The sequence below is a fragment of the Polypterus senegalus genome, chromosome 13 (assembly GCF_016835505.1).
Source record: "Polypterus senegalus isolate Bchr_013 chromosome 13, ASM1683550v1, whole genome shotgun sequence".
In the NCBI taxonomy this organism is placed as follows: Eukaryota; Metazoa; Chordata; class Cladistia; order Polypteriformes; family Polypteridae; genus Polypterus; species Polypterus senegalus.
This window is the reverse complement of record NC_053166.1, coordinates 160128675-160242768: the sequence shown is the minus strand read 5'-3', so window position 1 is coordinate 160242768 and position 114094 is coordinate 160128675. Positions and strand designations below refer to the sequence as shown.

At 41.0% G+C, this 114094-nt stretch overlaps 1 protein-coding gene across 2 annotated transcripts; it reads left to right on the top strand.

Moving 5' to 3' along the window:
- The first annotated feature begins 38401 nt into the window (after nucleotides 1-38401).
- LOC120542114 (multidrug resistance-associated protein 1-like) lies at nucleotides 38402-104599 on the top strand. Of its 2 annotated transcripts, none has more exons than XM_039774278.1 (31): nucleotides 38402-38613; nucleotides 44884-45060; nucleotides 49412-49537; nucleotides 53861-53998; nucleotides 61851-61976; nucleotides 66772-66833; nucleotides 68630-68761; nucleotides 69623-69829; nucleotides 74547-74724; nucleotides 75493-75654; nucleotides 77592-77684; nucleotides 78629-78832; nucleotides 80502-80648; nucleotides 83674-83761; nucleotides 84603-84669; nucleotides 85544-85670; nucleotides 85773-85949; nucleotides 86038-86205; nucleotides 86339-86522; nucleotides 86743-86824; nucleotides 88409-88526; nucleotides 89003-89210; nucleotides 90223-90533; nucleotides 90652-90851; nucleotides 93136-93262; nucleotides 96112-96213; nucleotides 98563-98709; nucleotides 100156-100314; nucleotides 100474-100640; nucleotides 100733-100927; nucleotides 103294-104599. In XM_039774278.1, the coding sequence occupies exons 1-31, from the start codon at nucleotides 38572-38574 to the stop codon at nucleotides 103400-103402; spliced, it is 4530 nt and encodes a 1509-aa protein (XP_039630212.1). In that variant the 5' UTR covers nucleotides 38402-38571; the 3' UTR covers nucleotides 103403-104599. The 2 variants fall into 2 exon arrangements, with proteins under 2 accessions (XP_039630212.1, XP_039630211.1); XM_039774277.1 differs by having other exon boundaries at nucleotides 38572-38613; nucleotides 84600-84669.
- Nucleotides 104600-114094: the final 9495 nt, after the last annotated feature.

Below are 114094 nucleotides of genomic sequence, written 5' to 3'. Positions count from 1 at the left end.
GGAAAAGCCCCAGAGGAAAAAAGGATATGTTTTATGGAAATAGAAACTGTCATATTTTTTTTTCAAAAGTGGCTGACAATATGGCAAAGCATCATCTTATATTAGAGTATTATGTCATTGATATTTCCAAACAAACACCATTATTATCATTCTTTAGTTTAAAAATGCCTTTCATCTGTGACCAGCTACAAATACCGATATACTTGCAGTGCATTTGAAGATTTAGCCTGAAAATTTAAATTCTGCAGACTATGGAGAATTAAAGATGAAAAAGGTAAAAATGAGATAGCGTTGTGTTTGCTTTAACACAAATGGAAGTCTTGTATTTGAAGTCTGAATGTTCTCCTTTGTTGCCACAGGTTTCCACCCACAGTGCTGTAAAATGGATGGATTTAGCCAATGTCACGTCACACGATTTCTAGTCGTGGTTTATGTCAGATTTGCTGCCAATCTTGTCACCGGACTGTTTCAACTTAAATAACTGACAATCATATGTCACATGCTGAGTTCCGACCTTCTAGCACAGTTGTGTTCACCTCTTTTTCTGACAGCCAATAACGTGCTGTCTAATGGAGTTGGTGCTGTTAACAGCTGCGTTGAGCTCAGTTGTAATCTCTGCCTTTTTTTATCCATTCTGTTATGGTACATAAAATACGAGATATCAGAGAGACAAGCCTCTGTTCTGTTTGTGAGGTCCAAAACACCCGTGTTCTTTTTTCCTTGTCGCTGCATTCTGTGCGTCGTTCTTCCGGTTGAGCATTCATTGGTTTTCAGCTCCCATGCACACAGAGCCGACTCTATGACTAAAGACAAAGTCAAGCCTGTTTAATTTTATCAGAGCGAGCTACAGACTCGTTGTAGTGACTTGCTGGGCATGTCACATTATGTGACTGGCTTCACAGGGCCGTGCAGTTCACAGTTCTCCAATGTGGTATGATTATGTTATTAAAGACTACAACTGAAAATCACTGGAAGAGATATCCAATGAGACATAGCCTTTAATAAGCTTGTGAGTGTGTCCAGTGGTAAAATGGCAATCTCAACCAGGCTCAGTCCCTGCCTTATACCTAATAAGAAATAAAGCTGCCCGCTAAACTGGACTTGGAAAATGGATGAATATCTGTAACAGATGTCACGCATGTGCACATAGGGGGTAGCTTAAGGGCTCTGCTGGTTGTAATTCCCCGCTGCTCCAGGGGTTGGCACTGTATTCTAATGTGTTTTCTTGTTGTCCTTCTCGAGATGGCATGATGATGTCACTTCTGGTGTCTGTCGACCTGGACTCACCTCTTTCTGTCAGAAATACTTAAGACCAGAAGGTCTGCCTTCTTGAGGCATTTTTCTACTCAACTTGCATCTGCACAGTTGTTGTGCATTTTCTTTGGTTTACATCTCATTTAATTATGCGTGATTAATAGGATGGTACCCCAACTGTTTAGTGTGGCCTTGTCTAGTCTTGTACACAGTATATATATAATAATATCTAATTTATATATATATATATATATATATATATATATATATATATATATAAATTCACTCTGCTCTTTTTCATGTGGAGAGGTGTAGTGGTTAGTGTTTCTTTTCTTCCAGGTACTCCAGTTTTCTTCCCACACCTTCAAAGACACGCTAGCTCAGTTAATTAGCAGCACCCATTTGACCCCATGTAAGGGTGGTTATTTGCACTTTGGCCCTGTGATGGACTGGTGGCCTTTCCATATTTTTTGCCTTGTCCAGGGCTGCTTGAACAGAACTTGGCCACAGTAACCCTGAATTAGATTTCATAAGTTTGAGAATTGTTGTGTTCTTTTTCATAAGGGAGGCAATCATTCCAACCATCAAGTTCACTTGTTTGGCTGATACCTGAAGCTGATGTTACACTACGCAATTTCTAATTGTTGGGCATGTCAGACTTGCTACCTGCAAGTGCCGGACAATGTCAATTTACAAGACTGAAAATTGCTGGCCACATCAAATTTAGTGACTGTTGGTCAACTTTCACCCCTTTTTCTGACAGCCAATACTGAACCAGTGCTTTAGGAGGGGTTAACGGGTAAGGCTAGATCAGCTGCCATCTCAGCCCTTTTTCTTTTTTCCATTTTGCTGTGATACATAAAACACGAGACATCAGACAAGCAAGCATCTCTTCTGCTCATGAAGTCCAGATCACGAGCGATCCTTATACCTTGTCACTGCATTTATGCCTTGTGCTTCCACATGAGCATTTATTGGGTGTCGGCACTCCTGCACATGGAGCCATACTGATGACTTAAGACAAACTCAAACCTGTTTAATTTTGTTGGGACGAGTCGTGGATTAATGAGAGTGAGTCGCTGGGCATGTCACATTACTGGCTTCACAGCAGCCTGAGACTTAATACAATTTTGTGACAGAAGGCTATGACTAAAGGTTACAACTTATAAGTTAAGGTCTGAGTATTTCAGTTAATGCATTTGTCGCATATGTAAGGAGTATAGGCCATGTTTTGCATTCTGAAACTGCTGAAGTTGTATTTGAGTTTCAGTTCCCACTAAGTCACCTCACCCACCAACCGTTGCCCTTACTGTTAAAGCACTGAAACACCTGTGACATTCCTGTAAAATATCTTGGGTGGTGTTCACACTAGTAAGGCATGAACTATGATAGTTACCTAAACAAGTTGCAGTACTTACTACACTTCAGTTGAAATTAACAGGGAATGTCTGAATTTATTCTGGGAAATATTCTTCTTTGCTACAGAAACACCCCTGATAACCCAGTTTCTGAGCCTGGTGTGCCTTCAAAATGGTGCTGTACACTAATGTACTTAAAATAATACAGTCTGTTTTTGAATTTCCTGTGGTGGAGGAGGAATCAATAATGAACACTTATTTACAGACTGTTAAAAAAAGTGCATTTCCTGCTCTTTGGAGTCTTCAAAGATACCATCTATAGGAAAAGCTTGGGTATTGGCTTGTGAAAAAGTGAAGATGGATTCAGACTGCAACAAGGAAGGAATGAAGGCTCATGTTTCACACGGATTCAGGGCAGTGGAGATCATTTAGAGAAACGAGGAGTATCATAAACCAGTTATCCTATTCATGATAATAATAGGATTTACATAGCACTTTTCTCACTAGTCAAAGCGCTTTATATAGTGCGTGGGAAGCCACTCAAACATGCTTAGCTTCAGGTGGATGACCTCTTGTGAAGTGCATGTGGCATGGCTGCTATCCTATAAGTATAAGCAAACAAATCCATGAGATATGGGTGACCTAGAGCAATTAGAATTTGGACTTCAAATCACCCATTATGTTGCATGATGTTCCTCTGTTAATGTTGCAACATTATGATTTGTGTTTACACTAATATATTGGTACGGTAAGATTTTTTGCTATTATAGGTCATTTGTCTCTGTGGAACGAGGCCCGGACACAGACAGACGGACAACAGTTTTGCACCCAACACACTCACTTATTTACAAAATATTTACAATTGTTTTAGTGCACAGCCCAGTGCCTCCAGCACTGATCCCCCAAAGTCCAGGCCTCACAGTCTTCCATGCCTTCCTTCTGGTCTCCTCCACTCCTCTCTACAGCAACAACAACAACATTTATTTCTATAGCACATTTTCATACAAACAGTAGCTCAAAGTGCTTTACATATTAAAGAATAGAAAAATGAAAGACACAATTATAAAACAAAATAAATCAACATTAATTAACATCGAATAAGAGTAAGGTTCAATGGCCAGGGGACAGAAAAACAAAAACTCCAGACGGCTGGAGAAAAAATAAAATCTGTAGGGATTCCAGACCATGAGACCGCCCAGTCCCCTCTCTCTACAGCTCCGTCCTCTTCCACCCAACTCTCGCTCTTGAATTCAGAGAGGTGGCCCCTTATATACGAGCCCGGATGGGCTTCAGTTGCTTCCCGGCAATCCTCCGCGGACACATCCCCATGTGGCGGAAGTGCCGGCTGCACACCCGGAAGCCCGCCGGGTGTCCCTCGTCTTCTTTCCCCCAGCATTTCCTGGTGTGGCGGAAGTGCTGAAGTTCAGGGTTCTTCAGGCACCGGGGCGCCCCCTGGCGGTGGCCACGGACCCCTACAGGGTTGGGCTTCCAAGCCCTCAACCTGTGGCCCCCAACACAACCAGGGCGGTTGCCCCCTCGTGGTCTGGAGGAGGCGCAAGCCCTCCTCCGGTCCTCCTGGGTGTCCCGGCTGGGTACCACCCCCAGCCGTCCGCCACAGTCTCATAAACAGAAATAAATTTAACCTTAAGATTACGTCTCTCTTATATAAAAAAATCTTGGGACGAGATAAGACTTTCTCAGAGAGACACTTTCACGTCCCGCGGGACAAAGAGTAGATGACAAAGTAGAACGTCATAAAGAATTCAAAAACGTTGGCACGATACACCTGCAGAGCAGGTTAGAGATAATGGAAGTATGAAAATTCGAAAATCTCCAAAAAAAGAAACAAACGGACATTATTACTTGGTGAAATGATGGAACAGCAAAAAGAGATTGAGAATATTGTTCAAATTTACACTTTAAGTCAGAGACTTGTAGATCGTCTAATTAGTGTTGCCATCAGGGACAAGTAGTGTTTCTTTCCAATTCCACGAGAATTAAAAGATTTGTTGTTTGGTGAAAGTGAAATCCACATACACTGTCATGCTTGGGTCACAGAGTTGCACAGATACACTGGAGATTTTAGAGACAGAAACGTTACTCAGGCACTTCAAACAAACATAAGGAGGAGTGCATCGAGCTCAGTGTGTAGTCGGAGGGGACACTGCCTGGGACAGTTTTCCATCTCTCATTTAAAAGAATAGAAAATCTTCCTCTTTATAGGGGCACGCCTCAGGAGCAGGACCCACAACAGGAGCTGAGGATGTCTGGAAGAGAAGAGAGACAAATCAGTGAGACAAAAGGACAGCTGCTGTACAGGCTTTTACATGTTTAAAGCGCCGCATGAGATGCAGATCACGTAGCGTGGCAGCAGCAGCAAGCCAGCAGCTGATCGAGCAAAGAGGAGGTTAAAAAAAAAAAACTATTTGTTTCCCATTGTGTCACCATTTAAGAGGGGGCTTTGGATGAGCTACTGTGTCTCTTCGGGGTGCATTCCTCCCCCCCTCTTCACAATGCAAGCGGCACAGACATGAAGTGGCTGGCGCATAGTGCAGGCCCTATTGGGGGGTGTAGGGGGTTGGCGAGCGAAGGGCAAAGCCCCCTAGTTGAAACTGAAAAAAATCTAGCAAACATAAAGAGAGCTTTAGTCTGTGACACACTCGCATTCATTCCTGCCTGGTCAGCTTAGCTTACATGTTCTTGAAATGTGGGACAAAAAAAAAATACCCTGCAGACAGAAATGAGCCCCTAAAATGATCCTCGAAATGTGGAGGATCAAGGCAGCAGCCTAAGTTACTTTGCCACCAATACTGTTCAGCTAGAAAAGAGTTTGATAAGTTCCCTATAATAAATAAAATTGCCTATAATAAAGGGCATGTGGTCAAGTGATGATTAAATGTAAAGACTCACTGACATTTTATTATTCACAAAATTCTTTAACAGCAATTACTGACTTTGTGTACTTGAGAAATCAATCACCAGACACCAAAAGCAGCACAGCAGAGTGCTGTTCATGACAGAAAAAGTGGGCTTTCAAAGTGAAGTTTGACCATTCATGGGCACAATTAGGGAGAGGCTTTCAGTTTCAGTTTAGCCCTCTTCTACGCGGTGGTGTGCTGAGGTGGCAGCATAAAGAAGAAGGGACACCTCACGTCTGGACAAACTGGTGAGGAAGGTAGGCTCTATTGTAGGCACGGAGCTGGACAGTTTGACATCCGTGGCAGAGCGACGGGCGCTGAGCAGACTCCTGTCAATCATGGAGAATCCACTGCATCCACTGAACAGGATCATCTCCAGACAGAGGAGCAGCTTCAGTGACAGACTGACTGCTCTCACCATCCTGCTTCACTGACAGACTGAGGAGACCCCACACTATGCGACTCGGGGGGGTAAACGTTAACATTATACAAAGTTATTGTCTGTTATACCTGCATTGTTATCACTCTTTAATTTAGTATTGTTATTATCAGTATGCTGCCGCTGGAGTGTGGGAATTAATAAAGTATCTATCTATCTATCTATCTATCTATCTATCTATCTATCTATCTATCTATCTATCTATCTATCTATCAATCATATAGTGCCATCTATCTATCTATCTATCTATCTATCTATCTATCTATCTATCTATCTATCTATCTATCTATCTATCTATCTATCTATCTATCGAAAATACTTCATTTCATGACCTGAAATGAATGAAACAGAAAGAAGGCTTGGGGCACCAGGGATGATCTCATTTAAAGTCAAAGTATTTAATTTACAATTGCCTCAGTGTAAACTCTTTATAGGTTTCTGTAAAGCTTGGTTTTGAATGATGAGGATCTACTGGATCACATGGCTTTTATACTGGAGGGAGCGGAAGAGGTAGAACATCGGGTGTTCAGAGTGGAAGTGACATCAGCAGTCATCCAGATAGTTCTTTTCCACTCTAAAGCAAATGGAAATAGTGCTATTGGTAGTTTTGCATCAAAATTCAACATATTTACAATTGAAGCCAAACCCACAAGGCATGTCAGAGACTTGAGTGTGTGGAGCTGGACAGAGAGAAATGCATTTCTTCTAAAAGATGCTAAACTACTTGCAAAGTAGGCTTAGTTAAAAAGATGAAACATTATTGTATGCTTCCTGGGCTCAATGCAGGTGGCTTTTTGATAAAACCACATACAATTCTGTACTGTATATTCATATTAGTTATTTCTCCATTTGTAGTTGATTAATGTGAGGCTTGTAAACACCTGTTGTATTATTTTCTTGCCATTTACAAAATATACAAAATATTCAGTAGACCTCCAGTCATATTTCTAATTGATTAATCGTAATTCATAATAAACATGTAGAGATTATCCAGTTAAAATGAATAATTGAAGGGTAACATTTGAAGTAGATTCACTCATCTTAATTTGCAGTAAGAAATAAATCCCCAGCATGTTGCATTTGTTTCTTTCTGTGGCTGCTTTGGATGAGGCCTGTTTTTGTTTTCAAATGCCACAAAATGCTATTAAAGACTTGGAAGGAATTTGAGTCTTTAATAGGCACTTTTAACTAGGATTGTGTAAAAGTGGCCTGCTGTAATTGATGTCGAATGCTACTGAAATTAGGAGGATTTCTGGACAGATTAGGAGGTGAATCTGCCTCTAATTCTCCTCACAATGCTATGGAAACCTGATAAATAAATACCTGTACCAAAATCCAGCCTTTCATAACTGTGCTGTCCGTTTCAATTGTTCTTCCTATTGCCTATTACCAGTTATCCACTGATTCCTTTTGGAAGGGTATTTTGTACATTTGTAGTCCAAATACACCGGACACCTCAGAGAGTAGAATTCATTTAACATGTCGTGGGCAGCCTTTAAGGCTCTGAAAGCCAAGGATTGTCTTAGGAAGAGGCTGGATACGGGCCCATAAAGACAGAAGGGGAGTCTCTACTGTGATTTTTTTTTTTAATTTTATTAATTTTATTGTAATCATTCCATACAAATAGATCAATTTTTACAAAAAAATAGGATGAAAACAAATTAGCCCCCAACCCTAAGAAAGAGAGCATGGCCAACGGAGTAAAACGTAAAGCTTGTAAACATACCTAAATTGATTAGTTTAAAAGGGCAATAGAGATGAATGAGAAGAAAAAGAAATGAGAAAAGATTTGCTTTTACTGTGATTTATAGCAGATTGTATGGAGGTGGTCACTTCAGTAAGTGGACGGGAGTTGTACATTTTTAACAGGGAGAGAAGCGGGAAGAAATCCTAAGATTTTCTGCCTTATGACAATGGTTAATTTAGCTGTGTTATTTCCGACAATGTAAGCTTAGTTTAAAGTTCTGTGCACAAAGTTTGAATGATTTCTAAATCTGAACAAAGGCTGAACATGACAAAATTTAAATGTTGCAAGTTAGATACACTTTATTTGACATTAAATCTAAGTATAAGAGTACAATTTGTTCAAGTCAGGATTATTTTAAATTTAAACTACAACAACAACATCTATTTCTAGAGCACGTTTTCATACAAATGATGGAGCTGAAAGTGCTTTACAAGATGAAGAAAGAAAAAAGAAAAATATAAAAATAAGATTAGGCAATTCTAAGTAACAAGGAATAAAGTAAGGTCCGTTGGCAACTATAACTTCTTCTTTGTTTGGCTGCTCCCGTTAGGGTTCGCCACAGTGGATCATCTTCTTCCATATCGTCCTGTCTTCTCCATCTTGCTCTGTTATACCCGTCACCTGCATGTCCTCTCTCAGCACATCCATAAACCTTCTCTTAGGCCTTCCTCTTCTCCCCTTACCTGCCAGCTCTATCCTTAGCACCCTTCTCCCAGTATACCCCTCATCTCTCCTCTGCTCAGGTCCAAACCAACGTCATCTCGCCTCTCTGACTTTGTCTCCCAACCGTCCCACTTGAGCTGACCCTCTAATGTCCTCATTTCTAATCCTGTCCATCCTCGTCACACCCAATGCAAATCTTACCATCCTTAACTCTGCCACCTCCAGCTCTGTCTCATGTGCCACCGTCACCAACCCATATAACATAGCTGGTCTCACTACCGTCCTAGACCTTCACTGTCAAAAAGATTGCCTCGGAAGACGTTCTTTACCTGCTGCATCGTAGTAATCCGGTCACAACCTCCAACCATCATGTGTCCTAACAATGGATGTCCAACAGCACGGTGAAATACGCAATTGCCTATCCATCCATCCATTGTCTAACCCGCTGAATCCGAATATAACAGGATAATTCCAGTCAGGCTGAGTGTTATTCTCATGTTAGATGACATGGATGTGATACAGTATAGAGTTGAGCTGCAGAGAATAAATGTTTGAAAGAGATAATTTGACAGAATTGTCAGAAAAAAAAAACAGACCAAAGTCAAAACATGTGACTCAAGGGTTACTAGTTAACCAAATCTATGATGTTAACCTACACTCACAGAAAACTAATACTTTGTCACTGCCAAATAAAACACAAATTATTCTAGACGTTTGAAATGCACAATTGCTAGGCTTAGAAAGGTCTTTCCTTAGATTTTGCACAAAGTTTGGAGTTTAACTGTAGGCTTGTTTAAAAGTGGCATTCTGTAATTGATGTCAAAGCTACTGAAATTAGGGGGACTTCTGGAGGTGACTCTGCCTGCAATTCTCTTCACAATGCTTTGTCAACTTGATAAATGAATAACTGCAGCAGAATCCAACTCTTCATAAACATAGTGTCCATTTTGATTGTCCTGACTGTTGTCTATATTGACTGTAACAACTAAGACATTTTGAATATTTATTGTTAGGATTGCTATGGTTTTCATTGTTTAGATTCTGCTTTGGAGGTGTCCGGGTTATTTTTTATTTATTTTGAGGCAGTTTTTAAATTCCCTTCTTGTTCCTTATTTCTTTGGTGCGGCAGATCGTTGTGTCAATAACATCACTTAAAGTGATGTAATAAACATGGAGTTTGTTGTTTGACGCTTTATGCCTCAGTCAGATAAAATCTTTGAAACTCTTATTAGCATTAGTTGGCTTCAAATGAAGAAGACTGTATTGTCCAGTCTCTTTTCGGTATACAGTATGTGAAATCCTTTCTGCCTTGACGGAGTGGTGGCTCTGAGGCTAGGTAATCGGAAGGTTGCGAATCCCATAAAACGCCAAAAGTGACTCTACTCCATTGGCCTTTGAGCAAGACCCTTAAAACTGCAATTGCTCCGTCCTGGGCATGACATTAATCTACATCCAGCTCTGCATGTAGGCCATCCAACCTGCAGGGAAAAACTTGTGGGTTGGTGGCAGAATTGGCACTCCAACCATCATTAAAAAACTTCCCACTGTTCCACTCCATCTGAACTAGAGTGGTGCTGAGGTGTCACCTGTCGCATGGCTGCACTCGGGTCTTAATCTGGGATCCTGAGTTGGTTTGTCATGTGGTGGGTGCGGCGATGTGCTGTATCAGCGGGTGCTTCTCCCCTCTCTATACCTTTTTTTTTTGTTCTTTATTTCACCTTATACAATTTCTTGTATTAGGAATTTGTTAGTTTTCGCATACCCCTTGGGGTCAGAGTGCAGGGTCAGCCATTGTACAGCTCCCCTGGAGCAATTACAGGTTAAGGGTCTGGCTCAAGGGCCCAGCAGAGTAGGATCTCTTTTGGCAGTGACGGGGATCGAACCTGCAACCTTCAGGATACCAGCGCAGATCCTTAGCCTCAGAGCCATCTTGAAATACTGCCTCCAGTCTTGCCCTTGTGCTTTAGTTGGCTGATTGTTTGCCTACTTTGATTGTGACCCCAGCTCGCTCTATCACTATGATTCTTGTCTCGTATTAATTATCTCCTGGTTTTTATTTCCCTTCCCAATGGTAATCCTCCAACTTGGTGTCTTGTCTTAACACTGACTTACAAAATGGCAGCATCCATAGAAAATGGTATTTGAACAATATGGTGACACTAAGACATTGCAAAAATAACAATAAAAATTATGAACAACCCCTTACAGGATTATGGGGTCAAAAGTTATTTCTTTCAGCACTGGGCATAAGGCAGCAATGAACCTTCAATGTGATGCCACTCCATGGCAGAGGAAACGCATACGCAGCCACTCTCAGATGTATGTAAAAAAAAAAAATAAAGTCCCCAGTTAACCTAACTGGGAAAAATTCAGATGAGCATACTGTAGAAAGAAACTGCAAAATCCACGTAGAAGGATAACAGGAATTGGCCTCAAATCTTTGCAGCTGTGCTGCATCATGAAAATTATTTACAGTTGAAACCAAAGACTAAATAACTAGTGTGGATTATGGGTATTACGTTTTAAATATAAATTTGGTTTTTGAAGTGTATTTTTGTGTAAAATATGACACAAACCCTTATCTATATGCAATATTTGTTATCATATTAATTATTCTATCTGTGAAATGTATTATGTATAGGGTAATTTTTCATTTATGGTTTGCATTTTATTTTATTGTATTGCCTAGGCCTATGAAAGAAGAGGTGCAGTTTTATGGATCTAAAGCACATACCACCATCCCCATCTTTCGAGGTAAGTGTGTAGGGAAATCAAAAAAGGAAGGAATGGGATGTGTTTTAAAAATCAGGCCTAGCGTTCATCCCCATGGGTTTAAATACCTGAGCTTGAATGACCAACTAAAGAATTTAGAGGTTTTCTCCTTTATCACCCCATTTGAACCTGAATGCCTAAAGTGTCTCATGGGACACCTGGGGCCTCATGTATAAACGGTGCGTACGCACAGAAATGTTGCGTAAGAACTTTTTCACGTTCAAATCGCGATGTGTAAAATCTACACTTGGCGTAAAGCTACGCACTTTTCCACGGTACCTCATACCTTGTCGTACGCAAGTTCTCCGCTCGGTTTTGCAGACTGCCGGCACCCAGCGTCAAAGCAATGCTACTGTTCCTGTGTGGTTACTCCTTATTTTCCTGACGCGGCTTTATAAATACACTGAAACTAACCGCATATTGTTTATTAGTGTAATGCATCTGAGTGTAATTAACCAGTAACAATATAATGGTCCACGGAATGGTCAAACTATTCTAAATACCATAGCTGCTTTAACGTTGTTACTCTCACTGCACCTTATTCTTCTTCTTTCCGCTGCTCCCGTTAGGAGTTGCCACAGCGGATCATCTTTTTCCATATTACTCTCACTGCACTACTCGGAGCATTTATATCACTGTATCTGAGTGTGAATTACAGCAGCAGCTGATCGAAAAGAGAATTATCGGTATACGGCATTAAGCACACGCTGTCTCGGCCACAGCAAAACGTTTCAAAGCCTTACCTGTACGGATCTCGCAGTTCAGAAACAGTTTCATCCCAAGAACTATAAACGCACTCAATCAAGCGCTCCTTGTAGAACTGTCTGTACTTATAAGTACAATTACCTCACTGTAAACTTGCACTACAGTTATAATATTACACAACCTGCGCCACTTTATAAAGCGCGTATTTACATATGATGACAATATCATTTTTAAGATGAAATGCAGCAAAATATGTTTATTATATTTTACAGATAAAAGTTTAACTTCATTTAAATACATGTGGTATACTGTAATCTAAATTCTTCACTGGGACTGGCGTGAAGGATAGAATAATTAAACATGTACTACGAAGATATTTCAATGTTCCTTTAACGTTTTGAAGAATCAGCGCTCTAAGCTTACAGATAGCTTAACGTCTATTACAGAGCTGATTGTGTGGCAATCCACCATGCATAAGATAACATATTGACATTGGACTTTTTCTATTGGACATAGAGCCGCCCATGAGGTTTCACACAATCACTGCGTCGTGAAACTCATGTTTAATAACGTGCTTTAACTCCTATCATCATAAAAATGATATCACGTATACATCTCAGTATTTTAGTTATTCAGAGAGCTGTAATATCACAAATGTAATGGACTCTGTGTCCAGTTGGAGGAAGAGAGCCGGTTTAAGAAGCAAGTAGTGATTCACACACACAAAACAAAGCATTTAACGTGCTACTTTAATTACGATGTGATTTGAGAAACTGGTTAATTAAACGATTTTAAGATGAAGTTTATGATGTTCTACTTTAATGACAAAATAAATTACGTGATTAAAGTCGAAATGTCGAGATTGAAGTTGACATTTCGTGCTTTTTCCCCACTGTGTGCCTTTTTTTTTCTGTACCCTAATAATCTTTCATATGACACTCAGACAGTGGGCTACAACTTGCCTTTTCACGGCGACTTTGATATGTGACTTCTTTTTTATTTCTGGCACTGTGCGATTTTGTGAATGTGAGCTTTCAAGTTTCTCCAACATGCTATGTCACTCGATCAACTTCCTTTTGTTGATTATACCCCGGTTTATTTGAACAAATAGTATGTTTTTCCTTTGTCTCCACTTGGTATTCGCTGAAATTCTTATATTCTCCCCCGTGCTTTTCCCATTGTCTTTTCACAGAAGGCTGAGCTTAAGGGCGATTTATATTGATTTGCATATTCAAAGAGGTGTAATTCTGGGAGGAGTTTGGGCGTTATATGAAGCGCGTGTACGAGCGTTACTTTTCACGCTGACCGGGATTTATGTAGCGGAAGAACGTGGAAGTTGGAGTACGCACAGATTCCTGCATCTGGATTTTTCTGTGCGTAAGCACATTTCGGCTTTTGTGCTTACGCCATGTTATAGTGCGAGTTCTACGCACGGCGTTATACATGAGGCCCCTGGAGTCCTGCACATTAAATTAATTCCACTGCCTGAACTGATTATTTAAAATAGTTCTGTTGGTGCAGTTTCAATGTATCTTCCTTCAGCTTCTTTTCATTGACGGTCTTGATCGACTTGCCTTAAATAGCCTTTTGGTCTACAGTTGCCACTTTCTCCAAGCCCACTGTTGTTTAGCCTGGTTATTTCATCCCATCTTACTGAGCCACATTAGTGTAGTGGAAAAGATATAAAATATAAGAGTTGTGATTTTGAAATTTTGACCTTTAGATAAATGTTTTATAGAGCAGCTTTATCCCTTTATCTGTCTATCTAGTCTTACAATATTATACAGTGCCAATAGCTGTGTCAAGACTGATTCAGACTGAGTGATTTGTTTTTGATCTCCTGACATGCAGGCAGATGTGACAGTTGCCTTAAACATGTAAATTCAAGTTAAAGTCAAATATTTGAACCCACCATAGTACTTTCCACACAATACATACATATGGTAAGTATATACTGTATTAAGTAAAATAGATCACCATCGTCATCATCTATCTATCCATCCTATATGAGGATGTGGGGAGACAGAGTCCTTACACATCATCCACCAATTTTTTGGAAAATAAATGTCAACACCAGATGTGTTCTTCTTGGAGAGGGAGAGAAAGAATGAAAGCCTGTGTTTTATGACTGAGGGGGCTGGCTGTTACGCATTACAAAGCAACTTGTTGTTTTGGAGGAGTCTAAAGCCACAATGTTTACGAGTGACGCCGCTTTCGTTCTTCTGTTCCCTTCCTCCAGTTTTCTTTTTCTTTAAACCCATCTGTTTCTTTCTCTATATCATCTCTCCCTCTCTGTCTGCCTTTTTCATTTTTCGTTTTCTCCACAGGTGGCAATCATTTTCAACCAAAAGACGGCTGCTCTGCGTAGATGCTAAAATTATCTCTGGTTGTGTACAAGTTCCTGAAACGACTACGTTATTTTGACTAGACTGTTTTTCCTCCATTAAGAGGCCAAAGGAAGTGTAGGTGACCAGTGTTGGTTAACCACTTTTCTGTTATGACTCCCCCATAACTTTTGGCAGCCCGTCAGTGCTCCCCGAGTAAAGAGATTGCCATTCCCTGTGTGCAGTGTGTTGTGGTTCTTGTGGCAACATTCCAGAGTTTCATTGTGACACCAAAGCCTTCCTTATTTTCTCTTTGGCATAAACAGCTCCATGATTTCTTGCACCGCTGTTTACTACACACTGCGGTCTGGTTTTGGCACCATACTTTGGTATTGAAGCATCTGTGAGTCCCTGATATTCATATCAGGATTTCAGTGGAACATGGCCATCCACACTGAACATTGTATTCTGTTCATAATTAAACCAGAAGCCTTACATCAAGTGAGACTTTTATCTACACATCCATTCTCTAAAGCTGTTTAGTCAAGTTTAGGACGGTAAGCAGCCAGACCCTATCCCATCCATGTCAAGCACACAATGCAAGACACAACCTTAAATGGGATTCTTTAAAACATTTTTACATTTTAAAAACTATATCAAATAAAGCTATGATTTCAAAAGGCAGATCCACTCGCTACTCAGCCGAGTTCATCTCCTTCTGGTGAACCTTGCTTTCTGTTCAACTGCACTTCCCCTCCTTTTCATGGCTGATACCTGCCTGGATGGCTGTCTCATGAAGGCTGGCCTCGTCTCCTGCCATGCTAACCACTCAACCACGAGTGGCTGATTAAACAGTAATCTCAATTACATGTCCTCAGTATCAATGATTATCAAAGATTGTCTAGAACAGCCTTCACCAGAACAATCTGATAGCTGATGAAATGGTGGCCCTAGTAGTTTCAGGATTTACAGTAAAATGAAGCTGAAGAGATATCATTTTAGATTTAGAGCTGCTCAGACAGCTGCACATAATTTTGTTTGTTGCATTTTTATGTATCTATTATACCATAGTAGTTGTTAATATTGGTATCTGCTTTAACATTTTTCATTTTTTTTTCATTCATTTCTGGATGTTCCTAAAGGCTACTTCAGCTTTTAGCCAAACAACTTCTTCAAGATGAAATTTCTTTATCATAATATGCTGCCATTTGTTGCTTCACACTTCACCAGTGCACTTGTACACACTTGTTTTGATGGTTTTGTCTGCTCCAGTACATCACTTTTTTGATGGCACTCCAGCTGAGAAGTAAATAAGCAAAAAAAAAAACTTAAAGGTACCAAAATATTTGGTTAATTGACAACAAATCCTTAAGGCTGCATGATCAAAAGCAGCTGACAAAATAAACACCTTAAATGCCTTAAAGGGGCTACCTGAATGGGCTTATTTCCCTAATTCAGGGGTGGGCAAAGTCAGTCCTGGAGGGCCACAGTGGCTGCAGGTTTTTGTTCCAAACCAGTTGCCTAATTAGAAAGCAATCCTTGCCAATAATTTAATTTCATGCCATATTGGTGCTTTAAATCTGCCATGTCAGCTCATTCTCATATCCTAGACTTTTTTTCCTTTCTAAGGATATCACTCAAATGATTTGAAGTCTAAAACAGATGACTAATTCTCAGTCCTTCAGTTTTCTCTCTTCACTTTTTAATGAAACCAAATAGTGCATGATAAATACACACAGGTGTAAATGGAAACAAACTAAATAGAGAAATGCTGGTTTATTTTGTTATTTGTATCTTATTTCTAATAAGGAGCATTTAAAAACCAAAATACAGCTGTTTAAGATTAAAATAAGGAGTAAGGGTTCAAAATCTTAGCAATCGAGACAATTAAAATGAAGCAGAACTTGAGCAATAAGTGCTTCTTATTAAGCAATTGGGTTGGAACAAAAACCTGCAGCCACTGTGGCCCTCCAGGATTGACTTTGCCCACCCCTGCCCTAACTAATTCATTGTGTGCCTTTTTGGCCCCCATCTCTTGACTACATTGTTAGTGAGCACTTCTTTTACCCCACACTAAACTTAAACACCAAGGTAACCCTGAAGTCACGTCTGGGTTCCCACTGTACCCATCAGCCCTGTCGTGTAATTAAAGGACCAACCATACAGATCTTCTTCTGGGTGGTGTAAGTTGCATAAACACAACAGTCCCATGCTGGGCTTACCTGGTTCTTGGGAATTTGTTTCTAGTACTCTGTGCACATGCAATGACCAAATACTGGAGACACCTACTTACCTTTCCTGGCTTTAGAAAGATGCTGTTCCTCACATACAGCCCTCTTTCCTAATTTAGTTCTGACAGGTCAGTTCCAATTTGTGCTGCCTAAATGTGCAAAGTATTCGTATGAACCGCTAAGGGTTTGATTTTCTAAAGGTTCTTTGCCGTATGTCAGTTTTGCTAATTCTTCATTAAATGGTTTATGTGTGCATTGGTCAGTTTGGTGGACAGTATCAAACCACGTTTTGAACTTGTATCGATTTCATTCAGCACTGGTTTGTCTGATTGGTCTAGTCTGGTAGAATTAGACATTAATACAACCTAACTCTGTAGGAGGTGTCAGCCCATCACCAACATTTTACATCCGTTCATTTTCAGAACCAGTTTTTCCACTTCAGTGTCTTGGGGATCAAGGAATGAGCCAACTAAGGATGGGATGCCAGTGTGTCGCAGGGCACATTCACACACACTAAACTAGTTAAAGACAGTGGCTACATTTGTCTTGATCCACAGTTCTTTGGAATTAGGGGAAACTGGAGTACCCGGGGGGAAAAAGCAAATGTGCAAACTTCATATAGACAGTAAGCAAGCTAGGAATTGAACCTAGACCATGGGAACTGTGGACGCTAACATAAGAGTTACTTTTTGTATATTTGTTGAATTATCTTAGTAGCTGAGCAATGGCCTTGTGGCTGTTTAGTCAAATAATGACTTCATAATTAAATAATCAAACAGATATATCATTTCCTACATGCTAGAGTTAAGCAGTATTGTGTTGAACACCTATCATGGGACAGTGGCCAAGCTGAAAATGAGTGGTGGGTCCTCAAGGCTACTTTTATACAGATGATTGTGTAAAATAAGCAGCAGCAGAGGCCAACATTCTCAACAATTAGCCTTTCTCAGCCCTGCACTATTTCTAAATGCAGGCACGTGGTAACAGCTCTGCGCGCACGGTCACTTTCTAGGTACTAATTTCAAGCAATTTGCAAAAGTAAATAAAAAAATGCGCTATTATAAAAAAGAAAAAGCCCCCATTTGTGGTGACGTTGTTTTTGCCAGCACACAGCAGACACTGGCATTTATCGGGATTCTTTAGGACAGCGTGGATTTCTTTTTCAGAAAACACAGACTCCTTACAACACTTAGACTCAGAGATAATTAGGCTTAAGAAATGTGATCAGCTTGTTTAGATTTGTTTTCAATTGATACAGGATGTTAAGTGGGCATCTTAAAAAAAAAAAAAACACTGAAAATCCTGGCACTTTTGGGCATTTGATTACATGTTTCTCAATCATGAAAAGATGAATAGGACCAAGCGGACCGCCGACGTCTGGATCAACCAACTAAATTTAAAGGTGGCCACTCTTCATTACAGACAGAGAATAATGAGCCAAGCCAAGTTCAGGTTTGTGCAAGCTAAGCGTGGTTTAAGGATTTCATGTAAAGGAAAACAAATTAGAGAAGTGTATTTTGTGAGAATTGAATTCATTGAACCTGTAAGGTTCGAAGGGAGAGGGGGTCTCTTGAGACAGCAGCAGTACAAAGGCAGGAACACACTGGGTTGTAAATTGTTTATTCAACAACCTTATTCAAATACTGGGCTATGGGTGCTGGGGCTTGTCAGAGCAGCACTGAAAACAAAGCAGGAAACAGCTCTGAACAAGATACCAGTCCTTCTTAGAGCATACTGGGATACATCTGGGTCATTGATTAACTTAACCTGTTTGTTCTTTAACGTGGAAAAAAAAAATATCTAGAGAATGTGCAGACTCCACAGAGACGGTGGCAGAACCTGCAATTGTGGAGCTACAAGGCCGCAGTAGGGGCTGAAATGTAATTTAGTCATATTCAACTTATGTGTATATCTTTATTGTGCTTTGTGCAACTCTTCAACCATTTACACATATTTATGCAAAAAAATAAATTCATGTCAGCGGACAGCTACTGGCTTTGAGGGATTCACATGTTCTTCACTCTCTGTAATCTGGTTTAAGATGCGCATGTTGGGATAACCGATGACTTCAAAGTGACGTAGTGTGAGTCAACATGGTGAATGCATGGTTGTACCTTGCTTTTAGATTTGTGTCCTCAAGTAGTCTGGTTCCTGCCATGCTCCCAAAGCACATGGGGTAGGCTGTAGCTCCCCAGATTCCTGAACTGGACTAAATGTATGTGGACAGATGCATGCTTTCCAAAATTGGGCTACTAAACTACTCATTTTAAAAGAAATATCACACTCAAAAAGTAATGAAAAAATGAGGTTGCTTATGACTTGGCAGTCCTAGTGTCATCATTACCATGGGTTGTCTTGCACTGGAAAGAGAAGTTGTCCTCCATTGACTTGGGATATTGGGTACAACATGAGCTGTGAAACAAAGCCACTTTCAAATAGAAAGATAGAAACCTCGAAACAAGACTGAGAGAATAATGAACTACATAATCTTGCATATAACCAAGATCTCGCCAGAATATCCTGAGTACAGAAGGGGCATTCATTTAATTGTATCATCATTTCGACTAATTTTAGTAAATAATGTTTTGAATAACATGATGAAAAGAGCAACCATCATTCCCTGCTGCTTGCCCACTTCTCTGACTGTTTGTCTATAACATTAGCTCAATACATAAATGTTTTCTGTTTGGAGTTCATCAAGTCCTTCAACCATTGGACCTTTTCTCTGAAACAAGCCCCCTGGACACAGTTGAAGAAGCAAGATGTCATCCACAGACAAGAAACTTGCCCATGTTCTTGTTGTACCAGATTTTTGTTTTAATGAAGTGCTGCTCCTGCACTGCCTTAACAGCGATTTGATTCTAATCAGTCTAAGTATTGCTTTTCTCTGATGTTAGAGTGTTATATCCTTCAGTGTTTTAGGAGCTAGCAATAGGCTGCTTCATTTAAAAAAAAAAACGCATTTTTCAAGGAATGTGTGCTTCTCACAAAGCACAAGCTAAAGGATCTGCCATTGTTAGGTGTTGTGTCTATTCTTGCCCATAGACGTTCGCAGTCTCTAAAGCCGTTTCTTTTACCTTTAGGGTGCATGTTAACCTGCTGGAATTCATTTTAAGGGAGCGGTTTCCACTTTTTCTTAGGTGATCTTTTGATTTTCCTTGGCCTTGATTTGTTGTCTCTTGCTCATCGTATTTTTGATCTTGGGAATGTTTTCTGAAGTATGAGGTGTCTTTTCTCTCATTTAATCTTAAATGTTTCAGTTGTCATCAGTCCAACACCTCAGCTATCTACTGTTACCCCTGTCTGCCCCTGCCAGTCCATTGTTAACCTTTATTTTCGTCATTCCCTTCATTTTATTTTATTTATTTATTTTATTTTATTGATTTTATTTTTATCATTCTATAGAAATAGATCAATTTTTACAAAAAATAGGATTGAAAACAAATCAACCCCAACCCCTGAGAAAGAGAGCATGGCCAACGGAATAAAACTTAAAGCTAGTAAAAAATGAATAAATTGATGAGTTTAATAGCCGGATAAAGATAAATGGAGAAGATAAGGAAATGGGAAGAGAATCTACATCCTCAGTGCTTTAAGAGCTTATTCTAAAATATTATTGATTAGATCCTGCCAGGTTTTGAAAATGATCTACACAGATCCTCAAAGTGAGAATTAGATTTTTTCCAATTTCAATTAATATAAAACATCAGTTACCCACTGACTTAAAAGAGGAGAGTTAGGATTTTTCCAGTTTAGCAAAATAAGTCTGCGTGCCAATGGTGAAGTGAAGGCAATCACAGTTTGTTCCCTTCATTTTAATCCCAAATACGCATGTTGTACTTAGAACCAAACCAGTAGAAGAGTTAGCCTGTAGGTGGCACTGACAAAAACACACAAGCATGGCTGCTGCTGAATGGGTAGGAGTTGTTATGAGGTGTTCTTACATTATTATGAATTCATCACCTTTAAGGTCCAGTCTGCACCTTCTTTTAGGCATTCACTCTTACTCTTCCAGTGTGAATCGACGCTTTAGTGGTGAGTGCCCTCTTCTATGCGGTGGTGTGCTGGGGAGGCAGCATTAAGAAGAGGAGAACCTCAAGCCTGGACAAACTGGTGAGTAAGGCAGGCTCTATTGTAGGCATGGCGCTGGACAGTTTGACATCTGTGGCAGAGCGATGGGTGCTGAGCAGGCTTCTGTCAGTTATGGAGAATCCACTGCATCCACTAAACAGTGTTACCTCCAGACAAAGGAGCAGTTCCAGCGACAGACTGCTGTCACCATCCTGGATAGATAGATAGATACTGATTTAATCCCAAGGGGAAATTCACATAATGATAATAAGTTCACACTGTCTTGCTCTACTGACAGAATGAGGAGATCGTTCCTCCCTCACACTATGCGACTCTTCAATTCCACCCGGGGGAGTAAATGCTAACATTATTCAAAGTTATTGTCTGTTTTTACCTGCATTTTTTTTTTTTTTTATTTTATTAATTTTATTACAATCAATACATAGCAATCACATTTTACAAAAAAAAAAAAAAAAGAATTATGCTAAGAACAGATCGATCCCCACCCTTGAGAGAGAGAGCAAGCCAAACGGTGTAAAATTTAAGGCTTTTAAAAATACCTAAATCAACAAATTCTCTGTGCTTTATAAACTTATTTCAAAATATTACTGATTAGATCCTGCCATGTTTTGAAAAAAGTCTGCACAGATCCTCTAACTGAGTATTTGATTTTTTCCAATTTTAAATAATATAACACATCAGTTTCCCACTGACTTAAAGAGGAGAGTTTGGGTTCTTCCAGTTTATCAGAATAAGTCTGCGTGCCAAAAGTGTAGTGAATGCAATCACAATTTGTTTGTCCTTCTCCACTTTAAGACCCTCTGGAAGAACCCCAAACACAGCTGTTAATGGGTTAGGAGGGATTGTGAGTCCAAGACTGTCTGAGAGGTAATTAAAAATTTTTGTCCAGAATAATGTTAATTTGGTGCAGGCCCAGAACATGTGACCTAGTGAGGCTGGAGCTAATTTGCAGCGTTCACAGGTTGGATCATGCCCTGGAAACATTTTGAGAGTTTTAGTCGAGACAGATGTGCTCGATATATAATTTTGAGTTGTATAATTGTATGCTTTGCACATATGGAGCTCGAGTGAATTCTCTGCATTGCTACTTTCCACTCCTTTTCTGATATATTAATTGAGAGATCATTTTCCCAGTGTCCTCTTGGATCTTTGAAAGGAAGGGATTGTAAAAGGATTTTATATATTGTAGAGATGGAGTCTAACTCCTTTAAATTGAGCAATAAATTTTCCAGCGTGGATGAGGGTGCAAGATGAGGAAAATCTGGAAGGTTCTGTTTAACAAAGTTCCTGATTTGAAGATAGTAAAAGAAATTTGTAGCTGGAATGTTAAATTTGGAATGTAATTGTTCATAGGATGCAAAGACGTTGTCTATATAAAGATCCTAAGCAAGTTAATTCCAAATTTTTCCAGATATTAAAACTGCACATGTTTGTGAGGGTTGAAAGAGGTGGTTCTTTTGCAGGGGTGCCACAGAAAGAAGCTTCTCCGTCTTAAAATGCTTTCTACATTGGTTCCAGATTCTAAGTGAGTGGAGCACAATTGGGTTATTAGTGTATTGCCGATAACGTGTGTTTATTGGAGCACAAAGCAAGGAATACAAAGAAGTACTGCAGGATTTTACTTCTATTGCGGTCCATGCCTGTGTATGTTCTTCTATTTGTGTCCAGGTTCTTATCGACTGTATATTTGCCACCCAGTAATAAAACTGGAAGTTAGGTAGAGCCATACCGCCTTCTACCTTTTGTCTTTGTAGAGTCGCTCTTTTGATGCGTGGATGTTTAGAATTCCAAATAAATGAGGTTATTGTTGAATCTAATTGCTTAAAAACGATTTATTAATGTATATTGGTATGTTTTGAAATAAAAAAAGGAGCTTAGGAAGAATATTCATCTTAACAGTGTTAATTCTTCCAGCTAGTGTGAGATGAAGGGTTGACCATCTATGCAAGTCTTGTTTAATTTTTTCCATGCAGACACGAAATTTTGTTGATAAAGAGCTTTATGTTTACTTGTGATGTTTACCCGAGGTATTTAAACTGTTCTGCAATGATAAAAGGAAGGGTGTCTAATCTAATATTATATGCTTGCGAATTCACCGGAAAGAGTACACTTTTATTCAGATTAATTCTGAGACCAGAGAGCTTTTGAAATTCTGTGAGTGCTGCTAAGACTGCAGGCACAGAATTTTCTGGGTCCGATATATACAGTACCATGTCATCTGCATATAATGAGATTTTCTGTTCCAGTCCTTCTCTGCTAATCCCCTTTATCTGATCAGTATTTCGACAATGTATTGCCAGTGGTTCAATGGCAATTGCAAACAGCAGTGGTGACAAAGGGCATCCTTGTCTTGTGCCACGTTCTAGTTTAAAGTAGTCTGAGCAAATGTTATTGATGCAAACTGAAGCTTCTGGGTTAGTATACAGTAATTTAATCCATGCACAAATGTTCGGGCCAAACCCAAACTTCTCCAAAATAGTAAAAGGTATTTCCATTCAATCATGTCGAATGCTTTTTCTGCATCCAATGATAATAATATTTCTGGGGTGTTTGATTTAGTTGGTGAGTATATTACATTAAACAGGCGTCGAAGATTTGAAGACAAGTGTCGGCCCCTAATAAATCCAGTTTGGTCTTGTGATATTATTGAGGGGAGCACTTTCTCCATCCTTCTAGCTATGATTTTAGAGAGTATTTTAACGTCGTTATTCAGAAGTGAAATTGGTCTGTATGATGCATTTTTATTACTCTTTAATTTAATATTATTGTATATCAGTATGCTGCTGCTGGAGTATGTGAATTTCCCCTTGGGATGAATAAAGTATCTATCTATCCATCTTATCTATCTATCTATAAGCTCTCTGCCGAGTGAAGGCGACAGAAAAAACGTAAGATGCATTTGTTTTAAATGTGGACTCAGTAATATGAGAGGAACTGCTACAAGTTATGGAGATGTGGTTGACTAGCAAAAGGTCAGTGCATTAACTGGGAAAAAGCAGAGCAAAAAGAACAAGAGAGACACTGTGAAAAGACGGGAATAAGTGTAAAGGCAAAGGGATTAGCCAAAAAGATAATTAAAGCAATGTACAAAAACAGGAGAAAACTCAGCAGTTGTTGAGGCACAAGAAGTAAAAGGAATGTCTCATAAAAGACTATTTAGTGTGTGTGACCTAATCTATGACTCAGTGGGCCTCAAATTACTGGGAAGTTAATGCAGTTGCACAGTGGCATATTAGAAACACAACCATGTTTGTGGCTGGATACCAGCATAGCTGGTACAGGATATGGCTCATGTAGGTTCCATTCATCATTTCTGCTATTTATCTTCACAAATGCGACGTTAAGACTTAAAGTTGCAGACATTATTACCACAGACTTGTTTTCTGCTGAACATGGACCACAGAGATGGCTTCTCAAAGGGTGATGTGAATGCTTCATTTTTTAGATTTGCCGTGAGAATGTCTAAGAAAGTGCAGCATTACATAAGGATTACACAATGTGGCCTGGCTGCTAAGGGGTTAAACTGTAAAGCCCAAGGTCCAAATGTTTAACTCCGGGTGAGTCATTTCACCTGCCTTTGCTCTAGTTTTAAAAAAATGTATGTAAAGAAATGCACTGTGGGTTTGTACTTGAAAGTCGTCCTGGTGTTCACGAAGGAAAGGAGCTGTACAACATAAACTGTGCTTTTTGTCTCTTCTCTTCTCTGCCACCTTAATTCTTTTCTCTGAGCAGTGAACTGTAGGCAGTATCCTTGCAAGGCTGGAGGGACATGTGTAGAACATTCTTTTATATTCCTTTCTTGGCTTAGCAGTTGGATAAGTGAATGTTCAGCTAAACACCTTTTTGGTGTACTCCATGTTTGCCCCACGTGATGTACCCTGTGGACAGAGGCAAACATTCCTTGGGGCTTCAGCAGCTTCCTGGACAGTCCTGACTGAAAAATAATCAAAAGGATAGTTAATCTTTTTGTAAAGTATCAGGGTATTGTCTATGATTTCCATTATTAATCTATTCCAAGGTAATTGTCGGAATGCATTTGTACAATTTTGGGTAAGCTGTTTGATCTGGTAACTTATTGTGTGTGTCATTAGATCATAGTACCTTAAACATTATTATTGCCCATTTTAGAACATCTTTATTCTTTACTTCTCCCTTTATCAAGCTTTAGTACTGCTCAATGTCTCCTTTTACGTGGCACTCAATACAATGATCACTATCACATAGGAATACCAATACTATATACTGTATGCACAATGTGAGTTCTCCTAAATAAACCAACTAAACAAATTCTGAAGTCTAAAAGTTAATGATCAAGGACGCAAAGTGTCTGGAGCTCTGTGCTCGTCAACATCAGTGTTTACTTAACTCTCATAGATGTTTTACAGTGAAACCTTAAATAGCCTTTTACGTAGTGGACTTGTCTCTCCATGAAAGTGTCAAAAGCATTTAGGTAGTCCGCTGATTCAGTGTCATGAAGACCAATTTTTATTTTGCATTTTACCACACATAGCCAAGAACGTTCAAATATCTCGCCCCAGAATAGAACCGTTTTTCAAATCTCGCCTGTTCATGTAAATCAACCTTAAAAAATAAAAACAAAAAACACAAAACCACAAACGTTAACTCATCTCACCACGTACAGGATGCATTCTCAGAATAACTGGAGGGCAAAGAAAGATTAAACTTAAATTGTTGTTATTTATTTAGCAGACGCTTTTAGCCAAAATGACTCACAAATTGTGAGTGATATACATATAAGGACATAAATGGTGAGAAAATGAACCATCTTTATATAACTTAATGTCTGAGTATGATATTTAAGAGTTTCTCTTCCTTGTTTTGAATGAAGACAATCTTTGTTTAATCAGTCAGAAACTACACTGTATCTCCTATTCATAGATTCGGAGGGATTTCTTTTGTTTGTGTTTGAATTAACTCTCTAATAACAACACTTCTTTCTATGCTTATTGTGCTCTCTTTAATCTTCTGGCTGTCACAGGATCAAGAAAAAAAAGGAAATAAAACAGACGTGAAAGTGCTGCCTCTCCGTTTTCAGTGCATGCTTTTGCTTATTGGGATGGGAGACACAGTCTATTTCTGTAGTACAGTAATATCTACAAGGCCAGAATATGCCCTAGATGGCACACCAGTCTGTCATTTGCTACAGACAAGCACAGAAACACAGTAATGTAATTACGGATACTATATCACGAACGCATAGGCCCGGGAAGTACTGGCAAACCCCACACTGAAGCAACATCGCCAAGTGCTGTGAGGCAGTGATGCTACTGCAGCTCAATCTATCTCGTATTTAGAAACTTTTATCATGGGTTTGCCAGTCACTCAGTAAATGTTTATCACCACTGAGAACCTCCCATACTGGAAAGCAAATTATACTGCTGCTTCACAACTCTTGATCCCTTGGTTCCATCTCTGTCTGATCAATGTCTATGTGGCATGTGCATGTCCTTTTTTAGTGTCTCCTTGTATTCTAACTTTCTTCTACTTCTACTTTAAGAAGCCTTGTTTTTTAATGACTATATTAGGTCCTATCTTATGCCTGCTGCTGCCAGGATAGGCTCCATTCTATTCCAACCCTGTTTAGCAAGAAGAGGTTTCAGTAAATGGATGGGTTATGTCAAACAAATATACGACTGGTGCTTCCACAGTCAGAACACATTTTTCAAAGAAATAAATGATCGTTGGGCAGCATGGTGGCGCAGTGATAGCGCTTGCTGCCTCGCAGTAAGGAGACCTGGGTTCACTTACGGGGTCCTCCCTGCGTGGAGTTTGCATGTTCTCCCCGTGTCTGTGTGGGTTTCCTCCCACAATCTAAAGACATGCAGGTTAGGTGCATTAGCGATCCTAAATTGTCCCTAATGTGTGCTTGGTGTGTGTGTGTGTGTGCCCTGCGGTGGGCTGGCGCCCTGCCTGGAGTTTGTTCCTGCCTTGCGCCCTGTGCTGGCTAGGATTGGCTCCAGCAGACCCCCGTGACTCTGTGTTAGGATATAGTGGGTTGGAAAATGAAATGAAAATAAATAATAGTTTAACGTCAATCAAATGATATGCTGCATATACAATAAGGTAGATAGAGAGGGCATAGAACAAAAATAAGATAGACAGCAACATTAGGAATAACACTTTGCATTGAATTGTTTATTTAGCTGATACATTTCTTTAAAGAGGTGTAAAATTCACAAGTGCATGCACAACTGTTTCTGCAGTGTGGGCACTGGCAGGTGAAGGGACCCACTTGAGGTCATGTTTGGAATTCAATTTCTTGATCTTGTGATTTACAGTTTTCATATTTCTGCGCTATGAGCACAGATGGGTTGAGTCGCTTAGCCGTCATCGTGCTTGTCTTCTGTAAATTGGATTGAACATCAAACCTGTGTTTACAGTTCAGCTTCTTTGCAAGTAGGCAGTTACACCATCTTGTGAAGCCAGTTAAGCCAAAATAAAAATATATTTGTAGTAACTGAATTACTGACTTTATCATCGCAGATCAGTTTAATTACCATGGGCTAAACATCACAAGTAAATATAAAGCTCTTCATCAACAAAATGTTGCCGTCTGTATGGAAAAAATTAAGCAAGACTTGCATAGATGGTCAACCCTTCATCTCACTTTAGCTGGAAGAGTTAATATTGTTAAGATGAATATCCTTCCTAAGCTTCTCTTTTTATTTCAAAACATTCCAATATACATCAATAGATAATTTTTAAGAAATTAGACTCACCCATAGCCTCATTTATTTGGAATTCAAAACATCCATGTATCCAAAGAGCGACCCTACAAAGACCTCAGGCAGAAGGTGGCATGGCTCTACCTAACTTTCAGTTTTATTACTGGGCAGCAAACATATAAGCTGTAAAAACCTGGACATGGACACAAATAGACAAACATACACAGGTCTGGCTTGAAATAACAATAAAATCCTGTAGTACTTCTTTAAATTCCTTTCTCTGTACCCCAATAAATACAAGTTATCGCCAATATACTAACAACCCAATTGTGCTTCACTCAATCAGAATATGGAACCAACGTAGGAAGTACTTTAAGATAGAAAAGCTTTTATCTGTGACTCCTCTGCACGAGAACCCCCGTATCCCACCCTCTCAAACATACGCAGTTTTTAATACCTGGAAAACATCTGGGATTAAATCACTTAGAGATCTGTACATAGACAACGTTTTTGCATCCTACTAATAATTACACACCAAATTTAACTTTCCAGCAACACATTTCTTTCACTACCTTCAAATTCGAAACTTTGTTAAACAGAATCTGCCCAATTTTCCTCACTTCCCACCTCCCTCTATACTGGATAAAATATTGCTCAGTCTCGAGGACTCAGACAGCCTTTCTGTAATATATAAAACTGTTTTACAGTCCCTCCCTTTCAAAGATCCAAGAGAAAAGTGGGAAAAGGATGTCTCACTCAACATCTCAGAACACGAGTGGAAAGCAGCAATGCACAGAATTCACTTGAGCTCCATATGCACAAAGCATACAATTATTCAACTCAAAATTATATATCAAGCGCATCTCTCTCGTTTAAAATTTCCCAAAATATTTCCAGGGCGAGAGCTAACTTGCGAATGCTGCAATCAACTTGTAGCCTCACTAGGTCACATGTTTTGGGCCTGCACCAAATTAACATAATTTTGGGCCAAAATCTTTAAATGCCTTTCAGACAGCTTGGACGTCACAATCCCCCCCAAATCCACTAACAGCTGTGTTTGGTGGGCTCATAGAGGGGCTTAAGGTGGAGAAGGACAAACAAACTGTGATTGCCTTTACTACACAATTGGCACGTAGACTTGTCTTGCTCAGTTGGAAGAATCCTAACTCACCCCTGATAAGTCAGTGGGTAACTGATGTTCTTTACTATTTGAAACTGGAAAAAATCTAACTTGCACTTAGACAATCTGTACACAACTTTTTCAAAACCTGACAGGATCTAATCAATAACATTTTAGAATAAGCATTTAAATTGAGGAGGCAGGTTCTCTCCCCTCTTTTACTCCATTTATCTTTATTCATGTATCTATTCATTTGTCTTTACTAGCATAAAGTTTTACACGGTTGGCCCAGCTCTCTTTCTCAGGGGTGGGGGTTGATTTGTTTTGAACCTTTTTCTTTTATCTTTTTTTTTTTTTCTTTTTGTTAAACTCGAGTTATGTGTATGGAGTGTTATTTGATTTTAAAAAAATTCAATAAAATTAAAATACAAGTTTAAATAAATATATAAATCGGGTAAAAGAGAAAAAAAAAGAATTACTGTTAAAGAAAATCCGTACTTATACCAATCCATTAAAATTATTCTGTAAGTTCAGTCACCTAGGCACATCATAAATCAATGAAGCAAAGTAAAATTGTCAGGTTAAACATATCGTTGATTGCATTTGTTCTTAAACTGATTTGTGCAGAGTTATTAAAACAGAGTAAAATGCACTTGCTGGTTTTCTCTCCAAGGAGACTCCTTTTTCGGTAAGAAGCTTCTTTCATTGCCAAACAAGTCACTGCAGAATTAATAACTCGTTTGTCATTGATGACTACAGGAGGAGTTTGGTAAGCACAAAGCCTTGAACTCTCACTTGCTGTGTTGCATACTTTCTCATGAGACCTGAGGTTAACTCAATAGCTGGACCTTAACTGGTAGATCTGATGAGCTGTCTGAGCAGAACGGGAAACCTTTTAGAAGTTGACAAGTTTATTCCACACTGGCCAGTATTGTGCTGGTCACTTAAATCCTCACTAAGAATATCAAGTAAGTTACATACGTACACTGAGAAGCCTTTTAATTGTGTAATATTTGATGGTTTACAACTTGGATCTACACTCACACTTCACAATGTGTTTACAACAAGAAAAATAAAGTTCTTCTTCACAAAACATTACTCATTCAAGAGGCCGTGATCAAACACCATGCCGTATCACCTTGTTCAAGCAGATACACTAACCTCTTTAAGAAACCATGTGGCAGACACAGGTGCTTTGACTCAATGCAGATTTGATTAGCTGGCAACTCTAAATTGTAGCCGCTGTATGTTTGTCTGCATATGTAGGGCCCTGCAGTTAACTGGCATTGGCTTGTTTTAGTCTTGCACCCAAGACTGTCAGGAATTGCTCCGAATTCCCATACCCCTGAAATGGGTCAAGTTGTCTTGTATTTTTGTAGTGATGAATTCACTAAGTTTATCCATTGTCTCAATATTGCTTGTGAAAGAGAAATGAGAACAGGGGTCTCAGCATTTATATAATTAATATGCAAAGATTTTTAACTACAAATGAAGTAAATAATATTACTTTCCTCAGAACAATCCATTAATCATCAGGCTGAGTAGTTGTGGAGGTTGTGTGAACTGTAAAGCATATAAGATCCACCCAGACATGAGTGGTCTCATAATGCCTTCATTTAATCAGTCACCATCTTAGTTAAATCAATAAAATTACAAAGCAAAAGTGAACAGAATATGTTTCTTGGAAGCCGGCCGCATAAATAGCTGCTAGAGCACAATTATACAAATCATCCACGTTGCAAAAAGCTGTCTACAGTGGAGGGTATGGGAGGTCGACTGGATGAATCTTGGCCTACCTTGGTTCTCTTTATGAAAATGTGATGAAGTGAATGATGATAAATAATGAATGATGATGGTAGCAACTGTAGTACAGAAAGAGCACTCAAAAGAAACGAGCAGAGCATAAGGTTCCACGGTGCCTTCTGATTTGTATTTCTTTGGTGGAATGGCACAGTAACACGTCACAGCTTAAACTTTGATTCATTCTCATCGCGTGTATATTTTTTCTTTTGCTGTAGTCAGTCTGAGGTGCTCTTGAAATGGTCCTGATGTGTGTATACATTCACTGCTACGAGCCAGCACTGCATATAGAGCTACTGTACTTTCTTTTTTGTGCCTGTTGTTGTAGGGATAAAATAAATACTATGGATGTAATCCCAAATGCTCTCTTTTACCACTGCTCGTCTTGTCTAAAAGCCACACATTTCCTCCATCTTAATTGCAGGAACTCCTTTGTCTGACTAAGTTCTCAGCTCCACTGGGAAGCTTAAACATTTATATGGCTGAACAGCCAGACTAAAAAGTATTTCAGAAGCAGCACATCAGCAGTATCGGTTGCTCCCTGCACCATGAACAGGCATTTTTTCCTGGTGGCCACTCCAGAAATGCTAAACTGCACAAAAAAAACAATTCTTTTCTGCTTTTTTTTTCCTGAATCTTATTAGAAGCTCAGAAGTTTTACCAGCTGTTTAGAAGGTACTTTAGAGCTGACATGCTCATAAGCCTGAGATATAGACAGCATTTAGACAGCAAAAGCAGCAACATGGACCCCACCACAATTCTAAGTCTGTTGCAGATTTCTAAATTATTTTTTGATTTGATTTGATATACTTTATTAATCCCTGAGGGGAAGTTATCTTGTCGTATGACCTTAGGAGGTCAGATAAGGGCATTTTGATTTGATTCTGCTTGGTAAAACTGCACAATGGCAAGGGGACACTGATATATATTGGATTCAAATCTCATAAAAATGCAGAAACACAGGTTGAATTTAGGTCATAACTGTACAACAACAACAATTTATTTCTTGTATAGCCCAAAATCACACAAGGGACTGCCTCAATCTGCTTTGACAGGCAGGAAGCCTTGACTGTCTAAAAAGTAAGAAAAAAACTCCCAAAAAATGAAATTATGAGAGAAGGCCCCGTTCTGGGGAGATTGAGCGTGCAATGGGTGTCAGAAAATGGGGTAAGTACAACACAGAAAGCCAGGCAATATGCAAAAATAGATGATACGACTCACTAAATACAGAACTATCACGATAAAGGACACAGATTTGTTCAAATCCATCAAAAACAAAATAGAAACTAATGAACATAAATGAAAAGCAATATCTATCCATCAGTTAGTTGTAGATCCACAGCCAGATTATAGAAAACTGGAGAGAGACAAGCCAAGACGCGGTCAGAGTCCTGGAGACTTCGGTCAACTACCAGCCTCATCCCCTACTGGCCATTTTACAGCTGACGCAGTTCTGGGCTGGCCAATCAGATGAAAGGACCCTTCTACCTGATGTTTCCAGTGCTCCTTAAGTCATCTGTGAAACAAAATGGTGGTGCAGTTGTTAGTGCTGCTGCCTCACAGCTGCAAAACCGTGGGTTGGATAATCTGCCGAGTCCCTTTCTAGGCAAAGAGCATGTTTTCTTTAGTTTCCTTCCATATCCTGAAGACAGACAACCAGTTTTAAATGGAACAGTATAACTGAGTGTGAGTAAGTGTGCCCTAACCTTCCATTGGTGTCCTTAACAATGTTATTTGTTAATCTTCTACCTGATACTACCAGGAGATGCTGTGGCTCCCCTGCATTACAGTATCGAGCTAAATGAGTCCCAAAATTGGATGAACAGATGGATGGACGTTGGTCAGTTAAAGTCCAGAAGAGTGCACATTGGGAAAAGCATGACAGTTATGAAAAGACTGATAGATTTACAAGGTAAAAACTTTATTTTATAAAAAGAGAATAAGTTCTGTCACCATGCTTCTGTATTCCATTTTGGTTTAACAGGAAGTATCACCTTCTCTTCACCACAGTATTGAGCCTTTGTAACATTTTAATATATTTTTATTCAATTCCTGCTTTCATCATCTGTTCCTAAGAAACCATGCACAGAACTCATAGACAGCAGTGAGAGGAGGAGGAGGAGGAGAAGTAGACAGTTTCTGGCCTGACTCCACGCTCTCACCCTGTCATCACTCACAAATCTTAATTAACAAAAGCTGGGCATCTACATTGACTCCCCACTTATTTTTTGTGTAGGACTAAAAAATGGAAAGTTTGGAAGTGCACCAGTTGCTGCCACTCTGGCACAATCCAAATCTTCTTCCAGCCTTTCATCCCTCTTTTACCTTTAGCAACTCACCTTATGGTAGAACAGGTATGTGCTGTAAAACTGGGTTGGCTGTTAGAGTTTTAGTGTCTCTCTTACTTCACTTCCCATAAGGTCTGCAGAATGGTTGAGTGTTTTTCACACTATTATGTGATTTTGTAACTGTGCATTGCTTTAAAATGTGTTATCCACTCCATGTCTGTCCAGTGGGGAAGGTACTTCATACAAATACACTCACCTAAAGGATTATTAGGAACACCATACTAATACGGTGTTTGACCCCCTTTCGCCTTCAGAACTGCCTTAATTCTACGTGGCATTGATTCAACAAGGTACTAAAAGCATTCTTTAGAAATGGTGGCCCATATTGATAGGATAGCATCTTGCAGTTGATGGAGATTTGTGGGATGCACATCCAGGGCACGAAGCTCCCGTTCCACCACATCCCAAAGATGCTCTATTGGGTTGAGATCTGGTGACTGTGGGGGCCATTTTAGTACAGTGAACTCATTGTCATGTTCAAGAAACTAATTTGAAATGATTCGAGCTTTGTGACATGGTGCATTATCCTGCTGGAAGTAGCCATCAGAGGACGGGTACACGGTGGTCATGAAGGGATGGACATGGTCAGAAACAATGCTCAGGTAGCCCTTGGCATTTAAACGGTGCCCAATTGGCACTAAGGGGCCTAAAATGTGCCAAGAACACATCCCCCACACCATTACACCACCACCATCAGCCTGCACAGTGGTAACAAGGCATGATGGATTCATGTTCTCATTCTGTTTACGCCAAATTCTGACTCTATCATTTGAATGTCTCAACAGAAATCGAGACTCATCAGACCAGGCAACATTTTTCCAGTCTTCAACTGTCCAATTTTGGTGAGCTTGTGCAAATTGTAGCCTCTTTTTCCTATCTGTAGTGGAGATGAGTGGTACCCAGTGGGGTCTTCTGCTGTTATAGCCCATCCGCCTCATGGTTTGCTGCATACCCTTGGTTGTAACGAGTGGTTATTTCAGTCAAAGTTGCTCTTCTATGAGCTTGAATCAGTCGGCCCATTCTCCTCTGACCTCTAGCATCAACAAGGCATTTTCGGCCACAGGACTGCCGCATACTGGATGTTTTTCCCTTTTCACACCATTCTTTGTAAACCCTAGAAATGGTTGTGCGTGAAAATCCCAGTAACTTAGCACATTGTGAAATACTCAGACCGGCCCGTCTGGCACCAACAACCATGCCACGATCAAAATTGCTTAAATCACCTTTCTTTCCTATTCTGACATTCAGGTTGGAGTTCAGGAGATTGTCTTGACCAGGACCACACCCCTAAATGCATTTAAACAACTGCCATGTGATTGGTTGATTAGATAATTGCATTAATGAGAAATTGAACAGGTGTTCCTAATAATCCTTTAGGTGAGTGTACATTGAATGTAATAGTTCATTTGATTATTTATTTACTAAACAAGTTAGCAGAGTGATGGCACCTTCCCTGATGGTATTAGGTAGAAGGCAAGAACCAGCCAAAGTTGAACAGTCCATCTTAGTGCAAACTTCCACAATTCTTCTTACATTATCTAAATGCAAACAACTTTGGATTGTGGTGAGAGGTTTCAGAGAAGAGCCACGCAGACAAAGAATATGCATACTCCATATGAACAGTGGCCATAATGGGGACTGAACCTTTGTCTCTGTGTCAACAACTGCACCGTCATACTGCTTAAACAATGTTTTTTTTTACTTTCAATAATGCAACTCTTAGATTTGCTTGGATTAAAGTTGTTACCATATATCTGTTCAAGCTCACCTGTAGGTACTGGCAAAGTAACTTTCTTTTTGTTTTGTACCATCATTTATAAAGTCTTCCATCTTTCCTACCGTTATAGTTTAAAAAAGAGTTAAAGCTCTTTATATACAGTAGACTCATACTGCATATATGCAAAGTGTGGGCCACTGTAGAGTTCTCAGTCGGATGTGGCAAGAAATCGGAGCTTCCGGAAAATATTCAGAAGGACAATAATTGGGCCAGGATTTGAACCCAGCCAGCTGCAGCTGTGAGGTAGCAGTTCTAACCACTGTGCCCACAAGCTGCGCCTCCTCAATTTCTGTTTCAAACATTCCAGCTGATTCTTGAAACTGGTTTTGCTCTAAAGACTGTGTCTTAACACATTAGTAATGGATAGCTGTGCTCCTGTCTTGACTTTTAAAATAATATGATGATGTAGCCAATGGCTTTTTTTGGCCACCTCCTACCACAGGCATTGACATGATGCATAATAACAGTTAGCTCCAGCTGTTTCTGTGGGCTTTTTGTGAGCTTCCAAACCTGCTGGATGATCTAATCCATTCATTTTGTCCCAGGTCTGCCCAGGCATCACTTCCGGTTGGGATATGCCCAGCACATTTCCAGCAGGATGAGCCCATCCATAAGCTACAAGTCCTTGGGGGTCCACATCAATGATTGGCTGGACTGGTCTAATAACACAGAGGAAATGGAAAAGAAAGGGCAGAGCAGACTCTTTTTTTTCTTAGGAGACTGATTTCATGTAATTTGAGTAGTGACATCCTCCATGTATTCCATATACTCTGTGTTGGTAACATCATTTCACAAGAGGTTCACCAAATTAACAAGATAATTAAAATTGCACAGTCATTTATGGGATGCACGCTGGATCCACTGAATGTAGGAGCGAAGTACGAATATTAAGGGTTCACGTCCCAGGTCCTCCCTGCCTGGAGAGCACTTTGAGTAGTGAGAAAAGTGCTATATACAGTAAGTGTAAAGAATTATTATTATTAAAATGAAGACAAAAGTGAGTGCCATAATGAACAATGCTGCACATCCTCTCCATGACACACCATGAAACACTGAGGACTTTCAGCCAACGAATTATTCAGCAAAAGTGTGTTGAGAAACACAACTGGGGCTTCTTTATACTAACAGCAATGCATCTGTATAGCACCTCACTGGGACCAGGACTGACATGTCAGAGGTTTTCTGTTTTTTTTTTTTCTTCCTTATTGGTCATTCTGGTCTACACTCAAAACATAGTGTTTGTGTGTATTTTTATTTATTTGTTTAAAGATCTTCTGCACAAAGCTTAATTTCCCTATAGGCACAAATAAAGTCCTATCCATCTATATAGAACCTTTTTATTCTATCTATCTATCTATCTATCTATCTATCTATCTATCTATCTATCTATCTATCTATCTATCTATCTATCTATCTATCTATCTATCTATCTATCTATCTATCGTCAGATGATTAAGCCAACTCCTCTGGTTTCTCTTGACCTGGTACATCAGCATCTCTGCCGCATGGACCTTCTCTGGGCCGCTCGCCATTTCTCATTCATTTGATTCGGTCCCATTCATTCTTGTGCACTTACAGTATACATGTTTCACATAAAGTAAGTCAAACTGCCCTGTGGAGGATCTTCATTTCTGCTGGCTGTGCATATACTGTAGTATTACTATATCAGTCAATAGATTCATATGAAAGAAGCTATATAATATATAAATAGACAAATTGTTCCTCCCAAGTGACATTGCAGTGTTGCAGCAGCCAAGACTCAAAAACAATGCAGAATACTTTCTAGCTTGAACAATAATATAAATAAGTGAATGCATTTTTGTCCATAATCTGTTCAACATCAATATATGAAAAAAGATAAAAAAAATAAAGGCATGGCCTGCCAGAGGATATTTTATACCTATTGGTGGCCAAAGGTGTTGATGTAAACCCAGGATGTCAGCTCTTCCTTGCTATTTTGCCTTCGGTTATTTGTCCATCTGCCATGTCATCTGCTGAGGGCCTTTGCAGTGTCATATTTTCCTTGTGTTTTTTAATAGCCATAGGTGTTTAGATTGATTTCCTAATTTGAGGTTACTTTTATTTGTACAACTGATCAATTGTGCTGATTTTAGCACTCCATTTAAAAATGAGCGACACATACCTTTCAAGATTACAGAGAACCAAAACCAATGAAGTCAGGATAAGAGGTAAGGAAAGAAGCAATATTGAACCGGATACAAACTGCTTCAGAATGATTTGGTTTTTTGCTTGAATGCCAGATCCAGTGATAAGGATCTGCATTGCTAGGAGGTTTCATTTGTTTTAATGAAGGAGGTAAAGGTTTCAGAACAGACAGAATATCAAAGGATTGGGAATGAATGGAAGCATATTGATCACAGCACGGTGACAATCTCTCTACAAATAGTGATAAGGCATCAAAGACCACTTTTTCATGATTGCAGAAATCTTTTATGATTAAAGCAAGCAAACATGTCATAGACGTTCAGTCTCAACAAATAACTCCAGTGGATCTTTGGGGCAAACAGCTCAGGTCAGATCAGATTCATTCCTTCTTAGAATGAAGACCTTAAACAGGCATAGAGAAGACTGCTATAATTTTTCAGGCACTCTTTTTGTTAGTTTAATTTAATGGGTAATATATTGTTAATTACCAGTAATCAAGTTCTTTTACACAATATTTGAAATTATAATGTGTAAAATGTGTTAGGTTGATTTTAGAGTCTAAATTGACCTCATACGAGGGAGTGAGGTTGTATACAAGTGTGCACCCTGTGATGGACTCACACTTTATCCAGTGCTGGTTTCTGTCTCACTGTAAATTTAACTGGAATAAGTCGGTTTGGTAATATATGTTGTGAAATGATACGCCTTGACACAACAAAAGGGTTTGGGGCAGCCACCCTGTATACTTGAAAGTTTGGTAGAAAAAAGGCAAAACTGAGCAATATGTCTTTACAGACAAGAGTCCAAAACTGAACTGAGGTAACAGAAGGAATATGGATGGCACTTTTAAAGCCAGACAGCGGAGATGACATCATCTGGTGAGGAACCACCAGGAAGTGATGTCATCAGGCCCCAGCACAATTTCCCTTGATTGGTTAGCAGGGAAAAAAGAGAAAGCATCAGTACACTCTGCCACCCCTGGTCCGGCATGGAATTACTTGCTTTTGAGCCTTTTAGCTGCCTTGCATGCGTATATGTGTGACAATATATATAGATGGCAATATTAATATATAGCCTTGTAATTAATGTAGAGATGAAAAGGGAAAGGTATGGTTCTTTAATGGATAAGTGGATGAGGCACCAACACTGGACAGACATGGAAACAAGATCTCCATAGTCAGGCCCAGCAGGGCAGCTGATTAGTTACTTGGGAGCTGCGTTTTTAAGACAGATGTCATTAAGCACTTCTATACACAGAGTCATAAAGATGAAACGGAAACCTTAATAATTTTTAAAGGTTACATGGATGAAATGTTAGGACAAACTGGCAATTAGCTAATCAAAGGAGTGTAATGAACTGAATGTATTATGTAATTATGAAGTCTGGTGTTGTGAGTCTATCATAATAAAGATTTGAATCAGGGTTTGGATTAAAAACAGAATAGCTTAGATAGATAGATAGATAGATAGATAGATAGATAGATATTTTATTAATCCCAAGGGGAAATTCTCAATGTACTATAGTGTACTATACAAATACATAAAATGCAAAATGTCCTTCTAAGTCTCTCACACTGACTAAGTGCTATATATATAGTTTGGAGATAGAACAGTGTATCCATTTTTATAAAATTATGCTTCAGGACATCTGGTTTTGAAAACAAAACTGTATTGGCATGTGCAGGAATATATGTTCTATTTTAAATATATGGATTTTGTGCTATTTACCTTTTTCATTGGATACAGTCTCTTTTTAAAAGCCCCTTTATTTAGTACATTAATGTTTTGAATTTTACTTGCTATGTTACATAGGGCTTTTCTTGCATCTAGCAGAGTGGGATGTTACAGTCACACTGAACTGTTTATACAACACAGGATTTTATATGGGAAGGGGGGGCAGCAAGGAGAGGCTGTGACGTGATGTGATGTTCAGAGCCAAACCCATCGCAAGTGGGTGAAAAAAAGAGAGAGAGAGGAAATCTTTCCACCTACCCTGTGGGGTGAGAGTACTGATTGGCAGGACTGAACCGTCAATGTTCATAAACAGGACAGGGTAAAGGAGGCGAGCTCAGAGTGATCAGACACCCTGGAGCTATAGCACCGGCACTGCACTGCCTGCCTGCCTGCCTGCCTGCCTGAAGACTCACAGCACAGCACAGCACAGCACAGCCATGGACTCCTTCTGCAGTCTCAGTGGGCTAGACCCCTTATGGGTATGTGGGCTTATTTTTTTTCTAAAATAAGTAGGAGGTTCTATAGTATCTGTCACATATTCATTATTCAGCCACAAAATGAATGATAATTTAGGGGAACATAAATAAAATCAGGTAATAAACAGATAGCCCAAGACAAAATAAATCAGTAGTGTCTGTTCTCTTTGGACGGAGGGGATCAAGTTTCTAAATATGTAAGCATTTTTGTGTTAATGAGTAACTGTGCAGCAATGCTGACTTCCAGATTATCAGATGGATATTAGCAAAGTATTCATATAGCAATGCACTGTCTGGACCCTCCAATTTCTGGTCAGTTATTTTGAATACTGCAAAATTAAAATGTTGTTTGTATAATAAGAAAATGTAATGCTCGTATTAGCATTTTATATAAACTGTAAACTTTTTTAAACCTAGTGCCTTGCTTGGTTAATATAGAACAGGGCTATTCAGTTCAGTTTGTGAAGGACTGCAGAGGCAGCAGGTTCTCATTATAACCAATCCCTTAGTCAGAATCTTGTTCCTGAGTGTAATAGGACTTCTTCGCTAGTCACACTTGGAGCCTGTGAATGTAGAATTACCTGTGGGCATAAAACATCAGACAGCTGTAGATGTTATAACTGCTGGTTCAATTGTACTGAGTGCTCTTTGGAGCTTCCTGATGGAGAATAGAATGGTGGGTTCTTTGCTTGGGCTCGTTACATGTCACCATATTGGCGTACTGGTGGTGAAAACTCATTTAGACTCATTAGTCTGGACTGAGATACAAAGAAAGAAGTATTTCAATGAAATGAGTTTAATAAAACACACGAATCAGCTTGTAAATAAGTACAAAGAAAACCCTCAGTGGACCTGAGTTTATTAGGCAGGAATTAAGGTCCTGAGTAGACAATGCAAATGTGTTATTTGTCACTAAAAATGTTTTTGGAAAAATGAGTGATGTAGAAAATGAGTGAATGTTGGTAGAGTGGCTAGAGCGATAAATACTTGAATGGATTGACAAAAATAACAAACGATGATCATTGTGTCCATCCAGATAGATAGATATATGTGAAAGGCACTATATGATAGATAGATTGATGTGAAGGGCACTATATAATAGATAGATAGACAGACAGATAGATAGATGTGAAAGGCACTATATAATAGATAGATATATAGATGTGAAAAGCACTATATGATAGATATATAGATGTGAAAAGCACTATATGATAGATAGATAGATTGATTGATTCCCAGGAGCAAATTTGGCTTTTTACAGAAGCTCTGCAGTACAATAATTAAATACATAAATAGATACATATATAAACATGTATACACACGCTAGAATGACTAAAAAGGAAGAAAATTTTAAAAAGAAAGAAAAGAAAACTTCTGACTTGGCAGCCACACTCACAGTGAGGCATTATACAGGCATATTGTTGTTTGTATAAAGGAGCCCCAGCAGCGTTTCTTGACACTCTATTATCCTTTGAGTCATCTCATGTATTACTTTTATAATTACCAGGGTCTCCAGTTCAGCTCCATGACTTTAAAGATCATTCTAGTTTACTTCGACTCTTTGAGTAGAAATGTTTTGTGGTATCTCTGATTTCATTTCCCCTTAGTCTCCACTAGGTGTCATCCAGTCTAACTTTTTCAAACCTGTTTCATCTAGTGCCTATGCTGGCAGCACTTGGTGCAAGGCAGGAAACAGCCTGGGCAAGGTTCATTTGCGCGCACACACCAACACTCGCACTCACAAGGGGCCAGTTTTGAATTGCCGATTAACTTAACCTGCATGTGTTTGAGGATGTGGGAAGACAACCCGTACACACTTAGGGAGAATATTCAAATTCAACATGAGTAACATCTGCTCATGGCACTGATTCCCATGTTATCAAGTATATGATTTGCTGTTTAATTGATAGATGTCTGTTGGATTATTTTGATGACTAAAAATCGATGGACTAATATTAGATGGAAAATTGAAAGGACAGATAAATAGACAGATGATCTTTGGAAGGGTGGATAGATAGTTGTGTGGACTCTTTGTGTCTATATTTATAATTCCTATGATGTCTTTGTTTATGCTTTTTATGCACTTTAAGCTGGGAACCACAATCAGTGTCATTTCAGGTAATCATAGCTGAATGGCAGAATCAAAATAATTGAAGGTTTCATCTCTAAAGTTCTTCACTGTTTCCTGCAGCTTTGTCTTTCACAAAACATTCCCAAGCCAGCCTATTATTATAATATACTCAGATGCTGAAAATACTAAAGGCCCAAATGACCAATTACGAAAATACTGTACTTATTGAATGAAAATCTTAGAGTGTGTAAAAAAAATGCTGAACTGCTCACATCTACTGTACATTAAAGTAAAATGTGCAGGCACAATATTTTGTTAATATTTCGCTGGTTGAACCACTCATTTTCCAAGAACTTTGTACTTAACATTAACTGCAACAACCAATAATCCACTGAGATAAGCAGAGAAACATCTAATGATGTCAGAGCAGACCACAAGCAATTGGCCGGGGCATAAAGGTGCCGTCCAGCACCAGTCCTAATAAAGGCGCTGTATCAGCCCCCCATTCAGGAGACATTTCACAACCTGACCTTCAGTGGAAAAGCAAACATCTTTTCATTTGTTTTTCTTCATCTGACCGGATTTATACATTTATTTATTTATTTTTGCTTTGAATCCTAAAAAGTAATCAGCTTTTCTGGTTAGCCATCAGCAGATTCTTCCCATATTTTATATTGACACTCCACTGCATGGCACAAAGAGTCTGCACTCAATGATTACTTTGCACTTTTTGTTGCCACATCCTTTCAACGTCTAAAAGGAGCCAGCTGAAACACAGCCATTTCAATGAGTAAACTTTGAACTTGGTGCTAAACCTCTGTGAGTTACAGATCAGACGGCAAGCTAAAAGTGACTCAAAGCAGTAGGGAGACTGTCATTTTATTGGGAGTTTCGGGAGAAAGAAATGCCCTGCATCGATAGCAAAGCATGACATTATAATGTCAAACCACTGATCATAAAGCAGCCCTCCAAACTCTGTGACCCTGCCATTTATCCTCACTCGCACCCCTCTACCAGAGAAGGCGGTTTCCCTGTACTCGGTCACCCAGGGCACTGGGCTAAGCCCACACATTTTCGGCTAGAGTCTAGTGTTTACTTAGCGGTTCTGGTCTGGGCTGAATTCAAACCCTTAGCCACCAATGTGAAGGGCATTGTGTGCGAGCATCATGTAAACACTGCCTGCAAATCTGAATTAAGGCTGTGTTGCCAAAACAAATCTCCACTTTGCATATAGCCTGCAGGAACTGAGTGCTTTTGGCAGCACTCGCCACATGGCGCTCACGTCACACAAAGGAAAGCAAGTTTTAGATTATGTGATGTGCTGCTTCTGCCAGATGGGGCACCAAGATGGCATGAGACAGCATGAGAGAGAGGGGCCTTCTGAGCCCAGCCTAACACCATTGTGACCCCAGAGGGCATTAACCCATGTAAAGGTGGTCAGTGAGCGGAAACAGAATTCTTCTGTTTAAAAGAGATGCCATGGAAGAGTAGCAGAAAGGTGAGAAATCCAAGGGCAGCAGGTGAGCCAAACCTAACACAAGGGTAAGGAGCGTAGAGGTTCTAAATAACAGACAAGCTCATGAGTGTAGAGGAGCCTAAGGATGAGAAGGACATCCTAGGGTCAGCCCTGTCCCTCCTGCAAGGTTGTCTCATGACATAAACATAGGCCACTATATTAATTATGAGTATGGAAGATGAGTGTTTAGTTGATATTTCTAGAGGTGACAAACAAATGAGTCATACTACCAGTAAACAGCAGGTTACCTCAATCAGGGGGCTGATTTTACATGAAAAAATGGATGGGCACAAGGACGGAAGGATCTCTGTTGGTTTGCAAGCAAATCTTTATTTTTATTTCGATACATTTTGTCATCAGGCTGGACAGCACTGTAGCTTAGGGGTTAATTTTGCTACTCCGTTGTTCACAGGTTCCCATCACTATCTGTGTGGAGTTTACATGTTTTCCCAGTGTACTTTGTCCAGGTGTTCTGGTTTCCTTTCAAATGCCAAATACGTTCAAACTAAGGTAACTAGCCTGGTATGAATGTGTCTTGTGGGGGTGACCTGTCGTCACTTTCAAGGGTTGGTGCCTGTCCAGTGTTTATTACTGTGGGGAGAGACTCCAGCTCCGTAAAAGTCTTGACTGGTGACTCATGAGAGTGCGCAAGTGTTGCTGGTGCCTGGCAGACAGACATTCCCATCCAGGGGTCATTCCTACCTTCCACCTGATGCTGTCTGCACAAACCCAGGCAATAAGATCATAACATAAATGGACTGGGGTTACTGTCTATATTCATCCGTCTCTCATATTTTGATATCAAAATCCTTTTTTCACCACGTTTGTGGTGTTCTGTGATGTTCTCTAAAATTCATAAAACCTGAATATGAATCCTCATCCTCACAGCCTGGTCACTGTCTGTGCCAAGTTTGCATGTTTTCCTTCATCTGTGTAGATTTTCTCCATGTACCCAAAAGATGTACCCATTAGGTTAATTGGCATTTCTAAACTGTGCTGATAGATAGATAGATAATTTGTTTCCAGGGGAATATTTGGCTTTTTACCGAAGCTATTTAAATACATAAATAGGTAGATAAATAAATAAATACACCCACTGTGGTCTGAATACACACCAAAATGACAAAAAAAAAAGAAAACTTCCGACTTGGAAGTCCCAGTCCCTGTGAGGTGCTATACAAGCATATTGCTGTTGGTATGAAGGAGCCCCAGTCATGTTTCTCTTCACACTTCTACTGAATAATTTGCAAGCTGAAATTCCTCGGACTTACTGCATCATTGAGAGGATGTGCAGCATTGTTCATAATGGCCCTCAGTTTTGTCTTCATTCTCTCCTCCAGAGTGCATACCATAACTGAGTCTGCCCTTTTAATTAGCTTGTTGATTTGGTGAACCTCTCTTGAAGTGAGATTACCAGCCGAGCACACTACACTGGCGATCACAGAGCTGTAGTGAAGTTGTGAAGGATGTCCTGACCCACATTAAAGATCTGCTCTGCGATTTCTCTAGTTCCTCTGTGTTCCAAGACCTGCAAGCTGATTTGGATGTGTGCACACATGTGCCCATTGATGCACATCCTTTCTAGTGTTGCGACATTCCCTGTGCCTGATGTTGTAAGCAAAGACTCTAGGTGCCCATGGCCTAGTAACAGAGTAAACAAATGAACAAACTGGAGGAAAGGATAGTGGATGGATAGATATTTCTTGAGGGAGCATTCTGGTGGAGGTGTTTTGGTACTTTCTGCCATGATGATAATTAAGAACTACAGCTTGTTTGCCAACATAAATGCTGCCTAATTAGAGACTAGACCTTTAGATACTGTACTATTGATTAAAAGGAATGGTTCTTTTAATTATTGTGTTTAGGCATCAGAAAAAAAATAAAACAGACATCAAGTTTATAAATTCAATGGCAGTCCCTATAATTTTAACTTGCCTAAGAGGCAAAGGATTGGGAGCTGAGTCACCCTCTGCAAAAGGAGATTTTGTTTTATTATCAGTGCTCAGTGAAGTGCCAAAATGTGCTGCAGCCTTCAGTGTAATCTCCATGATCACACAGCCCAGCTCTTCTTGCAGCAGATACACCATAGACTGTTACTTATTCTGCATGTCACACAGAGACACTGAAACATTTGGATTTTGTTTTAATTCCCATTTAGAGTGCCTCTGCCAATCTATGTGTGTCACATGACACTTTTATATTTACCATATGACTTATTTTGTGTGAGTGAATTCAATTCATTTGAATTTATTTCTATTAAACACTCCTCCATGTATGAGCCTGATGCACTATACACTCATTACAAGTGAAAAACGCACACAATATACTTTTATATTTGATAATGCATACATTTGTTTCTCAATTTGAATACAGATTATTATTATTCAACCACTGTTTTACATCAATAAAGCAACTGATTATTGATGTGGTTGATATACTTGGCCCCTGCACCAAAACCTGAGGACCTCCATGTCCAACTATGGATAGGAACACAGAAGTTCTGTCTTCAGATGTTTGCACACATTGAAAATGGTTTGATAAATATAAAGTAAATTAAGAACAATTGCGGAATTTTGTCTCCCAGTATTTTAGTTGCTGATGTATAAATCTGTAGCTTAGTCCATCAGGATTTGTTTGGTTGTAGAATAATAATTAGCTTTTTATGGTCTGTTTTTTTATTTTTTAGGACTGGAACCGCACGTGGTACACTCCCAATCCAGACCTGACCTTGTGTTTCCAGAACACCGTGCTGGTGTGGGCCCCCTGCATCTACCTCTGGGGATGTGCACCTTTCTACTTCTTATACCTTTACTGCAATGGCCGAGGTTACATTCGCATGACCTGCCTTGGCTTCACCAAGCTGGTAAGCAAACCTAATATCACTGATTTTTTTTTTTTTTTTGTAAGCAGTGGTTAAAGTCATAAAGTTTATGTTAACCTGTGTATCATTTTGCAAAAAAACCCTCATTCTCACCATTCCACTTTGTATTTATGTTACTAGTAAATTCTTTCCAAAGACTGCGCTCTTTGTGTTTATGGTTAATAGCAGGGCTTAAAGTGGGCCGATACTCAGTTTTGCTTTTCAGAATGCTGGGTGTTCTTTTACACGTATAGCAGAAGTGTTTGCAGTCAGCTTATATATCTACTGTGGGTCTCCTGTCAGCAAGCATGCATAACAAGTGTCCTTCTCTCTGCGGTTATTGACAAAGCAGAAATATCTTGAGCAGGCCTGCACCTAGGAAATTCTGGGCCCCAGGCAGCTGACAGAGTTCGGGCCCCTTTCGTGTTTCAAATATGTGCGTATATTTTAAAACTCGAAAAAGGACGGGCCCCTATCTAGCTCGGGCCCCTGACAAGTGTCATGGTTGTCCCTCCCCCAGGTGCGGGCCTGCCTTGAGACCTGCCATTTCTTTTTACCTACTTAAACCACTAGTTAATATGATAAAAGAAAATCTTGTCCTTGTCATGACCAAGAGTGCTTCAGGCATAAATCCAACCCAATCCATTTTCAGTAGTCAATCATGCAGACTTTTGAATATTTCCTCTCACAGTGAGCACATTAAGGTATTGTGGCCAAGTGCAGGAATGACAGGGCACAGAAAGAATAAAAGTTGAGACACCAACTGGGTTGTCTAATTTGTTTGAGCACACTCCAACAAAAAGTGCACCTCTTGGCATTTGTACAAGTAGCCCTTGGGCAAATAATGACAAAAGTATTCGCCTCTTAGCCACAGAATTTACAACTCTGTGACTCACTGTAGTTTACTGGAGCTCCATCTGGCGAGTCGCTCTGATTGCAAAAGACACCTCCTTTCGGGCAGCCGGGCTTGTATAGTGGATGAACTGAAAGGGGCAGGGCTAAGTGCATTCACTGGGTGACTTCTCTGAGCTGCGTGGAGAGAAGAAGAAGAGAATGTTAACAACAGTGCCCACTCTCACCCTGGCGGGTTATCACATACGTCAATCATGCCCATGAGGAGATCCTCTGACGTGCATGCATGGTAATATGAACAAGGATAAAATGCAATGTAAGAGTAGGTAAATGATTAGATTAATGATGAATCTTACTGAAGTATTAAGGTTCTGGGTGAAGACTATAAATGCTTTGGCCTCAAATCCCAAGGTAAAACATAAAAAGCTGACTGCTGGCAGTATGTCACCTATTGATTCAGTACTTCTCTACAACTCACTGCATTGCCCATGAGAAAGCTATAAAAAATATATATATACATATGTCTATATATATATATGTATGTGTGTATGTATATATTGTGGTAAACCATCCTGGACACAACACAGACAGACACAGGACGTCCCGAAACACACAGGTTTATTTACAAATTGTACCGCACACAACACAGTGTCCCTGCACCAAACACCTTTTTTAAGTCTGGGGCTCTCAATGGTCCTTCCTTCACCGCCTCTGCTCCTCTCCTCCGAGCTTTGCCTTCTTCCTCCCGATTCCGGTTCTCGACTGGAGAAAGGACGGCCTCTTTTATATCCACCCGGATGTGCTCCAGGTGCCCTCTGACGATCTTCCTGCGGCACTTCAGCACCCGGAAGGACTCCGGGTGTCCCTGGTATTCCTTCCGGCAGCACTTCCAGGTTTGGCGGAAGTGCTGATATCCAGGACTCTTCAGTCCTTCAGATGCCCCCTTGTAGGGGCCACGGGCCCCAATAGTGTTGAGCTTCCATTTTCGGTTCCTGTTGCCCCCATACCGACCAGGGCGGCTGCCCTTTCCTGGCCCAGGGGAGGTATTATCCTTCTCACGGTCCTTCCAGGCGTCCTGGCTGGGCATAAGCCCCCAGCCGACTGCCACATATATATATATATATATATATATATATATATAGAAATGCACTTTATAAAATGATATCAGAAGAGGCAAATGAAGGTAAAAAGACTGTGACCTATTGAAGAAGGCACTGTCCCAAATGCCACAAGTTGTCTGAATCAACGTGTACCTCCACATCTCAGTGTGAAAATCAAAGAGTCACATTACCTGTCTCTGCTCTACTTTAATAGCAGACATGTAAATAATTGTGCAATAGCTCAGCCTTTTTATAGCACTTTGGAATGGTGTTGACTATAGAAAGATGCTGTACAACATAGTGTTGTTTTTTATTTTTTTGCCTGATGTTGTATCAAATAAGATAAACAAAAGAATATAACAGATGTATCGGTAGCATGGCATAGTGTCTAAGGGATTTGAACCGTAGTTTACAAGTATGTCACTTCAGTATCCACTTTTACTTGCTGTTTGACACTGAAAGGGTCGATTAAGCTGCTATGCTCACACTGTAGCAGAAACAATTGTGCTAGATCTTAGCACATGTAAGATGCGTTAGAAGGGGGGCTCTCCATACACAAGCTTCATAGAAACTAAGATTACTTGTGCCTTTGTTTTGTACGTCTAGAACACTGTAAATTGAAATTTGCCACGCGACTTGCAGCTCACCAAAGGCTTGGTGGTATGCCACTGCAGCACACACACCAGTGGTTTGTATTGCTTAATTATAAAATGTGCACCAAAATAAATCCCACCACAGCTAAGGATTCCGGCAGACTGAGTATGAAATTGTAGATTTAGCGTAAAGGAAAGAAGTCAAAAAAATCATCAGAGAAATGCTGTAACCAAATGCAGCGCCTGCTTTAAGCAAAATGTGTCAGAATGACTCCGCGTGTTGCCTGCAGAATAATAACTTGTCAGACATTTATATCTAATGTGAGCACAGAGACATGCTCCTATAATGAAAAAAATGTTTGTATTTCCAAATAGTAATTGAAACTCAAGATGAAAAGCATGCACTTTCACAAAGATATGCCTCCTGATTTCAGGAAGTCGTAAAGACACTCCATCTAAGGATACAGAGGGACATGAATGGAAATTCTCCTATGGCCTTGTGGCCTGTGCTTACAACTAACACAACGAGAACACAAGGCCTCAATGATATTCACAGAGCTGATTTTTCATACAAATCACAAGGGTGCTTCAGTGAAAGTAAAGACAGTTCAGCTTAGAATTTGGGGGAGCTTTAAGGTAATGGGATTTAGGATGGCACAGTGGTGGCACTGCTGTCTCGCAGTAAGGAGATAAGGGTTTGTATCCTGGGTCCTCCCTATGTGGAGTCTGCATGTGTTCCAGTACTCCAGTTACATCCCAATATCCAAAGACATGCGAGTTAGGTGAACTGGTGATGCTAAACGGGCTGGTGGATGTGTGGTCACCCTGTGATGAACTGTCCAGAATTTCATCCTGCCTTGTGGCCCATGCTATGTGGGATAGGCTCCAGCTCCCCTGCAATCCTGCTATCCTGTTCTGGATTAAACATGTTAGAAAATGACTTGACATGATTTAAAGGCCAGGTTGTCACCAGCAAAGGGTAATGTTGGTCAGAGGTGCGGATTTTAGCTTTGAGTGATTGATGTCCATACATTAGTTTGAGGTGCCAAGGCAAACAATTAAGCTATCTGAAATGACTCAGATATGAATCAAGAGTAGGACACCACAGTTTGGTTCGCTGAACCACACGGTGCATTAGAGACAGCCAGTTTGCTTATTTGTCACCAGATCTGAACTCAATAAAACTTCCTGTAGTAAAAAGGCCTCTTCCAAGGTGACACAGAGCACACTTGCTTTCCTGGTGGTGTAAAAAGCCTGACAATAAAGTTCTTCATATACCACTGTAGATCCTTGACAATCAGCAGATAACAACCATCAGATATTTATGGGAGATCCTGGAACAATGTATGAGATAACATTGGCTGACTACCTCATGGGAAGTTATGGCTGCATAGAATGTATTCCTGTGATAGAATTTCAGGCCATGGAAGATTCTAGGTCAACTATTCTTATAATCATATAGAGTGATTTCATAATGGGAGGTCCACTTATTTGGATTTGATGATAATAAACTGAGAAGTGAGACTACAGGCCGATCTAACACTACTTGTGTAGATATCACTGAATAAGAGTTAACGATCGTTCACTAAGTGTGTCACACTATACATTTTTTTATTTTTTTTAATAGTTTGTAAAAAAGATGATCTACAGCTGCAGCAGTCGGCTCTCCCGCCATCCTGACCTTGAACTTGGTTGAATTATTTTAGGTTATGTTGTCTAAAAACAGAATTGCAGAAAGTAAGATAAATAATTGGCATTCTGTTTTGCGCACCTTCATTAATTTATGAATAAACTTTTCTTTTTTTTTAGGTTCTTGGATTCCTTCTCGCCTCATTTGGTTTTGTCGAGTTCTTTTACATTTTACTAGAGAGAAGCGCTGAAATCCAGCAGCACTTGGTCTTCCTCGTTAGTCCGATGATTCGCAGCCTGACTGTGGTAAAATGCTTTTCTTTTTTTAATCTCTTATTCTTGGGGCATCATTGTGCACACCTTTACCTTTTCCATTGGCTAGTCTTTGATTGGCATAGAATAAACTCAGGGGTAGAACGTTATTTTATTTGTGCTAATTTTGTAGGCGGGTGACATGCTGACTTACGACTACAGCATCCTGTATTCAAAACCTGTGCCTGGGTGCCATCATTGTGGGGCATAGTTTGCATGCTGTGTCCATGTCTGCACGTGTTTTTCTCTGGATGCGCTAGTTTTCTTCCCACATTCCCAATGACGTACATGTTTGGTTAGGTAGTGATTCTAAATTGCCTCTCTGAACATGTATGTGTGTGTGTGAACCCAGCAGTGGACAAAGCTTTGATCTGGGTTTGTTCCAGTCTTGCACTTTGTGTTGCTGGGACGGATTTCAGACTCTTACATCCCTGAATTGGATTAGGTGAGTTTAAACATATTATGTGGTGTCATTTTTGTTTAGGAAGTACACATAAAATTAATTGGTATAACTATAATTGAACATGTCAATGAGCTGTTGAAAGAAGGCTCTGTAAATTTTTGGAAATATATATGAACCATAGGAAAGACATTTCCATGAAACATCTAAAGTAAGAAACAGGAAGAAACAATGAAAATAACTTTGTAACACCAACATAAGCATAAGCGGAATGACGATATTGATGTCTTTAACAATCAGTTACAACCAACAGACCATCAGGATGAAGTATTAATGGTTTGTCTCTCACCACAACAAATTAAACTCAAATTGCTTTAGCTATTCCATGAGAACAGGTCTTCTCTGAAATACAGAAAATGTGGAAAACACCAGTTACACCTTGAATTTGAGCTGGACTCACATTATTTAACTATAGGATGTCCTGAGTACACTTGTTAGTCATTATTTCAGATCAGATCACATCAAGTAAAAATGTGACATTTCAGCTCATAGAATTATTGCTTAATTTTGTGAAAAAAACATATAAGTGACCGCTTTTGGAAAGCAATGCAGCAAACAGACATTTCTTACAGTTAATAAAATATACATAGCCTTTTAAACGTGTGACTGGCAGAAACTGTATATCTCCTTTTGGGACCTTGTCATGGTTCATTCTTCATACTTTAACCTTGGTGTGTCATCTCACCTTTTCTTTGGTATTAAAAGGCAACAACAATTGCTTCTGCATCACCTCAACTTGTTTGCCCTCATCAGCATCAACCCTACAACTGCAACTTTAAGCATTCAATTGCTTTCTCATGAGTCCTCTTTCTTTCCTTCTTTAATGTCTTTCAGGTTGTTTATGTTCTAATGATTTTCTTATGGTTTGAAAAATGAAAGTCAGCGAACAGCTACTGTAACAAACATCCATCCATTATCCAACCCGCTATATCCTAACTACAGGGACACGGGGGGTCTGCTGGAGCCAATCCCAGCCAACACAGGGCACAAGGCAGGAAACAAACCCTGGGCAGGGCGCCAGCCCACCGCAGGGCACGCACACAAACACACACCAAGCACACACTAGGGACAATTTAGAATCGCCAATGCACCTAACCTGTAAGTCTTTGGACTGTGGGAGGAAACCGGGGTAACAAACAGACAAAGCAAAATTATAAGTTAGAAAAAATATAAGGTTAAAACTCATTAAAGACTTAAGAGAATTAGCACTCTGGAGATTTCCAGGAGAATACTGACTTGAGCAGTAAGCTAGCAAGAGGAAGCTGTTTTGTAAATGTGTTGTCACATAGCAAAGCTGACTTCAAAATGTCACACCATAATGTTTAGCAACTGTAAGCATGACCTACTGATGGAGTTGTGGCAAAAGTACCAGGCATGACAAGTAATTACTCTTTAAGATTAGCTTTCTTTATAACATAATATATGCACACTTAACACTGTAAGTATGCCACCTGAGAATGTATCCATGGTCTCCGGTCTGTGAGGTAGCAGGGCCACTTCACCAGCCACCTAAGTCTGCAAAACATGAAAGCAGGCTCATGTGGACAAATGTAATCTGACTTAATGCAGTATGATCGCATGATGGAAAAAGGATTGATGAGTGTATTCTGAACTTGGGCATGCATAAGGTGCATTTACATGTACACAAATAAATGGGATAAGGTGAGTAACCCAGTTAAGGCAGAAACCTGGTTTCTTAAAAATCTGTGTTTACATGCATGAGTGATCTTCTGATGTTCTCCTTTGGCAAAATGCTACAACACCATTAAACTGCACAAAACAGAGTTTATTGTCATCATTGGCAGCCGTGAATCTGAAGACAAACATGAAGCCTTTGATGGTTTTCTTGGGTTTTATAAATATGTTTAGTCAAACTGACACTTTGTTCATATGCTTCTGTTACTGGATTGCACTCTTTTCGTCTTGGCACAGCAATGGAGTGGTGCATCCGTAACACCTAGAATCATTTTTACTTGGATAAAATAAGTATTAGTTACTCATTAATTTAAAACATTACCAGACTACTTAATGTACATTACTTCTTATGTGTTACCCTACTGCCCTCGGGATGTGATGCTGAGCTTATCACTGTACGCACAGCTCATCAACATAAACTTACCAGTTTCTGAAATATTGAGACAGATTACAGTATATCAGCACAGAAAAAGAATAATATGATCATCTGGGCATTTTCCTCAGAAGATGTATCTACTGGATTCTTCCACCATCTTTAGCCTGTGGCTTCTAACTGCATGTGTAAAGCTAAGCAGGGGAACAGAGTGCAACAGACATGTGCAGAGTAACCTGGTTAAGGGTTTACATGGCCAAATAATCAGGTTACTCGCAGAGAAATCTACTTTTGTTAACCAGATTTGTCAGAGAATAATAATCCAGTTTCTCTAACCACAATAAGGGTTTACATGGCATTTTAGTGAGCAGGTTTCTGTGAATAACTGGGTTATTAAAGCACATGTAAAGGCACTGATTGATGGGTATGTGTTTTGTAAATGCACCCAAATAATTAGGCAAAAAGAATCAGCAGTTCTTGCCCCACCCTTTGCTGCATAAGTATTTATTTAGAAAATTGTGCTAATAGTGTAAAAACAAGCAAGACATGAACATTTCCAATGCCTCTTTCATTAAAGTTCATGTTGGATTCTGCTTGGAAGTCTCCCAAAAGCCTTGTGGCTATGAATCTTCAAAAATTGTAAACAGAATTGGACATTGTCAAGTGGGTATTATTTCCCTTTTCCATCCAGTCATATCATGAAACTCTCTGCACTGTAAGTGTGTTGTGCGCCCTGTAAGACACTTTGAGGAATTTTTGTGGTCTCAGGCTGGGCAGATTTATAACACACAAAAAGGTCTGTGGCTCGTGGCCAACAGCCAGTAAGCTCACCACCGTTTTCTGAAATAGTCACTTTTCCCAGGGAAGTTAGGCAGTCACACACCACAGACAGACACACCGGGCCATGGAGAGCTACACAGAGACAGTCCTCCTACGTGTGGTCCAGGCAGACTCTTATGTAAATATATTTTGATGCTTAAGAGAAAATTTCAATCAAACGAATCACCAAGTAGATTCTTAAACATAAAGAAGCCCTTGATGTGTAATGAACTGAGTCTGATGAGATCCTGGATTATTTGTATTTTTCCATTTGACATGCTTATATCATCAAATGTTGCTACTGAGAGAGCAAAGCTACTAAGGTCCATCTGACAGTCCAGGGCATCAATAACTTTGTCTGATGTCTGGATTATTTAATCCCATCTGTCTAAATATTGTTTTTAAATCTCTTAGTATTTAGCCTCTGCTGTTTTGGCTGGTTAACTTCCCACCTTTCCTCCATGGTCTGTGCTGGGGAGTCTCAGTTTCATATACCCATTACACTTAATCAATTTACTGTTCTCCAGCTCTCCCAAATTACTCAGAGAGACCATCTTTTGTATTATTTAGCACCATTTAGAGCACACAACTACCAGATTTGGCTCAGGTCTGTCCACCCCATTCTACCTCTTTGGTCTGTTTCTCGGTGTGACCTACCCTTGCCAGGTAAAAGTTTGGTCACAATTTGCTTTCAATTCCGAGTTCAACGTGTGAATAACATCAGTAGGCTCAAAATACATTGTCAAATCTGAACGATTACATTTATAATTTTAAATGGGCTAATTGACACCTTAGTGAAAGAGATCTAAAATTCACCTCAAATGTCTGAGTTTCAGTCACAATAACTTATCTCACCATGTGATTTTTGATCCTTGGCAATACCCTGTGTTGAGAAACCCCTAACAAGCTTTGTGCTTCTGTTGCAGCAACTCTAAAATTTCACTTTTTTCCCCATAATTTTTTCCAACAGGTGCTGTCAGTTTTGCTGATGCAGTATGAACGAATACGAGGCTGCCGGTCTTCTGTCTTCCTGTTTACTTACTGGCTTTTGGCTGTTGTGTGCACTCTGGTACCACTGAGGGCAAAGATCCAACTTGCCATGTATGAGGTAGGAGAACCTGGCATTACTTCAAGTAAATTTGTCTTCGGCCGTAATTTAATAAACCTCTGGCCGCTCAGTCTGAAATTAGAAACATATTCCCCAATACAGCCCTCTCAATTGTAAAGGTACATTAGAAGGATCAAGTCATCTGTCCATTCCGAAAAGACTGTCCAGAGTCCCGGACCTTAACAGACATACCAATTATAACTGAGGTCAGACATGCTAAAAAAAAGAACTGACGTGGTTGTCTTCCTTTTTTTTTTATTGTGACTGGCACGTCACTTTGGTGTTAATTAGTGGGAGGACAGCAATTGCTGTATGAAGAAACGTGGCTTCTCGGGAAGTGATATGTTAAAGGAATGTGAATTCTTTGCAGGTCAGACAGGGGGTGGAAGCCAAAAACGCAAAAATTGTAACAGCCTGAAAACAGACAGGAACTTCTGAGGCAATGTAACCTCATTGAAAAGGAGTCTGATTAAAAAGCTTGAATTGCTGAAGTTATCAATGCCATTTTTGTGATAGGATTCTTCTGCTTTGTTTTAAAGATGGTGATTGTATGTGAAAATATACATCCGATGTGACAATGTCAACTTTATATTTTGTGGAATTTTACATCACATTACATTTAGCCGCACACATACCCATTTTGCAGGACACTATGAAGAAATAACTATTCACTCAATATGATTTGTATGGTCCTGATATTGGTCTGTGGTGGAAATGGAAGCCTTCTTTGCTGAAAGAATTTACAAATTATAGAGGAGAAAACAACACAAGAAATATACATTATTATGGAAAGAAGCCTCTTTAATAGCATAGAAAAAAAGATCAAATTAGTAAAACTGGATACATACTGATACCATACATTACACATCAAATAATAGATTAATATATAAAGTTGTGAATTAGAATAAGAAAAAACAAGCAAGAATAAAAAAAAAAAACGAAAGCACAGAATGGTAGAAGAGAACCATAAGTGAATAACATAGTTGTGTCAGAGTATCAGCGTAGATATGAAATTACCCACAAGCCTAGGAAAGAGGAGGTAGATGAGTTTATAGATCAGTCAGATCAAATCGCTTACAAAAGACCTGTTATACTGTGGAGGACAATACAGAATGATGAGTAGGCTAGTACTGGGATTTTGTTATCAGTTTAGAGCCAAACACTCATGGACAGCAGACAGCCAAAGGGTGTGTTTTTGATGTTTAGATTAGATCTGACAACTCCAGCCAGAACACTGGGAGCTGCTGCCAAGTAAACAGACCCAGATGGAGTCACAGAATTTTCAGTTAAGCATAACATACTAAGATTGCGGTCCATAGTGAATTCATGCAGTGCTAGTGTGTCACCCTTTTTTATGAACCATGTGTTAAGCAAAGCTGTATCAGTGGTAGAAAGTTTCTTGCTCACAGATCCATATCCGAGGGTTATTTCAATATAGTGCAGGTTATCAAATTGACACTCCCGTGATCAAAATTCTTAGCTGGGTGCCGTAATTAAGAACAAACACTACTGCAGTATGCCAAAACATTTATGAGTATTCCAGAGTAAACATTTCCTCTGGACATAATAAAGCTAATCTTGAGCATATTTCAACAACGTAGACATGCAATTCAGGAAATAGCAAGTCCGATGAAAGGACACAGCCCCATGTGAGTAAGGCAGAGCAGGCTGTTGGACTTGCTTATGTAGTGGGGTAGCAGCACAGCTAGATACTAAAGGATACACAATCTTATACTACTGAACTTTCTGATCATGTAAATGTCTGGGATAATAATATAAGATTCACAGAAAAAGAATGATAATGCCAGTCAGTTATATCAAGAAATACAACATAAATCCGAAGCGAAGAAAGTAGCAGAGATAAAAAGCGAAATTACTAAAATAGATGAAGAACATGCCAGACTACCAAGCGAGACTCTACATAAGAGGAGGCAGGCTCTACATTCAGAATTAAACCTCTTGACAACTAAAGAAACCGAACAACTAATTTACAAATCCAGACATCATTATTATGAACATGGAGAGAAAGCTAATAAGCTTTTAGCGCAACAAATTCACAAGCAAGAAGTGCGCAACGCAATCTCGGTAATTACTAACACGAATGGAGATAAAATCATCGAACACAAAAATATAATGTGCACTTTTAGAGACTACTATAAATCCCTATATACTACTGAGTTTAAAGAAGACAATATACAATCTAATGCATTTCTGGATAAATTACAGATACCACAAATTGACGCTATTAGTGTGGAGGAGCTCGATAAACCTCTGTCATTATCAGAATTACTGGATGCTATAAAGTCACTCCAAGGTGGAAAAGCAGCAGGCCCTGATGGCTACCCTGCAGAGTTTTACAAGAAATTCTCCGCTCAGCTAGCTCCCCTCCTATTAGCAACATTTACAGAAGCCAGAGATAACCAATCTCTTCCACAAACCTTTCGCCAAGCACTAATCACTGTCTTTCCAAAACAAAATAAGGACTTATTACAATGTGCATCATACAGACCAATTTCACTTCTGAATAACGACGTTAAAATACTCTCTAAAATCATAGCTAGAAGGATGGAGAAAGTGCTCCCCTCAATAATATCACAAGACCAAACTGGATTTATTAGGGGCCGACACTTATCTTCAAATCTTCGACGCCTGTTTAATGTAATATACTCACCAACTAAATCAAACACCCCAGAAATATTATTATCATTGGATGCAGAAAAAGCATTCGACATGATTGAATGGAAATACCTTTTACTATTTTGGAGAAGTTTGGGTTTGGCCCAACATTTGTGCATGGATTAAATTACTGTATACTAACCCAGAAGCTTCAGTTTGCATCAATAACATTTGCTCAGACTACTTTAAACTAGAACGTGGCACAAGACAAGGATGCCCTTTGTCACCACTGCTGTTTGCAATTGCCATTGAACCACTGGCAATACATTGTCGAAATACTGATCAGATAAAGGGGATTAGCAGAGAAGGACTGGAACAGAAAATCTCATTATATGCAGATGACATGGTACTGTATATATCGGACCCAGAAAATTCTGTGCCTGCAGTCTTAGCAGCACTCACAGAATTTCAAAAGCTCTCTGGTCTCAGAATTAATCTGAATAAAAGTGTACTCTTTCCGTGAATTCAAGCATATAATATTAGATTAGACACCCTTCCTTTTATCATTGCAGAACAGTTTAAATACCTCGGGGTAAACATCACAAGTAAACATAAAGCTCTTTATCAAAAAATTTCGTCGTCTGTATGGAAAAAATTAAACAAGACTTGCATAGATGGTCAACCCTTCATCTCACACTAGCTGGAAGAATTAACACTGTTAAGATGAATATTCTTCCTAAGCTCCTTTTTATTTCAAAACATACCAATATACATTAATAAATCGTTCTTTAAGCAATTAGATTCAACAATAACCTCATTTATTTGGAATTCTAAACATCCACGCATCAAAAGAGCGACCCTACAAAGACAAAAGGCAGAAGGCGGCATGGCTCTACCTAACTTCCAGTTTTATTACTGGGCAAATATACAGTCGATAAGAACCTGGACACAAATAGAAGAACATACACAGGCATGGACCGCAATAGAAGTAAAATCCTGCAGTACTTCTTTGTATTCCTTGCTTTGTGCTCCAATAAACACACGTTATCGGCAATACACTAATAACCCAATTGTGCTCCACTCACTTAGAATCTGGAACCAATGTAGAAAGCATTTTAAGACGGAGAAGCTTCTTTCTGTGGCACCCCTGCAAAAGAACCACCTCTTTCAACCCTCACAAACATATGCAGTTTTAATATCTGGAAAAATTTGGAATTAACTTGCTTAGAGATCTTTATATAGACAACGCCTTTGCATCCTATGAACAATTATGTTCCAAATTTAACATTCCAGCTACAAATTTCTTTCACTATCTTCAAATCAGGAACTTTGTTAAACAGAACCTTCCAGATTTTCCTCATCTTGCACCCTCATCCACGCTGGAAAAATTATTGCTCAATTTCAAGGAGTTAGACTCCATCTCTACAATATATAAAATCCTTTTACAATCCCTTCCTTTCAAAGATCCAAGAGGACACTGGGAAAATGACCTCTCAATTAATATATCAGAAAAGGAGTGGAAAGTAGCAATGCAGAGAATTCACTCAAGCTCCATATGCAAAGCATACAATTATACAACTCAAAATTATATATCGAGCACATCTGTCTCGACTAAAACTCTCCAAAATGTTTCCAGGGCATGATCCAACCTGCGACCGTTGCAACCAAGCCCCAGCCTCACTAGGTCACATGTTCTGGGCCTGCTCCAAATTAACATTATTCTGGACAAAAATTTTTAATTACCTCTCAGACAGTCTTGGACTCACAATCCCTCCTAACCCATTAACAGCTGTGTTTGGGGTTCTTCCAGAGGGTCTTAAAGTGGAGAAAGACAAACAAACTGTGATTGCATTCACTACACTGTTGGCACGCAGACTTATTCTGATAAACTGGAAGAACCCAAACTCTCCTCTTTAAGTCAGTGGGAAACTGATGTGTTATATTATTTAAAATTGGAAAAATCAAATACTCAGTTAGAGGATCTGTGCAGACTTTTTCAAAACATGGCAGGATCTAATCAGTAATATTTTGAAATGATTTTATAAAGCACAGAGAATTTGTTGATTTAGGTATTTTTAAAAGCCTTAAATTTTACACCGTTTGGCTTGCTCTCTCTCTCAAGGGTGGGGATCGATCTGTTCTTAGCATAATTCTTTTTTTTTTTGTAAAACTTGATTGCTATGTATTGATTGTAATAAAATTAATAAATAAATAAATAAATAAAAAAAAAAAAAAGAAATACAACATGAGATGCACAAAAAGCAGTCCTAGGAATTAGCACACCTACTACAATGCTGACAGAATCCACAGGTGAAATCGGACATTAAAGTAGCACCACTCCACTGGAAACACGAGTTGGCGGTGCTGGTGGGAATGCAGCAATTTTACAATTTTAATTGAATTAGATATCAAAACCAACAGCTGTGAAAGAAAGAAAAAAATGGACACAGAGAGGGGCAGCAACAAGCACGTGCCACCATGCCCTCCTTGGTAATACATATCGAAGAGCTTATAATAAATTAACTTTTTTGTACATCATAGCCGTCTACAGCAGGGGCCATTCGTTCTGAACTTATTCAGCCATTTTTAACATGGTTCACTTTGGTACCCGTATTTCTTCCAGCACTACAGAGACATAAGCCACGTTAGCGCTTAACTAACTTGACCTTGTTTTCCTAGGTTTATTAACTTCATGTGTAACACAGACATTACGTGCAACAAACAGCATAATCCTGGTTAGTTTGGGTTTCTGGTGGCAAGCGGCCATTCCTTCTGATAGCTGGATGAGTATACCAGCCCAGACTCCTCAGATGTTCACCGTTTTAGATAAAGATCACTTTTTCCTTTTACAATGTGTAGTATCTTATCTAGTGCATAACTGTGGTTGAGAAAAGCAGGGTTTCAATCCATGATTTGATTTGAGGGTCTTGCTTCGGCCTGGCACTTTGTCTATTTCATTTTACACATGATGGCTTTGCTGTGTCCATTATCATCTAGCAGCCTGTCATTTCCATGCTGTAACAATCGGTTTGGGTGCCTTAAATATAATTGCCGCTTAAGATATACAGCTCAGAGATAGCACTATGTTCTGTGATGTAAACTGAACTGGAAGATGAAATAAAACTAACCTAAGCTGTCTAGATAAAATCCATGGAGAGCAGAAAAAAAATGAGCCTAACAACATTCATAAACTTAGCCACCAAGTGAACACAAAATAATCATACTTTTATTTTCTTGTTCTCTCCCTATATTATAATTATAAAATTGCATCTCCATATTAGGTGATAAATTTCATCTTATTAGTAGATAGCAACTTCAACATATAATTTAAATAACATATCTTATAGTTATGACATAGACATCTACTTGTTATGAAAAGGTACTCATTACTATGAGGTACGATTCAATAACTGACTTTTTTATGTTCCCTACATACATCAGAGACCCAGCATATACATAACTCAAAAATAAATCTGTCAGGCGAGATGAAACCTGTAAAATGTTAGAAGCCTAAAGATTCTGCTTCACGTTAGTCATCTTCCATTTTGTTTCACATCTCTGCTCCAGCTGCAGCCCATTGAGTGAAGGAGAATGGACGATTTGTCAACATGATTTCATTCTTCTGTTTCATACCTTTAATGAAATCTGTGGAAATCATCGCTTTAATAAGTAGGGAAAGCGAACATGTTGAACACATCAGATTTTGTGGTACTAGTTTAAGATAAATTGTTTATTTTTATGAGATGAGTATCACAATAGACTTCAATGGATACAGCATGAAAACACTTTAGGGTCTGTCATTCCCATGTCCACCGTCAGCAAAACCTTATGAAAATATTTTAGGACCTCTCTTCCACATATCAGATTTTTTTTTATTAAATTTTATTTTCTCATATGAATATTTTGTAATCTGAACAGTATACCTCCACGGTATTTAATACTGCTACCCTCTAATTGCCCTTGACTTCCTTAGTTTGATGGCAGCATGGTCAATGTTTGTGTGGGATTTACACCTTCTTCCTATGGGTTGTTTCAAACACACCCAGGTCCCTCCTGCTTCCTGAAGATGTAATATTAAATTAACTAGCAACCTCAAACTAACATGGCGTGAGTAAATGGACTGGTGATGCATCTAGGGTGGTCTCGGATGTTATGCATGATGTTAGCGTATGCAATGAGTAGTAAACAGATGGGTGTATGAATTGGTTTAGGAGACTTTCATGTACTTTCAGTGGCAGTGTTCATAATACTACTTGACAAATCAGATTGCATCGACATTAAAAATTATAAGCAGTGAGACAAACTAAAATAAGCTGGAGTTAGTATAAAAAATAATGGTGCGGTTTCAGATAGAATGCACCTTTAACCTTTGCCATTTCGTTTCTTAATAATTATGAGACAAATATATTTCATTAAAAAGATCCTATTCATTAACAATGATAATCACATTTCTTTTTGCAGGATATGATTCTCATATAGACACCTTTAAATACAAAAATAATATTTGAAATTAGATTATTTTCAGCCTGTTATACTTGGTATTTTGCTTTGCGTTCATGTTTTCTTTGTAAAATAAGGATTGATGAGCTGATGACTTGGACAGTCTGGTCAGATTGTAACTGGGTGGTACCCGCTGTTTTCCATAGTGCCAGGCTGACTTGATCTGATGTTTTTGCTCCCATGTTCTAGTAACGTAAAGCCGGTCTGCACGTCTTATGTTTACTATAACTGTCCTCTTATTATGTTGCACTCTTGTACTTGTGTTGCTTTTTTTAATTCTTTTAGATAACGCAGTGTGCAATGTAGATTGATTGATGGATTGGGTGGCTTGAACTGGACCCAGAGTCTGAGGTCTGTCTTGTTTTTGTATGTTTGTAACCGCTTTTGGGTTTTTACTGGGAGTTTTCCACAGACAGATTATGAAGTGTCTCACTGTTGGCATTGATGGAACTGGAAAAGAAGGGAAGAGTACAGAGAACCACCCAAGACATTTCCTTTGCTTTTACCACATTAAAACTAGAGTGATGCTTTAGAGGATGAAACTCTTGTTCATTGCCTCATCTTTTGGGAAATTGTTTTGTTTTCATAATGTTTAGAGTGGAAAAAGTGAACTGAAGACATAAGCAAACAAGTTTTTTGCGTATTTACTTTCTGGTGGAGACATCCATGACCTGATGTCACATCACCAAAGCAATGAACTCTGACCACTAAATACTTTCCATGTTCTTTGTTGCAGGGTTTCTCTGTTGATGCCGTTCGTTATTTCGCATTTTTCTCCCATTTTGCTCTGCTGCTGGCTCAGCTGCTGTTATCCTGTTTTGCGGACCAAGCCCCTTACTCCAGGGACACCAGTAAAGTCACGGTAAGGCAGAAAAGAGAATGAATTTTACAAATAACAAGCAGGTGCACTGTATTTCATGTTTGGATGAGTACTTTTTGTTTCTTATACACTTTTTACAGTGAATTCCACATTCCAACCAAGACTTTATTGAAAAATATTTTTACTTTTATATGTTGGGACAGCACCAAACTTTTAAAATGGGACAAAATAGACTCTCCATAATGCTAAAAAAAAAACTGCCCTAAGGTTTCATCATTAAATGTTGACAGGCTAACTCTAGAGGACACACATTCTTATTTAAAATGTGTCACACGCAGTTGCATTTTATTTAAGAAATCTGCATTGGTGCACATGGAGAGGCACATGAATTCTAGATATGTGAACTTCTTATGCTTTATCACTAACAAACTACTATAATAAGCATAGTGGGCTCACCCTGGTGCTCAATGATATGGAAGGCGTCTATTCACCAAGTTACCACAGCAGTTGAGTCCGAACTTTGACAACAGCCTGGCCTTCGGTGCCATTTACTGTCTGTTGTTTCCATTGACGCCTTGTCACTGCTAAAAAGCACAAAATAAATTTCATTGATGCCCTGTAACACATTGGCATCTCATTCAAGGTAAGAATCCTGCCTTGTATTATTTTCCATCATGATTCCTGTAACTGTGACTCATTTCAGGAGTTTTATATCTCAGCTCAGGAAGGCCATGGTGGCTGCAAGTTTCTTAATTGAAAGCTTTTTATTCTTTTTAAAGTAGCATTATTTTTGGGCTTAATTTTACTTAACTCACTTGTTAAGACTCATAATCCTTAATTGCCGATGTAACTTTTTAACAGCTGCATTCAGTTTTTAATTGATCCCTATTTTTGTAGCCAGTTGCTAATTAATAATTAGATTAAAGTGACAAATGAACAAGCAGTGCATCATCTAACTTGATCATATTTACTCTAAATGAAGTATTTATTAAAATAAAAAACATACATGAAAAAGAAAAAGAAAGGGCCAAAAAATACAAATCAATTGTAGTCCATAAATATCTGAATATAGTTCTCCTAAAAGGAAAATCTGCAGTGCAATAAGGATTCTGCCAGAATAAGAAGCTCTAAGAAGCCATAGGAATTAACAAAAAGTTTCAATATCAGTTGCTGGGGAAAGAGACTGGTTGAAACAAATATCTGCAGTCACTGTGGCCCTCCAGGACCATCTTTAAAGAGTACTTGTATTCAAAATGACCTACAAACCAAGGGCAACGTACAGTTGTTTGATTTTTTCCTGAGGTTTAAGCTTGGTGAGGGAAATGACGCACAAAACTCTCTAGTGTGGATTGAATTCACAATTTGTTCTTTGCAGTCCCTTGTCGTAACATCAGTCGTATAACAACTGTCAATAATGGTCTGCATCACTCCATGAATCAATGGTGGCAAAGAAAATGTGTTATTTAACTGCTTATTCATACTTTCTATAGTATACACCACTACATAATAATAAAGAATAATAATTATTTCTATTTATATAGTACTTCTTTCACTACTCAAAGCGCTTCAGTTAGTGGGGACCCACTTCAACCACCACTAATGTGTAGCATCCACTGTGCTCACCACACATGAGCTATCAAGGGGGCGAAGTGGTGAATGACAGCCAGTTAGAGACAGGAGATGATTGGGGGGCCAGAATGACTAGGCCATGGTGGGAAACATAGCCAGGACATTAGGGTACACCCTACTCTTTATAAAGGATACCTAGGGATCTTTTATGACCACACAGAGTCAGGACCCTGGTTTTACGTTTCATTCAAAGGATGGCGCCATATTTAAAGCACGGTGTCCCCATCACTACACTTGGGCATTGGGATCCACACACAGACCACAGGGTATGTGCACCCAGCTGGCTGTGCCAACACCCCTTCTAGCAGCAACCCAATCTTTTCCTAGATAGTCTCCCATCCAAGTACTCGCTGAGCCCCAACATGCTTTGCTTCACTTCCAGAACAATTATATTTTACAATGTGAATACTCAAAAGTGAATTGACTTGTTCAGGGTCACAAATTCAATCACAAATTGAGGCTGAATCTGTGACCTCAAGCTTTACACTCTAGCATCTTGGCAGCTAAGCAGCTGCTAGAGCACATGATGGTGGCATTACAGCCGGAAAAACTCAAAATGCCAGAGATGATGTTGTCATAATGACACGAGAGGATTATAGTAAAAATGTAGAAAATGAATAATAAGAATGGATTTAAAAATAAGAACACATGTATATCCTGTCTTCTTACACTATCATGCCAGCATTGAAGCTCTATAAAAGGTTAGATAAAAATGTTCAAATAGTGAGTGGAATGAATGGAGAGGCCATGTGGACATGAGGAAGTGAGCTGTCCCTCCTTTCTCATTTTTCTTTTAATTCGACTTCTTTCTGGTTATTGGGTGGTTTTGTGTGAACGAGAAGTGTGCCAGTTCCTTTTGTTTCTCAGAGTGCCGAATCCCATTTGCCTTCTTTTTGGCACATCACGGTCTGCTTTTGGCTTCCTCTTGATGGTCCGTGTGCGTGGCACCGTGGGAGTTTGCCTGGCAGCGCCTTGTTCTCGGGAGAGGCCTGCTAGCCTAGGGCTTCAGCCAGAGTTTTTATTACTCAAAGTCCTAATTTTTTGGTTTATTTCTAGCTTAATTTGTACTTCAAGTTCAAAAATACTTTTTATAATTGCATAACCAGAGAATCTGTAAAAGTTGTTTTCAAATGGTGGTTTTCTTGCAGCAAATTAATGTACCATTTTCTATGTATTCGCACATAGTGTCTTTTCCCAGATTCTTTTCTACATCTTTTTGTTGATATGCTGTACTTTCACTTGTTTCATTTACAATATGAATTTTTTATTAAAATGCTCCTTTGAGATAGTTCGTCTTAGCTTGTTTTCAGCTGGATAGAAAGCCTTTGTCACAGACACCGAAGAGAGTCTTGCAGTTGTTCTTGCCAAACCCCAAAGGTTCTTAATTTTGTTATTTATGTCATGTCACCTTAGACTGTCATGTCAGTTACCCCCCTACTTTCCAATCATGTTAGTTTTAGGCAACTCCAAACTGGCCCATGTCTGTGTATGGGCACAGGTGTACTCCATCATGGCCTGGCTTGCTGTTTGTACCCAGCAGTGCCCTCCAGTTCTCCACCACCCTTTTAATAAGCAATACAGACTTGAAAAAGTGAAGTGGATGGAAGAAAGGATTAATCAAAAAATGGCATCAAATCAATGGTTTGGGTTGTTTCCCTATCTCAGACTATGAGTGGTTTGGCAGTTCTCTTTTCAGTGAATACTCAAGTCCAAAGGCTGGTGCGTTTGGCTAATTCATGACCCTGAACTGATCTAGTGTGAGTGAGTGGGAGATCATTGTGTCCAGTGATAGACTTGTACCCCATGCTCAGTTTTTTCCTCTTTTGTTCTGATGCTGCCGGCATGAAATGGAATACGTGGCCAAGGAGAATTTGTTCATGAATGGATGCAATGTGAAATGAAGCAAAATGACACTTTTTACTGGCTAACAAAACAGATTACAATTTGCAGGCTTTCGCAGCACCTCATGCCCCTTTTTCACACAAGGGGTAACGGCAACAGTTTTTTAAAAAAGCCTCCTAAGTGAAATTTGTTGCGGTGGTTTACTACTGCCTCACAATTACATGACGTAATAGAAAAAAGTGTATTTAGGGAATGAGTGGATGGATGTCAACAAAGGAAGGTCTCCCTAACTGAACGCTTCCGCAGAGCTTGCTGCTGCCTCATAGCTGTATGGACTGGGGATTGATAGATGGAAGGCTGCATGGATGATAATGATAGTATGCTGACAGTTTGCAAATACTCATGGAGCTATGAGAGCAGCACGGTCCAGCATAGTTACACTATATGATTAGCACATCAGCTTGGCCAAGTTTAGCACCTGGCAAAATGCCGCTAGAAAACTCGGCAAGATCCCTGGCAGCTTGGAAAAATGGTGCCTGAGATCATCCGTCATCATCATGTCTACCCCACATGTTTAATGTAGAATACGAATTTTATCTCTGATGTCATATTTGTTTTGATTGTTGCCAGTTTTATTCTTGACAAGCAGTCCAAGGGAAATTAGAGTTCAGATGGAGTAGGTCACTGCTTATCAAACAGAACTGCTGACAGGGCTTGAGTTGTGACACCCAGAGTGACAGTTACTGGCTCACTAATTCAGTGCTTCAGATTGATCCTGGAGACTTTATATTACACCTTTCATAGTGAACACCATTCCTATGTGCTTTACAGGAGTGGTAAAGTTCATTCAAGGATGTGAACACTGCTAAGTAAGAGTCCGTGATAATCACTACATCAGAACGCCCACTCATTCCAGCAGATTGAGTGTCTTTTATGATAAAGACAAATGTTCACGATAATGAGTTCTCAAAGAGTATTGCAACTCTGAGCTTCCTTTTTCCCAGAGTCTGCTCTGTCAGACATTCTCTCAACATAGACGCTTGTTGATCTAATCACTGGCTGTGCTTCATTAGCAGCACATTCAATTGTGTCTCATTTACTTGAACATTATGCAGCACCAGTCATTTAGAACAACTCTGCTAATCTCTTTTTCCAAAGAATGACAGTTAATATGCAGTAAGGGTCCTACAAACTGATACAAAATGAATGGTTTAGGGAAATTACTAGCACACCATCTTAACAATCCTTAATTGATGGAATATGCAATTACCACACTGCCGTATTATCATCTTGGATCTGCGTTCAAATGCCTCTGTTTGTCCAATGAGCTCATTGCTGATTTCTTTTTTTTTCTTCTTTCCAACAGAATCCGTGCCCAGAGCAGGATGCCTCATTTCTCTCTAAAATTCTCTTCTATTGGTTCACCGGGTATGTATGCCCATATCACTGTCTTCAGCTTCTAAGATACTTGCAGTGTTAATAAAGATTAGAGTTAAGAGTTAGGGCTTCCCCTAACCAAAAACCAGCCTCTCATTCAAACCTCTGCTCAAACTGAAAACGAAGCATTTCAACATTTAGGACAATTTTGCAAATCACAATTACAGCATAGTGTTAGAGAATTAATATAATAATTTTCTAAAATAACTCTATAATATTCTTTTTTTCCTTAATTATAAGTGCAACTTCATAGTGGGTATTTTGTTTGAGTAGTAAATAATTCTTCCTTTGTTTTATCAAAACAATATTTTTGTGAATAAATACAATGATTTTACCAAATCAAGGAATATTATATTTTTTACTTATTTTATATAAAGGCTGCACTTTTTTTTTTTAGAAATTAAAGCAGTAATTTTTCACATCAAAAAGAATTTTCTTAGAAAAACTTTCTTCAGCTTCACTGTGCTGGCAGGAATAGGGTGGCTTTATAGCACCAGCCTCAGGTCGCTGCTGGGACAACACTAGGAGCCACTTCTGGGGTCACACTTGATGTTCAGAAGCCCTGAGGCCGCATCTCTAGGCCTCTCTCTGGCAACACAAGTGCTCATGGTCTACCAGGCATGTAAAGGGATATACCAATAATAATAGTAATTCACCTTAATAAAGGATTCATATGGAGGTCCTCTAGCATATTAGAACTTAAGAAATTCGACAAACAAGAGGAGGCAATTCAATCCATCAACCCCGTTTGTTTAGCGAATAGCAAAACTGTCCCAATATTGGGGGACTAGTTTACAATTGGCAGTTGTCTTTCTCTCCCATCCACCCGTGTTTATTTGGTTGCACCCCTAGTTGGACTATATGCATTGTTACCTGTCCTACCTTTACACTGTACTTGGATAAAATTAATGATTTAATGTATCAAAACAAGACAGTTTTACCACACTCACTTCTGTGAACCTAAGCAATTATCTGGAAGAAAATCACATTTTTCTGCAAATGAGTGTTATAAGTTTCTAAAATATCTTAAAATATTTTTTCTATGATATGAATGTACTTGAGCAGCACGGTGGCGCAGTGGGTAGCGCCACTGCCTTGCAGTTAGGAGACCCGGGTTTGCTTCCCAGTTTGCATGTTTTGCGTGGGTTTCCTCCAGGTGCTCCAGTTTCTCCCACAGTCCAAAGACATGCAGGTTAGGTGGATTGGCAATTCTAAATTGTCCCTAGTGTGTGCCCTGTGGTGGGCTGGCTCCCTGCCCGGGGTTTCTTTCCTGTCTTGCACCCTGAGTTGGCTGGGATTGGCTCCAGCAGACCCCCGTGACCCTGTGTTAGGATATAGCGGGTTGGATAATTGATGGATGGATGGATGAATGTACTTCCGTAACAGGTGATTTATTTTGAGAAATCAAACAATGGTTTCACCCAAACAACAAACATTTTTGTGAAATATTTTTTTTAGGTTAAGAATTTTTTTTTTAATGTGTGCAGTGACAGAATGTGCTGGGGGGTGTAATTCTGAAGTCCCTGTTCCCACCTTCCATTTTGAATTATCATTATTGGAGCCTGATGTCTGCCTCATTCTGAGAAAAGCTCCCCAACCCATAGAAGAATTTAAATGGGAAGCCCTATTGGACAGAGGGTGACCCTAACAGCAGTTTGGCCATTTTCATTCTCTTCGAGAGTCCATCCCTTAACAGTAGTTTTAGATAAACATATAAGAAGTGATCAGATGGGTTTGAGCTTATACTCAAACTTATAGCTCCCTTCACTGCATCTCTCTGTTCATAGGCTGGTTGTTAAAGGCTACCGGAAACCATTAAAGGCAGACGACCTTTGGTCTCTGAGGCAAGATGACACCTCAGAGAAGATCATCTCTGACCTGGAGAAAGTGTGGACTGTTGAGTGCGCCAAGCTGCTGCGGTAAGAATTTAAAAGTTCTTTTGTGACTGATGTGGATCCTGTAATTTACCTACCTTAATTACTTGATTACTTTCCTTCGCTCAATTGCCCAAGAGGTCATGTGGGCTAAAAGCAGCCTGGAACGATGCACGAGTGTAGCAGCCGTTGCATAAGGCGAAGTCAGGCACGGGTAAGACGCGTGTCAAAGAAATCTCTCAGTCCAAAAGTTTGTTTTAAAAATATTTAGTGAAAGTTAAAGGCAAATAATCCATACAAGAATAAAAGGAAAAATAGTTACACACATAGAAATAAGGCAAAAAAAAGAAAAGATGTATCTTCTATAAACTTAGCTTTTCTTAAGAAGCTTTGGCTATTTCTGTACTTAAACGTTCTTTCTTTCTATACTTAAAGGTTCTTAATTTCTTCTTCTGTATGCCTTAAACATACGGTTCAACTCTTAAATCTTTTATTTTACGAGTTACTTCACACTCAAAAGGCCCATAGGCCGTTGGCACATAGACATGCGCCTAGGCACGGTCACGTGCATAAACACGAACGCGAGCACAAACAAGAAAATGGTTAAAAAACTGTAAGCTTCTGTACCTTACACAAGGTGAGGCTAGACACTAACTGGAAAACATTGTTAACTCATAACTGTTAAGAAATGACAGGAAAATACCAACTCAATTCTATTCACGGGGGTTATAGGAACCTCCCATATTTTATGCATTATCATCTAATAAATAAATATTCATACATTTTATAGAACTAGGAAAATGGCTCTTACAATGAGGGCAAGGAACAAAATACAGTTGGTGAAGGAAAGCCAAATTTTATTGAATAGAGGATTGTTATTTACTTGAATTTTTGTCTGTATTATAGGAAAGCAGAAAATCTGAATGACAACGCCACACTTGGCTCCAGAATTCCTGAACAGGCCCAACTCCTTAGAAAACTTAAGAAGGAGCAGCGGTCTGGCTTCTGCCTCTTAAAGGCTTTAGCAAGGGTGTTTGGGCCTTACTTCCTGACAGGGACACTGTTTCTTGTGGTGCATGATGTGTTCATGTTCTCCATCCCACAGGTACTAAGGTAAGGAGCAGTTTTCAGTGTAGAATTCCTGCTGTTCTTTTACCATGACATTATTTAATTGTGTTGATTTGTACATGATGTCTTTAGTAAATTCAAAAAAAGAACAAAGGTTAAAACAGAAATAATTCAATTACAAACACAGCATATTGAAAATGTAATGAATACTAAAATCCTGATAGCGGTGCGAAACAACTGTACTGTAATTGTGTCAGCTGTGTAATGTAAGGAGCGATGCATTGAGAATTGGAAGGAAAGCCTGCTGACCACTCAGTAATGTGATTTAGTGGCTGAGGTGTTGGACTTTATACTGGACGGTTGTGGTTTCAGTCCACACATCTGGCTCATTCTGTGATTCTGAGCAAGCCGCTGAACACGTGTTGCAATTATAGAAAATGTATGCAAACAATTGAACTATAGCTCTGTCTTTTTGTATTTCCTTGGGAGCATGTTTACTATAGAAAAAGATGATAATGTCTTCATGTTAAATGTGGAGACCGATGAGGCATCCCACTTTCACAGGTAAGGGTGAAGCCTATCCCAGCACAAGCATAAGGTATTAATCAGCACTGTAAGGAGCATTACACACTCTCACATCGGCTAAGTTAGGGTCATCAGCTGTCTTAATGTGCGTATCTTTTGGTAGATGCTGCTATAACAAGAAAAAGTCCACAAGCATGAAAATTCCACAGCAAATAAATGATGAACTGACCTTAGTGCCCTTGAGATATAAGGCAACAATGCCTACTGTGCCTACCACTGTCAGCAGAGCTGAATATAAAAACGCCTCATCTGGAAGACCTTCCTGTTTAGATCTGTTAAATGGAGTGGAATAATGACCAATGTCATTCGAGCTTAGCAACTTTTACATTCTTAAATGACTTAGACCAATTGAGAATCATTCTGTTTTTTAGGATATTACAGTATAAAAGTCTAACATTGATGTTGTTCATTCAGTGTAAATTTTCTCTTTCAAGCAACTTAAGATTAGTCGTTTAGTGTTGCAGCTTGAAATATTTGGTTTCAGATCTCAATCAAAGTAAAAAAAAAATGTTTGTACCAAATGAAGTTATGGTGGAGGGAATAAACGTAAAAATCCTATTTCATTTAACTTAATATTTTAGGTTGTTCATGTGCTGTGTTTGGGGGCCGTTTGTATATTCTTTAGGTCAAACTTTCCAGTTTGATGGCTTTCCAACTGCCAAAAAAGAAGAACAACTTAAAAAATTGATTTACTTCAGTAAAAAAAACAAGTGAACTGCAGCCAATAACTCTAAATGATTTCCCTCAACTTAAAAATTGTGGGATCAATAAGCTAAAAAGAATTATATTGGTTCAGACTGAAAATATTAAGTGTAAATCATTCACATTTTTTTTCAGTGTAGAGCACATGAAATTTAGACAAATACAAAAACAAACAAATGTAATTCCAGACATCTATACATTCAATTATTTTCTCAACACAATTTTCCATTTTGAAGGAATATAACTGTTGTAGTGTTAAGCAGTGTCTCATAAGGATGCAATTGTCCAGAATACAGATGCCAGTTAAAAACTATATTAATAGGACTCTAAATTGGCTCAGTGTAGACATGTATGGATGTGAATGTAGGCACAAGTGTGCCTTGTGATAAATAGGTGGCCAGTACGGACATGTCGTTCTCTGATTCCCAGAGAACCTAAGATAGAGAAAATGACTGGATGGATTATATGAAAAATACAGGGAAGAGATGAACAGAGGAGGAGGAAGAGGAGGATATAACGTTTCAAGTAAGCAAGTGATAAATGAGGCCTGCTTGCCCCACTTGCTGACTACACATGACTTGCCCATCTCCAAGACATCTTGATAGAGTCTCCTGTTATCTCTGTCTTGTGTCATGTCTGACTACTTCTTGCTGAGGAGTCGTTACCCCAACTAACCTTCTCACTGGAGATTCAAATGGGCAATGCCAGGGAAGAGCCTTTTAAGCCTCATTATGAAATATATGCTGGGCCTCTTCTCGAGCTAAGATGTGTCATGTGCTATCTGGGAAGTGCTTGGAAGGACTAGAACTATGTGTGAAAAGTCAGGGGCTCACAACACCATCTGCCCTGTTTAAATTTCAGCAGGGCTCTTCCCTTTTCTTCTGATTTAGCAGCAGACCCAGAGATTCACAGTCTAAGTCATCCTTTGAAATGACAAAGTTCCATGCCCCCAATTGGTTTATATTTACCTACAATGGCTTGTTGGAAAACTCTCTTTACTCTGTTTCCATGCCACCTCCAAAACCAATCATTACAGATCTTAGATGGTAGAGAAAAGCCAAGCAAAGTGACACCTTTTATTGGCTAACTAAAAAGATTACAATATGCAAGCTTTCGAGGCAACTCGGGCCCCATCTTCAGGCGAGATGTCATACAGTAACTGGAGTTAACTGTGTTTATATACACACTAGGACAAGAAACAACATTGGTAAATCTTTAAATGAGAAATCTCAAATGTAAAAAATGAATAGATTCATTCAGGCTAGGGTTAATTTAACAAGAGAGAGAAGAACCATGTATGGTAAAGAACTGTAGAGCCACACAGTCCGGTCTATTGTAGAATAATTAAAAGGAGCAGCATCAGGAGTGAGTTCTTGAAGTTGGAGTTAATTTGATACAAACCAGAGAAACCTTTACACCAGCTGAGTTTGTAGCCTTTAGCTTGAATGGAATCATCTCTTGCCCACCTTGTGGCATGCTGCTGGAAATCACGTTATTCAGAGAATCATTTTATATCTTACATGAAGAATGGGCCTGAGTTGCCTCGAAAGCTTGCATATTGTAATCTTTTTCGTTAGCCAACAAAAGGTGTCATTTTGCTTGACTTGACACTTCATTCAGGGAATTATTGAAAGAGTAAAATACAAACACATCAGTCATCTTCGTGAGTCCTGTCGCAAACCAATAGTGAACCAATGTACATCTTCGAAAGACCTGAATGTCACATTGATGTATTCGTTCGCCTCAGTGCGTCTTGAGCCAGCTGTACCACAATCCCCAAGTGTTAAATGTAAGTTTCAGTTTCAGTTCCCAATCAAAGTCATCTCCAGAATGTCTTGGACTATTACTTTAAGCAACATGCATATAAAGATATGACCTTTAGCTTTGTGGATACTGCTTAAATCTGTTACACAGCATGGCTAACACATATGGTGCACAGCTGTCTGGTTCCCATAGGCTACAGGAGAGCTGTAATTCTCTACAGCTGCTCTTCAGTCCTGCACTCCTTATTCAGCTTCTTCTGCTGACTTGCCATGTCAAGCCAGACACTTGCTCTTGTAGCGATGCCAGGCTACCTGTCCCTTTCCTGCAAAAGCCTCAACATCTGTAGCTGAGAATAACAAAATGATTCAGTAGGGTAAATAAAGTAGCGGAAAAGGGGTGGTAATGTGCTCGCCCACTGCATTCGCTGTGCCAGAGCTTTGCCAAGGGTAGAGGGAGCAGCTCTTCCGTAAGGACAACGTACTTGGAGAGCCACTGAAGCCGCATCAAATATCAGATGACCGCAAAAATTCTGCTGACAGCTAGACATGTGCAGCCTTGATTCAGACTGGCCACTGGAGTTGAGGAGCTTTTGTGAATATTAAAAACAGCCTTCATTTTATGTAGTATTGGTCCATAGTAGTTATAATATAAGCATTTATATATATTTTTTGATTCACTCATAGTTACACAGGAATTCAGAATTGGAGAATCAACTTATGATTTTATATAGTTCCATTAAAGCATAAAAGTTTTCAGCTATGGTTCAGATGTTTCCATATTTTTACAATGTGAGTATATACATGTGATGCTACCAGACCATTTTCAGAATGATCACTTTTTATAGTACTCTCTCTGACGCTCGTATATGCATTCATATTTGTAAACAAGTGTGGATGTGTGCATCAGTGTACCCTGAGGTGGTCTGAAGCCCAGTCAGGGCTGATTCCTGCCTGTTGTCCTTTTCCTTGGCTTGGCTCCAGCTCCTGCAGACTGAAGTGGATAAGGATGGATTTGAAGGAACAGGCACCATGTGAATACTGATACATGAAGTAACTTGGTGAGGGTCACAGAAGCATTCTGGGTGAGGACGGAATCTACAGACATATTATTTTATAAAACACCTTTCAATAGAAAACATCATTGGAATTTGTTTTACAATTTACAATTCAATTATTTTCATCTTTATACAAATAAAACACTATCTCACAGAGGTAATGAAAGCTAAATCTATGAACTTTTTATGTTGACCACCATCTGGAGGTGGCAGTTACAGTATAGTTGCCATCGCATTCCTACAATGCAAGTAGTGACATGTCAATCGACTCATTCAGAATCACCCAGAGAGGTAAACTGAGTGAACAATGCATCAGTATGCTGAATACGTAAGGCACTTTTCTGTAGTGGTCACCATTCCCAAACTCTTTACTCTTACAGGGAAGATCTTTTCATATTTTTTCTGCTGCCTTGCTTGGTGTCATAAAGTTGGTCAGCGTTGGTAATTTAACCACTAAGCTTAAGGTATACAGTATATCCTGTGTGTTATTAACTCAGTCACACTGCTGTCCTGCAATTTGCTAGTATTATAGTAGAAAGGATTTAAACCAATAAATAAAATGAAAAAGCATAACCAAGATAAACTTGTTCTTGTTCTTTTTTTTACATCATAGTCATCATTTTTATGTTGTACTTCATTTCTTCTTTTACCCTACAGTCTACTACTTGAGTTTGTCAGAGACACTGATGCCCCCTTGTGGAAGGGCTACTTCTATGCAGCTTTGATCTTTTTGGTTTCTTGCCTCCAGTCTCTCTTCAATCACCAGTATATGTACACCTGCTTCACTGTAGGCATGAGGGTCAAAACAGCCCTCATGGGTCTCGTTTATCGCAAGGTAAGTTTGTCTTTTTTGAATACCTAGACACTTGTTTCCATAATTGTTTCCCCCTACACTTCATGGGAAGTTATTGTATCATCTTGTCTTAGTGATTAGTATTGACCTCTGTGAATTAGGAGGCCCATGGTACGGAAGCCAAGAGAGGACGTGCAATATCGTTATTTTTTTAAATTGCCTCCACAAGATAACGGAATAATTTTATCGAGATGTCGAGAAAACGAAAATTTGTTTTCTTGAGATAACGGAATAATTGTATCGCAATCTCGAGAAATCGAAACTTAACCTTTGCTCTTGGCATCAGGCTCACTTAGATTGCGACGCCTATACAGGTGAAGCCTTGCTAACCGTCTTCTTAAATGACAGACTCTTAACGTTATTATTTCCTAAGCTAAGGCATAAACATATTTCAGTCGGAGTCAGCCCTTGATTGAACAAAAATGTGACGCGCCGATCAATACAGTTCTGCTCTTCTGCCATTTCAAACAGGACGTGGCTTCAATAAGCTAAACATTAAACGTTAGATACAATTATTTCATAATTTTGAGAAAACAATATCTTTTGTTTTATCGAGATCTTGATAAAATTAGTCCGTTATCTGGAGGAAACAATAAAAAAATAAAAAAATAACGATATTGCACATCCTCTCTCGGTGTTCGTACCATGGAGTGAGAAGAGCTCTAACGTTTTATTGGGTCTTTCTCTCAGTCACTTAGTTTCCCTTTTCTCCTCATTTTTTTCTTTTCCCTTTTTTTTTTTTTTTTGCAGTCCCTAGTTGTCTGCAATGCCGCCCGTCGTACCTGCACCGTTGGAGAGATTGTCAACCTTGTCTCCGCTGACACTCAGAAACTAATGGACTTTGTGGTTTACTTCAATGCTGTGTGGTTGGCTCCCATAGAAATCACCCTGTGCCTTTTCTTCCTCTGGCAGGTGGGAAACATTCTAGTGGCAGCTGCATGCACTGTACACATTCATTATGACATCCAAGATAACATTTTAATTTTATACTAACATCTGTTTTCTAGGCCTACATCAGCCATAGGAAGTTTCACACAGGATTACCATAACAGTTTATTTTAAGAGCTTTCTCTTTACCTCCGTCCAAACTTAGGTCAGTGTAAAATTCTTCAGTCAAGGTTCTCACCCATCCTACAACTTGGCAGCTGTCCTTAGCATCCTTAGGGATTTGTATTGACAGCCTTCTCTGAGGTTACACTCCACCTGTATGAGCTTATTACTCAATCTTTGAATGGTCTGGCCCCACCTTATTTGGCTGACCTTTTCTAAACGTACCTTTCTTTCCAGGTATTTGAATTCCACTAAAGACAATATGTGTTGTTACACTGCCGTTGATTACTAGGACTTAACCTTCCTGCCGTTGCGTTACATTTACTTTAGAAATATTTTGTTTGTTTTGAGGCAGCATGGTTGCACACTGACTGTACAGTACTTATGCTTGACAGCTCCGGGGACCATGGATCGATTCCAGGCCTGTGTGGAGTTTGTATGTTCACCATATCTGAATCTGTTTTCCTCAAGCACTCTGCTGTGCTCTGCAGCACATGTGTGCCCCCTGTGAATATGTTCTTTTACTTATACCATACCTACAGTAAATTCTTCTGCACAGACCCAATTTGCCACTGGGAGGGCAAAAACACCACAACACAAGAAAGAAAATTTACACTCAGGGTAAAAATTCAAAGTTGGCAATAAATTTCAAAGTTTTAATGCTGGTGTAACTTCATATATTCAAGCAAATGTTGGGACATCATCAGAACTAGATCTGTTGCCCATGCTGAATTCTTTGCTATCTTCAAATGGCTTAGTTTCAGGATAAACGGTGAATGCCTGGATGATCGGCTGATTAAGGATGGCATCAAATGTTAAATACCAGAAAACAATCCAATGTAGCTGTTTTTCCCTCATCTCATATCGGAACATTCTAGAGAGTGTTATGTAAAATGATCTTGTTGATGTCCTTAAGGGTTATCTTCCTTTTTGTTTCCTTCATTTTCTTTGTGGTTGTTTATATCTGACCATGTCATTGTTTTGTGCCACTTAAAAATCATTCTCCTGTGTTACATGTAGCGTCTGACTAACAATGTTAGCTAAATACACGTAAATGTCTTAAAAGTACAACGTTTACAGTATGTCTGAAAAGCCATTTAAAGTACAAATAATAACAACATATTAATTACTAATTTTTGATTATATTCACATTTTGCAACACCGTGATCTCTCAAACATCCCAAAGAGATGATTACATTAGAAATATTTTGACAACAACGCCCCATTTAACCCAACAAAACCTGCCAGTCCTATTCAACTAAGTTCTCCAAAATGTCATCAAGTTTAAAATTCAAAGACCACAAAGTGCAAGTATTGCAGTCTACCGCCATACTTGCTGATTTATTCTATGGGCCTTTGGTCCTCTCTGTGGTCTTTGGGTGGAAACCAGAGTACCCACTGAAATCCCATGCAAGTATTGAGCAGGCGGCATTTACATCTTTTGACCTGAAAAACCAAATTCTTAATTTTAGTCAGTAAATTTGTTTTTTCTGTAGCACTTTACAAAGCATACTTGAGCATAATGCATGGAAGTCAAAGTTCTTGCTGCTTTTGCGCTCATATTATATGTAACTGAAGTTGTGTCTTGTTTTTAGTACCAAAGAAATGTTGGGCATTGTATTGTACTGAAACATTGCAGCTTTGTAATTTATCATTTTAGTCATGTTTAGTCTCTCCGCCTACTCAGAATTTAAGCCTGACTATTCAAGCCATTGCGACTTACTCAGAGGAATACTAAGCCGTGAGCGTTCCTTTCGCCTGTGATCCATTTATTCTTTTTCTTCTTTCTGTTTTTGTAGCATCTGGGCCCATCTGCCTTGGCTGGCATCGCTACCATCATTCTGATCTTTCCTTTGAATGGCGTGATTGCTAAGCAGAGGAGCAAACTGCAGGTAACCTATGACCACCTCCTGATGACCTCTGTCACCGTTAGCTCCCTGGTATCATGCTGTATGGCACTTGGCAGGGGTAGATGGAGTCCGTGTCACACAGCTGTTTCAAATAAAACGCCTAATGATTTGTGGGTGTGCGGGTTGGATGTGGCTTATTTGTCCTATTCTTTATTAGGTGACGGCTCACCTAGAAACAGAAGAAAGTGGTAGCACCATGTTTTCAGTGCAAAGAAACACAAGACGTTTACGTCTCTAGTTCATTTTCGTTCCACCGAGTCTTTTTAACTCCCATCACACGTTTGTAATTTGGAGGTCATTTAAGTCTTATCCATAATTTAATGAAGTCAGTATCCAATCAGCTTTACTCTCGTCTAGCCAGTCTTCCATTTTATCAGCCCTCTTTTTTCAAGTAAACCTGACTTACTAATGAAAGAATCTAATTAAATGATAGGTAAGATGATAATGAAATAAAATATAAATGCATAATTATTTGGAGGAATGTCTGAGATACAACATAGCCCAACCAGCTGAAAAACCATGTAAATCGGGGGTCCAAATCAGGGTCCTGGGTAATCTTTGGGGCCACAGGCTGTTGTTCTAAACAATTCCATAATTATTAATCAATTCCTTTTTTGAATTTAATTTCTTGTCCCTGAAGCTGATCAGTTTGTTGCTATCAGTTTCTTGTGATTTGTTTCTAATGCTTTTATGTCAGAACTTTACTGTTTCTATTTACTTTAAACATAGTTTAGCTTCGTTCAGCAGCATATAGACAGTTGTGTGCAGCGTATACAATACATTTCTAAATATTACCCTGATTTATTTGGAAACTATAGTTTGCCTGCAGTGAAGGTATGGGAGGTACTGTGGGGGATCCTAGCCCAATTTTGGTGACTAAAGCAGCTACCAGTGACCTGAATGTTTTTATTGTTACCATCAAACAGGAAAAGCAGATGAAGCACACAGACGTACGGATCAAGATCATGAATGAAATCCTCAGTGGAATTAAGATTCTCAAGTTTTATGCGTGGGAGAAAGCTTTTCTGGAGAGAGTGCTAGGTTACCGAGCCAAGGAGCTGCAGGCACTGAAGAAATCCCAAATCCTTTACTCCATCTCAATTGCCTCCTTCAACTCTTCTACTTTCCTGGTATTTACATGTTATGTCCCTTCCTCATTTACAGCCTAGCACCATGAGCCATGCTCTACATCATAGTAAATTACTGGAAAAGAATTGGTTTACTTGCTTGTGTGTTGTTTGTATTGAATGGCAAAGATCATTTCTGTCCATTCTGTAGCAGGCAATATGGAAAATTAACAATAGTAATGAATGATTTGCCGTAATGAGTTCTGTTCCCTGCTTTTCCTCAGCACTGCCCAACCCTCTTACACAACAAGAATAAAAAAAAACACAGACATTACGTAAACTGAAGTAACAAATAAGGACACATTACCAAATGCTGTATAAAATCCCCTTTTATTAACCTCTTGTCAACTTGGCCATTTAAACTTGTTGAATCATTTATAGTCTGAGATTCCTTTTGAGGTCTTAGTCATACCATACAGTATTAGGGATCCCTCTGGTAGTCCCTAATGATTCTTATACCACTCAACCCTGTTACATCACTTTCTGATATGGGTGACCATAAAACAGGCAGCAGAATCCCATTATTACCTTTCAGGTTCCCACTGGTTTGTTGCAGGATGTAACCAGGCCTTTTTGGGGAGCGCCAGATAACTCACATGCATGGAACAAATAATTAAACATACTGCATGTTGACTTCTTCTCAGTGATAAATGCCGTCACCAGCCAATAACTGTGATTCTCTCTCCTTCTTACTTTACTTCGTGCAAAGCTTCTCTTGAGTGGGAACCCTAAGCCTTGGATTCAGTACGTCTTGACACTCTGAGCTGCACAGAGCTTAACAAGTACACCTTTAACAATATCTAACACAATATAGGCGTATCAGTCCATTGTGAGTCTACAAAGAGACAGTCTTTATTTGCGATGGAGTCACAGTGTCAATGAAATACTACACAAGAAAAGTGTTCAATAACATTGGAGAGTACTATACATGTTATTATCAAACTGCTAGTGACAGAGATTCAGGGCACAGTACACAGATGTGTGCCAAAGGGGCTTAAACACGTGGAAACAGGGCTACAGTAGGGGCGTCAAATGTGGAGCCTCATCGGATCATTGCTGGCGCTACCGTACATTTTGTTTTATATAAAAGATTTAGATTATAAAATGTAATAGTGCACAACAGTTAGTAATCTGAGCTTCGGAGATTTGAATTTGATTGCCAGCCTGGCCACTCTGTGTGGAGTTTGCAAGTCCTAACTACTGGGCCCAGGTGAATGTGTATATGAGCCTGTCTTCTGATAGACTGCCATGGTATCCGGAGTGGCATTATGATGCTGCAAAGCTCCAATTCACAGCATTCTCCATTGAATTTAATGTGTTCAGAAAATGAATGTACAGTTGAAAGAATACAAATGAAAAATTGGTTAAGTTTGTAAAAAAAAGGCTTTAGACCAGGCAGATACACTAAAGTAAGTCAAATTCCTGCAGATGATTCTTGACAGAATTAAAATGTGGATGTCTCTGTGTAGAATAAAATTTAATGTAAATATCACTATGAATTACTAAATGTAATTCTAACTTTTTCCATCATTCATTCATTCATTTTCCAAGTCAGGTTCTATCAACAGCACGCACACAATTGTAATACATTATCTGGCATTTGAATGCTTATTTGTTTTGGCCTGTTATACTTGGTAGTCCAGTATCAGCTGATTGATTTTTTTTCCATCAGATTGCATTTGCCATGTTTGGAGTCTATGTGCTGATTGACAAGACCAATGTCCTGGATGCTCAGAAGGTGTTTGTCTCGATGGCACTGATCAATATCCTTAAGACTCCCTTGAGCCTGCTGCCCTTTTCCATGAGTACCACCATGCAGGTGAGATTAAGTTCTTTGAATTCAATTAGACATCTTAACTGACCTACAGTGTAATCTACCAAAGATGACCTCAAAAGGGAAGCAGGCTGAGCCTTGTCTGGAAGTAACTAAAGTGCTCCAAGTTAAAGAAAGCCACTGAGATATTGGCTGATGCGTGTCTTTATCTTTTCTTATTAAATTATACATGGAGGGGCAAGGTAATAAATAAACATTATAATTAATCACAATCACCACTGACACTAATGCCCAGCAATATGTTCTCATAACCACTTGTCCAACTCTCTAAAACTCTTTTCTTGTCCCCTCCTCATTTAGTGCACTTACTGCTATTTTTTAATGCTTTGGCTATTGTGTTGTGTGGCCTAGTAATTAGCACACTAGATTTTAAACCATAAGGTTGACAGTTTGGTCTGCACCACTGTATTTCATAGCGACTTTGAGTGAATCACTCCTATTGCTTGAGTTCATCTTGAACAATCACAAAAGCAACTGTACAGGATCTGTCTGGTGACTCCCGAGGAGTAAGACTTTCAAGGTGGCAGTGCTACTTTACCACAGTGGCAGGTAGTGTGATCTCGTGTCTAAGGCATTGGACTTTAAACCACAGGTGTTGAACTCCACGCCTGGAGGGCCACATCGGCTACAGGTTTTCATTCTAACCCTTTTCCTAATCAGTGACCCGTTTTCACTGCTAATTCACGTTTTAATAGCCCTGTTAGAAGGATTCAGTCCTCTGAATTGATTTGTTTCTTCATTAAAATGCAGCCCATAAGAAATGAGATGTGAAACAAGCCAGCAGATGACCTGCTAAACTGGGGCTTCAAACTCCAACCAATTTCTTAATGAGAAACCAATTCTTGCTGTTAATTAAACTTGTTATTTAATTCCACGCCTTGTTGCTGCTCTCGTTCTGCCACAGCTGACATTTCCAAAACTGTTGATTTTCTTTTTTTCATAAGAACATCGTCAAAGTGTTTTGGTGAGTTGAGAGATCAGCCTTACTGAGACCTTCACCTTTCTTTATTTTCAAATATTTTGTGATGTGGCAGCTTGTTTTGTGTCTCATTATTGTTTGGCTGCTAATTAAGGAAAAAGAAACAACTGAAGGGCCTGAGTCAAGTTAATTAAAAGAAGTAATCAGCAGCAAAAACTGGTCACTAATTAAGAAGATGGTTAGAATGAAAACCTGCAGCCACTGCGGCCCTCCAGGACTGGAGTTTGACACCCCTGCTTTAAACTACATGGCTGCCATTCCTTCTCCCATCTCTGCCACTTTATCTGATTTTGAGCAAGCCACTTAAAATGTGTAGGCGCCAGCCTTAAAATATCTGTAAATAGTTATATCCTGACCTTGTACACTGCCTTGGAAAAAGGTGTCTGCCAAACTTTCAATAATAATAGACTTCTCAATTTTAGAAATGATGGTAGTATAGCAATTATGGCCGGGTGCAGGAATGACAACTCCACTAAGCACGAAAATTTGGAGCATCAACCAAGTCATCTCATTTATTGTCCAAAGACAGAAAAAGACAAAACAGAAGAGAAATTCTTTGGCATGTACTTCCTGTTATGCGGTGTGTCAAGGTTAAATAAGTGAGGTTTGTTGGGCTGGTTAGCTGAGGTCACAGAGCTTGCGGAGCTCCATCTGGTGGGTCGCTCGTGCCAGTAATAATGCCTCCTTCTTGGAGGCCCAGGTTTTTATAGTGGGGTCAGTTGCACTCACTGGGTGGCTTCTTGGTACCGTAGAAAAAGAGACGACAGTGTCAGTGATAGCGCCCCCTCTCGTCCCACCGGGTTATTACATACCTCGACAGCCTCCTCCAACGCGCATGCGTGACACAATATACTTACAATGTCTGCTTCTGAACACCAGATTAGAGTGCAGCTTTTAAATCTTTTATGGAAGTATTGTCTTGGTAAAACTATTCCAAAGCTTACTAAAAAAATGCATAACAGGAATGATAATTCATTTGGACACAATCCCTCCAGGTCTTGTTGAAATCTAAAAGAAGATATGTGATTTAACCTTTTTCCAGTTGCTAAGAAATAGATAATTAACGGTTAAATGTCTTGCCTCAAATCAATCATCCGCCTATCTAATTCACTAGCTGACTCATCGCCCTTCAACAAACATGTCTTTATTTTTATACTAGAGCACAAAAAATGTGCTTTTCATTACAGAAACAATGGAGAACAAACAAAGTGAACAAAATCAGCCTACAGTACATGTCAATAGAGTACTGTCCGTGTAGACCCTTTGGACTTGTGTGAGCCCACACAAAGTTTTCAGACAGACAAGTAATGAGAAATATTTGAACAAAAAGTGTGAAGCCATTCCAGCATTTCTGCAAATACCCAATATGATCAAAATCAAAGTCATTGTCTCTTTTGTGAGCACAAAATTAAGTGTTGTATACAGAAGACATGGTGTGTGTCGAAAGACTTTGAATGCTGACCTGACTTCAACATTTCAAAAACTCATCCTGGCAGTGGGCTGCAGCAGGAGATGCTCATCCTGTAGGAGGCCAAGAGAAACAAACATCAAAGCCCTTATTTTATTTAGTATCTATCTGTGGTGAAGGCCAGAAGATCCTGGAGATGTTGTACCAATGTTAACACAGAACTGAGGAGCTCCCAGTGAGTGAACGGTGTTAAAGTGACAAGAGCGACCAACAAGCAGGAAATAAACCTGCTTAGTAATATTCAACTGTGCTTCGGCATTTTGCATATGGTGGTCCAGATCTAATTATGCAATTTTCATTACGCTATAACTTATTAAGTTTATTACATAGAGAATTCACAAAAAATTATTTTTGTTGCTGACAGATGGCAGCGAAATCAGTGAATTAATTCAATGTAAGTCCATTTTTGCTTATTACAAGATATTTTGAACAATTCTTTTGTCTTGTATTGTTTTCCTGCATTGCATTAAAAGTTGCATAATTAGATCTGGACCACCCTGTATATGCTCAATGCATAACAGTGCAAATTTCATAAAGTAAAGAGAAATGTTTCCATTTTTCAGGCTGGTGTCTCTTTGAAGCGGCTGGGCAAATATCTTTGTCAAGAAGAATTAAAAGCCGACAGCGTAGACAGAGGTCCACCTTCTTCAGGTGAGATGTTGTCAAACTAATGTTGTTACACCAAAATATTATAACCTGAAGTCACCGATTATAAAGATTTTTGGCACTTGAACTGTTAATTGTCAATTGTATGAAATCAAAAGGTGACAGACATACAGCATGCATTGAGTTATTAATTTGAATTAGCAATTGCAGTTACCTCATCTGCTCTGGAGACATGTACTAATGAAGTTAGCCCAGTTTGAGTGAGTAAGCGTGTGTGCCTCATGACAGACTGGTGAACCATCCAGGGTTGATCCGTGTCTCTTTGCCAAGCTTTAAGGGAAAAGTAAGTTGAGTGTTAGTCTGCCATTTTTTCCAATTTTCTCCTGTTGTCTAAACCCAGGGCAACACAGTGGCACGGTGGGTAGCGCTGCTACCTTGCAGTTAGGAGACCCGGGTTTGATTCCCCCGTGTCTGTGTGGGTTTCCTCCCACAGTCCAAAGACATGCAGGTTAGGTGCATTGGCGATTCTAAATTGTTCCTAGTATGTGCTTGGTGTGTGTGCGTGTGCGTGCCCTGCGGTGGGCTGGCGCCCTGCCCGGTGTTTGTTTCCTGCCTTGCGCACTGTGTTGGCTCCAGCAGACCCCCGTGACCCTGTAGTTAGGATATAGCGGTTTGGGTAATGGATGGATGGATGTCTAAAGCCAATGCAGATTTCAACATACTTCTGCTTGCTGTGTATGATGGATATTTGTCCCGTGCAGTGCATTGGTTTGATCATCAACCAATTCTGTTAATTTACTGGGCCTGGAAAACTTTATGAAATGTTGAATTCTTTGAGCAATGGTGGAGCGTGCTATTGAACCTGACTCTTGTTTACTGTTAGCAGGCCACAGTGTCCTGGTTGAGAATGGTACCTTCAGTTGGTCAAAGGACGGTGCCCCTTGCCTCAGGAGGTAAGCTTTCATTGCTTTCACGATGGGCAGTGAGTTTCGTCCCATCAGCCTGAAACGAAGTTGACATGAATAATTATCATTTGCCAGGGTTTATTAAAGCAAGTTACCCTTTTAGCCCTTAATTTAAATTTGGTTAGCACCACTGTCTCATATCTCTGTGGTCCTGAATTTAGTTATTCTAGCCCATTTAGGGGCTCTCCATTTCTACACAGACCCAAAGATGCCCATGTCAGGATTATTAAAGAACTATGAACTGGCATCATACAAATTAGTGTGTAGCCTGCGATGGACTTCTGCTTTGTCTAGGTTTTGTTCCTGTCTGAGGATTCCACAGTAATCTTTGCAAAATCAATTACAAGTGGGTCCTAAAAGTAAATGAGTGAGTCACATATTAAAATGGTTATGTGTGACTACCTCACATTAATAGGGACAACCTGGCCATTCCCTGAGTACCATCTGTGCCGTCTTTTAAGTGGTTTTGTAAAATAAATTGTCATCTTTCAGGACTGCATTCATCCTTGGTCTGTAAAGCACCTCATGATGATGTGGGATGTTAACAAAATTAAACGTTTCTTCTTGATTACTTGAATGAACTGATATATTACACACCGATATCCGGGTTTTGTTTTTGAATGATCTGATATTTTTCTGTAATGCCATCTTTTATAATAATATAATACTCTTGATAAATGTCTCTGTAATCTGAGTGAGGGGAAAAGACATGAGGTGGAGGTGCTAGCAGTTTTTCTGGTGATGCTTTATGGAGGATATGCCTTGGCGCCTAATGGGTGGCCCTAACAATTTGGTACAGAAATCAGCTAAGACCCTCTGTGTCAGTTTCTGTCCTTTCATTCAGTTTTGTATGTCCCCATAGGGTCAATATGAGTGTGCCTCGAGGATCGTTGGTGGCAGTCGTTGGCCATGTTGGCAGTGGAAAGTCATCTCTCCTATCTGCTCTTTTGGGAGAAACAGAAAAGAGAAGTGGGAATGTCTCCATCCAGGTACAGCAAGACTAAGGTCCAGCTCTAGTAGTCCTGATTTCATGGTACCAGGTGTCTAGAGTTCTGTCTAGAGTAACATTTAACATCTCTGCCTCATTGTAGGGCTCAGTGGCTTATGTTCCTCAGCAAGCCTGGATCCAAAATGCCACCCTCAGAGACAACATCTTGTTTGGACGGGAAAAGAAAGAGAGCTGGTACCAGAGAGTGATTGAGGCATGCGCCCTTCAGCCCGATTTGGAAATCTTGCCAGCAGGAGATGAAACGGAAATTGGAGAAAAGGTACCTTTCTGTGCCCTCTTGATTTTCCTTTTTGTTTCACCATTATGCTGCGACTCTTTTCATTGTTCGTCTCTCTGGATCCATTTAGGGTCTGAACCTCTCTGGTGGTCAGAAGCAGAGAGTCAGTTTAGCCCGTGCAGTCTACAGGAAAGCGGATATCTACCTTCTGGATGATCCTTTGTCTGCTGTTGATGCACATGTGGGTCAGCATATCTTTGATAAAGTCGTAGGACCCAAAGGTGTTCTGAGAGATAAGGTACATAGTGACATGATATTTGAGCAACTGAGGCATTAATTCAAGTTTTTAATTACATTAACCTGCCAGACTGCCACCTACATGAACATTTTGCAAAGCATGATGTGTAACATTGCTCTACCACTGCTCACAGACACGAGTACTGGTGACCCACGGCCTAAGCTACCTGCCTCAGGTGGACCTGGTTCTTGTTTTAATGGATGGAGAGATAAAGGAGATGGGCTCATATCAGGACCTTGTGACCAGACAGGGAATCTTCTCAGAGTTCATCAAGGCTTATGTCAGCACGGAACGCAAAGAGACTGGTGCTCCAAAAGGTGTGTGCCCAAGAGGAAGGTGACTTCTAAAATGTTAAATTAGTTTGGAATCACTTTTGATTTAAAGACAAAAAAATAAGAAACCGTCATTCTCATACTGTACATAACAGATGAGATGCTTCTTCCTCTAATGCTAATGCTGTTGTCATCACTTGTCTCTCTGAATCCATAATTCACACTCTGTTGAACTCTCATTTGAGCTGTAACTTGAACATTGCAGGTACCAGAAAGTCTTCCTTACGGCTCAGTGTAACAGATTACATGCCTGTCTCGCGAGACCTCTCCAGGGAGCAGCTTGTCAGGTAAGCACTGTCGTAGGTACATCAACCCTTATTCATACACCACTTCTCACAGAACACACCGTTAAAAGGCATTTCTGAAGATACACAAGATTACAAGAGAAAGCATTCAAATATGAAATGTCAGATGACATAAACCACTTGTCAGTAAGGTGCAGTTCAGTATGTGAGTGTACATTTATCCCAGCATTCAGATTGGCTTATTTTACGATAGCTGGAGTTTTGTTCAGCCACTGGCTGTACCTGTTGAAAATGATCATGCAGGACACAGCCTTTTGTACTGTATGTGATAACAGCATGGTGTTCACCCACTCAATTTCTATTCAGAATGAAGTGCAAGGTAGTTGTCATGTGTAAATAGTACATAATTTATATAATACAATGAATTTCCTACTTACATGTCTGTACAGATCATCAACAATAATAATACAATACCAACATTCACTCATATCGCTGATGCTCAAGCTCCCCCTCAAGAATGCCTAGGATAAGCAGGTTAAGAAGTGGATGGATGGATACATATACAATACACACACACCCACACACACACATATATATATATATATATATATATATATATATATATATATATATATATATATATATATATATATATATATATATATATATATATATATATATATATATATATACATACACAAGGGACGTTCAAAATGTTTCCGCACTTTTTTTTAACTCTATTTGTTAAGAATTTCAAAAACAAATAACATCACTTTTCTACATAGTCACTTTCCTTTGCAAAAGGAATTTTCCCAGAGTCGTACCAACTTTTTACTGCCATTAACAAAAAATGCCTTTGGTTGAGCATATAGCCACTGATGCACCGCTGCTTTAACATCGTCATCACATGTAGCTGGACGTCCAGAGCGCTCTGCATCTGTCACACTAGTACGGCCATTTTCAAACATTTCAATCCACTCATAGACGACTCTATGAGAGAGAACTTTATCCCCATACTGAGCACACATGTGGAGGTGAATTTGTGCTCCTTGCACCCCTTCTGCCCACAAAAAGCATATGACAGAACGCTGTTCCTCTTTGATGCAATTTATAAGTTTTGCAGCCATCTTCACCACAGGGTGACAACTCTTATACTGAACTGCAAGGGCAGCCAGCTTGCCAGACAGAGCTGGTCACATGACACTCTCAGACACGACCAATACCTACTCCTCCCTCCCGCCTTTCCAACGAAAATATGAAAGCGCGGAAACTTTTTGAATATCCCTCATATATATATTATATATAGATATATACACACACACAGTATACACATTGTTTTTATGTTACCGTATTAATTATTATGATATTATGACCGCTGTGGTGGGCTGGCGCCCTGCCCGGGGTTTGTTTCTTGCCTTGCGCCCTGTGTTGGCTGGGATTGGCTCCGGCAGACCCCTGTGACCCTGTAATTAAGATATAGCGTGTTGGAAAATGGATGGATGGATATTATGACTGTTTGGTGACCTTTTGGCTGTTTTATAAAAACTGTCCAAGAGTCAGATAATACTTGCCTGTAGCATTTTACTGGTTACAGAGGAGAGCTTTATTGCTTTTGTTTCTTTAAAGTGGCGACACGGACAGTCCGGTACTCCAGAATGTTGAGCCCACTTCAGAGGTGGACCAGGCTGATGTGGCAGTGGACGCTGGGAAGCTCACAGAGGCTGACAGAGCAAAGACTGGAAGGGTAAAGAGACACTGAATTTTTGTTTTTATCTAAATGTATTCTTCTGAACTGCGGTGGGCTGGCGCCCTGCCCGGGGTTTCTTTCCTGCTTTGCGCCCTGTGTTGGCTGGGATTGGCTGCAACGGACCCCCGTGACCCTGTAGTTAGGATAAAGCGGGTGGGTAATGGATGGATTGATGGTATTCTTCTGAATGCAGTTGAATCCTTGTTGAATTAACAAGTAAATCACAGCAATTTAATGAACACACGAAGTAGCAGCACTGAAATACAGCCATTACTTGAAGACACTCCACCTGCTCTTCATTATGCAGAATAAAACCCCATCTTAGTGCCTCTGTTCGGTTAAATGAGGACGCTGTAGCTACGGCTATAACTATGATCATAGCAGCCATGCTGTGCATCAGGTGTTCTAATTCATTACAAACAGTCATCATCTCTGGTGTATCTGACCAATTTTCTTTTCTTGTTTCAATCCAGGTTAAGCTTGCCATCTACATGGAGTACTTTAAGACGATTGGCCTCGGTTTCATCCTGCCCATCATATTCCTCTACATATTCCAACAGGCCGCCTCACTCACTTACAACTATTGGCTCAGCATGTGGGCAGACGATCCTGTGATCAATGGCACACAGCTGGACACGGACTTCAAGCTGGGGGTTTATGGTGCCCTGGGCTTTGCACAAGGTGAGCCGTTGTGCTGACTACAGTTGTAACTGTAATTTCTATAAATGAAATGAAGCTTTATAAAATGGCATATTTTAAAAACTGGTAGCACACCAATTCCATGACTTGTGTTGGGCACTGTAGACATAATCTATAGGCCTCTGAGTTTCTAAACGGGACAAACTGAAATGGATGGAAAACTAGCACCCAAATACCATGCCACCAGACAAAGGTGTATTCCTGACTTGGTCTCATTTGTTATGGAATGGGTTTCAGCTCTCTGTGATTCTAAAGTTCATTAAAAATTATTTAATAAGGCCTTCTCTTACTGTATTTAACAGAACATTTTACAAGAGCTTTCTTGACCTGTTTTAAACAAACCATTAAATTACCTGCAAAGGTAGCTTGAACCTCAAGGGGATGGCAGCTGGGAATGGCAAGAACATTCGCCCAATCCTTTATTTTTAATCTTTATTGTTCTTCTTTATCTATACTTCTCATTGTCAGTCTCCTGACTTATATTGTTTTTACTTCTAAAAAATTTCAGTGGTGGGAACTTTTGTTGCGGGGAGACAGGATGGATAGTGAGCTGAAGGCTGGTGGTTTGGGTGCCAAAGTTGGTGAAAAAATGAGGAAGTACCAAAATAGAAGAGCCAAATACACTAGGTGATGAGCAAATCCAGTAATAAAATCAATTTGCATTTCATCTAAATTATCAATTCCATATTAGCTAAGGCAAATCTTAATCAAAAATGACCCTTTAGTCATTGTCAGACGAGTATCCTGATGTTGTGTCTAGCAGGTGTTCCAGGTATACCATATCTAAAGTTATATAAAGTTAACGGAAGTTTAACGGAAAGGAAACTAGTTTAGAATAGCTAAAGAAAACAATATTCTTTTTTAGGTTAGTGTACAATAAGGGGCACCATAATCCCGTTTTTTTCCAGTATTTTTTCAGACTTTAAGACTCTTGAGCAGTCCTACTGTCATTTGCCTGTTTTTCTAAAAGACGCCCCTATGCTCTCTACAATAGGAATTGCTATTTTTGGCACCACAGTGGCCATTTCTGTTGGAGGGATCATCGCCTCACGCCACCTCCACCATGACTTGCTGCACAATGTCCTCCGCTCCCCCATGGCCTTCTTCGAACGTACACCCAGTGGAAACTTACTGAACAGATTCTCCAAAGAGGTGGACGCCATAGACTGCATGATCCCTGATGGCCTCAAGATGATGTTGGGGTACCTTTTCAAGCTGCTGGAGATTTGCATCATTGTTTTGCTGGCCACACCTATAGCCGCCATCGTCATTCTGCCGTTGGGACTCTTCTATGGGTTCATCCAGGTGGGCAGAGGAAGGGATGAAGCAGAATGAGTCATTAAAGTGGCCATAAGTAACAGTGTTTGTAAATCTGATAATTGTGTAATCTAGTAAATGTGGTATTCCTTTCTGCTTGTTCCAGAGCTTCTATGTGGCCACCTCCTGCCAGCTGCGAAGACTTGAGTCGGTTAGCAGGTCTCCCATCTACACACACTTTAACGAGACTGTTCAGGGTGCAAGTGTCATTCGTGCCTTCAGGGAGCAGCCTCGCTTCATCCTGCAGACGAACCAGAGGGTAGACGAGAATCAGAAATCTTACTTTCCTCGGTTTGTCGCTACCAGGTATGTAACACATCAGTTAAATTTAGTTCCCTACAGTGGTAGTGAGACATATTTTCTTGTAAATCATGAGTTTGTAGGCATGGCAGTAAGAGTTAATGTGTTAGGATACAAAACCCAGGGCTTAATTCTTTTGGTTAAACACTAGTAATGTGCATGGGATGTGTGTTTTGTGCCATCATCTGATTAGACCAGAGGTGCCCAATGTGTGAAAGCACTGAACTCGGCCTGCCGCCTTCTGCACATCCCAGAGTGGTGCAGTAGGTGTCTCCACTTGCCTTTGTGTAAAGCGTAAGTCCCCCCACTGCCTGTTACTTGGCACAGAGGTTTGAAAGCATGGCACGCTTGACTTCCCACCACTCTAGCAGAAATGTCAACAGGAGTATAAACTTAGACGGTCTGAGCTACGGAAGACACCACTCATCCAAATCATAATGCCCACTGCCAAAGACCAATCTGTGGCAGCAAAAATTCAGCCAAGTTTTTATTAGGAAAGCTCATGTGTGGCACGTAACTTTAAATTCAAAAGCTGAAGATAAGAATACTGTATTGCCTTGAACTTGCTGTTTTTCTTGTCTGAATTTGTAAGCGTAAGGAGGTAGATTTGGGGGTTCTCTGTATGCTCGTCACTGTGGCTACTGGCAAAGAAAAATAATTCAGACCAGCAGTCTGATTCCATTTTTCTACTTGGTTCCACCTTGAAGCCTTAAATGAGGAAAAAGGAATTTCTTTATACCAAGTAACAATGTCCGTGTGGTAATTCTTAAAATGTGATGAGAACATATTTGTACTTTTCAAAAAATGAAACCTTCATATAAGACCACTTCAGCTGTCTCTCCACTCATACATGTAAAAGACACACAAAGCAGCCTGGCTAATGGTGTGTTTTTAAATCTGACAAAGTCGAACGTTGCCAATGTCACATAGTCTGTCTTGTTAAAGTGATTAAAATGACATGTCCTCCTATGTCAGGCTCTGACCTTAGTGTGTAGACAGTAGAAATATATTTTGATTTTGACTCTTTGTTTTCCATCATCTTGTTTTCATATTGGGAGGCATGGTGGCGCAGTGGGTAGTGGGTACCCAGGTTTGCATGCTCTCCCCGTGTCTGTGTGGGTTTCCTCCCACAGTCCAAAGACATGCAGGTGAGGTGCATTGGCGATCCTAAATTGTCCCTAGTGTGTGCTTGGTGTGTGTGTGTGTGCACACCCTGTGGTGGGATGGCGCCCTGCCTGGGGTTTGTTTCCTGCCTTGCGCCCTGTGTTGGCTGGATCGGCTACAGCAGACCCCCGTGACTCTGTAGTTAGGATATAGTGGGTTGGATAATGGATGGATAGATGGATGTTTTCCTATTCCTTAAACTTAGGGAAACCAACCTAAAAACATCAGCCAGGATATCTAACTGATGCCCACAGTGCCCACCACCTTCACTGTCTTCTGCCTGTTGCTTGAACTTCAGTTTATTCCATTACAGGATTTCAGTATACAGCAACTCTGGATAGACTGCCAGTCCATTTTAGGCTGCTTAGACTCTCACACATCCCCATAAAGCAGGGGTGGGCAAAGTCATTCCTGAAGGGCCGCAGTGGCTGCAGGTTTTTTGCAACAACCCAGTTGCTTAATTAGAAAACAATCCTTGCCACTAATTCAATTTCATGGCTTGTTAGTGTTTTAACTCTGCCATGTCAGGCCATTCTCATATCCTAGATTTTTATTTCTTTCTAATGATATCATCTAAACGATATGAAGTCTAAAATGTACAGTATGAATAATATTCTATCTTTCACTTTTTTCTCTTCATTTTCCTCCCAAGTATTTAATTAAACCAAAGAATGCACAATACAGACAGGTGTAAACTGAAACAAGCAGAATGGAGAAATGCTCCTTTCTTTTGTCATTTGAATCTTAGCTAATAAAAAGCCATTAGAAACCAAGAGAACTGCTGGTTAAGACTAAAATAAGCAATAAGGGTTCAAAATCCTAATGAGCGAGGCAACTAAAATGAAGCAGAAGAGTTACTTGAGCAATAAATGCTTCTTAATAAGCAACTGGGTTGGAACAAAAACTTGCAGCCACTGCGGCCCTCCAGGAATGACTTTGCCCACTCCTGCCATAAAGTTAGACTTGTCATTTAACATAAAGTGAACTTCTTAGGTATGTGAAAAGTGTATGAAGATATGAGGAGAACATGCAAATTCTGTATATGTAGTGACTGTCTTATTGCAATACAGTACATGAAACACACAAATGGAAGCAAAGTTCTTACGTTTGTTTTTTTTGGTTTCAGGTGGCTTGCTGTGAATCTTGAATTTCTTGGGAACGCCATCGTCCTCTCTGCAGCTATTTTCTCAGTAATGGCCAGAGGAACTCTTAGTCCTGGGATTGTGGGTCTGTCGGTGTCCCATGCACTGCAGGTATGACAGTTTTTTAGCTTACAGTAAACGCTATGAAGTAAAGATAATTATTTAAATGTGAGGAGCACACTGACCTAGAACTTAGAGGAAATTACAGTGCCCACAAATTTAGACACAAAACTGAGAGGAAATGATGCTGGTAAATGTCACCCTGCTATTTTCTGAGCCCACTTTTTCTGCATCAGGGTCATGGGAATTCAGAGCCTGTTCTGGTAGCAGCAGGCATAATGCAGGACCTAAACCTGAATAAGATAAGATACCAGTTCATCACAGGGCACACTCACTCACACACCAACATCCATTCATAAAAGGCCAACTTAGACTTACCAGGCATGTCTTTGGGGTGGAAGAGAAATCGGAGTACCTGAAGTAAACCTACAGGGCTTGTTCTCTTAGTCTGTCAGTATGCAACATGTCCTTTAACAGTGGGGGACATTTGGTTGCTCTCCTCTAACAGCAACTACACCTGCTATGTCTTATGTCTTTTTGCAGTTTGGTGACCATAAATGCATGCAACTTGAGCATAAGGTCCTTTGATTTAAATAGTTTTTTCATCACTTAAAATTTTGTTAATCAACAACAATAACCTTCAATCCATTTCACAGTTTGCTTCTTGTAGCTCAGCCCTGGCCATCTTGTACGTATCATGAATGTTCAATTTCACTACGCTGTGTACTCTCCAGAAACTAAACAAACAAAAGTCAAGAAAACACCCTGTTTGTCGATGGTACGTCACAGTTTGTCACCAAGGTGTCAGTTTTTAAGCACATACAATTTCACAAACCACACTTTCACAATGGGGCCCAAGCTGGTGCAGCTTTGAAAAACAAATAGCCGGGATCATTCATCAGTTTCCATCCCTGGATCTGACGTGAGTGTCCACAAGTCCCACATGTGAGGCCTGGCTCCTGTGCAGCTGTCAAACATATCGGGGTTACTCTTCAGAATTTGGTTGTCGAAGCAGCAGTTGGCATTTCTTAATTAGATGTTGTGGACCAGTACCCTTACCATGTTTTCACTCCAAATATCGAAGCAAAATGCTGAGTAGATAGACAGAGCCTGCAAAAGAAATTCACATCAGTGTCAGCTTAGAAAATAAGAACAAAATGCAAAACAGCAAAAAATTGAAAACTAATGTGAGACCCAACACCATGTCTTTCTATTATATAAAAACAACGAGACTTTTTGGAGACAAGACTTTTGGAAGAGAGATTTTTTTTCAAGTCCCGCGAGATTTTTTCAAGTCATGCCCTCCTCTCAAACATTTCCCAACAAGACCGCGGTCCTCTCAACTCTCATTCGTGTGAATGCTTTTGTTTGACACACTTCCTGCGCTCTCAGCTCTTGTACATTTTAACGTTTTCTTCACTTTAAGTTCCCAATTAAAGAAGATGTATTATGTCCAAATCTTATTGAAGAATTTCATCACGAAGGGTTATCAACAGGAGAAATGAGAACACGTACAATTCTAGCACCGAGAAACAAGGAAGTCAAACGAATTAACACCAAACGCATTTGGTTAAATGCGTCCAAAAATGGAGAACGGTTGCACAGCAAATTGGTTAAATGTGCATCAATAGACTCTGCTGAAACAGTGGGTGGTGATGGTGTGGAAGATGAAAACAACAACTTACAATATCACAAAGACTATCTACAACTGTTAACAACGTCCAGTCTTACAACGCACAAATTAATGATGTATCCAAGAAAGGTAATCTAAGGAAACATTGGACACCAAAGAAGATCTTGATATGCCATTCGTATTAAAACGTTAACAGTTTCCCGTTAGAATAGCTTTTGCAAAGACAATTAACAAATCCCGGAGCCAAACATTCGACAAAGTTATTTTATTTAATAGAAAGAAAGAAATGAAATTCAATCAAGGGCAGTTATACGTTGCGTTGATGCATATGTAACAATTCCCATGAAAATAAAAATCTGTTTAAATTGTACATCCGCCTCCCCATACGCGAGTGGCAGAACCACAAAGAGGCTGGCGCGTAGCGTAGGCCCGGGGTTTGGTGAGCGAAGTGAGCAGGGGGAAAAGCTCCCTAGTATTATATAATAATAATAATGTAATGATGCATCTGAAGTTTTTATTAACACGTTGTTTAATATGCTTTCAGCTCAAAGCAGAGCATCACTTAAACAGAAAATGTAAGAGGAATGGGATATTCTAGTTTTGAGCCTCAAATGGTCACAATCACCTTTCCTCTTATGCAGCTTTTTAATGTCTTTAACATTTTCTTGGAAAAAACATCAATGTAGTCATTGAAAACAACAAGCTGATGAATTGTGCTTCAGTTTACAAAAGACTACAGATAAGCTTTGCTACATATTATAGGCCTACAGTCCATCTGAGGACATCGTATTCTTTTGGCTGAACAATATGGATGAATGACTAACACTTTAGTCCTTGTCAGGCACTTGGTGACACGTTCCATCCACGCCACTGAGCCCCTGAATTACACTTGAACGGCTGAGTCTTTCTTTAAATAAAATATTTGTAAAGAGTTAGACCAAGCTGTAGGTAAGCGGCATTGTAGCTGGAGTTGATTCCTCATAGCTCTAGAGATTTGAAGTTCATCCCCAGGCCAGTCAGTGACTTTGCGTTTCCTCCCCGTTTATTTTCACTGGATATGCTGAGATTTGACTACTTTATAAATCCGATCAGCATATTAGGTTGGAGACACTAAACCAGTGTCCTGAAATAGATTATCATCCTGGAAAAAGTGGAATCAAAAAAATGGATGAACGAATGAACTATAATTCTGCACTCGGGATGGTGTTTATTATGGAAAGGTGTTAAATGAAATAAAACCTGAGGGATACGTTTGATTTACCTACAGGTGACTGGAATCCTCAGCTGGATAGTTCGCTCGTGGACGGATGTGGAGAACAATATTGTCTCTGTGGAACGAGTGAAGGAATATGCAGAAACTCCCAAAGAGGTGGGCTACACTTTTTATTACTCTTGTTGCTTTTATTCTTATGACTTCGGTTTGCCAGTCTGACACAACATTCATTCTAAAATCATTGAGAAAGATTCAAAAACATTGGGAAAGTAGAATTTGTTGCCACAGACTGTTGTCATTGCCGTCACTTCCATGTCTGAGTGTCCTGCAAATCTGTGGCTGCATTTGCTAAGTCTTTTTATGGAAGAATATTTACTGTATCTGAATAATGCGTTCATTGTATGAACAGCTGAGAGCACACAGAATATAGAAAAATTCCAAAAAGTACCTTTCAAAGGAGGAAGCCGTCACGTAGCTGTGTGGAATTTAGGTCTGTGTCTGCTAATGCACTTGTCTTTGGGCCAATTTACTATACCAGACGAAAAACTGGACACCGAGCTGCTGTAATTTGGAGCGGAGTTTGGCTTAGCATTGTGGTGTGTTACAGTATTTCTAGTGATTCTGTCAAGCTGGGCTCTGCCCAAAGAAAGCAAGTCTTTGATGTTTTCCAGAAGCCAGGTGCATTTCAAGTTTTTTTGTCAGGATTTCAGATTTTTATCCTATATTAAACCCAGCTCTTTGAGTTCAGTGTTTTTTTGGGGCCAGAGCACATCCCCTGAGCACCGTTCACTATACTGTCAATTGCAGGGCACAGTCACCCACACCAAGTCAATTTAGAGTTGCAAATTAAATAAAGGATTTAGGTGATGGGAGGAACACCAGAGGACTCAGAAAAAAACATGGGAAGAATATGCAAAGCCAACACTGACAAACACCAAACCTGGATTTAAACCCGGGACTTTTGAGAAGGGAGACTCAACATACAAACCAATAACCATGGCACTACTTTTAAATGGCTTGGATTTGGAAAATGTTTTCTTGCTGCCATTGTTCACTTTTCATATTAAAACTTTTCTTCATCTTTGCTCCCTTTACGGGTTGCCACAGTGGATCATCTGTTTCCATATCTTTGCTCTGTCACACCCACCGCCTGCATGTCCTCTCTCACCACATCCATAAACCTTCTCTTAGGCCTTCCTCTTCTCCTCATACCTGGCAGCTCCATCCTTAGCATCCTTCTCCCAGTTTAGCCAGCATCTCTCCACTGCACATGTCCTAACCAGTGCAATCTCGCCTCTCTGACTTTTGTCTCCAAATTGTCCAACCTGAGCCGACCTTCTAATGTCCTCATTTCTAATCCTGTCCATCCTCATCACACCAAATGCAAATCTTGCCACCTCCAGCTCCGTCTCCTGTGCCACCGTCTCCAGCCCGTATAACATAGCTGGTCTCCCTACCGTCCTGTAGACGTTCCCTGTCAATCTTGCTGATTCCCATCTATCACAAATCACTCCTGACACTCTTCTCCACCCACTTCACCCTTCCTGCACTCTCTTCTTCACCTCTCCTCCACACTCCCTGTTATTAGAGATCACAATGTCATCATAGTCCACGGGGGCTCCTGATTAATCTCGTCTGTCTACCAGTCCATTGTAAATAAGATTGAGCTCAGAGCCAATCCCTGATGTAATCCCACCTCCACCTTGAACGCATCCATCACTGCTACTGCAAACCACACCACCGTCAAACTTCCCTCATAAATATCCTGTACCACTCTTACATACTTCTCTACCACTCCCGACTTCCTCATACAAAACCACGACTTGTCTCGAGGCACCCTGTCATACACTTTCTCCAAGCCCACAAAGACACAATGCAACTCCTTCTGGCCTTCACCATACTTCTCCATAAACACCCTCAGAGCAAACATTACCTCTACAGTGCTCTTTCCTGGCATACAACCATTCTGCTGCTCGCTAATCATCACCTCCCTTCTTAGCCAAGCTTCCACTGCTCTTTCCCATAATTTCATGCTGTGGCTCATTAGTTACTACAGTTCTGCACATCTCCCTTATTCTTAAAAATTGGCACCAGTACACTTCTTCTCCAACTCCTCAGGCATCCTCTTACTTTCCAAGATAACATTAAACAATCTGGTTAAAAATTCCACTGCCATCTCTCCTAAACACCTCCATGCTTCCACAGGTACTGTATATCATCTGGATCAACGGTCTTTCCATTCTTCATAGTTGACCTCACTTCCTCCTTGCTAATTCGTTGTACTTCCTGGTTCACTATCTCCATTTCATCCAACCTTCTCTCTCTCATTCTCTTCATTCATCAACCTCTCAAAGTACACTTTCCACGGGGGGACACACAAACCAATGTGTTTCTTCAGTCCAAAGCCCGGATAAACGGGGAGGTTACTTCAGGAAGGGCACCTGGTTTAAGATGTTGCAAGATCAACTTTTCATATTAATATTGCTTTCCTTTAAACTCACACAGGCTGCTTGGACACTTGAGAACAGCACACTGGCCCCCTCTTGGCCCCAGACTGGCACCATTGAGTTCAAAGGATATGGACTCCAATATCGCAAAGGGCTAGACTGGGCATTGAAAGACATCACCCTCCACATTCAGGAAAAGGAGAAGGTAAAACTATCTCTTTAAATATTCAGATTATCAGGCACACTGCATGGTGCTGAACTGGGGATCCGGGAGGGGATTCTTGGGACTGGCTTAGCTTGGCAGAAATGGCAGCATAAAATCACACTGAGCAACAAACTTTCATTCTATTTCATTAATCAATAAAGGTGAATCTTGCAGTAGTTTTCATGCTCAATTCAAATATCTAATCAGACTCTAAGTGACACATGATTAAAACCTACAATAAATTTATATTGACACCATATAAATCCAAGCCAGGAGCGTCTCCCCTCAAAGGCTATGATTTTCTGCTGTACTTTGCCTCAGGAGTCTCCCACTTAAGGGTCAAGCAGCAAACATACTGGGAGTCCACTTGCCTTGGTGTCGCTTGTTGACACCTGATTTCATTGCTCATCACTCACCAGATGAGAGTCCAAGAAGTGAATTTTTAAAGATTTGACATCTGATCACCAACAGGCATGGAGTTGGGCCTCAGACAGGGAGCAGGCTTCTCATGTCCAAACTTGGTAACAGCCTGTAATCCGTGGCACAACTCACTTATTTTATGCCCTTTTTGGAAAGTTATAAAATGTTTCCAAACATCAATTAAACATTTAATTCTGAATTTAATCTTAAAAGACCCACACACTTTAGTAAAAATTGTAACCACCAGGGGGCGCCTCTGAGCCCCAAATTTCAGACACAGTAATGTCCAACACAATTCTGGGATAAAATATTTATTCACCCAAAGCACCCTCAACAATAACCATCCTTTCAAAGATCGGCCACAATACCAGCAAGTCAAGCAAATCCTTCTTCCTTCCATCCTCCAGTAGAGTGTTGCCCGCTGCCTCCTGACTCCCAGACATGGGGGAATGGGCTCCTTTTCAAACCGGACCCAGGAGTACTTCCATTTCCTCAGCGTGCCCACAACATTTACAGGTTGTATGGAAAGTAGAGAGGTCTTCCCCCAACAGTGCCCTCTCCTGGCACCCAGGGACCCCAACAGAGTTTCACTTCTGGACTCCAACTCCCAAGCTCCCAACAGGGCTGCAACAAGAGGACCACAACAAGAGGACCACTGCCACCTGCTGTATGGGGAATGGAACTGCTCCCAAATTCTGGCTTCCGCTGGTCCCTCCATCATATTATTCTGGCCAGGCACAGAGTTGTTTCTTCGTTGAGCCGGCCAACCCATCTGTCCTTCCACTTTGGCCTCCCTCCCTGTTCATGGCTGGCATGCTTGTTCTCCTTCTCAGACATCCACGAGGTTTATATACTAAACATACAGCCTTAAAAAAAATAACTCAGAAACTACAAAGTACGTTTCTGAAATGAGCATGAAAAAGCACCTTTAAATCCCCCAAAGTTGTTCTGTGACAAAATGTTAACTGACCATTGTTATTTAGGTTCCTGCAGTTGCTATAAAATAACAGTTTGTTGTCTGTATAGGTGGGGATCGTGGGACGAACTGGAGCTGGAAAATCCACACTGGCTTTAGGAATTTTTAGGATTCTGGAAGCTAACAAAGGAGAAATCCATATTGATGGTGTCAACATAGCAGAAATCGGTCTACATGAACTGCGGTCTAGGATTACCATCATACCTCAGGTAACTTCACCTTGATCCTTGCATGTGAAAGCATGCCAGCCAGTAAACGATGATCTTCTAAACTATTTGTCCTGCATTGTTTGGGTGTCTTCACATTTGAACATTTGACTAAGCTGAGAACTTGCCTCCTGAATGCCAGCTGCCTTGTCTCCCCAACAGGACCCCGTCCTCTTTTCAGGTTCGCTGCGTATGAACCTCGACCCCTTTGATGTTTATTCTGATGAAGAAATCTGGAATGCACTGGACCTTGCTCATCTCAAGGGCTTTGTGTCGGGCCTTTCAGATAAACTGAACTACGAGTGCTCAGAAGGAGGAGAGAACTTGAGGTAACTACTTCATCTGCCTAGAAGGAGAGGAGGCAAAGCTGGAGTTTGGTATTGTTCCCTGACAGCTCATTTATGTCTCTCTGTGACCACAGCTTGGGGCAGCGCCAGCTGGTGTGCCTAGCACGGGCTCTCCTTAGAAAAACCAAGATCTTGGTACTGGATGAGGCAACCGCTGCTGTTGATCTGGAAACTGACAACCTGATCCAGTCGACGATCCGAAGTCAGTTTGAAGATTGTACCATTCTGACCATCGCTCACCGTCTTAATACCATCATGGACTACACCAGGTACGCCAACATGTAGTTTAGTGTAACAAAGATCCTGAAACATTCTCCTGTCACCCAGTGTCAGGTGACTTCAGCAGTGGTCTGTCATCATAACATTAGCAGTTCAGCCACATTCCAGTAGTCAGAGGTCAAGAGCAGGAGGGAATTCTGGGGCCTAAAATATTCCTTTGGCTCAGCAAACAGGTTTTTCTTTTTGAGGGTTTGTATAGAGGGTTGATGTAACCTGTTCGGTCTGCAGCTAAACAGGACACCAAAGTTAATAGCCGGTCTAGCTGGGCTCAGGAGGCGTAGGTTGACACTCAATCAGAAGGCGTTGGGGTCCGCTGGTTAACAAACTGCTGCCTCACAGCTCCAAAGACCCAGTTGTATTTCTCTGCTCATGTTTGTCCTAAGCTTTTCACATATGCCTTGAGAGTACGTGTTACGTTAAATTGCCACGTTATGACTGAGTGTGCATGTCGGCCTGAGTGTGCTGTTGATGAAGACCTGAGGATCACAATCCTCTGAGGCTCTGAGCGCTGTATTTAGATAGACGTCCAGAACTGAATAACTGATCAGGCATTCAAGAGTAGCAACAACAACAGTATTTGTTTCTTTAGTACATTTTCATCTATAGATCCAGCCATCATTCAACCTGCTATATCCTATCTACAGGGTCATGGGGATCTGCTGGAGCCAATCCCAGCCAACACAGGGCACACACACACACACACACACACACACTGGGGACAATTTAGGATCACCAATGCACCTAACCTGCATGTCTTTGGACTGTGGGAGGAAACCTGCGCAGACACGGGGAGGACATGCAGACTCCACACAGGGAGGACCTGGGAAGTGAACCCAGGTCTCCTAACTGCAAGGCAGCAGTGCTACCCACTGCGCCACCATGCCCCCCCAAGTACATTTTCATGCAAGTGATATATGGAGCTAATTAACATAGAATAAAAGGAAGGTCTGATGGCCAGGAGGACAGGAAAAACTAAAACAAAGAAATCTGCAGAGGTTAAAAAGGCCACGAGACCACCCAGCCCCCTCTAGGCATTCTGCCGAACATAAATGATATTAATCAGTATAATCCTCATTATCATATTAATCAGTAGAATCATTTTAACACTGAACAGTCTCTTTTATTAAGTATTCCTCCTTCATTACCCCCTCTTGTCCCTCAGAACCAGCTGTACAAATGTAAGCACTGTATGCCACGTCAACTTGGGCTGGTCCTGCAGTCATTGCAGGTTTCTGTGTTTTATCTTATCATATACAGTAGATGCTTGATTAGGCTAAGATATGCAGACTAGCAGTGAGGGGTCCCATCTACTTCATGATCCTGATGCCAGTTCTGTTATTTTGCTGGCCTTGGGTCATGTTGTCCTGATCTCAGTAAAAGGCCAGTTCACAGATCAGTACACTGGTGCCTGAAAGGATGGACTTCATCCTGAATAAAGCGCCAGTGTACTCCTACGTACAGTAGCTCTGCCAGTATCAGGGTACTAAATGTGCCCTTGAAAACTCAGCCCACACGTTATAAAACCACAAGTAAGCGGCGGTGGTGATGATCTATTGACTTGTGGGGTTTTCGTCATATCCTGTGTTACATCCTTACGTTATAATCGGCAGAAACCTGTATGTGTCAGACCTCCTTTGCTTCAGTCAGGAAGGACCCTCAGGTGGGTCCTCAGCAGACAATGGATTGTGTGTCCTGCTGCACTACCCTCATCTTCAGATATGAATGTGCAGATTTGTACTCCTGCAGCTCCTCTCATCAGCTCTCCGTTTCTGGCTGAAGGACACTTTCGGCTGGGTGTTTTGTGGATGGTTGCCCGTTATCTACACACAGGTGACTCAGTTGTGTTAAAAACAATGCAGGATGGCTGCTGCTCTTGATGCACTCGAGTGTCTGTCATGCTTACAGGTTTTGTGCCCCTACAATGACATGTTCAGGGTCAGTGCTGGCCTCTCTCACAATGACACGTTCAAAGCCATTCTAAACTGCAGACACACACACACACACACACACACACACACACCTGGTTCCTTGGTCCTTGCCTGCCTCCTTTAAATAGCATTGGCTGTCATACGATATGGTTGTTGATCAGCTTGTCTGTGACATGGGAAGGGTATGTGGGCATGCTGTAGATGGCACACACTTGTACAGATGAGACCAGGGAAGGGCCAGAAGCTCAGAACTGCTGTGTTTACTCATTTTAACCAAAGGGAAGGTGGTGACGTTCAGCGTGGGCAGACTTTCTGTGCCCGGCCCACCTCAGTAGCTCGTCTGATGCTGACACGGGGCCTTTATTGACCCTCATCCTTTTCAGATTCACTCCCCTCTAACTGAAATGTGTTTGTTCCCCCCCCCACAGGGTTATAGTCATGGACAAAGGGCACATTGTGGAGTCGGACACACCTTCAAACCTCATTTCCCAGAGGGGTCATTTCTACAGAATGTGCCGAGAAGCTGCCCTGGTGTGATGCCCCTCATCTGGTGGATGCCAAAGGCAACTTGTGATGTCCCCTCACTGCTCAGAGAGATGAACGTGAGTGGACTATCAGAGTTGGTGGGCGTGGAGGCCAGGGGCACAGCGATGTCCGTCTTGTAGGCGCCTCAGACCGGATTTATTTCATTCTGGGAGAAGCATTGTAGATTTTTTCATAATTCCAGGTGTATGTATCGAGATAGTGAATAAAGAGTCAAGGGTGGCGCCTTGTAAAAGTGGGGGCTAATGAGCAATGGGGCCTGGTAAGGCAAGTCACGGTTGCTTCATGTAGTGCCTTACCATAGCTGTTTTATAATATCTTTGTTTACATGCAATTTTTTAAAGCTGGGGCACAGGAAAGCGATGTGACAGGGGGGATGGCAGTCAGGGCAGAGACGGAACCAGCAACCTTGTAGTTACATCCCCCCAAGGGGCCGGCGCTGCAAGAGACAGACGGACAGACAGACAGACAGCCTGCCTTGACTGAAGTGTAACAAGTGCTGCCGTCTTCCCACCGCAGCAGGCATCTGGGTCCAGCCTTCCAGGAGCGCCCGTTTGCCAACGTGTTTCTTCAGCCTTTTGGACCTTTCTGGAAGAAGCCTTGCACTGCTTCAGCATACGTTTTAGCTGAAAAATGTAAAAAAAAAAAAAAAAAAAAAAGTTTTCTCAATCAGAGTTCGGAGCAGCTGACCTACCCCATCCACATGACAGGATGCTCCGTCTGCTCCGAGATGGGCGTCTGCGAGTGTCCCGTCCTGTTCTGGGCCCGGCAGGAGCACTGAATGGGAAATAAATAAATCAATCAATCAGGAGGCCGTGCAGAGGCCTACACAGCCGGTGCCTCACCACCTCCTCTCCTGACCTACCTGGGCGCGCATTGGTGCACTTAGTCACACCAGTCCGCTTCCCGCTCACATTCCCCGCCGTAGCATCTCTTTAATCTCCAGGAACGAGGCGAGACAGTTTGGGCATTATTTAGGACGAGATTAACAGAATGTGCATTCGCTCTGTAAACCGCAAAGGCCCAGCCTGCGGGCAAAAGTCAATATTTTCATTTCTTTAGTTAGTTACCTGTGCCAGAGTTCTTCTCTTGTGGCACCAGCAGAAATCCAGACAGAGCGCGGAGATAAACAAGTGCTGGCCAAAAAAGCACAAGGAGGAGAATTGCCGTTCGGCCGTCTGGAGCTCGCGTCGGCCTACGTCTGCTCCGGGAGCGACGAATGAAAAACAAAGTGGAAGAGGATATGACACCCCCCCGAAAACCCCCCCAAACGTCTCGCTGTCCAAAACAGAGTCGAGACTATGCAAGGGTTGAACTTGTGCAGAAATTGTATATAAACGTGTCATATATATATATATATATATATATATATATATATATATATATATATATATATATATATATATATATATATATATATATGTATGTATATGTCTTAAAATATTGTAATATTTATACTTGGGATTCATATTTAATCTTTTTTGCCAATTTGCATATAGAATTTATATGAATTTGTATTTTTTTTTAAGGAAATAAAAATGCTTACACGAGCGCACAGACTGCTCATTTCTCGGGGATCGACAGGCTCGCTCCTTTAACCGCAGGGGGCACAAATCCAGCCTTGGGGTCCGCTACTATGTAATCTGCAGTCTTCACATACCTTGGCATGGGCACAAGCTGAAGTTGTAATCCTTATGGGGGGGCAGTGGTGGAGACCAGCAGGTGTGCCCCTCAGGTTGTGTCGTAATCCTAAAGTGCAAACAATAACCTCAGTGACAAACAATAAATAATAGGGACTTCAATGAGGGGCTGTGGCAGAGAGTGGTGGGCCATCACTCAGGCGTGTTAGCCTCCTTAGTCGAGTGTCTGGTATAAGAAAAGTAAAAGAAGGCCTAGAGGCAAGGTGGGCACGGGCACTAGCGGGGGGATAAGGACCCTGGGTTGTAGGGGGCACACGAGTAGGAATTTCACTCCATTATTACATGTGGACGAGGCAATTCAATTAAACCTGAAAAACAACCGCCTGAGCTGAGAGGTAAGGGGGGGCATCATCTAGAATAGGGGGGACAAGTAAAACAAGCATCTCAGAGCAGCTGGGGCTCTACACACACCACAGAGGTATGGGGGTCTACAGAAGTATGGGGGGTCTATATGCACTACAGAAGTATTAAGGTCTACACACACTACAGAAGTATGGGGGTCTACACACACTATGGGGGTCTACACACACTACAGAAGTATGGGGGGTCTACACGCACTACAGAAGTATGGGGGTCTACATGCACTACAGAAATATGGGGGTCTACACGCACCACAGAAGTATGAGGGTCTACACGCAATACAGAAGTATGGGGGGTCTACACACACTACAGAAGTATGGGGGTCTACACTCATGCCAGTGCTCTTTTTGGCTCCTGCTGCTCATTCCAGCCAAAGGGCTTCACTCTGAGATGTTATGCTGAAGTACACACAACACACTCTAATAAGGTGAGCCACCATGGAGGTGAACCTTTGTAATGGCAGGTGGAGTGGAACCAAAAAAAGAAAAGTGAGCATGTGGTCAAAATCAGAGACACACTGCAAGTCTAAAGTGACTACTTGCTGCTCACAAGAAGGTGGGTCTTCAAGTAGATGAGTGGAAGAGACCTCAAAGCCCCTCTGGTCTACCACCTTCAGATCAGAGGGAAAAAGAGGGAAGGTGTAAATGATGGCGCCAACTCACGTACCAAGGTGGAACTACAGTCGTTACAGAAGCCCCTGAGATTCCCCTCCACACACACACACACGTCTGACATGGACCCGCTGGATAGGGCAAACCAAACTGAGAAAGAACCTCAGCATTGGAACTGAGAGAACTTCAGTGCTGCAGGACCCTGAATGTGTGGGCTGAAAGTCCAAGAACCACCTGGTCAGCCATCCACTAGAGAGATGTGGTTTTTGTGTTTAATGGTAGGTTGCAAAAACTGAGAAGGTCACTGCGAGGTTAGGATGGCACAAACATACATGATGTGCCCGTCGTGAGTATTGTGTCTTCAGTGAGTGCCAAATGATAGAACAGTGAGGTCACCAGACGGTTAGGCTGGCATGAGACAATAAAAAAAGGAGATGGACATCAGAGAGGGGCTGTGGCACCCAACAGAGCGTCTGCACTTTGCCCTGCCACACACTATGGCTGCTGCTGCCTTCCCTGAGTGGACCGTATGCTCAGTGAGGGCCCCTGAGAGGTACCTGACAGAGCATACCAATCGAGGGGCTGGCACCCCACAGCTGTTGCCCCTCATGCTGCTGCCCTTCATCCCCAGGAGGTTTGTGGCAAAGGCGCAGGTCCAGCTTAGCATTTTGGAAGCCCTTGGAATGAATCAGTTAGAAGAATGAACAGCATAAGGGCGCAACATGTTGTGCCAAGGGGGCCACCTTGAAACTGAGATTGGGAATTTGCAGGGGTCTCAGAAAAGAATAAATGGAAGACGGGACGTGGCCTCCTCACCAGGAAGAGCAGAAGCACCTAATGAGCTTTGGTGATGCCATCGAATGAGGAGGAGTAAAGGAGCAGAAGACACGAAGAGCATCGCCTTCAAAGTTGGAAGTGAGACAGGAGGTGAGCGAAGCCCCTCGAAGTGACCGAGTCGCACGAGGATATCAAGGCTCTGACGGTGCAGCAGTAGGGTGAGAGATGAAGAAGAGATCGAGAGTTTTTACATTTATACTTTCGACTTTCTTCGACAGCTCAGCAATTGAATAAAATGAGCACTGAGAGTGAGACCTTCAGTTACATTCAGAGAGGCACCTCGTTATCAGGACCACATGGCGGGCGGGCGGCCTTCCGTCTTTCTCTCAGGTGGACCCCAACGGTGGGTTTCTTATTTCAGTTTGACTTCAACTCTCACCTAACGTCATGTCCTTCAGTTCCTGGTTACGCCCTCCTGGTGTTTCAGTGCACACAGTAATCCTTAACTGGCCATACTGGTTTACCTTCCTGGGCGGCCACATTTCTACCACAGACCCCGACCCCCCCCTAAATGTTAAAGTGGCTGACGCACTCCTGAAATTCTGCTAAGTCCTCACTGAGTGTCACCGGCTGACACCACTTGTTCTTCTTCAGGTCGATGCCCACAACATGCCAGCTGGCCTCAAGTCGGCCGTGGACTCAGCTGAGCTCTGGGTGGTCCTGCGTCTTGTGGCTTTAACTCCAGGAGACTCTCTGTTAATTGTCTCATCTAATTATTTCATTAAATGAGTTTCTGGTTAAGACATCGCAGGATGAAGAAATGACAGCCGTACTAATTATCTCTAACTGGAAAGAGAATAAAAACAACAAACGACTGGACTGGAAAAGTCCGCAGCCTGCAAAGCTCATGTGGAAATGAAGATGGGGCTTCTGGAACCTGCTGGTCATAATGAAGCCCCCAGAGATTAGCACTGGGCTTTAGGACAGCCTTAGTAACCCTGAGGACCCTCTGAATGCGGGGATAAGGGATGAGGTCAAGGGCAAAAAAAAAAAAAAAAAAAAATTGAAAAAGGCTGAGGGTGGGAGGAGACAGCTGAATGACAGCTGAGAGATGGGTGTGGCCAGACAGGTGACCAGAAGAGGGCTGGGCGGGGCTAGAAAAGAGACTGGATGAGGGATGGGCGGGGCCAAAAGCTTGAGTGCCAGTGCACTGGGTGGGGCTAGACACGTGAATAGAAGATGGATGGGCGGGGTAGAGGGCTTGAGTGACAGTTGGCTGGGCACAAAGGTGGTGGTCTATGTAGAAAAACTGAAACTGGACGTCTCCGACGCACATGGAGAAGCGCAGTACTTGAGGGGGTCTCCTGAAATGTCTCAGCAAATTCATTGTGAAGGAAAGCAATTCAACCGTTGAAGGCGGACTTTTATTTTTTTGCCGACTCGTTATTTTCCACGACTGAGGCTACGGCCCCCAAAGTTCTTCCTTTGTCTTGGCAGTCTGCACATTAATGGTCTCATGCTAAGTATCACGTGGTGCGTAGAGCACAGAGAGTATGATAAGGTATCCCATAATGCACAGGGGGTAGTTTTCTAAATGTCCACCTCTGTAAACACATCACGGGTGGGGTGGCATCAGGTTAGGCGTGACGAGACATTTGAGTGACAGCAGGGGGCGTGAGGCTTCAAGCCTGGGCTGCAGCAGGGTGGGTCGAGTTAGAGAGGGTCTCATATTACACAGCACCAAGTGCCTGACCCCACCCTCCTACACACTCGCCCTACACCTTGGTGATCCCAAATGAGCCCCCAAAAATATCCCCGGAGAGAATTACGCTCAGATCCCACCCCATCTGTCCTTTGTCCTCACATGGACATGCTGGCCTTGGCGCTGGCCGTGGCGCTAGGACTTCCAAGTCAGCAAACAGCAGCTTTACCAGTTGAGCTACAGGGGACCACCTTCAGCCGATGTGAGTTGGTGGACCCCCTGACCTCCAGCAGCAGGGTCTCTCCTGGAGGTATAAAGGCTGCAGTGACTCCGAGGGGCCACTAGAGGCAGCGTTGGGATTTTGGAGGGTTCAGAAAACAAGACGACGAGGCGGACTCTTTGACATTATTATTACTACTCGCCAACTTCCACCTGTGGCTTCTCTCTCATTGAGCTCAAAAAAACAAAAAACTACGGCGGGCGAGGAGAGACGAGGAAGAGGACAAGATAAGCACCCACCCAAGCTGTCCCTCTAAAGTCCACCACTCACTTTTCATGCCATTTTCTCCCTGTGATCGTCCCTCCCACAGAGGTTAACATCAACGGCTTGTAAAGGGGTACCAGCAGCAAAGAGACCCCCGGTGTCACAATTAAACATGGAGCCACTAGGGGGCAGTGCGCCTTCTTCAGGTACAGGATGTCCCCCAATGCCAAGGAGTTCAGACACTGCAGGAAGCAGGAGGGCATGTGAACCAGGACTGGCAAGAGAACCCCCCTGGCAGACAGTTGGCAGCCCTGGGCCAATAGATGAAGAAGGCAGGAGCAGCAAAGGCTGGCAGGTTGCCGGTACTTCCTCTCCCAGCCCCAAATTAGGGTGGTCTGTCGTGGCAGCAGTGGGCACCTAGCCTGGGAACATGCCCACTGTGACCGGACTAGACTGCACCCCTCATTGGCACCTGGCCAGGGCACATGCCAACACTCACAAAACAGGCCTGGGCTCCAAGGAAGCCTAAAGTGAAAAAAGGAGACACTTTGAGCTCTGAATGGGAGAAGGAACCCCTGAAGACCCCCGGCCTTGTTAGAACTGCGGACAGGTGGAAGGATCATAGGGGGTGCGTCCAGAGAAGTACTGGGGGGCCAACTGGGTTGCCCATTTGAATTGTAATTTCCAGGCAAAAGGCAGACAGGTGGGTCTGTGGGAAGACGGCATGAAGCCCCCTGGCACTTCCTTTGCCCGCAGCCGTCGAAGATTTGCGTCACTGACTGAGTGAGGCGGGTGGGCAGCCACAATTGAGACGACTTCACTTTGTGGTTCAGCTCAGAGCAGACCCGCCTCAGGCCTCCAGTCTACTGTAGACTACAAACTGCCAGAGACAGGACCCCCGCAGGATGGGTGGGTGTGTGGGGGCCTGGCCCGACGTTCCTTTTTTGTATTTTTTTCTCTTCACAGAAGAGCAGCAGCAGCGACTGTAATTACACGGGTGGGACTCATCAGCGCCCCCACTAGGGGCCTCCCCAGGTGTAATCGCAGCACTTTGGGGCTCACGCTGCTTTGTGACAAGTCTGCTGTCACCGAGGACACAACACAAGGGATGCAATCGAGGGAAACATACAAACAAACAAAATCAAACGCAAAGTAACAGAAATAAACAAAAGAATCAAAAATAACAGAAGACGGGAACCCTTGAACCCGAGCAACAACACCGACGCCGGCCCATTGGGTGGGCTCTGCAGTTCATGCTAATAAAGCGCCTGTCACCTGTGGCCCCCCGCTCCGAACAAAAAGAAGGGGTGGGGCTTTTTTGGTAGTGGGGACAGTCCTGGGGACAATGATGAAAAGGGGGCGGGGTCTGTGACGAGCACGAGCGCTGGGCTCCTTTGTCCTCCAGGTGTCCTTTATATTTATGCTAACTGTGATGTCACATAACCCCTCCCACTTATTAAACCCCACCAGCTGAGGTGCCCCAAGTGTGGTAAAGGCAGGAAGTAATCAGGCAGACACCCACTATAGCGCCTTGATCCTCCACACCAGGGGTCTTGGGCTCCTGCACTGCACTGGGGGCTGCTTTTTAATTTGCGCTAATAGCTTCATCAGAAGTTAAATGAAATCTTTGGGATGAAGTTGTGTCTGAATGTCGTCACCTGTCCTCCCTGTCAAAGGGGGCTTCAAGGCACCCCCCCCCCACAGCGCACCACTTGGATCAAAGTCATGAAAGGCTCTCAAAGATTTAACTCAGTCCCCATTTGTACTCGGGAAACGAAAAGGCGCTATATCAGCTGCAGACTCCAAAAATCACAATCAGCCAGCCTAAGACTCACACATCCCTGTCTCGTCCGGCCGTGTCGGACTGTCCCAGCAAAGGAGGGAATCTGTCACCTCTAGTGGCCCCCCCAGCAGAACTGACCCTCCAGGGCAGCCTGGCCTCCATAGTGAAGAAAAAACGTGGGAAAGAAAAAAGGGGCAGCAAGAGACGGTGACGTCACGTCGGACCGCGTGGGTTCATTGTCACATGTACAGCATCCAATGGAAACCTTACTTGGGGGCGCTAAATAAACAGGCCACATGTCACCAGTCGCCGGTGCCATCATTAATGGGGAGCTATCGGACTTCTGAAAATAACCACATGACCTCGAACCAATGACATCCATGAGCACATCGCCCTCTAGCAGCCCTGCCTTCATCACACCATTCATCGCCTTTCTGTGTCTGGCTACGGCGCCCTCTAGTGCCTCACACCTGTCACTCCTGTAATCCTAACTATGGCGCCCTCTAGTGCTTCACGCCCGTCACTCCTGCAATCCTAACTACGGCGCCCTCTAGTGCCTCACGTCTGTCACTCCTGTAATCCTAACTACGGCGCCCTCTAGTGCCTGACGCCTGTCATTTCTGGTATTCTTCAGAGGCTGGTGAGATTTGTTAACTTCATCGCCACTCAACTCTGCACTGTCAGCAATGGCATCCCTGCGTATGTCTCATCTCCATCACCTCCATCACTTTCTAGTAGCACAGTTACTAACCCGATTACATTAAATAGACTTTATTACACATCAAGAGGAAATTCACAGTGGTATTGGTAAGCCTAACTTCAGCGCCCTCTAGTGTCTGAACTCTCCCTTTCTCAAGGAGTCCCTTATATAGCGCCTTTCCTGGCTTTAGTGCTTTTTTGGATGTTTTAGCAGAAGAAATGACCGATTCAAGTTCACAATGAAGGTCAGCAGTGGTAACTGAACCTGCAGCCACAGCTTAGCCACCAGGGGGCAGTGCTGCTGTGTAGCAGGGGGGGCCTTCTAGCTGGCGCAGCCTTAACGATTTTTAAAATTATGTGCAAATGTCACGAAGTTGAACCCAAATGAAGAACTTTTGAGTGACATGCTGGCCCGGACTCCTGGGGCTTTGGGTGCCATGTGGTTTTTGCTTTGCTCACGGCTGACGTCGCTCATTCCTCCGGCGTGCTGCACAAAGAGAGAGGCCTGTGGATCGGAGCGGCCGCTCAGTCCGGGTTCGGAGAGTGCATCGCAGACGCAGGCAATTACAGGGTTCAGCGAGGGAAGCGGACGATTAGCCAGGCCGTGTGGTTTGCCCTGATGGCACCGATGCTGGCTGGCTGGCTGGCTGGGCGAGGAACTTTAGAAAAAAAAGAAAAACATGGGCTCTGCATTCAAAACAGAAAGGGGGCCAATGCAGGAGGCTGTGCAAGGCACTATATTTAAAAAAAAAAATGGGATCAAGGAGTAGGAGGTGGTCCAAGGTGTAAAACTCACCCAAAAAAAGAAACCAGAAGGGGGCGCTCTTCACTCGAACAACCTCAATGCATCTGCCTGTGAACCCCTTTAACTGAGTTCAGCATACATGGGGAGCAGTGGGCGCAGGGCAAGAACCCACCCTGGAGGGGATGACACTGCTACGCCATAAATCAGCCCAAAACGGGCAGCAGTGGCACCTACAATGAAACAAGGAGATATTGAGCCATTTGGGGAGAGTGGAAGTGGCACGTACCCAGATGACAAGAATCCACTTACCATTTTATTAACTTAATTTGAAGGTTGTGGGATTCAGGGCCCACTCCCCTGCAGGAGGCCGCAGTCCAGTAAAGCGTCTGTGGACCTTCGGGCAGCGCTGTCCAGTAGGTGTGCTGGCATTGGCACCGGCGGCCGGCCTGCAGCTCCTTAACTTTTTTTACTCTTTTCATGGTTTTTAAATTCTTGTTTACTGCTGCCCTCTGGTGGACATGGGTGGCTCCTGCAAAATCGCACTCAATTCCGAGTCGGTCGCTGCCCTCTTGTGGACGCATAAAACTACCGCCAGGGAAACCTCACGTCGAGTCAAGGCGGCGGGCAGCTGCTGTTCGTGGTGGTGACTTCCTTCTTCAGAGGTCGTTTGTCACGAAGCTGAAGATGTTCTTCGCTATACAAAGGCGCTATATAATCAAACAGCTTGGCTCTTTGCAGTGACGCCCTCTGCTAAGCTGGACGGTGACTCGTGTTAAACGCACGTTGCCTTATATAGCGCCTTACCTGTGACCGGACAGCAGGTCATTTCTGCACTTCACAGTTACGACTCTTCGTCTTCTTTCCTGGTGGCTCTTCCGTTTAACCGGACATTCAAATCAATTCCTTTGCTCTCATTTTGCCGTCACCTCTCGGTGCTGTTCGCCATACAGAGGCGCTAAATAAAAATCAAAGTGGAAGTCCCGTGTTATCACATCAGTGTCACGTCACCGTTTAGTTTGGACTCCCAGGCAACGCAATATATAGCGCCTTACAGAGGAGGCTCCGCCCTCAACTACAGCGCTTTCTCCTGCACGACTTGCACTTCTGTGACGGTTCTGGACTGGCACGGCATGGCACGTCACGGCGCCACTTCTTTGGGTGCTTTAAGATGCGGACCACCACGTAAAGGCGCTATATAAAAGGCTCAGCACCTCTCTGCCCAGCCGTTACCTTGAAGTACAGACGTCCCTGTATATAGCGCCTTGCATCGCAATACCGACAGTCGACTTTTCTCAAATGGTTACCGACAGACCAGCAGCCGCCCCGGCGATTACCCCAATCCCGAAGACCCCGCACTTGCGGCCGAGCCCACCACCACATCGCTCCTCTCATCTTCATCTGCCTTCAGCTGCTCTTCTTCACGGTGCCAAGGCGCTGTCACCTAACGCATTATAAAAACCAGAGGACCGTCAGTGTCCCCCTATATAGCGCCTTACACATCACACACACTTCAACAGTTTAAACGCATTTTCTCTTTTTTTAATTGGAATTCTCTCTTTTTTATTAATATGGGGCAGCAATGAAACAGCGGCAATGCCCAAATCTTTACAAATATAAGACAAAATAATATGAAATCTATGACTTATCAAAGATAGACATTTTCTTTATAATAACATTAAACAAAAAGTCAGAATTGGAAAACAAAACGAACACAAAAACGTCGCGGAGCTTCACAAAGAAACCCCGGAGAAGTAAGCAGCTACTCGGATGAGAAGTGAACGCCAGGGGGCTTCCTGAGACATGCGACCGACCACTCAGGACCCAC

Excerpts from the sequence above, each read along its gene's own strand:
- LOC120542114 (XM_039774277.1), top strand. The coding sequence starts at position 38,572 with ATGGACTCCTTCTGCAGTCTCAGTGGGCTAGACCCCTTATGG. Across the intron at positions 80,649-83,673 it reads CCATGAGTACCACCATGCAG|GCTGGTGTCTCTTTGAAGCG; the intron begins GTGAGATTAAGT and ends TCCATTTTTCAG. Across the intron at positions 85,950-86,037 it reads AAACGGAAATTGGAGAAAAG|GGTCTGAACCTCTCTGGTGG; the intron begins GTACCTTTCTGT and ends GGATCCATTTAG.